Source organism: Myxine glutinosa, chromosome 10 (genome assembly GCF_964187855.1).
Source record: "Myxine glutinosa chromosome 10, kmMyxGlut1.1, whole genome shotgun sequence".
NCBI classification, from domain to species: Eukaryota; Metazoa; Chordata; class Myxini; order Myxiniformes; family Myxinidae; genus Myxine; species Myxine glutinosa.
The window spans coordinates 6,221,101-6,365,279 of NC_136270.1; the positions used below are offsets into that span (position 1 = coordinate 6,221,101).

Below are 144,179 nucleotides of genomic sequence, written 5' to 3' on the forward strand. Positions count from 1 at the left end.
TGTTCGCTTCACGCTCGGCGGCTAGAGGAGCGAACTGCACACCAATGCCTGTGTTTTCCCGTGCACGGACTGCGGACCGAGGCCAGCGTTTTCCCGTGAGCGAACTGTGCATGGAGGCCTGTGTTTTCCTGCAGAGGTGCGGGGCCTGTGATGATTCCCGACGGGGTTCCAAGAGCCGCTCAGAGCTAAGTACACTGCATTTTTACTTTTGTTATGTTATATTTCCCCTTGTGTTGAATATGAGTCTGCGTGGGGGCGCTCCATTTAGGAATACTGTATTAGGTTTACCATGCATTCTTTTGTTACCGGCATTTCTTTCAATAAAGCCGGTATTTTTGTATTTTAATTCCATGTCGGTTGAATTAATTATTGCAGGGTTGAAGACATCCAGTGGGGTGTGTGAAGGTAAGAGCTTGACTGCCCCCCACCGCCCCCCAACGCGCATATCAACTCCGTCATATTTGGATTGAACACCTCGGAGTGTTACGCTTGCTCGGTTATCCATCCCCAGGGATGTTCACCCCGGGAACGCAACAATATATATATTTTTTTTTTTAAAGGTGAAAGCTCCAGCCATTGACTATATAGTCCTTCGTTTGTATGCAGCACAAGGCTGTGAAGTAGCATCATTGGTTGGGCAGGAATTTGGAAGGTGCCGGCGATATGTCGCCTCCCCTTTGTGAAGGACACCAACGAATGCTGGCAGGCGGGACGCCTGTTTAATGTCCATCCGAGGGCGGCTGACACATTGATGAATCATCCTGACTGTGAAACACCGGGATGGCAGTTTATAGCTTGGTTGGGATTCAAACCAAGGCTAATCAGCTTACAAGCGAGTGCGAATGCACATACCTCCAGGCCATCTTGTCAATCCATTACATATAGGTGGGAAACCCTGTTTAGTGAACTTTAATAAAAGCCATAACCAAAGTACACATCCTCTTCTGTATCATTCCTTGCCTTATCCACAGCTCTCCTTGCTGTTTTTTTTTTCCTGTCCATACAGGTGCAGCAACCCTGCATCCGGCTGCCTCTCTCTATCTTTGATCTTCTCTATCTTCTTCCAAACCTCCTTCTTTACTTCGTCTGTCCACCATACCTGGTTATAACCCTCGCTGATGCACCCTTTCCTGACCTCCTTCCACATGAAACTTCTGCAATTCCCTTAAACATCGCTCCATACTTTTTCCACTCCTCCTCTAAACCTTCCACTACTTTGCTAAGTTGCTCATACCTGGCGCTCATTCTCTCCTTGCACTGTACCACGACGTTGCCCCTACACATCCCCCACCTAATAATCTTCCGACCCCTGCTCTTAACCTCCCTCCTTTTCTTCATCTTCACAAACACCACAGGCTTGTGCTGGGAGGTAACATGCTCTCCCACCACTGCCTTGCAATCCTTAACCCTCCACAACTGTCGTTTCCTTGGCATCACCAAATCCAGTTCTGTTCTATGTTGTCCTCTCCTATATATAATCTTGTGGCTTTCCACTATTGAAAGAATGAACCAGCTATGGTTATCCCATTCGTTGCCACCAGCTCACAACCCTCTATTCCTCGCTCCCCAACCAAATTTACCAACACATTCCTCTTCACCCAGTTCTGCGACATAACAGACCGACATAACAGACACACTTTGTGTCTATCACCACCCGTGCCATAACTATCCGTCCGTCCCATCATGCTTTGTCTCAATTTGTTTGTTTGCATTTTGGTACAATAAGTACACTTTTCTGCATTTTATTTCTGTAAGTCATCTTAAAGGTGATGTGGAATGCAATTTTCTTCATATAAATTGATTGGAAACCAATAGTCAGGGATTCACCCACCGCAACACAAGTAAGACCCGTCAGCACTCCCGAGAAAAAGCTGCCAGGCGGCCGGGCGCCAAGCAGCCTTGCACGAACTCTAGAGGATGGACCGGGTCTCGTTGGCAGCTGACCTTGGGATTCAAATGCCGCCAAGACCTCAATGGTGTGACTACTGGAACTAACATCTGCACGCCGAGCCTCAAGTTCATTGTGGCACAGCTTCTCTATGGCTGACCTGGAGAGAAACAAGCAGCAGATTTTACCAATATATAATTATATACCAAATAGAAGCAAAGCAAATGCACATTCCTTTACTATCTAGCCGAATGAAAAATCTTCGCAAGGCCAATCATTCTGAAAAGAGGTTTTATACATGTATGTATTGTTACGGTCATCGCCCGACGCCCGTGGATAACTCCAGAGGGCTGGCAAGTCTTTAAAGACCACTATCGCCTTCTGCAACATTACCCTCATGTCGGCTTCAGGTCCAAAGCCATGTTACCGTTACCAGTAAGGACAGCGTTATGAATTAGTATCGTGCCGATAGTCACGGTGACAGATCTTAATCGATTGGCCGAGTGGAACCAAGTCACATGCTGCATTCTGATCTATTGCCCAATCTCTAGATTAACCAATCGCCAGTTGCCATACGCCACCGTCGGGACAGACAGGATCATCCAGGACACGAATGAGTTTTAACCATGTATTGACACTTTACACGTATTTACAGGAGCAATCTTGTATTTACAAGATATTCACACTCAATCACATTTCAGTCATAATTCAATTTCCGTCCTCACTACCATACAAAAACACAAAAACGTCAATACATAAACAAACGCCACCCACAAGACACTTTGTGGCACACATTCCAATCCCCTCACCAGCCATGCCATCACTCTCACCCGCCCCCATCCCAAATTATTCATGTCCCAATTTAAAAGCAAGTACCGAACCCTGGGACTATAAACATCAAGGCACCTTACCTTTACCTTTACCTTGATGTGCAGGTAGTTGTAGGTTGGTCGGGTCCAAAAGTGTCATCCACTCTCCCGAATCCCAAATTTATCCCATGGGGGCTATCAATTCCAATTTTTCTTTGGTCCGCTGGATTGGCAAGTATGTGGATCTGCCTCTTCCGGTGATCTTTACGACACTACTACCCTTGGCTACGACAGCTCCACCCCTCTACCGTGCAAAGGCCATCGGGTAAGTTGAGCAGCCGAAACGCCAACACGGCCCATGAGTGTCCATAAGGGTGCGACCCACCATCCATCCTTCGGCCCCCTGCGAGGATCACGGCTCCACTAGCCCCGGCTGGCCAATGTGGTGAGGATCTGCTGCCAACTCCGCCATTCCCAAGGCCTCGGACCTGGGAGGCACGGTCACATTGCATGGCATCCCGACAGCCACGTCCCCTGCACCTCCATATCATCCCCCAGTCCGACCACATGCAGCCCCCAGTGCCCACTCACACTTGACCACACCCAAGGCCTAGCCGACAGCCATGCTCCACCAGAAGAATCAACACCAGAAGACACAGTCCGCACACCTCGGACACCCATACCACGTTGACCTCCAGACTACCTAACCACATCCCCACAACCCCGCGTCCCAAATATTGGCGCCGTCACCCCCATAGCCAGTTGAAGGCTGTGTCCTACTAACCTATCAATTTTATCCCAGCCTCCAACACTGTGGTCTAACACACCTGGATCAATAATGGTGCCACTGCCTCCAGTGTCCACCTTGGCCTCACACAATGCACTGTTAAATTTACATCTAACCATCAGATTACCCGTGCCAATTTTTTTTTTTTCATATTTCACTATCTTCACCAAAGAAGGGCGCTTCTCCATACACCTGCCAGCCGAGCATGGCCCCGTATGCTCGGCTCGTTACAAATTCCGAATTCAATATCATGGCTCTCTTCCCAAGCCGAGAGTCCACAAATCACAACAGATCATCTGTGGAAGATCATTCTCACACCATCATGTTCCACAGATGCTCCAATGGTTGTCCGGTGGGCTATAATCCATCCCTGTCCATGCGGAGTCGACCCGCATACATAGACCAGCACAGCATGGCAGGTCACCACATGCTGGTTGTCCCAGAGTCTCAGGGAGAGGCTGCCAGGCCGCATGCCCGGGCAGTCACCACATCAGGCCCTTGTTGGGCGTCCGTGGTGCAGCCACCAAAGCACGACCCGCAACACCTACCCCTAATGGCCCTCATGATGCACCACACCAGGTGCCTGTGAGAAACCACCTCGGACTCCACCACCCCACCCCCCAGAAGTCATAACCCCCACCAGGGGATAGTGACAATAATAATTAACCTAACATAACTTGCTAATAACATAACCCCCACCATAGTGACACTGCTGGCCCAAGACACTCACGTGGGCGGCGCCCCAAAGGAACAAGGGACGCCACACTCCATCAGTCCCCCGGTGGGGCCCAGGCTATAGCACCACACCCATGGTCGGACCCCACGTCCAAATCTCGCCAGTGCAGCTCCCAGGGCGCACCCCAATTTCCAAAGGGGCAAATTTTCCCTGACGCCGACCCCAATGACCTCTCCTGGTCCGAATTCCGCAGCCCGGGGACTAACTCCCTCCAAGGCTTATTCCACACCCACACATATTTGGGATGGCGGTGGGAGGGTGAGAGGATGTTCCCTGAATAACGAATTTTTGATACGATGATAAGAATGATGTTCGTTATCATGAGACTACTGCATACATGTGCACCATCCATCATATGACAAGCCTGATCTTGATTATGGAATTAAGGACAAGCATCATGCATTCCCAACCAAAATAAAATAAAATATGCAGACTAGTACTGGAAACCTAGGAATATTCCCATTTAAGGTCGATAAGAAAGACAAATGGTTTGGGTGAGGACAAATGTAAAATAATTGTTGTGAACAAAATACCACTGATGTTTGTTGGAGGTGAGGCAGAGAATTAACAATAAAAAGGCTTTGGTAATGCAGCATTTATAAACCACACACATCACCTGTTCCAGGCATTCCACACCCACACATAGCTCACCTCGAGCTGAGACTCTTGCAGAGAAAAATATAAAAATTAAAAAAACTTTTCATTTCCTTCTTTCTTTTTGAATATTCTAGGTGGAAGCAGGTTCGGCCCTGCCAAAGCAGGCCCATGGCAGGGATTAGATAGATCGTGTGATTTGCTTTCCAATGGATAGTCAGGGCATAAAGTTGAAATTTGTTCCAGGTGCTGGCAATAGCTCACCTACTCTTCACAAAAGGACATGGTGGGATATTTAACGTCCACCAACTAATATTGGAAGATGAGACGCCCAGTTTATCGTTCCGGATCTGCATCGGGACCTTAACCAAAATCAAATCACTTGTTCTCATCAACTACCCAACTCATACACCAAGTTTTATCATAATCCGTCAACAACTTTTTGAGAGATCGTGCTTTTGATAGATCGTGCTTTTGATGCTGTCGTTGTTGGCACAATCTCTCAATGGTGAAGAATCACTTCAAAATTTCTTATATCTGGATCTGTATTTTCACCAATATCAAATCAATACGTCCTCGAGACAAACTCAACCTGCCCAAGATTTGTTCAAATCCCTCCATACCCCTTTTGAGATATCCTGTTCACAGAAAGACAAACACACAGGGATGAATAAACAACCTACGTCAACCTTCGGTGGTGGATGTAAAAAGGCAGGTGTAATTATTTTCAAAGAGAAAATTTCATTAACGTGACATACGGAGTCCCCACCCCCTTCATTCATGATAGTTTGGGTGTACGCCTGATCGAATACAAGGTAAAACACAGGAAGCCATTTTTAAAACAAGATAATTTTTTGATCAACTTTGATAACTGCAAAAAAAAAAAAAATTGGCAATTTTTATTACTACTTTATTTTGCTATCCTCCTTACTGATATTTGTGCAAAACAATCAATTTCAAAGCGAGTCCACTGCAACACTTCATTTATTCGTTTTGACACATTATTACGTCAACTCAACTCGACTCTCGAATAGATTAACTTATAAAATGGGTCATGATGTCCAGATGTCTGTCCGTCCATGCGTCTGTTAACTTATTGCTATTTTTGCTACTCCACCCTTATTACCTACCTGATTGTTCTGAAACATGACACATGAATACAAGACAGTAGCCTGCACAATCACTGAGGCCTTCATGTTTAGGATCATGGGGACTCCCACGAGGAGGGTGGAGGTGGAGGGAGTTACCCCTCAAATTTCAGATCCCTACTCGTCCCTTATTTAACAACCGATTGTTCTGAAACACGATACAGCCCTTCTCCTCGATGGTCTGCACAATCACTCAGGCCTCCATTTTTGTTATTTTGGATCACGGGGGATCCTGGTGGGGGGGGGGGGGGGATTACCCCCAGAAACTTCAGATCCCTACTCGTCCATTATTTAACAACTGATTGTTCTGAATCCCGATACAGCCCTTCTCCTCGATGGTCTGCACAATCACTCAGGCCTCCATTTTTTTTATTTAGTATCAGGGGGCCTCCCAGGGGATCGGGGAGGAGGGGCTCCCAGGGGATAAGAGGGGCTCCCAGGGCTCCCCCAAAATCAGCAGAGGTCTAAACTACAACCTCAAGAGATGACCGTCAGCCCACTCGGGGCTATTTTTGTAATATAGACAGAAACGTCAACCACAAACACGCGCTCTCCCAGCTCTATTCCCTTCTATTCTCCAACCCTTGTAATTTCCCAACACCCTCAAATCTACTGACTTACCGGAGAAGGATATTGACATTTGGGAAACCTTCCCAAGTCTGTCGGCATTCCGGACACTCTGTACGCCGCGAGGCCTCCCACCAGAGTGCCAGACAGTGGCGACAGAAGCTGTGTCCGCAGGTGAGCGTAGTCGGTTCCAGCAGCAACTCGTAACAGCAATGGCAAGAAAATTCATCCGCCGAAAGACGGTCCTTCATGTTGGTCTCTTTCACGCTGTCATCTTGAGACGTCTCCATGGCACCAGAGTCCCTTCTCGACCTCACACACACGCACCTCGTCGGTCAACCGCACCTCTTCAACGTGAGCACATTTTACTCCATCCTTTTGATTTGTATTTTTTTTTCCTTCTCAGACACCTGAGTCTTGGTCAAGCGTACATCTCTAATTGACAGTGACCCGTGCGCAGGTTCTACAGGGGAGGCAAAGAACAGAAGTACCCGATTCAGTTATGAGCAATTCAACACCACCATGTCCATCAGATATAGAGCGCAGTAGTACCAAACAGATCAAGGCTTCACAATGTCCATCAGATATATAGTGCAGTAGTACCAAACAGATCAAGGCTTCACAATGTCCATCAGATATAAAGTGCAGTCGTACCAAACAGATCAAGACTTCACCATGTCCATCACATATAAAGTGCAGTAGTACCAAACAGATCAAGACTTCACCATGTCCATCAGATATATAGTGCAGTCGTACCAAACAGATCAAGACTTCACAATGCCCATCAGATATAAAGTGCAGTAGTACCATACAGATCAAGACTTCACCATGTCCATCAGATATATAGTGCAGTAGTACCAAAAATATCCTAGGCTTCACCATGTCCATCAGATATATAGTGCAGTAGTACCAAACAGATCAAGACTTCACCATGTCCATCAGATATATAGTAGTACCAAACAGATCAAGACTTCACCATGTCCATCAGATATATAGTGCAGTAGTACCAGACAGATCAAGACTTCACCATTTCCATCAGATATATAGTGCAGTTGTACCAAACAGATCAAGACTTCACCATGTCCATCACATATAAAGTGCAGTAGTACCAAACAGATCAAGACTTCACCATGTCCATCAGATATATAGTGCAGTAGTACCAAACAGATCAAGGCTTCACAATGTCCATCAGATATATATAGTGCAGTAGTACCAAACAGATCAAGTCTTCACAATGTCCATCAGATATATAGTGCAGTAGTACCAAACAGATCAAGACTTCACCATGTCCATCAGATATAAAGTGCAGTCGTACCAAACAGATCAAGACTTCACCATGTCCAACAGATATATAGTGCAGTAGTACCATACAGATCAAGACTTCACCATGTCCATCAGATATATAGTGCAGTAGTACCAAAAATATCCTAGACTTCACCATGTTCATCAGATATATAGTGCAGTAGTACCATACAGATCAAGACTTCACCATGTCCATCAGATATATAGTAGTACCAAACAGATCAAGACTTCACCATGTCCATCATATATATAGTGCAGTAGTACCATACAGATCAAGACTTCACCATGTCCATCAGATATATAGTGCAGTAGTACCAAACAGATCAAGACTTCACAATGTCCATCAGATATATAGTGCAGTAGTACCAAAAATATCCTAGGCTTCACCATGCCCATCAGATATATAGTGCAGTAGTACCAAACAGATCAAGACTTCACCATGTCCATCAGATATATCGTGCAGTAGTACCAGACAGATCAAGACTTCACCATGTCCATCAGATATATAGTGCAGTAGTACCAAAAATATCCTAGGCTTCACCATGTCCATCAGATATAAAGTGCAGTAGTACCAAACAGATCAAGACTTCACAATGTCCATCAGATATATAGTGCAGTAGTACCAAAAATATCCTAGGCTTCACCATGCCCATCAGATATATAGTGCAGTAGTACCAAACAGATCAAGACTTCACCATGTCCATCAGATATATCGTGCAGTAGTACCAGACAGATCAAGACTTCACCATGTCCATCAGATATATAGTGCAGTAGTACCAAAAATATCCTAGGCTTCACCATGTCCATCAGATATAAAGTGCAGTAGTACCAAACAGATCAAGACTTCACCATGTCCATCAGATATATAGTGCAGTAGTACCAAACAGATCAAGACTTCACAATGTCCATCAGATATATAGTGCAGTAGTACCAAACAGATCAAGACTTCACCATGTCCATCAGATATATCGTGCAGTAGTACCAAACAGATCAAGACTTCACCATGTCCATCAGATATATAGTGCAGTAGTACCATACAGATCAAGACTTCACAATGTCCATCAGATATAAAGTGCAGTAGTACCATACAGATCAAGACTTCACCATGTCCATCAGATATATAGTGCAGTAGTACCAAAAATATCCTAGGCTTCACCATGTCCATCAGATATATAGTGCAGTAGTACCAAACAGATCAAGACTTCACCATGTCCATCAGATATATAGTGCAGTAGTACCAAACAGATCAAGACTTCACAATGTCCATCAGATATATAGTGCAGTAGTACCAAAAATATCCTAGGCTTCACCATGCCCATCAGATATATAGTGCAGTAGTACCAAACAGATCAAGACTTCACCATGTCCATCAGATATATCGTGCAGTAGTACCAGACAGATCAAGACTTCACCATGTCCATCAGATATATAGTGCAGTAGTACCAAAAATATCCTAGGCTTCACCATGTCCATCAGATATAAAGTGCAGTAGTACCAAACAGATCAAGACTTCACAATGTCCATCAGATATATAGTGCAGTAGTACCAAAAATATCCTAGGCTTCACCATGCCCATCAGATATATAGTGCAGTAGTACCAAACAGATCAAGACTTCACCATGTCCATCAGATATATCGTGCAGTAGTACCAGACAGATCAAGACTTCACCATGTCCATCAGATATATAGTGCAGTAGTACCAAAAATATCCTAGGCTTCACCATGTCCATCAGATATAAAGTGCAGTAGTACCAAACAGATCAAGACTTCACCATGTCCATCAGATATATAGTGCAGTAGTACCAAACAGATCAAGACTTCACAATGTCCATCAGATATATAGTGCAGTAGTACCAAACAGATCAAGACTTCACCATGTCCATCAGATATATCGTGCAGTAGTACCAGACAGATCAAGACTTCACCATGTCCATCAGATATATAGTGCAGTAGTACCAAACAGATCAAGACTTCACCATGTCCATCAGATATATAGTGCAGTAGTACCAAACAGATCAAGACTTCACCATGTCCATCAGATATATAGTGCAGTAGTACCAAACAGATCAAGACTTCACCATGTCCATCAGATATATAGTGCAGTAGTACCAAAGAGATCAAGACTTCACCATGTCCATCAGATATATAGTGCAGTAGTACCAAACAGATCAAGACTTCACCATGTCCATCAGATATAAAGTGCAGTAGTACCAAAGAGATCAAGACTTCACCATGTCCATCAGATATATAGTGCAGTAGTACCAAACAGATCAAGACTTCACCATGTCCATCAGATATATAGTGCAGTAGTACCAAATAGATCAAGACTTCACCATGTCCATCAGATATATAGTGCAGTAGTACCAAAAATATCCTAGGCTTCACCATGTCCATCAGCCCTTTGTTTGATGAACATCTCTTACTCAAATTGCACAACACTTGCGCCAAGTCAGTGAAAAACACACCATCTTGTCATTTAATTTTAATATACACATTGGTCATGAACCACACAGAGTAGAAAATGCAACAGATCCAGCCAATTTAAATGGCTTTCATGTCAGCTAAAATAATTACGTTCGTTTGTGCACCGGGAACCCCCTGAAGATGCGAATTCGTCCTCTAATTCCAATGAACGTCAAAGCAAGTTGTGAAACGTTGACCTTTCACCCCCCCGGCTGCTACAAAAGTGAGACGACACAAAGGGCAAGGTTCGCCTTCGTTCGCTTCAGCAACATAAAGTGACAACGTGGCGAGAAAGGGGAAACATAAAAACAGGTTGCCCTTTACCCGACCCGGAATATATCGGGGCCACGGCGTCGACGCGCCCTGGTTGGTTTTGGGCGGTGTATACGTCGCGGACAGTTAGTTCCTTCTGAGGAAAACGATACGAACCCGAGTTCGACACTCCATGTAAGGACCATGCTGTGAACACGTATTTAGGAACGATTATTTAAATTTAGTACGCGATGATACCGTCTTGTATACTTTTCGCAATTTTACGCCAAACGTAATATTTAACGTATATTTATCACAGGTGAAGGTGAAGCAGGCAGCTCTTACCTTGCACAACCGAGAGGTCAAACACCCGCACTATCTCCAACCAGTGGCAGCAGTCACCGGTGAGAACTGTGGCAAGGACATATCGGGCCAAAAACGGCGCCAACAAAATATTATTATTAGCACAGGAGGGAGGTCCAGGTGGGGTCTGGACCCTCAGGAACTCGACGTCCCGGAAGGGACGAGCACTCAACGGTTTTGTTTGAACTGGCCAAACGCCGGAAATCACGGCGTGATCATCATAATCGTATTTCATAAATACAGATTGTGCGATCGAAAGATTTCAAGTCCGTGTCAAGGCCAATAAAAGGATAAAGGCACGGACGGGGGTCGAACCCGCGATCTTCGGTTTACGAGACCGACGCCTTACCACTTGGCCACCGCGCCGTCCGCACATGAAGCAGTAAAACTATTCGTATTTATAAATTACCGTATATACTCTAAACTATCAACATTTATTGATTCTTCGTTCGTCACACTTGAATCTTGAATCTGAAAGTTAATATTAACTCCATGCGTTTTCCACCATGTTGCATTGCCTTTGCTGGAGGAGAGGGATAGGGGGAAGCAAAAGAGGAGGAGGACAGGAAGGGGTATAATATATATACAGTATATATATATACACTAGCAGAAGTATCCGGCATTGCCGGGCGGGGGAGGGGGAGGGGAACGGGGGAGGGGAACGGGGGAAGGGAGGGGAGGGGAGGGGAGGGGGAGGGGAACGGGGGAGGGGAACGGGGGGGGAGGGGAACGGGGGAGAGGAGGGGAACGGGGGAGGGGAGGGGGAGGGGGCGGGGAACGGGGGAGGGGGAGGGGGAGGGGAACGGGGGAGGGGGAGGGGAACGGGGGAGGGGGAGGGGGAGGGGAACGGGGGAGGGGGAGGGGAACGGGGGAGGGGAGGGGAACGGGGGAGGGGAGGGGAACGGGGGAGGGGAGGGGGAGGGGAACGGGGGAGGGGAGGGGGAGGGGAACGGGGGAGGGGGAGGGGGGGAGGGGAGGGGGAGGGGAACGGGGGAGGGGAACGGGGGAGGGGAGGGGAGGGGAGGGGAACGGGGGGGGGGAGCGAGCCCCTTGGCAAAGCGAGCGATTTTTTTTACATAGCGTCATAGCGTCATAACGTTCATAGCGTCATAGCGATGTTTTTTTCATAGCGTTCATAGCGTCATAGCGTTCATAGCGTCATAGCGTTCATAGCCTCATATCGTTTATAGCGTCATAGCGTTTCATAGCGTCATAGCGATTTTTTTTTTCATAGCGTCATAGCGTCATAGCGTCATAGCGTTTCATAGCGTCATAGCGATTTTTTTTTCATAGCGTCATAGCGTTCACAGCGTCATATCGTTCATAGCGTTCATAGCGTCATAGCGTCATCACGTGATCGCTCTGAGCGAATCAGCGCCCACCTGTTCTGATTCCGTTGATTCCGTGCGCTGAAATGCGCTGAGGTAAATATGAATAAAAAATATGGATCGTCAAATATTTTGAGTTCGGCCATGTTCGTCCCACGCTCAATGGCCATGTCTATGTCAAATATCAAGCACGTAAGCCTCTCCGTTTAGGAGTCTATCGGTAACATTACACACACACACACACACACACACACACACACACACACACACACACACACACACACACACACACACACACACACACTGTGTTTTATATATATACATTCATATAAACACATACATACGTATAAACGCACATAAACAAACACAGATATACTATGAACTTGTAAGTACTTGTAAAATCAATTATATTTTAAGTTATAACCTTAACTTATAAGCAATTGACTGACTTTCCAACTGCTCATCAGCTGGACACCATTTTTCATGGGGGTTTCGATCCTTTCAACCCAGAACCTCTCCAAACGGCGGGTCCACAACCCTGGCCACAAATCCGCATCAGGAGATTACTCAACATCGATGGAATCACAAAGTTGTGTCCAGACACAGTCAGCACAGCAATGCATTATTCTTGTTCAGATTTATTTAACCTTCGCCACCAAAGGTGGATGGATGGAGGTTGTTTTCACCAATGTCTGTTTGTCTGTGAACAAAATACCGCATCTTAAAAAGTTGTGGACGGATTCGGACGAAATTTGGCAGAGATGTAGCGAATGTGACAAGGACGAAATGATTAGATTTGATTAGAATGATTAGATTAGATTTCGATCGACTGACTATTGTCGACGAAGCTCTCACTCGACGCAATGCGTATTCATATTAAATCACTTTATATGATAATATACAACACAACAACATGCATTTTAAGGCCATTTTCCCTGCTAGAGCGGGGGTTAGCCTTGCGGTTCCCGGAACAATCTTCTCCATTTTGCCCTATTTTCTGCATCTCTCCTTGTTAACACCCTTGCCCGCATTTCTTCTTCCACCATCTTTAGCCAAGTCTTTCTCGGTCTTCCCCGTCCTCTACTTCCTTCTACATTCATTTCCATTGAAGGAGCTGGGCTCCAACGCGAGTTGAAAGAATTGACGCGACCAAAGATGGAAATTCGTCCGAGTAGGTTTAATAAATGTATCACACTCGGGTACTCTGAAAAGCCCGTTTATCGGGCAGCAATATATATACACATTTATGTTGGGAAGTTTGCCCGGCAAAAGCTATACCGGGCATGCCCGGGTATCAAGGGCGAGCCTTGGAAAGGCGAGTCTGGACCTGCCCGGGCGTGTTTGGCTGCGGCCTGGCAAGTCGAGGCTGGGCGTGCCCGGGCGCTCTGGACGAGCACTGGAAAGGCGATAGCGGGCATGCCCGGACGCTCTGGGCGAGCCCTGGAAAGGCGATAGCGGGCATGCCCGGACGCTCTGGGCGAGCCCTGGAAAGGCGATAGCGGGCATGCCCGGACGCTCTGGGCGAGCCCTGGAAAGGCGATAGCGGGCATGCCCGGGAGAGGCACGTCTGGCCGTGTTCTGGCCGGTGCAAGGCGATTGTGTGCATCCAGCGGTAACCGCTACACACGCCCCTCCAGAATCGACCTGCACCGGCAGGGTCAATTTAAGGGGGGTCCGGATGACCCGGCCGAAGCGACCCCTGGAGGGTCGTGGGGAGGGGTCCGACGTGGTGGTGGGTGGTCGAGCGGGGGGAACTGTGGACGGGGGGCGGCCTCGCCGCGGAGGAAGGGCCAACCGTGGTGGTCGGTCGACGTCCATGTGCGCCGGTTTGAGGCGGTCCACAGAAATCCGGTCCGGCCGGCCGCCGAAGTCGCCGATGAAAGACTTGTCGCCCCGTCGCAGGACCCGGAAGGGCCCGTCGTACGGCGGCCGGAGTGGCCCCCGGTGCGCGTCATGACGCACAAAGACGTACTCCGCTGTGCGAAGCGCCGGGGGGACGTAGGACTGGGGGCCACCGTGGCGGGACGTCGGCACGGGGGCAAATCGTCGGGCGGCCTCCTGGAGGTCCGAGCGTTGGCGAGCGGCGGACCAGGGACTGGTAGCGTCGGGCACGAATTCGCCCGGGACGTGGAGCGGCTGGCCGTAGACGAGCTCGGCGGCGGACGCCTGGAGGTCTTCCTTGGGGGCCGTGCGAAGGCCCAAAAGGACCCACGGCAGCCGGTCGGCCCAACCGTCGTCCTGAAGGCCGGCCATGAGTGCGGCCTTCATGGAGCGGTGAAACCGCTCGCACAACCCATTGGCTTGGGGGTGGTAGGCCGTGGTGCGGTGCAGCATGACCCCCAACGAACGGGCGACCGCGCCCCAAAGCTCAGACGTCAACTGTGGGCCGCGGTCGGACGAGATGTCCGCTGGTGCGCCGAAGCGCGCGACCCAGGTGGCGATGAACGCCTGCGCCACGTCGGCGGTGGTGGTGGAGGTGAGGGGCACGGCCTCCGGCCACCTGGTGGTCCTGTCCACCATGGTGAGCAGGTGGGTGAACCCCCGCGAGGGGGGCAGGGGACCCACCAGGTCCACGTGGACGTGGTCGAAACGCCGTTCAGGCACGGCGAAAGGTGCCAGCGGGGCCTGGGTGTGGCGGTGGACCTTGGCTCGCTGGCAGGCCGTGCAGGCGTTGGCCCAGTCGCGGATGTTTCATCGAAGGCCGTGCCAGACGAAACGCGCCGACACCAGCTTCTGAGAAGCTTTCCGGCCCGGGTGAGAAAGGCCGTGGATGGAGGCGAAGATGCGGTGCTGCCAGGAAACGGGCACGATGGGGCGAGGCTGGCCCTGGGAGACGTCGCAGAGCAGGACGGTGCCCGCGAAGGGGATGTCGGCCAGGCGGAGGCCCGTGTCCGCCGCGCGGAGTGCCTGCACCGAGGCGTCGGTGGTCTGGTCGGCCGCCATGAGCGCGAAGTCCACGCCGAGGTGGACCGCGTTCGCGCTGGCCCGCGAAAGGCAGTCGGCCACGGCGTTTTCTTTGCCGGCGACGTGCTGGATGTCCGTGGTAAACTCCGACACGGCGGAGAGGTGGCGCTGCTGGCGGGCCGACCACGGCTCCGTGACCTTAGCCATTGCGTAGACCAACGGCTTGTGGTCGACGAAAGCCGTGAACGGGCGGCCCTCCAGGAGGTGTCGGAATTGGCGAATGGCCAGGAATAGCCCGAGCAGCTCGCGGTCGAACGTGCTGTAGTTTAACTCGTTCGGCCGGAGTTGCCGGCTGAAAAAAGCGAGTGGCTGCCAAACCCTGTCCACCCATTGCTCATGGACGGCGCCCACCGCGTAGTTGGAGGCGTCCGTAGTGAGGGCGATGGGCGCGTTGAGCACCGGGTGAGCCAGCAGCGTTGCGTCGGCGAGGGCCCGTTTGGCGCTGGCGAAGGCCGCGTCCATGGCCGCGGACCAAACAATGTCATGCTTGGCCGGCTTGCCCCGGAGGGCCTCTTAAAGGGGCCGCATGAGCTGAGCAGCGCGGGGCACGAATCGGTGATAAAAATTCACCATGCCGAGGAACTCTTGGAGGGCCTTGATGGAACGGGGACGCGGGAACGTGGTGATGGCCTCGACCTTGGTCGGCAGCGGCACGGCCCCGGTCTTGGTGATGCGGTGGCCCAAAAAGTCAACGGTCGTCGCGCCGAAGTGGCATTCGACCGGGTTGACAATTAAGCCGTGCTCGCTGAGGCGACCGAACAGTGTTCGGAGGTGGAGGAGGTGCTCGGCGCGGGACGTGCTGGCGACGAGGATGTCGTCCAGATAGACGAAAAGAAACGGCAGGTCACGCAGCACGCCGTCCATCAAGCTCTGGAACGCCTGGGCCGCGTTCTTGAGGCCAAACGGCATCCGCAAAAATTCGAACAGGCCGAACGGCGTGATGACGGCCGTCTTTGGGACGTCGGCCGCCCGGACAGGTACCTGGTGGTAGCCCCGTATCAGGTCAATTTTCGAAAAGATGACCCGTCCCGCCAAACGGGCGGAAAAGTCCTGAATATGCGGGATCGGGTACCTGTCGGGGGTGGTAGCGTCATTGAGATGGCGGTAGTCGCCACACGGGCGCCATACACCCCCCGGCTTTGGCACGATGTGCAGTGGCGAGGCCCACGCGCTATCGGAGCGCCGCACGATGCCGAGGTGCTCCAACGCGTCGAATTCGGCCTTCGCCACGGCGAGCTTGGCTGGGTCGAGGCGGCGGGCCCTGGCGTAGACCGGCGGGCCCGTAGTGGGTATGTGGTGCTCGATCCCGTGCCGCACCGCGACGGCCGAAAACGTCGGCCGCGTGAGGGCCGGGAATTCCACGAGCAGGCGAGCGAACTCGTTCGTTGCCGGGAGGGCGCACGTCAGTTCGGTCGGCGCGGAGCTGCTCATTGTGCACGCCAGGGAGCTGAAGGTCTCGGCGTGGACAAGGCGACGTCGTTTGACGTCGACCAGCAGCCCGTGTGCGCAGAGGAAGTCGGCGCCCAGCAAAGCCACGGGGACGCTGGCGGTAACAAAAGTCCATTGAAAGCGCTGGCTGCCGAAGCAGAGGGTGACGACGCGTGGGCCGAAAGTGCGTATGGCCGAGCCATTAGCAGCGACCAAAGAGGGGCCGCAAACTGCGTCCAGCCTGTCCTGCTCGGAGGCGGGTATGACGCTCAGTTGGGCGCCGGTGTCGCACAGGAAACGCCGCCCAGACGCTTTGTCCCGAATAAACAGCAAGTTGCCCGAGTGGCCGGCGCTCATGGCTGGGAATGAACGCCGGCCCGGCCGTTTCCCGACCTGCCGAAAGTGCACGGGGGCCGGCACGTCCGAGCCTTGTGTCCGAACCTGGCATGGTAATAACACCACGCCCGGTCAGGTGGAGGCCCCGGCCGTCGTGTCGGAAGTGGGCGGTGCGGCGTGGCGGCCGTCAATTGCACCGGCAGTTCGGCCTCCAAACGCGCAGGGCGCTCGGGCGTCGTGGGCGTCGCCTCGGACAGCGGCGGGCTCCAGGTAACCGCGCCGATGTGCTGGCCCACCGAGGAGATCTTATCGGCTTCCCTGGCGAGGGCGCGGGAATCCGTGATCAACGTGCCAGCCAGGGCGAGGCGTACTGGGTGAGGCAGCTGGCGAAGGAACAGCTCGCGGAACAGAAAATCCGGAGAGTGCTCACCGAGCAACGAGAGCATATAGTCCATGCGCTCGGACGGGCGCGTGTCGCCGAGCTCGGGCAGGTCAAGCAGGCGCCGTGCGCGTGCTGCCGGTAAGAGGGCAAAAGCATCGAGGAGGAGTGTCTTCAGCGCGTCGTATTTGTCAGCAGCCGGCGGGTGCTGGAGGAGGCTCAAGGCGCAGGCCGCGGTGGCGGAACCGAGTGCCGCCACAACATGGTGGAAGCGGGTGTCGTCCGCGGTGATGCCTCGCATGGCGAACTGAGAGTCCGCCTGAGCGAACCAAACAGCCGCGTGAGCCTCCCAGAAGGTAGGCAGTTTAAGCATCACTGCCGTATCCATGTCGGTAGGTCACCAATGAAGGAGCTGGGCTCCAACGCGAGTTGAAAGAATTGACGCGACCAAAGATGGAAATTCGTCCGAGTAGGTTTAATAAATGTATCACACTCTGGTACTCTGAAAAGCCCGTTTATCGGGCAGCAATATATATACACATTCATGTCGGGAAGTTTGCCCGGCAAAAGCTATACCGGGCATGCCCGGGTATCAAGGGCGAGCCTTGGAAAGGTGAGTCTGGACCTGCCCGGGCGTGTTTGGCTGCGGCCTGGCAAGTCGAGGCTGGGCGTGCCCGGGCGCTCTGGACAAGCACTGGAAAGGTGATAGCGGGCATGCCCGGACGCACTGGGCGAGCCCTGGAAAGGCGATAGCGGGCATGCCCGGACGCTCTGGGCGAGCCCTGGAAAGGCGATAGCGGGCATGCCCGGACGCTCTGGGCGAGCCCTGGAAAGGCGATAGCGGGCATGCCCGGACGCTCTGGGCGAGCCCTGGAAAGGCGAGAGCGGGCATGCCCGGGAAAGACGAGACGGGGCGTGCCCGGGAGGTTCGGGCGTGCCCGGGAACAGTGAGTCCGGGCATGCCCGGGAGAGGCGCGTCTGGCCGTGTTCTGGCCGGTGCAAGGCGATTGTGTGCATCCAGCGGTAACCGCTACACAATCACTCTTCTCTACCAGTCACTTTCATCCTTCCTCAGCACATGACCAAACCATCTCAACCTGTTCCTCTTCACAGCATCAATCACAGGCTCTATTCCCATCATCTTTCGCAATTCATCATTTGTCTTCCTCTCTCTCAACGATACTCCGCACATCCACCGAACCATTCGCATTTCCACCCTTTCCAGCCTTAGTGGCTGCTCTTCGTTCATTACCCATGTCTCGCTCCCATAAATCATAACACTTCTCACACATGCAGCATACACCTTTCCCTTCAGCTTCAACGACACTCCCCTCCTCATCAGCACGCCACTCAGTTCCCGAAACTTCTTCCATGCACATCTCACTCGAGCAACCATTGCCGAGTCTGATCCACCTTCTCCATTCAGCATGTCTCCGAGGTAGCAAAATGTTTTCACACCTTCCAGCTTCACACCGTCTCCAAGATCCAACTCAACATTTCCTCCATTTGCAGCTCCCTCTGTGCACACCTTACATTTGAATGTGGCTGCCACACTGGTTAATGACCCTCTCAGACCACTACATTTATGATGAACCCACTCAGCGCACATTGTACATTGAATGGAGACAACACCTTTCTCCTTTCTCCTTGTTTCTTTCTTTCTTTTCTCAACACATTTCTCCTTTTCTCTCTTTGAGACGTCGAATGGAGACTCCGACACCCTTCCTGCACACAGCACATGGCCACTTCCCAGTTCTTTCCACCTCACCACATGCTTTACCACTTGCCATCACCTTGGTCTTTCCGATATTCACCTTCAGACTTTTTGTCTCCATACATTCCTTCCACTTGTTCATCTTTTCCTTCAGTCCATCCATACTTTCCGCAATCAACACCAGATCATCTGCATACAACAACTCCCATGGTAAACCCTCCTTTACATTCTGAGACAGCACTGGTCACCTTTCCCCTTGTATAGAGGGACGAGGGTACTCAGCTCCCAAGCCACTGGAATGCGGCCTTCTTTCACCACCAGATTACAGATCTCTGTCATTCTCTTCACACCCCAACTTCCTGCTGCCTTCATCATATCTCCCACAACTCCCGTCGGCCCTCCCGCTTTTCTACTCTTCATTGCTTTTATCGCTTCCTCAACTTCCTTCTCAGTTATCTTCTCTGCCGGTCTGAAAACTGAGTTACTCTCTATGTTGCCATCCCATTCATTCTCTGCATTCAACAGTATTTCCATATATCTTTTCCATCTTCCTTTAATTCCATCTGGGTCCACAACGATTTGTCCCACTTCATCCTTCAAGCAACTCACCCCCATCACATCACACCTCTCTTTCACTATCTGCCTTGCAATCCTGAATACCTCTCTCTGACCCTCTTCCGAATCCAAGCGTTCTCCGAACATTTTCCTACATGCCTCTTGCGCCTTTGCTACCTCTTTCTTTGCAGCCTTCTTGGCTACCTTATAACTTTCATGCTCTGCTTTCTCTGCTCCCGTACCCTTCGCCTTCTGCCACTCCTTGAACTTCTTCCTCTTCTCGTCAATCCTCTTTCCAACTTCATCATCCCACCACCATGTTTCCGAGTGCCTCGGTGGTCCTTTTCTCCATACACATACCTCAGCAACGGCTCCCAACAGACTATCTTTCATTGACATCCAACCACTTTCAAGCTCAACCACATCATCCTCTACCCTACTCAGCCTCTCTTTTAATGCCTCCCTTACTGTCACCTCTTTCAACCTCCACACCTTCATTCTCGGTTGGTACTTCACCCGCCTAGCTCTCCTCGCACTTTTCACCCTTTTGTCGCAGACAACCAAGTGGTGCTGTGAAACAGCCTCCCCCCCCCCCCCCCCCGGGATCACCTTTGTGTCGTGGAGGTGCCCCCATCTCACCTACGCACCATCAGGTAGTCAACGGTTGTCGTCGACCCACCTGACGTGTATGTAACAAGCTTATTATCCTCTTTCTGGAACTGAGTATTACAAATCAACAAATCAGCTCCATCAGCAAACTCCAAAATCCTTTCACCTTCTCCATTTCTCACACCATATCCGTAACCCCCATGAACTCCCTCAAAACCGTCCATACTCCTTCCCACATGTCCATTTAGGTCTCCTCCTACCACAACAACTTCCTCATCTTTCACGTTTTCCATCAGCTTCTCTATCGCACACCAGAACTTGTCCTTCTCTTCATCGCTCCGACGAACCTGCGGAGCATATCCCGAGATGACGTTCACCAAGAGCTTTCCAATCATCATTTTCACCATCATCAACCTATCACTCACTCTCGTCACACTCACCACACTGTCTACAAACTCCTCAGAAAACAGGACACCAACACCATTCACGCCCTCCGGGCACCCTTGCCACACAAACTTGTATTTCTGTCCCTGCCTACCCTTTGTAGCGACCCATGGGTCCCCCAAGCGAGACCAGCAACAGAATCTCCTTGCTCCAACCGGTGACGTAACCGGCGGGCAAGCCACGGCGCCGGGGTGGCCGGTCACGTGACCACCAAAGCATGCCGCGCGTGCGGTTATAATCCTTTGCACCTGTCGGTCACGTGACCACCAAAGCGTGCCTCGCCTAAGAGGCGGGGCTTTCGGTTTCGGTTGTGCTTTCTGGTTGTGATATATATGCAGCCCGATAAACGGGCTTTACAGAGTTCCTGAGTTGGTTTTTACAATAAACATCTTCTCGGACGAGTTTGTGTCTTGCCCGTCACTTCGTCCGTCTCAGGCAAGAGCCCTGCTCTTCACTGGTGACCCCGACTGCCCCCGCACGGATGCGGGGGCTGCAAACGAACACGGCAAGCGCGCCCTAGCCAGGGAAGCCACCTAGGCTGGTAACGCCGGCTTCTCCCGCACGGCTTCGGGCGCAGTTTCGACCGCGGTTTCGACATGCCGGAGTTTCGGTAACGACGACGACCATGACTATGAGGTTCGCGCGCCGCGCTCGGCTCCTCCTCTGCGACCAGAGGGGCGAACCTATTCCAAGACCCTCTGAAGGCACGGCTGCTTCGTCACCTTCGCGCGCACTGACGTTTGTGGCACGGCTGCTTCATCACCTTCGCGCGCACTGACGTTCGCGGCACGGCTGCTTCGTCACCTTCGCACAACTACAACCGCAACTACTTCTCCGACCCTGCATCCTCGGGAGGCCCGCGAGGAACCTCGGCAGCCTCCCCCGAGGCCTTGACCAGCCCCTCGGTTGGCTCACCCGCTTTTCGCGTCCACCGCTCGAGCCTTCTCGGCACTGCACCCGCGACCTGCAACCTCGGGAGGCCCGCGAGGAACCTCGGCATCCTCCCCCGAGGCCTTGACCAGCCCCTCGGTTGGCTCACCCGCTTTTCGCGTGCACTGCTCGAGCCTTCTCGGCACTGCACCCGCGAACTGCAACCTCGGGAGGCCCGCGAGGAACCTCGGCAGCCTCCCCCGAGGACTTTCCCGGCCCCTCGGCCGCCCCCCGTCCACTGCACCCCCCATCCGACCACCCGCCACCACACCGGACCCCCCTCAGGTTGACCTTCCTGGATCAAGTCCATTCTGGGGGGGGGGCATGTGTAGCGACCCATGGGTCCCCCAAGCGAGACCAGCAACAGAATCTGCTTGCTCCAGCCGGTGACGTAACGGGTGGGCAAGCCACGGCGCCGGGGTGGCCGGTCACGTGACCACCAAAGCGTGCCGCGCGTGCGGTTATAATCCTTTGCACCTGTCGGTCACGTGACCAACAAAGCGCGCCTCGCCTGAGAGGCGTGGCTTTCGGTTTTGGTTGTGCTTTCTGGTTGTGATATATATGCAGCCCGATAAACGGGCTTTACAGAGTTCCCGAGTTGGTTTTTACAATAAACATCTTCTCGGACGAGTTTGTGTCTTGCCCGTCACTTCGTCCGTCTCAAGCAAGAGCCCTGCTGTTCACCTTCACCATTCTCACACCACTTCCCTTCCATCTCGTCTCTTGCACACAACATATGTCCACTCTTCTTCTGACCAATACTTCCACCACTTCTCCTGATCTCCCTGTCATTGTCCCTACATTCCATGTCCCAAACCTCAGAAACCGATCTCCACTTCGGGCTGTACCATGCCCATATGTAGTTGTAATTGTCATGGTTCTCTTTTTGAGGCAATGTTTTTATGGCCTTCCTGACGCCAACCCTCTTAGTCGTCTCTTACGACACGCAGGGATACGGTGTACCTATTCTAAACCGGGGTACACACCCTTCACACTTTATATGATAATATATTGAGCGATAAACACTTTACCAGATAGACATGTCCATTACACAGCATCTCCACGCTCCATCGAACCATCGACTCAAACTGTCATTTATAACCGACTTTACCATGCTGCACTGCGTATCCTAGCAACCACCAACAAATTATTTCAATGTTTATTTACAATATCTATCTATAATTCCAGTAATCTCTGTACGTCTGTACGTCTGTTTGTCTGTGACCGCTGTTTCTCGACAACCACGGGTCCGATATACTTTTAACTTGCCAGGTATATTGCTGGGGACCCGAGGATGTGCCTTTTCAAGGTTTCATATTAATCGGACAATTACTTACCGAGCTATGTCCAAAAAACGATTCAACCAATCAGAGAGCAGCGAACGATCGCGTGTGCCGAACGTGGAGGACACACTCTGCCTCGGATGGCACATTTGAGAGCGTATTCATTTATTTCACGTTTGCAAACTATGTTGGCGTTAAACTATGTTTTAAAACTAATAAAACCGAATTTGCGATTCATTCGCTTTCCTGCGCGTTTGTGCACGCGATGGCGATTTCTTTACCAAACTCCGGAAGCCGTTCGCTTTGGACCAAACCATTGCATGTAAATAGAGGGGGGGGATTGTCACCGTACTCGCAAGCCGTTCGCTTTGGACCAAACCATTTCATGTAAATAGAGGGGGGGGATATAATTTTAGATATAGATATAGTACGGGCAATGCCCTAGTATTTTAAAAGTCGAGGAATACAAAGATTTACCTCTTTGCATTTAATACTTGCTGTCCACCTGTTGGTCAATTTAGCGAATAACGCCGAATATAATTGTCCTGTTCCCTTATTGGCTACTAGGGGTCATGTGATCTGAAGGTCATAGTGTAGACTGTAGAGTGTCGACTGTAGATTCTCCATTTTTGAAGGTTGCCTTCATTCAGAGTTGAAGATAACTATCAGACAGTGCAATCTTTCTCCATCTGCTCCCATTTGTGCCTTGCAGAGCTTGTTATAAATGCTATTCCGTTACTTGTACGTTATTGTGTTTCCAATATGTACAAAATGTACGGGCCTTTACATACAAATTTACAAGATGTACGGGCCTTTATACACAAGATGTATGGCCTTTTACGTTCAAGTTTACAAGATGCATAACATGCAGAGCATTGTGTTGTAGCAGGTCTTGTCTGTATATTTTCAGTTTCACAATTACTAATTGATGAATGAATGAATCAAAACATTCCAGTAAATAAATCTACATTTCCAATCTGGTTCGAGTTCTTCGTTCAAGTTCTTGTTTGGCTTTCTGTCTACCTGTGCTGAGCTACGCACATACAGGACAGAATAAACATCAAAGATGTAAGAAAGAACCCTGCAGACAAGACTCAAGATCCAGAAATCACCCCAAGACCCAAATGCAGTAATGAGTAAAAGCTTCCAGAGGTCCATCATTGGGGAAGCAAAGTCCACACAGCATCAGGATATGATAGGATTGTGGCGGACACGAAAGCCCACTGGCGTGGTGACATCATCCGCGCACCAAGTGGGCGGCGGCCACGCCCGAGGGGTAGGCGTGGCCTCAGGATATACACTGGGCACGCAGCCCGGAGCGCGCCAGTGCTACAGTGACCTCTTGTCAATAAAGACACTTTTGTTTAACCGCGTTGTCCGCTTCCTCCTTGGTAGCAAGTCGCGCGCGTAGCACCGCGCTTCATTGGTGACTCCGACGTTTGGTCAGCCGTCACTGACCACCCGAAACCACCACAGCCATGGCAACCAACGCGGTAGCGATAAAGCTCCCCGAGTTCTGGGAAGCTCAGACGGAGATCTGGTTCCTGCAGGCCAAAGCTCAGTTCAGGCTTCGACGCATCACGGCGGACGAGACACGCTACTGCCACGTGGTTGCCTCCCTCGGGGCCGGCGCGGCCGCCCGCGTCGTGTCGGTCCTGAGGAACCCACCGGCCCACGACAAGTACGACGTGATCAAGCGCCTCCTCCTCGCCACGTTCGGCCTCACAGTGGACGCACGGGCCGATCGCCTCTTGGACCTCCCCAAGCTCGGTGACACGCGACCGCCGGTCCGAATGGACCATATGCTGTCGCTCATGGGCGACGAACCCCCGAACGCTCTATTCCGGGCGTTATTTCGACGCCAGCTGCCGGCACGAGTCCGCCTCGCGTTGGCCGGTTCCGCGACGACGGAACCCCGTGCGTTCGCGGCCGAGGCCGACAAGTTCTACGCGGCTTTGGACACGCAGGCGAGTTTTGGTGCGGCCGTAGCGGCTCCCGAGCCCGAACCTCCTGCGGGTGCCCACCCCTGCTCCGAGGGGCGCCTCGTGGCGGCCGCCACGCCCCGTCCACCACCACCGCGGAAACCGCAGCCTCCGGCTTCGCTGCAAACCTGGTGCCATTTCCACGCTAGGTTCGGCCACGGGGCTCGGCAATGTCGCCCGCCGTGCTCATTCGGCAGGTCGGGAAACGCCCGGGCCGGCCCTCGGTAGTGGCACTGAGTGCCGGCCGATTAAACAGCCTCCTATACATAACGGACAACTTATCCGGGTGCCGTTACCTGTGCGACACGGGAGCGCAGGTGAGTGTCGTTCCCGCCGGTACGTCCGACAAGCAGTCCGCGGGCCGGGGCCCCGCGCTGCTTGCTGCCAACGGTACGCCCATTCGCACGTACAGAAAACGCTGCCTTTCTCTGCGGTTCAGAGGGCAGGTTTTCCGATGGTCGTTCGTCACTGCCGATGTGCCTATGGCACTGCTCGGTGCGGACTTCCTCTGTGCCAATGGCCTGTTGGTCGACATCAAGCACAGAAGGCTTGTCCAGGCTGAGACGTTCAGCTCGCTCGCTAGCGCGTCGCCCGCCTCGTTGAGCAGCTCACGGAGCGGCTCATCGAGCGGCTCGCCGAGCGGCTTGCTGAGCGGCTTGGTTCCGGCCAGGTTCATCTGCACGCTTCCGGCAGCGGACGAATTCACCCGCCTCCTCGCCCGTTTCCCGGCCCTCACGAGGCCCACCTTCTCGGCGGGGACCGTCAAGCACGGGGTGGAACATCACATCCCCACCGCCGGGCCACCGGTCTACGCCTGGGCACGCCGCCTCGAGCCGACGAAGCTCGGGGTAGCTAAAGCGGAGTTTGCTACGCTGGAGCGGCTCGGCATCGTGCGGCGCTCCGAGAGCGCTTGGGCGTCGCCGATCCACATCGTGCCCAAGCCCGGCGGGGGATGGCGACCGTGCGGGGACTACCGCCGTCTCAACGACGCCACCACCCCCGACCGCTACCCCCGTCCCCCATATTCAGGACTTTTCCACCCGCTTGGCGAATATGTCCTTCTTCTCGAAGGTGGACCACATACGCAGTTACCACGAGGTACCCGTCAGGCTGGAGGACATCCCGAAGACGGCTGTCATCACGCCGTTCGGTCTTTTCGAATTTCTTCGGATGCCCTTCGGTTTGAAGAATGCGGCTCAGGCGTTCCAGCGCCTCATGGACAGCGTCTTGCGCGACTTGGATTTCGTCTACGTCTATCTGGATGACATCCTCGTCGCAAGCGCGTCCCGCGAAGAGCACCTACACCATCTCCGCATGCTCTTCGAACGTCTGGGTCAGCACGGCCTGATCGTGAACCCCGCCAAGTGCCGGTTCGGTGTCGCCGAAATCGACTTTTTGGGGCACTGCGTCACGAGGCACGGGGCCGTCCCCCTACCGGCCAAGGTGGAGGCGGTGAAAGGGTTTCCGCGCCCCCGCACAATCAGGGGGCTCCAGGAGTTCCTGGGCATGGTAAACCTTCACCACCGTTTCCTGCCCCGCATCGCCCAGCTCCTGCGCCACTTGCATGAGGCCCTCCGGGGGAAGCCGGGCAAAGGTGACGTCACCTGGACCGAGCAGATGGACGCGGCGTTCGTGGGCGCGAAGCTCGCCTTGGCTAACGCCACCATGCTCGCGCACCCGGCGCCCGATGCACCGATCGCCCTCACCACCGACGCCTCGGACTACGCGGTGGGTGCGGTGCACGAGCAATGGGTGCGTGGAGCTTGGCAACCGCTGGCGTTCCTCAGCCGGCAGCTTCGCCCGCCCGAATGCCGGTACAGTACCTTCGACCGCGAGTTGCTCAGGCTCCACCTGGCGGTCAGGCACTTCCGCCATCTGCTCGAGGGCCGTGCGTTCACGGCCTTCGTCGACCACAAGCCACTGGCGTTCGCGATGGGCAAGGTCACCGAGCCGTGGTCGGCCCGGCAGCAGCGTCACCTCTCGGCCGTGTCCGAATACAGGACGGACATCCGGCACGTCTCGGGGAAGGACAACCCGGTGGCGGATTGCCTTTCCCGGTCCGTTGCCCACGCGGTCCACCTCGGCATCGACTATGCCCGGATGGCGGCGGACCAGGCCGCCGACCCCGACGTCCAGGCCTTGCGGAACGCCATTACGGGCCCCTGCGTCCCCGAGGTGCCGTTCAACGGCGCGGGCACGGCCCTCTAGTGCGACGTCTCCCTCGGGCGTGGCCTCAGGATATACACTGGGCGCGCAGCCCGGAGCGCGCCAGTGCTACAGTGACCTCTTGTCAATGAAGACACTTTTGTTTTACTGCGTTGTCCACTTCCTCCTTGGTAGCAAGTCGCGCGCGTAGCACCGCGCTTCAGGATAACTATAACTCATGGCTGCATTGATATTGTGGCGTACAGGAAAGCCCACTGGCGTGGTGACATCATTCCGCGCACCAAGTGGGCGGCGGCCATGCCCGAGGGGTAGGCGTGGCCTAAGGATATACACCGGGCGCGCAGCCCGGAGCGCGCCAGTGCTACAGTGACCTCTTTGGAATAAAGAACTATAAACTTACCGCGTTGTCCGCTTCCTCCTTGGTAGCAAGTCACGCACGTAGCACCGCGTGCTTCATTGGTGACCTCCGACATTCGAGTCAGCCGTCGCTGACTACCCGAAACCGCCGCAACAATGGCTACCAACGCGGTCTCCATCAAGCTCCCCGAATTCTGGGAGTCACAAGCCGAAGTTTGGTTCCTGCAGGCGGAAGCACAGTTCCGACTTTGAGGCATCACGGTGGACGAGACCATGTACTGCCACGTGGTCGCCGCCCTCGGGCCCGGCACGGCCACCCGCGTCGTATCGGTCCTAAGGGATCCACCTGCCGACAGCAAGTACGAGGCGGTCAAGCGTCTCCTCCTCACCACGTCCGGCCTTACGGTGGACGCACGGGCCGATCGCCTCTTGGACCTCCCCGAGATCGGGGACACGTGACCGTCGGTCCGTATGGACCATATGCTGGCGCTCATGGGCGACGAAACCCCGAACGCTCTATTCCGGGCGTTGTTTCGACGCCAGCTGCCAGCACGAGTCCGCCTCGCTTTGGCTGGTTCCGCGTTAACGGAACCCCGTGCGCTCGCTGCTGAGGCCGACAAATACTACGCGGCTTTGGACACGCAGGCGAGTCTTGGCGCGTTTTCCACTCCCGAGGCTCCCGAGGCTTTCCCCGATGCACCGCACCTCGTGTCCGCCGCCACGCCCCGCCCACCACCACCGCCGCGAAGAAAACCGTGGCCTCCAACGCCGCAGCTGCCCGCCTGGTGTTTCTTCCACACCAAGTTCGGCCACGAGGCTCGGCAGTGGCGCCCGCCGTGCTCATTCGGCAGGTCGGGAAACGGGCGAGCCGGCGCTTGGTGGCAACGGTGAGCGTCGGCAATTCAGACAGCCTTCTGTACATAACGGACACCTTGTCCGGGCGCCGTTACCTGTGCGACACGGGGGCGCAGGTGAGTGTCGCTCCTGCCGGTACGTACGACAAGCACACCGCGGGCCGAGGTCCCGCGCTGCTTGCGGCCAATGGTACGTCTATACGCACGTATGGAAAACGCTGTCTTTCCCTGCGGTTCGGAGGTCAGGTTTTCCGTTGGTCGTTCGTTACGGCCGACGTGCCCACGGCACTGCTCGGCGCGGACGTCTTATGTGCGAATGGATTACTGGTCGATGTAAAGCGCAGAAGGCTTGTCCAGGCTGAGACGTTCAGCTCGCTCGCGTGTGCGCTGCCCGCCTCGTTGAGCAGCTCACAGAGCGGCTCACCGAGCGGCTCGCCGAGTGGCTTGCTGAGCGGTTCCGTTCCGGCCAGGTTCATCTGTACGCTTCCGGCAGCGGACGAATTCGCCCGCCTCCTCGCGGGTTTCCCGGCCCTCACGCCGCCCACCTTCTCGGCGGGGACCATCAAGCACGGGGTGGAACACCACATCCCCACCGCCGGGCCACCGGTCTACGCCCGGGCACGCCGCCTCGAGCCAACGAAGCTCGCCGTAGCTAAAACGGCTTTCGCTACGCTGGAGTGGCTCGGCATCGTGCGGCGCTCCGAGAGCGCGTGGGCATCCCCGCTCCACATCGTACCTAAGCCCGGCGGGGGATGGCGACCGTGCGGGGACTACCGGCGCCTCAACGATGCCACCACCCCCGACCGCTACCCCGTCCCCCACATCCAGGACTTCTCCGCCCGGTTGGCGGGGATGTCCTTCTTTTCAAAGGTGGACCTCGTACGCGGCTAGCATCAGGTCCCTGTCAGGCCGGAGGACATCCCGAAGACAGCTGTCATCACGCCGTTCGGGCTTTTCGAATTTCTTCGGATGCCCTTCGGTTTAAAAATGCGGCTCAGGCGTTCCAGCGCCTCATGGACAGCGTCTTGCGCGGCTTGGATTTTTTGTACGTCTACCTGGACAACATCCTCGTCGCCAGCGCGTCCCGCGAAGAGCACCTTCGTCACCTCCGCACGCTCTTCGAACGTCTGGGCCAGCACGGTCTGATCGTGAACCCCGCCAAGTGCCGGTTCGGTGTCGCTGAAATCGACTTTTTGGGGCACCGCGTCACCAGGCACGGGGCCGTCCCCCTACCGGCCAAGCTGGAGGTGGTGAAGTGGTTTCCGTGCCCCCGCACGATCAAGGGGCTCCAGGAGTTCCTGGGCATGATAAACTTTTACCATCGGTTCCTGCCACGCATCGCCCAGCTCCTGCGCCCCTTGCACGAGGCCCTCCGGGGGAAGCCGGGCAAAGGTGACTTTACCTGGACCGAGCAGATGGACACGGCGTACTCGGGCGCGAAGCTCGCCTTGGCCAACGCCACCATGCTCGCGCACCCGGCGCCCGATGCACCAATAGCCCTCACCACCGACGCCTCAGACTACGCGGTGGGCGCGGTGCACGAGCAATGGGTGTGTGGTGCTTGGCAACCGCTGGCGTTCTTCAGCCGGCAGCTTCGCCCGCCCGAACGCTGGTACAGTACCTTCGACCGCGAGTTTCTTGGGCTTCACCTGGCGGTCAGGCACTTCCGCCATCTGCTCGAGGGCCGTGCGTTCACGGCCTTCGTCGACCACAAGCCGCTGGTTTTCACGATGGGCAAGGTCGCCGAGCCGTGGTCGGCCCGGCAACAGCGTCACCTCACGGCCGTGTCCGAGTACACGATGGACATCCGACACGTCGCGGGAAAGGACAACCCGATGGCCGACTGCCTTTCCCGGGCCGTCGCCCACGCAGTCCACCTTGGCATCGACTATGCCCGGATGGCGGCGGACCAGGCCACCGACCCCAGGGTCCAGGCCTTGCGGACCGCCGTCACGGGCCTCCGCATCACCGGGGTGCCCTTCGACGGCGCGGGCATGGCCCTCATTTGCGACGTCTCCCTCGGGCGGCCTCGCCCCATCGTGCCCGCAGGCTGGCAGCGCCAGGTTTTTGACGCCATCCACGGCCTGTCCCACCCGGGCCTGAAGGCCTCCCAGAGGTTGGTCGCCGACAAGTTTGTCTGGCATGGCCTCCGGAAGGCCGTCCGCGGCTGGACCAGGACGTGCCTCGCGTGCCAGCGCGCGAAGGTGCACAGGCACACCCAGGCCCCCTTGGCCCCGTTTACGGTGCCAGAACGTCGGTTCGACCACGTGCACGTGGACCTAGTGGGACCTCTGCCCCCCTCGCGAGGTTTCACCCATGTCCTTACCATGGTGGACCGCACCACCCGGTGGCCAGAGGCCGTGCCTTTGGCGGCGACGACGGCGGCAGACGTCGCGCAGGCGTTCATCGCCACCTGGGTCGCCCGGTTCGGCGCCCCCTCGGACATCTCGTCCGACCGCGGCCCCCAGTTCACCTCGGAGCTCTGGGCCGCGGTCGTGCGGAGGCTCGGGGTCCAGCTGCACCGAACCACGGCCTACCACCCCCAGGCCAATGGCCTGTGCGAGCGATTCCACCACTCGTTGAAGGCCGCGCTCCGGGCCACCCTCCGCGACGGCGGCTGGGTCGACAGGCTCCCCTGGGTCCAGCTGGGCCTCCGGACGGCGCCCAAGGAGGACCTGCGTGCATCCGCGGCAGAGTTGGTCTTTGGACAACCGCTGCGGGTGCCGGGCGAGTTCCTCCCCGACCCCACGGCACCTTGGTCCGTGGCGCAGGAGAGTTCTGCGCTGCAGGAGACCGCCCGGAGGTTCGCCCCTGTGCCGACGGCGCACCACGGGCACCCTCCTACACACGTCGCCCCGGAGCTTCGCACCATGGAGTACGTCTTCGTCCGGCACGACGCCCACCGGACACCACTGCGGCCCCCGTACGACGGGCCTTTCCGCGTGCTGGAGACCGGGGTGAAACATTTCACCCTGGACATCGGCAGCACTCCTGACCGGGTCTTCATAGACCGCCTCAAGCCGGCCCACCTCGACGTGGACCACCCACCGCCGGTGGCTCGGCCCACGCGTCGGGGCCACCCCCCTGCGGGCGGACCCCCGGCACCGCCCAGCACCACAGGCACGCCGCCCCTCGGTCCGGCACCCATCCCGGGTACAGCCGGGGGCATCCCACCTGGCATCCCTGCACCCCGGACGCCGCCGGTCGCCAGAGGGCTCTTCGGCCGGGTCATCCGTTTGCCCCACAAACTGGCCCTCCAGGTGCGCGGGAATTCTGGGGGGTGGCGTCCACGAAAGCCCACTGGCGTGGTGACATCATTCCGCGCACCAAGTGGGCGGCGGCCACGCCCTAGGGGTAGGCGTGGCCTCATAATATACACCGGGCGCGCAGCCCGGAGCGCGCCAGTGCTACAGTGACCTCTTTGGAATAAAGAACTATAAACTTACCGCGTTGGCCGCTTCCTCCTTGGTAGCAAGTCACGCGCGTAGCACCGCGTGTTTCAATATCCATGACGTTTGTACTTCACTCATTTGGGGATTCTCAGGAAAGTCATTAAGGCTTGCTTTCAATTGGGACAAGCAGTCACCAATTGAAAAATCAACGGGCCAAGATAATTATGCTTTGATAATTTTGCGTATTATTATATAGATATCGTTTCTCCTGATTGTCATAGCTTTTGTCATAGTTATTCTTTATTTTGCTCTCAGGGCATGACAGCATTTATGTTGATTCTCGTAGCTTTTCCCATAGTTACTCTGCTCTCAGGGCATGACAGCATTTATGTTGATTCTCATAGCTTTTCCCATAGTTATTCTGCTCTCAGGGCATGACAGCATTTATGCTGATTCTCAGAGCTTTCTCCATAGTTATTCTGCTCTCAGGGCATGACAGCATTTGCACTGATTCTCAAAGCTTTCTCCATAGTTATTCTGCTCTCAGGGCATGACAGCATTTGCACTGATTCTCAAAGCTTTCTCCATAGTTATTTTGCTCTCAGGGCATGACAGCATTTGCACTGATTCTTAAAGCTTTCTCCATAGTTATTCTGCTCTCAGGGCATGACAGCATTTACGCTGATTCTCATAGCTTTTCCCATAGTTGCTCTGCTCTCAGGGCATGACAGCATTTACGCTGATTCTCATAGTTTTCTCATAGTTATTCTGCTCCCAGGGCATGACAGCATTTACGCTGATTCTCATAGCTTTTCCCATCGTTATTCTGCTCTCAGGGCATGGCAGCATTTACGCTGATTCTCATAGCTTTTCCCATAGTTGCTCTGCTTTCAGGGCATGACAGCATTTACGCCGATTCTCATAGCTTTTCTCATAGTTATTCTGCTCCCAGGGCATGACAGCATTTACGCTGATTCTCATAGCTTTTCCCATCGTTATTCTGCTTTCAGGGCATGACAGCATTTACGCCGATTCTCATAGCTTTTCTCATAGTTATTCTGCTCCCAGGGCATGACAGCATTTACGCTGATTCTCAAAGCTTTCCCCATAGTTATTCTGCTCTCAGGGTATGACAACATTTGCGCTGATTCTCATAGCTTTTGTCATAGTTATTTGTAACGTATTATTCTGACTTGTATTTGCATTGTTGTTGTGGTTTATCGGACGCGCTTATTCGTCAGACACGAGTGAATCATCACCGCGTCAATAAACGCGCTTGCCGCTTCCGGCACGATGGAGTCTGCTTGAGTTCGTTACATGGTGTCAGAAGTTCGTTGATATTCACGCCATAAGCCGCCATTCGTCTCCATAAATATGGCATCTCCGAACTTTGATCATCCCTCGATCGACTGGGAGAGTCTGGATCTCTACCAGGAGTTTTGCCGGTTCAGAAATCACGTCAGTTTTGTCTTGTCAGGGCCGCTCGCAGACATAACGAAGCCTCGTCAAGCAGGATGGCTCGGAACGTGGATCGGCGAACAAGGTCGTCAAATCTACCAAACTCTATCTTGGGAGGAAGGAGAGAAAGACGACCCGCAGGAAGTGCTGAACAAATTCCAGAACTATGTGCAGCCCAGAAAGAACAAAAGAGTTGCCAGACACCCCGACACATTGTCCCGTGCACCTCTACCGGACACCGACTCAGAAGCTGGGAAAGACCTTGAGCCTGTGAACATGTTCCAGAACTATGTGCAGCCCAGAAAGAACAAAAGAGTTGCCAGACACCGACTGAAACAAAGGCGCCAGCGGAGTGGTGAGTCTTTTGATCATTTCATAAAAGATCTGAGGATAATTCTCATGGATTGCGATTACCAAGACCCAGACGACATAATCGTCGATTGCATCATTGATGGCAGCCATGATAAGAGGGTCCAAGAGAAATTACTCGATAGGGGTGAGGAGCTCTCACTAGCTAAAGCTATAGAAATTGGCCAACAGCTAGAGCTCTCGCAGAAACATATGAGAATAGTCCGAGATGAAGATGCTCTCATCTCAGCCCTCAGATCTGAAAACGGACGAACTCAGCACCAGACTCAACGTTGTAAGAGCAAGCCTGATAGGCATACACAAGCCACCGAGCTGTTCAAAGCTGAGAATCGGTTTCGGAATGACGGTCCCTGCAGCAAATGTGGCCAGTCAGTGCACAGGCAAGCCAAGTGTCCAGCAATTAATTCTAGCTGCTCCTACTGCAAGAAGCCTGGTCACTGGTTTGCGGCGTGTCGGAAGAGACTGCGTGACCTAAAGTCCCTTGATGAGGAGACCAGTCTAGATCATGTAGATCTTCCTCAAGAACTCGTCAAGGAATCTGAAATTTTAAGGATCTCCGCTCTACAACCAAGCATCAATACGGCTACTCATGACAAGTGGGCACAGACCGTCACGTTGCTGGGTCAGCCGACTCGGTTCCGGATTGACACGGGTGCAAGGTGCAACACACTAACACTCAACGACTACCAGTTAGTCCAGCACCTCGCAGGCGATCTACAATCGTCGCATAAAGTTCTTAAAACATACTCGAACCATACTATCCATCCTGTCGGTACCGTGACACTCCCTCTCTCTCACAAAAACAAGACCGTTAGAGCCAGTTTTGAGGTCATTGACCTCGATCAGGAGAATGTAATGTCAGGCGCTACCTCGGAAGCCCTAGGCCTCATTGTCAAGCTCGATAAGTTGTCTCTTGTTCAGCCTCTAGTCAATGTGTCTCAGGAAGCAGTAATCTCTGAGTTTCCAGAAGTTGCCAAGACAACTGGAACTCTTCCCAGAACTTATCGGATCAAGCTTGTAGAAGGGTCACAGGGAGTAGTTCACGCTCCTCGCAGACAGCCTGCAGCATTGAGAGAGTAAATAGTTGACAAGCTACAAGAGATGGTCACCGAAGGTCACATCGCGAAGGTAGAACGACCGACTGAGTGGGTGAGTTCCATGGTAGTAGCTCTTCGCAACGGCAAAGTCCGCATCTGTATAGACCCCAAAGACTTAAACAAGTGCACAAAACGTGAGCACTACCCAATGAGAACTGTTCAGGAAGTTTTAGCTCAAATCCCTGGAGCCAAAGTATTTTCTGTGCTTGACGCCCGCAGTGGGTTCATGCAAATTCACCTTGACGAGCCTTCTTCATTCTTGACCACGTTCAATACACCTGTAGGGAGATACCGCTGGCTGCGTCTCCCTTATGGATTGAGGTGCTCGCCGGAGATATTCCAGCGAATCATGGACCAGATGCTAGAAGGGATAGAATGGGCAACAGCGGTAATGGATGACATTTTAGTTGCTGGTCGTGACATCACCCACCACGACTGTGTACTGAAGCGAGTTATGCAACGAGCTACAAGTTATAACCTGCAACTAAACTTCCGAAAATGCCTCATCCGGCGAACCTCAGTCCCTTATGTAGGCCACCTGCTTACTGCAGAAGGAGTGCTACCAGATCCATTCAAGACGAAGGCAGTTGAGCAAATGCCACGTCCAACAGACAAACAAGGCGTCAAGCGTTTCCTTGGATTCGTTCAGTATTTAGGGAAGTTTATCCCCAACCTAAGTGACACAAGCAAGCCTCTCCGTGATCTCTGCAAGGCGGACGTGGAGTTCTCCTGGCAGTCAGCTCAGGAGCTGTCCTTCAAGAAGCTGAAGCAAGCATGTATTTCGGCCCCGGTCCTTCAGTACTACGATGTAAGTCAGCCAGTTGAAATACAAGCCGATGCCAGCCAAAACGCTGTAGGAGCCTGTTTGCTCCAGAATGGCAACCCTATAGCGTTCACATCACGCAGTATGACCGATACTGAGTGTCGCTACGCTATGATTGAGAAGGAAATGCTCTCAATCGTCCATGCAACAGAAGCATTTCACTACTATATCTTTGGAAAATCAGTAGTGGTATATAATGACCATAAACCCCTTGAGGAAATCTTCAAGAAGCCTCTCCTATCTTCTCCCATGCGTTTACAGCGTATGTTGCTCAAGCTTCAACGGTATGACTTGGAGGTTAACTACTGCCGTGGTTCTGAGATGGTGCTCCCCGACACATTGTCCCGTGCACCTCTACCGGACACCGACTCAGAAGCTGGGAAAGACCTTGAGCCTGTGAACATGTTCCAGTTCCTTGCGATCACGAGTGGGAAATACCTCGAAATCCAGGAAGCTACTCTGAGTCAAATGAGCCTTCTCTGCGGTGTCATTGCAAGTGGATGGCCTGACTCCCGAAAGGAAGTCCCAGCACAGGTCCGTCCGTACTTTGACTCCAGAACGCAATTGGCAGTCTCAGACAGTGTTGTCTACAAAGGCATGCGCCTTGTCATCCCGCCAAGCCTCAGACCCAGAATGCTGAGCTTGATTCATGAATCGCACCTCGGAGTGAACAAGTGTAAGCAGCGTGCTCGCGAGGTCATGTATTGGCCCTCAATGAACTCTGACATCGAAGAAACTGTACGGAATTGTTGCAAGTGTGCAGAGTATCAAAGCGCTCAGCAACGGGAGCCTCTCTTGCCGACTTACACGCCTGATCTTCCATTCATCGAAGTTGGAAGCGACGTTTTTGACTTCGAATCAAAGCAGTATTTGCTCACGGTCGATTATTACTCCAAGTTTGTGGAGGTGGATTGCCTCAAGGACATTACAGCTCGCTCTGTAATCGAAGCTCTCAAGCAGCAGTTTTGTCGACATGGTTGGCTGGCGACGGTTCGTTTTTTCGCAGGTCTCCACGCTCTCCATCGAAATCGAAGTTAAGTCATTGTTCCAATTTGTATTTTCGTTATAACTGTATTTCTTTTATGGTGTATGTACGTATATTGTCCCGTCAAAGATTTTCGGTGCAAATCTTTCATACCTGTATTGAAAATCGCGTTAATTCGTGTCGTCTCGAGGTCTTGTACAGTGTACACTGTACAAGTACAACCTTGAGGCTTTGTTTTTCTCTCAGCGCCTGTCGTTTGTGATCCAATAACTTTCGTTCTCTGTTTTCGCAGTCTTTCCACCCCAAAGCCTACTTCCTTATGTAAATCTCAACTAAAAAAAACAAAAAAAAAAGACTCCCTTCTCTGTGCTCATTCGTTTATTCATTCTTATTCGTTCGTTCGTTCTTCGACCACGTGTTTCTCCCCCATTTCCCCAGATAGATTGTCAAATTTCAATTCGTTATTTTATCGTCCATGTGATATTGTTTGATTATAGTTAGTTTTGGTTTGAATTTCCTGTAACTCGTAATTAATTAATCGTGTTCTGCTCCTCGTGTGTGGCCCTGTAGTTGTACCCCCGTCGGTGTTTTGTTAACTTAAGTGTGTTTTGCTTGGCTCTTGGTTTTTTCCCTTCTACCCCGAACATAATACTGTCTAACGTTCTAAATCCCCACCCCCCCCCCCCCCCCAAAAAAAACAAAAACATTTATTTTATTTTCTCCACGTGTACTGTTGTCTCATCCTGTATTTTCTGTCCAGGTGTGCTGTTCGCCCCACCCCCATTATCTCCTTGCCATCCACCGTTTGCCCTGTTCACGTGACTCGTGGTGGTCCCTCTCGGCTCTCCCCCCGTTGGTATTTTTGTGCATATAAGATTGTTCATAGTTCTGTTTAAATATTTTTAAATATGTTTAACCTTTCCCCTTCTGTTTTTTATTCAGTGGTATATTACAACACGCTGTTTTTCTTCCTATTTAAAAGGCTTTTCTCAATTTCCTCTCCAACTCATTCCACTTCAAAAAAAAGAAATTCAATATCTTATACGTCTCCCTCACTACATGGTCTAAATTCTCATTCATTCCATCCCTCCTCCATCATCCTGAACCGGATTGCTAACTTGAAAATCACAACAAACCCAATTTGTTATCAATGTTCGTCTTTCATTAATCATCCACTTTCTAAACTCCCCTCTTGCCCCTCCCATCCAAATCCCCCCCCTTGCACCTACACTCCGAAACTTCCCCCTTGCCCCTCCACTCTTAAACTCCCCCCTTGCCCCTCCACTCCTGAACTCCCCCCTTGCCCTTCCCCTCCTAAACTTCCCCTTTGCCCCTCCCCTCCTAATCCCCCCCCTTGCCCCTCCACTCCTGATCTCCCCCCTTTCCCCTTCCCTCTGAAACTCCCCCCTTGCCCCTCCCCTCCTAAACTCCCCCCTCACTCCTCCCCTTCAAAACTCCCCCCCAATCCCTCCCATTCAATTCTCCCCCCATACCATTCCTCTCCAATTCTCTCTCCTCCCCCCTCCTCCTCCAAGCTGCCTCCTCCCCACTTCGTCTCCCTTCTATCTCATACCTCCACCCCCCCAAACCTTCTACTTTCCTCTGCCCCCCCTCAAACAACCCCTCACTGTGCTGCATCCCTTCACCAGCAAACCTTTCATCCTCCTCATCCTTCCCTTTCTTGGAACTCTTCTGCAACATCTGAAACACTATCAACTGCTCTCCCTACCTCCCCCTCTCATCCTTCATCTTACCCTACTCCTCCCCTCCCCTGTCCTGTACTCGATGCTCCCCCTCTCTCTTCATTAACGGTATGGACCTCAAACATCCGGGGCCTTCGCTCAAACCTGACTGATCTCTCCATACAGGTTGCTTCTGACAATCCAGACTTGATCTGCTTAACAGAGACTTTCCTCCTTCAAGATGTCTCTGATTCCTTAATATCTCTTCCTGGTTACTCCCTCCTCCGGTATGATAGACCTGAGCCTCGGCCTGGTGGTGGGGTGGCTATCTTTGTCAAAAACTCTCTTCCTCACTCTCCTTGCACTGCTCTCTTTCCTCCTCACCCGCAGGAGTACCTCTGGTTACGGCTTCCTCTCCGCTCCCACCTTTTGTTCATATGTGTTCTGTACCGTCCCCCAAACAGTGATGACTCCATCTACATTTCAATGTCTGACAACATGGACCAACTTCTATCCACTCATCCCAACTCTCTCTTCCTCATATGTGGTGACTTCAACTGTCATCATGCCACCTGGTTGGGTGTGGGTTCCTCTCTCACTAGTCATGGCACCTCAGCAAAGGACTTCTGTGACTCACTGGGATTGACACAATCTGTCAATTTCCCGACCCGGATCTCAGCCAATGGAGTATCTTCTCTTCTAGACTTGGTTATGACAAACTTCCCTGCTAATGTCTGCTGCTCTTCTTCTACTCCAATCGGTTCTTCTGATCATGTGCTTGTCAAAGTGGACATCTCTCTGGCCATTCTCAGAGAGCCTCCTCAGCGTCGACGAGTCTGGCATTTCACTCAGGCCGACTGGGACGGTCTTCAAGCAGCCATCAATCGTCTGGATTGGTCTCCCATCTCCACTGCCTCTGACATCAATTCTTCCTGGGAATTCTTCCAAAGCAAACTGATCTCTCTCATGCACAGATTTATCCCATCTCGCCTTCAATTGTCTTACCCTTCCTCCCGTCCATGGTACACTGAATCTTGTGGTGAGGCAGTTGCCCTGAAACAACTTGCCTTTGCCTCTTGGAAGGCTAATCCAACTGAAGGAAATCTCAGTTCCTTCCACCAAGCTCGGAACAAGTGTGTGTCTACCCTCAGGAGTGCCAGGAAGCACTATCTCTCCTCACTCAAGAATGAACTCTCAAACCTGTCTCCTTCCTCCAAATCCTGGTGGCGTCTGGTCAAATCCGTTTCTGGTGTTTGTTCCCCCTCCATCCCCTCCCTTACCTCAAATGGCCACACAGTTGACATCGCACGTGACAAAGCCGAATGCCTCAACTCTGTGTTTGCCTCGAAATCCTTAGTCCCAAACCCATCTCTCTCTGTTCCCACCTTTCCCAGTCGAACCCAACTGCTCCTGGACTCTGTGTCCTTCTCTCCTGACAAGGTGGAGGAGTTTTTGTCAAACCTCGACTCTGATTCTGCAACTGGACCAGACGGCATCAGCCCACGGGTCCTAAAATCCTGCTCTGCCGCTCTATCTCACCCTCTCTCTGTTCTTTTCACCCTATCTTTTGCTCAAGGTCATCTGCCAGCATCCTGGAAATCAGCTAACATTACCGCTTTACACAAAAAAGGTGCAAAAACAGATCCTTGCAACTACAGACCAATCAGCCTGCTCCCAATTATCAGCAAAGTCATGGAATCCATCATTGCTTCGGATATGAAATCTTTCCTCTTCTCCAATGGCTTGATCTCTGTTCATCAATTTGGTTTCAGACCAGGTCACTCTACTCTGGACATGCTGCTTCTGCTGTCTCAACAATGGATGGAGGTCCTCAATGCCAAACAGGAAATCAGAGCTGTCTCCCTTGACATATCACGTGCCTTCGATACGGTCTGGCACCCAGCTCTGCTCACCAAACTCTCCTCCTATGGTATCCATGGAAATCTCCATGCATGGCTTGCGGACTTCCTCTCTGGTCGTAGTCAACATGTGGCCCTGAATGGATTTCTCTCATCTCCCCTTCCTGTTCAGGCTGGAGTTCCCCAAGGAAGTGTGCTGGGCCCTGTGCTTTTTCTGGTCTTTATCAATGATCTCTCTGACTCTCTGGAAAATCCTCTCTATCTCTTTGCTGATGACTCCACTCTCTGCCGCTCCATTCCTCTTCCCTCAGATCGGCAGTCTGCAGCCTCCTCACTCTCTGAAGACCTGGACAAAATCACAGACTGGTCAAACAAGTGGAACATGTCTTTCAATCCTGCCAAATCTCACTCTCTTACTATGTCTCTCCGAAAAGATCGACTGGACAACCCTCCCATCTACTTTCTCAACAATCCTCTCCAAGAAGTTCTGTCACTCAAGCTTTTGGGTCTCACTATCTGCCATGATCTTTCTTGGGAAAACCACATTTCCAAGCTGGCCTCCAAAGCCAGTCGCCGACTGGGCATCCTCCGTCGTGCGAAGTCCTTCCTCGGCACACCTGAGCTCCTCACCACATACAAGGCTTTCATCCGCAGCTCAATGGAATACTGTTCTCCCCTATGGGCTGGTGCTCCTGCCTCACACCTGGCTCGGCTTCACGCTGTTGAATCCAAAGCTTTCAAAATCATTGGAATCTCCCGCGATGAAGCTATCTCTGAGGGCCTTTCACTCACTCACCGCAGGCAGGTAGGTGGTCTTTCTGTCTTCTACCGACTCCTCTCCGGCCTTGCTCCCCCAGCTCTCTCTGTGCTCTGTCCCCCAAATATTCCTACAGGTCGCACAAGATCTGCCAGCAACCCTCTGATGGTTAAACTGCCGAAATCTCGGCTCTCTGCTCACCTGCACTCTTTCATTCCTCTTTTCTCCCGCCTGTGGAACAAACTCCCACACTCCCTTCAATCCCTCTCCTCCCTCCAGGTCTTTAAAACAGCTGTTCACCACCATCTCTTATCTTCCCCCATCCATAACCTTGATCTTTTCTACCCCCACTAATTCACCCCAGATCCACCTTGTTTGAAATTCCAACTTATTTCCTGGAAATCCTGGCAGTGTCCATATGTTTATACCTCTCCCCCACCCCCCCCCCCCCCTTCACATGCCTCCCCCCCTTCACATGCCTCCCCCCCTTCACATGCCTCCCCCCCAAAGCCCTCTCCCTCCCACAGATCTCTCGATGTCTCCATGTCTCTCGGTCCCTGCTCTCAAATGTTGTGTTTGTTGTCCTTCCCCCTCTCTCCCCATCTTGTCTACCGCTCCCGATGTTATTTGTTTTATGTGTCTGTTTGTCTTTCTGTGTGATTAATGTTCGCTCTTTCACGAGCCTCGATCTTGTATACAAAAAAAAAAAAATAAAAAAAAAAAAAAAAAAAATGGTATTCCAGAGAAGCTGCGAAGCGATTCCGGAAGTCAGTACACGTCAGAGGAATTTTCTCAGTTTTGCAAAGAATATGGCATAACTCACGACATTGTGTCCCCCAAGCACCAACGTGCCAATGGAGAGGCAGAAAGAGCGATCCAGACAGTGAAAAGGCTCTGGAAGAAGTCAGCAGATAAGTACTTAGCCCTGCTAGACTACCGCACCACTCCACTTGAAGGAATAAACTTGTCCCCGGCTCAGCTCCTAATGGGAAGACGCCCCAGAAACACACTGCCTTGCAACCGCACTCTTCTCATGCCTGCGCGGTATGACCATCACCTTGTGAGATCACGCCTTGACACACAGAAGGAGAAACAAAAATACTATCATGACAAGCCATCTATGTCAGATTTGCCACCGCTCCAGCCGGGAGACAGTGTTAGGATGTTGCCAAACCCGGAGGCCAGGCATTGGATTCCGGCTGTAGTTGAGGCGCGCCACAACAGCCCCCGGTCATATTTGCTGAGGACCCCAAACAATGTGTACCGGCATAACAGGCTCCATCTCCGCAGAGTGCCTCATTCAGCCAATGTTGGCCCGGTGGGAAGTCAGCCACTCTCTCGCTTTTACTCTTCCCAGGACATGAGGGACTTCCCTGATCCCACCACTCAACAGGACACCCCAGTGGGGAACTGCTGCAAGTCCCCAAGTCCAAGTGAGCAAGCATCTGAATCCCAAAGTCTCCCAACAGTGTCATCGCCTCGAGCCACTGCATCTCCCAGAAATACCAAGTTCATCACAAGGAGCGGCAGAGCGGTTAACCCTCCCAGACGTCTGGATCTTTAAATTTAAATCAATTGATTCACGTGATCTGAATGTGATGCTGTTTGTTAATTAATTCAGTGTAAGTTTTACTTTATAGAGTTATTTGCTTTGCTGGTTTCCTTTAAAGTGGCTTCCTTGAAAGAAAGGAGGATGTAACGTATTATTCTGACTTGTATTTGCATTGTTGTTGTGGTTTATCGGACGCGCTTATTCGTCAGACACGAGTGAATCATCACCGCGTCAATAAACGCGCTTTCCGCTTCCGGCACGATGGAGTCTGCTTGAGTTCGTTACATTATTCTTTATTCTGCTCTCAGGGCATGATAGCATTTACGCTGATTCTCGTAGCTTTTCCCATAGTTATTCTGCTCTCAGGGCAAGACAGCATTTACGCTGATTCTCATAGCTTTTCCCATAGTTATTCTGCTCCCAGGGCATGACAGCATTTACACTGATTCTCATAGCTTTTCCCATAGTTATTCTGCTTTCAGGGCATGACAGCATTTATGCTGATTCTCAGAGCTTTCTCCATAGTTATTCTGCTCTCAGGGCATGACAGCATTTACGCTGATTCTCATAGCTTTTGTCATCGTTATTCTTCTCTCAGAGCATGACAGCATTTACACTGATTCTCATAGCTTTTGTCATCGTTATTCTTCTCTCAGGGCATGACAGCATTTACACTGATTCTCATAGCTTTTCTCGTCGTTATTTTGCTCTCAGGGCATGACAGCATTTACGCTGATTCTCATAGCTTTTCCCATAGTTATTCTGCTTTCAGGGCATGACAGCATTTACGCTGATTCTCATAGCTTTTCTCATCGTTATTTTGCTCTCAGGGCATGACAGCATTTACACTGATTCTCATAGCTTTTCCCATAGTTATTCTGCTCTCAGGGCATGATAGCATTTACGCTGATTCTCATAGCTTTTCTCATCGTTATTTTGCTCTCAGGGCATGACAGCATTTACGCTGATTCTCATAGCTTTTCCCATAGTTATTCTGCTCCCAGGGCATGACAGCATTTACACTGATTCTCATAGCTTTTCCCATAGTTATTCTGCTTTCAGGGCATGACAGCATTTACGCTGATTCTCATAGCTTTTCTCATCGTTATTTTGCTCTCAGGGCATGACAGCATTTACACTGATTCTCATAGCTTTTCCCATAGTTATTCTGCTTTCAGGGCATGACAGCATTTATGCTGATTCTCAGAGCTTTCTCCATAGTTATTCTGCTCTCAGGGCATGACAGCATTTACGCTGATTCTCATAGCTTTTGTCATCGTTATTCTTCTCTCAGGGCATGACAGCATTTACACTGATTCTCATAGCTTTTGTCATCGTTATTCTTCTCTCAGGGCATGACAGCATTTACACTGATTCTCATAGCTTTTCTCGTCGTTATTTTGCTCTCAGGGCATGACAGCATTTGCGCTGATTCTCATAGCTTTTCCCATAGTTATTCTGCTCTCAGGGCATTACAGCATTTATGCTGATTCTCGTAACTTTTCCCATAGTTATTCTGCTCTCAGGGCATGACAGCATTTACGCTGATTCTCATAGCTTTGTCATCGTAATTCTTTGTTTTGCTCTCAGGGCATGACAGCATTTGCGCTGATTCTCATAGCTTTTCCCATAGTTATTCTGCTCTCAGGGCATTACAGCATTTATGCTGATTCTCGTAACTTTTCCCATAGTTATTCTGCTCTCAGGGCATGACAGCATTTACGCTGATTCTCATAGCTTTGTCATCGTAATTCTTTGTTTTGCTCTCAGGGCATGACAGCATTTGCGCTGATTCTCATAGCTTTTCCCATAGTTATTCTGCTCTCAGGGCATTACAGCATTTATGCTGATTCTCATAGCTTTTCCCATAGTTATTCTGCTCTCAGGGCATTACAGCATTTGCACTGATTCTCATAGCTTTGTCTTCGTTATTCTTTGTTTTGCTCTCAGGGCATGACAGCATTTGCGCTGATTCTCATTGCTTTGTCATCGTTATTCTTTGTTCTGCTCTCAGGGCATGACAGCATTTACGCTGATTCTCATAGGTTTTCCCATAGTTATTCTGCTCTCAGGGCATTACAGCATTTATGCTGATTGTCATAGCTTTTCTCATAGTTATTCTGCTCTGAGGGCATTACAGCATTTATGCTGATTGTCATAGCTTTTCTCGAAGTTATTTTGCTCTCAGGGCATTACAGCATTTATGCTGATTCTCATATAGCCTAGTAGGAAGACTAGGTCCCCCTGCACCCCCCGGAGATATACTTCTAATCAGTGTTTCTAGATTGGAAAAAATGTGTAGAAAATGACTAGCTATGGCCCCAAGCTGAAAAAATGTCCCACATACCATTTTTATGCAAATTACTGCTGCAAATTTTATGCAAAATTATGCAAATTTTATGCAAATTTTTGATGAGGAGTAGAGTTGAGGGGTCTTTGAGGGCTTCATCGAGGTGCTCTCGGTTGCAAGACTGGGTCATTCTGAGAAGCACAGCAGGGTCAGAGATCATGATGTTCTCCTCCTCAGTGAATCTCTCCATCAACAGCCTCTCCATTGCCTCACACACTGTTTTGAGGCAAAAGAGGGACTTTGCGTAGGCCTTTCCACTGAGAACACCTTTGAGAGATCCACTTGTTACTAGTTGTGCCTCAAAGAGAATCTCTGCATATCCAGAACCACGCATCTTGTGTCCAGTGAGCATCCCGATGTAGTTCATGGATGTGTGGAAGGGTCCAATCGTTACTACATGACTAGCAAATTCATTTGGCCAGCGCCAGATGATGGGAAGGGCTTTCATGCAGACACCCAGATCAAATGTATTCAGGACCCATCTCTGACCCACCTCAGCAGTTGCTGCCTCGGAACGCTTCAGTAGCTCACGAACAACTGCGTTGTCTGTGATCGGTTGGTGGATAGGCGTGCAGTAGTCGACTGTTGATTTGCTGGGTGGGGGAGAACCAGTTGCAGAGGTGAAACCCCCTAGCCCAGGCACAGGCTGCAGGCCATTGCCATGCCATGCAGGCACCAGGCACAGACCGATCACAGACAACGCAGTTGTTCGTGAGCTACTGAAGCGTTCCGAGGCAGCAACTGCTGAGGTGGGTCAGAGATGGGTCCTGAATACATTTGATCTGGGTGTCTGCATGAAAGCCCTTCCCATCATCTGGCGCTGGCCAAATGAATTTGCTAGTCATGTAGTAACGATTGGACCCTTCCACACATCCATGAACTACATCGGGATGCTCACTGGACACAAGATGCGTGGTTCTGGATATGCAGAGATTCTCTTTGAGGCACAACTAGTAACAAGTGGATCTCTCAAAGGTGTTCTCAGTGGAAAGGCCTACGCAAAGTCCCTCTTTTGCCTCAAAACAGTGTGTGAGGCAATGGAGAGGCTGTTGATGGAGAGATTCACTGAGGAGGAGAACATCATGATCTCTGACCCTGCTGTGCTTCTCAGAATGACCCAGTCTTGCAACCGAGAGCACCTCGATGAAGCCCTCAAAGACCCCTCAACTCTACTCCTCATCAAAAATTTGCATAAAATTTGCATAATTTTGCATAAAATTTGCAGCAGTAATTTGCATAAAAATGGTATGTGGGACATTTTTTCAGCTTGGGGCCATAGCTAGTCATTTTCTACACATTTTTTCCAATCTAGAAACACTGATTAGAAGTATATCTCCGGGGGGTGCAGGGGGACCTAGTCTTCCTACTTCCTACTTCCTACTTCCTATAGCTTTTCTGCTCTGAGGGCATTACAGCATTTATGCTGATTGTCATAGCTTTTCTCAAAGTTATTTTGCTCTCAGGGCATTACAGCATTTACGCTGATTCTCATAGCTTTTGTCATAGTTATTCTGCTCTGAGGGCATTATAGCATTTATGCTGATTGTCATAGCTTTTCTCAGTTATTTTGCTCTCAGGGCATTACAGCATTTACGCTGATTCTCATAGCTTTTGTCATAGTTATTCTGCTCTCAGGGCATGACAGCATTTATGCTGATTCTCATAACTTTTCTCATTGTTACTCTGCTCTCAGGGCATTACAGAGTTCATGCTGATTCTCTCACAGTTACTCTGCCCTCAAGTCATGATAGAGTTTATGCTGATTCTCATCGTTTTTCTGTAGTTACTCTGCTCTCAGGGCATGACAGACTTTAGGCTGATTCTCTCATAATTACTCTGCTCTTAGGTCATGACAAGTCGACCTCCCTTGCCTTTCTGCACTTCTGGTGTTTGGAGCTTTTCAGAAATTGGAAACAAGATCCTGGTTTATCTTTTCATCAGTCTTTGTATAGGACTGCTGAACAATTCTTTTGTAGGTGTGTTGTGGAAGGCTGGCAATGGCATGCTGAAGTATGGATCTGAATTTGCTGCCTTTGCCTTCCACAACATGCTTGGCTTTTCCATTGCTCTGAGGAAAATGAGGTAACAATGTATGATGATCAACCTGCCTTTTTTTTGAGAATCTCACAGACCCCTCTGTTGTGAACTTTGGCCCTTTATCTGTGATCTGTATGTCTGGGATTCCATATCTTGCAAATTGTCCTTTAAGTTTGCGAATGATGGTTGGTGAGTGCATGTTTTTTAAGACGTCTATCTCCCAGAAGCTTGAGAAGTAGTCCCCTGTCACTGCATACATTTTCCCCTCTTCAGTCTGCCCCCACTTAAGTCTTAAGTCTGCCCTTAAGTTAAGTCTGCCCCCACTTTTGCCCATGGCCACTCTGGAATGTCATGGGTGTGGTGTTTCCTTTGGATGGTCTCTCTCTAGAGACATGCAGGTCTTGCACTTCTGAACAAAGTCCTCAATCTCAGCATTCATGATGGGCCAGTAAATGCAGTTTCTGGGTCTTCGTACACATCCGTTCAATCCCAGATGAGATGAGTGAACTCATTCCACATGTCCTTTCTTTTTGACTTGGGAATCCAAACTCTTTCTCCCTTGAAGATCAGGTCTCCCTGAGTGCTGCGTTCGTCTCTCACATGGAAGTATGGTGTCAGGACACGTTCAGCCTCATGTTGTGTTTCTTTCCATCCTGTCTGTATCATTTGTTTGAGTTGTTGCCTGATACCATCTCGTCTGGTATCATCTTCAATCTCCCTCATTATTGGTTGAGAGATCGGTATATGTTTTGCCATGTTTACCATCTCAAACTCGTTTTTCTTGCGGACTCTGGGGTCCTTGAAGTAGGCTCTGCTGAGCGTGTCAACCAGTTGCACATCTCTGCCTGGCCGATAATATGAGGATACCAGAAATGGAACCTCAATCGAGTATGTTGCTTATACTCTGCCTGTATTTTCCCCAGAGGGATCGGTTAATGTATTCTGTATGCTGAGGTCATATGTATGCAAGCTATTAACGGAAACGGTATATTTTGATAAGTTCCTCCCCTACCCTGGACTGCCAAGAGCAGGAATGGGCCTCAGGGCAATACTAAGCATAGGGCCAGTTCATCCGGGCCTCCTACAATATATTGCTACGTTTATGGGGGTTAGGCAAGGAAATACCTTCGAGCCAGGAAGGATTGTATAGGTAGTGTGCTCCAACTATCGTGAAGAAGAAGAAACCCTCATGTAACTTAAGTCAGCTCCGTGTGTCCGATAAGAGCGTATCTTTGTCCCCAAGGCGAGTAGTGGGGCTATGTTAATTAGCTAGGGTTTAAGGGTAAATCCCCTGTATGTAAAGGACCTTTGTGATTTTTCCCTTGTTCCTTATGACACTACACTACATATACTACCAGCCAAGCGATTGGCACGTAATTATAAACATTAAATAGTGACCGGATTCGGACATGGAACACCATCGCTGATGCTGCCAGCCAAGCCATCGCAACACCAAGCAGGCAGGGCCGTGAGGCCCCTTCCCGAAAGGTGATGATTGGTCCAGGCGATGGAGCGATGATGGACTCTTTGATTGGAGCATGCGCGGACGTCATCGGATGACGTTCAAGACCGGGGAACAAAAAGGCCAAGGACCGCCATTTTCCTCTCTGGCGTTGGGACATTCATTGCGAGCGGACGCATTCTTTCTTCTCTCGTGTTCCTGCGCTGTGTTTGATTACGAGCGGACGCACTCTTATTTAATAATAATAATAACAAAGGAGTCTTATATAGCCCCATCAAGCAGAGTAAACTACCCTCATGGCGCTTTACATTATCATGCGAACGCACACACACACACACAAACATACACACAGACACACCTTCACTCTTGCCCTATTCCTCTCCCTCCCCATTCAAAACCCACAGATGTGTACTCCCCTTCCTCCTCCCCTCCCTCCCCCGCACATGTACACAGACATACTCTCGATCTCTGTCCCACCTCAAACCAAAGGGAAAACAGGACTTAGACTTTGAAAGACTTGTGAAACAGATAGATTTTGAGGGAGGTTTTAAAGGCAGGAAGAGAGTCAACATGTCGAACAGAGGAAGGCAAGTCATTCCAGAGCAGAGGTGCAGCAAAGGAAAAGGATTTCTCGCCAAACAACTTGGTGCTGGTGCGCGGCGGCTCTAAGGTCATAGAGTCGTCGCTTGAACGAAGCCGTCGACGAGGTTCATAGAGAGTGAGCAAATCGGAGAGATAGTGAGGTCCCGTTCCATACAATGATTTATAACATAATTAGTGGGGGGGCCAATGTAGCAGATTGAAATGCCCGGTGAAATTGCTTGTTAATTTTTGGACACTGGTTGGGCTGTCTTTAGGGATGATATAAGTTCTAGAAAAAATATGTCTCCAATTGTTTCAAGTTCTTTATGGCGGCCATTTTGGATTTTCAAAATGGCGGATGTCGAAAACGTAAAATTCCATTATCTTGGCTTCTAAATGACCTAGAGTTTCGATTCTGGTGTCCAGTTGTACATTTTTGGGGATAGAGAATTGAATGAAACCTTCTTTAATAACCTACAAGGGATAAAAATAGGTTTTTATGGCACAGCCGAACCAGTGTCCAAAATCTAACTTAATGCACATCTATCTTAATTGTTATTTGTTATTTGTATGTTCCAGATTCGTGACCCTGAGCTATGATGGAGCCAAAAAGCAAGAAAACCAAGAAAGAAACTGATTTCACACTTTGCATTCAGTGCCAGGATCCCCAAGGTGCACTAGTGACTGAGCCAGCACTGGGCTCATATGCAAAGTTTCTCCAGTTCATCCAGGAGAGGGCACGATATGGTGATGCCGACTTCAAACAGATCAGCGAACGATTAAGCTGTTTCACTGCCACTGACTTGAGGAACAATAAAGCAAAGTGGCACCGGGCATGTTATGGATCTACATGCAACACTGCTCACCTGGAGCGTGCTAGAGTTCGCCACCAGAAAGCCTGCGAACATGGCGACACCCAGCATCTTCATAAGAGGTGTGGACGTCCTTCTTCTGCACCTGCCGCTGCAAGTACCTCAGGTTCTACGCAAGACGAGACTCTTCGCTTCACACGTTCATCATCAACTCCATTCAACAGAGACCTTTGTTTCTTCTGTCAAGAGGTCACTAAGGAAAGTGTACATGTTGTATGCACGTTCAACGCAGGTAAACAGCTGAAGAAAGCTGTTGAAGAAGGCAGCAACCACAAGTGGAAAGTTCAGCTGAGTGCTGCCATCAGTGCACATGATGCTCATGCGATCGACGTCAAGTATCACCTCCCATGCTGGGTGCAGAATGTCCAACGTGCTCCCAAGAGTGGGACATCAAGTGATGACAAAGAACACATACTGCAAGAAACTAATGTTATCAAAATAGCCGCAGACATTGAGTTTGTCAGCCTTGTTCGCTCTCTACTCCAAGCTGGTGAAATTCTCAACATGTCTGACCTGAAGTCGGTTTACTCCAGGATTCTTGACAATAATGGTGTGCACAATGTCCCATCACCTACTACCCAAGGCATGAAGGAGAAAATCAACTCTCACATTGATGACGTTCACTTCATGAAACCAAAACGTCGAAACGAGTCAGACTGTGTATTCTCCACTGCCGTGCGTGATGCAGCTGTCGAAGATGCAATGACGAAGACAAATGAAAAAAACATCGAACAACTGTTTGAGAGTGCCTCTGTTCTCCGCAGTGCCATTGCTTGTCAGAACAAGCACCCATGGCAATTTGAAGGAGAAATGAACACTGATGATGCTGAAAAGCATGTACCCAAAGTACTCTATGCTTTCCTCCGCTGGCTACTGGAAGGACCAGCCACGAGCATTGAGCCAGAGACTATGCGCTCAGCCACTATTCATCGAGATGTTATAACCATCAGTCAGAACATCATGTACGGCTACAAGTCAAAACGCCAAGTCACGTACAAGCCCAAAGAGCCAGATGCACCATTCCGCCATCGCTTAGAATGGCCACAGCAGCTTGCCGTTGCCATTGTAGTCCATCAGTCCACCAGAAACAAGAAGCTTCTGGATTTCCTGCATGGGTTCGGTCTGTCTGTTGATTATAGTCGGATCTTGCGGTTGGAGACACAGCTGGCCAACTCAGTCATAGAGTCTACGACAGAACAGGGTGTATACTTTCCAAGAACCATGCGCATAGGGACGTTTGTCTTCTTTGCAGTGGACAACAGTGACTTCAATGAAGACACACCTGATGGGAAGCGGACACTCCATGCTACAGCCTGGGCACTCTACCAACGACGGGAACATGCACCCTCCACAGATGAACATAGAACACTGACACTACATGACCGAAAGGCCAGACACCGCTCACTCAAGGTTCTGACTGCTCCAGACTTTGTTCCTTGCCAAGCACCAAACAAACAATCTGCCACAGGTACCACGTATAGCTTCAAGACACGGTCAAACCCAGATCTCACCAAGCCGTACTCTGCGACGGACACAGTGTGGCTACTTTCACGCACAATCATGCGAACAGCTGAAGCTGAGGACGTACAAGACGACATCATCCCACCAGATGACCAGCTGCAAGCTGCAGAACCCCAGCATGCTGACCCTGTTGGGTCACTCGTCCACGATCCAAAACAACCACCTGGCAGTAGGATCAAGCATCACGATATCCCAACTTGGACAGCCTACAACTCACTGCTCTCCTCTTCGAAGCCTCTGACAGAGGTCAACGCCCTGCCATTGGTAGCAGCACCAGCCCATGAATGGCAAACACTGATAACAGTCTTGAAACAGACACAGCAAATCAACTGCATGGTCATGGGTCCCGATAGGAAGACAGTGATCACCTTAGACATGGCCCTGTATGAGCGAGCCAAACAGCTGGAGATGACCAGAGATGACTGCAAAGGCAAGTGGGTACTGCGACTAGGGGAGATGCACACTGTGATGGCTGCACTGAGGGCTGCTGGGAATGCCATAGAGGACAGTGGTCTTGACGAGGCTTGGTCTGAGGCTGATATCTATGGCCCAACAACGACCAGACAAATACTGGAAGCCAAGCACATGAAGAGGGCTTTGGAGGCCCACATCACCACTGTCCAAGCCCTCTTCGACCTCTATGTGGACGAATTCTTCCAAGAGCATCCCCATCTGAGGGGCCCATGTACCCAGTCAGCACAACAGGTTGCCCAGAGCTGTCATCTACACAACCGAGAGGAGATGACAAGCGCGCAGAACAACATGCTAGCTGTCCTCGAGTCAAACGAAGTCCTGGAGGCCATGGCAAAGTTTGATGAGAGGAAAGAAGCCAAGAGTCCACTGTTCAAGTTTGTGCGACGCTACATGCGGATGATAATGCTGATATACACATTCATCCGTGCCACCCGTGATGGACAATTTGAGCTTCACCTGTCTTCACTGGATGAGATGTGCATATACTTCTTTGCACATGACAAACAGAAATATGCCAGGCTGACTCCCCGGTACCTTGCAGAGATGAAGGCCCTGAAGATGACAGATCCAGGGATCTACCAAGAGTTCATGGATGGGAACTTCAGTGTCCATAAGAATGAAATCCCCTTCTGTGCTGTAGGTGTGGACCATGCACTGGAGCACATCAACAGGATCATGAAGGTGACAGGGGGTATTGTGGGCATTACCCAGAATGCCAGTGCCCACGAAAGGTTCTTTCTGACAGCACCAGAGCTGAGTAGGCTTGCTGAAGAAGCCCGTCAGATGGCTGGCTCACAATCAGCTACACGCAAGGAGCACCACGACCTATCAACCACAGTCTGGGCTCGGCAGGAAGACAGCATTCGTCGACTGAAGAATGTGATCAGAGAGTCCATGAATCCCATGATGCATGAGGGTGAAGACCTGACGACTATCATCACCAAGGTGGTGATGCCAGCTGAAGTACAGAAGGATGTCTGCAACCAAGATGAGATTGGTCAGAAAGCGTATAACATGTTTGTTGCAGAGCGCATCAACACAAATGAAATCAACCTTTGGGCCAGAATGGGAAAGGTCAAACTGAAGATGTGGAAGAGTGCCAGGAAAGCTGTGAAGCACAAACTGGCAGACAAGGTTGTAGAGCTGAAAGACGACAGGTCACTGTTTGCGCGCATGCTGATCGTGGCCCGCTCACGACCAGAGATCAACTTGAAGGATGCCATAGGTCAATATGAATTCACCGCGCTTCCATGAACCCTCTTTGCAATGGCTGGGACACTACTACCATGCACAGACAAAAGCAAGCTCATGGGCATCCTAGAAGATCTACCCAAGAAGTCAACTGGCACTGGTCAGCAGCCAGACGACGACAATCCTGAACATACTCCACCCCCTCCCAAGAAGGTGACTGTCATAGACGGCATGGCATTAGTGCAAGCAATGGGTAAGCCACAATGGGTCAAAACATGTGCCCAGTGGGCTGGCCATTTCAATGCAACACTGGACTGCAAGACCAACGGGTATGATGAAGTCCACCTCGTGTTTGACCGATATGATCTGCCAAATTCACTGAAAGAGGCCACACGGGAGAGGCGCCAAGGTGGCAAGCCGCCCACTGCTTACCACGTTCAAGACAGCACCCCGATTGGGAAACTGACAGCAAAACAGTTCCTGTCGCACACCAACACCAAAGATGAGCTAACTGTCTATCTGGCAAAGAAAGCTCTGTGTCACTTTGAGGGGACTACCAAGGTCTTCATCGTCACTTCAAGGCAGGATGTCTTCTCCAACTGCATGGATGTACAGCATCTCCGTAGCTCCCAGGAGGAGGCTGATACGAGGATCTTTCTTCACAGTCTAGATGCCGTCCGAAGAGGTGCAACACAGCTGTACATTCAGTCACCTGATACTGATGTATTCATCCTAGCACTCCACCGGTACCATGAACTATGCAAAGACACATACTTCATCACGGGTGTGGGGAACAAGAAGAGGCAAATCTCACTGGAACCAATAGTACATGAACTTGGTGTCAGGAAGGCTGCAGCCCTACCAGGATTCCATGCATTCACGGGAGCAGACCAGACTGGTCGGTTTGCCGGCAAGGGAAAGCTCACATGTTGGCAAGCCCTCAATAGGTGCTCTGTTGAGGTGGTATCTGCGTTTCATGACCTTGGGGCCTCTGAGGAGCTGAGAGCTGACACAGAAAGTGACATTGAGGCATTTGTATGCCAGCTGTATGAGCCTCGTACTACAGTTGTGGATGTGGGCAAGCTGAGGTGGAGACTGTTTACCAAGAAACAGCTAGAGGCACAGAAGCTGCCACCAACACGGGGAGCTTTACATGAAGCCATTGCTCGTGCACATTTCCAGGCCATGGTGTGGCATCAGGCTGATGTACCGGACCCCCAGCTTCCACAACCAACAGAACATGGATGGAGAGCAGAAGGAGATCAGCTGGTGCCCATCACAACCAAGGACCCTCCAGCCCCAGCTGCCATCACACATCTAATCAAATGTAACTGCAAGAAGACCCAATGCATGTCTCACTGCTCATGCAGGTCTCAGCATCTCAACTGTTCTGAGATGTGTATGTGTGGGGCAGATGAAGAGGTGTGTGGTAACACGGGTCAGGAGCGCCCCATGGGAATCGATAACACTGATGATGAGGAGGATGGAGATCCTTCAATGTAACAATGAACACTGCCAACTAAAAATATTGCACAAAGACATTATAAGTGTACATTTGAACACTAAAGTCCAGCCTTTATGTGATTTAGAAGTGAAAATGATGGAAAAAAATATATATATGTGTTGGCATAAGTGCGTGAAAATCCAAGATGGCTGCCATAAGAACCCTTTTGATCATATGTAGGTGTATAAATGTGTGTTTATTGGATTAAGTATCCGCAAATATGTACATTTGGACACCAAAATTAACACTCTAGGTCATTTAGAAGCCAAGATAATGACAATTTCGGTTTTCAACAAACGCCATTTTGATAATCCAAAATGGCCGCTATAAAGAACTTGAAAAAAATGGAGACATATTTTTTCTACAACTTCTATCATCCCTAAAGACAACCCAACCAGTGTCCACAAATTAACATTTGAATTCAACGGGAAAACATTGGCCCCCCCACTAAATGTGCAAATTTTGTATTGCACACGAGCAGAGACAGGCAGCCAGTGTAAAGATTCAAGGAGCGTAGTAACATGGTCAGACTTCTTCGCCTTACAGACAAGACGAGCGGCAGAGTTTTGAACCTTTTGTAACTTATCCAAGAGAAACTGAGAGCAGCCAGCATACAAAGAATTACAATAGTCTAGCCTTGAGAGGACAAGGGCACAGACCAGAGTTAGAGCAGCTTGTGGAGTAAGAAAGTGGCGAATGGATGCAATCTTTCGCAGCTGAAAGTATGCTGATTTGCAAGTTTGAAGTACTTGCTTGGAAAATGTCATGTTACAGTCGAAAACCACACCAAGGTTCTTGGCCGACGAAACAAAGTTTACATCGGTTTCACCAACATGAATAGTGGTAGGAAGTGAACATTGTAGAGGACATCTGTGCGATCTTACAATCATATATTCTGTTTTAGCATCGTTCAGCTGAAATTTGTTTTGGGTCATCTACGCCTTCACGTCGGCAATACAGCCTTCTAACACTTCAACAGTGGGCACGATTTGTTGAATCGTGCTTCCTTTGTACAGCTGATTGTCATCCGCAAAGGCGTGGTGATCAACTGAATGTCTGGCAACAAGATCAAATAGAGGCTGAGTGTACAAAAGAAAGAGGATAGGTCCCAGGACTGAGCCCTGGGGAACGCCAATGGAAAGTGGAGAAGGGGCTGATTTCTGGCCATTGACAACAACTGTTTGCACTCTATCAGTAAGATAGGACATCAGCCAAGAAAGGGGAGTACCAGTTATACCAAATGTGATTTCAAGACGACGAATTAAGACACTATGGTCAATCGTGTCAAAGGCGGCAGAGAAGTCCAAAAGAGCAAGAACGGAAACCTTACCACAGTCAAGAGAGGTCAGAAGATCATTGGTTATTCTTAGGAGAGCGGTCTCGGTGCTATGGCCTGGTCTATATGCTGACTGGCGAGAATTGAAAAGATTATTTGAAACGAGATGGTCATTCATCTGTGATAGCACAATTCTTTCTGTGATCTTTGACAGGAAAGACAGGTTGGAGATAGGACGGTAATTTTTCATGTCGTTAAGGTCAAGGGTGGGCTTTTTAAGAAGTGGTTTAACAAGAGCTTTCTTAAAGAGAAGCGGAAATGAACCCGTAATCAGAGAATCATTGATAACTGCAGTAATAAATGGGAGGAGGGTGTCCAAACACTCAATAAACAAATCGGTAGGAAGGGGTCGAGATCACATGTTTTTGTGTTTGACTTAAGGATTGTACATTTGACAATTTCCTCAGTAACAGGAGTAAACGAACTGAGAGGTCGTCCGTGAAAGCAGTGTTCAGCATCATCGAAGGAAAGGAGTGACTGCTTGTCAAGATTGTTTTTTATTGACTGAATTTTATTGTGAAAGAAATGCAGGAAGCGTTGGGGTAGTTCGTTTTGAGGAAACACAGTGGGAAGAACGGATTTATTTTTGGTGGCAAACAGGCGGTTGGTAATGCTGAACAGTTGCTTGCAGGAGGAGCTCCTAGTAATCCGATCAGAAATATATGACGTTTTTGCTTTCAGAATGATTTTTATGACGAGTCTTTTAGCTATGTTATGCAACTGTTTATGGACTGTGAGGCCAGTCTTCAGCCACTGTCTCTCGGCACGTCGTCGTTCCTTTTTGGCAGCCCTGACTTCGTCGCTGACTGCGCTGAACCACGGAGTACTCCTGCGTCTGGGAACAGCGCGCCGTGTCACCGTGATTTGTGCTCGCTCTGTTCCCGGCTGCGTGGAGGAGCGGAGAGATCCTTTCCCCGATTCCTTGGTGCTGGCTTCGTGACGGCTGTGTGCGCCCGAGAGACCTCGGTGCTTTGTGGAGCATGGTACGAGGACCGAACGAGGGCCTGCTCGCTTCACGTTCGGTGGCTGGGGTGAACGCAGCTGCGCGCCCAGGCCTGTTTCCCACGCACGGACCAGGGATCCGTGCAACGCTGACGGGGTTGGGGGACTGCTTGAGGAGACAGTGCAGGCAAACGCACCACACAAACACATTTTTACTTTCGTTCTTTTATATCGCCTTCTGCTGTTTTACGAGTCCGTGTGGGGACGCCACAAATAGGAATTTTAGTACTGTACATTTCTTGTCCCTGGCATTATTTTTATTAAACCTGTTTATTTGTTGCATTTAAATTCCTTGCCCTGCCTTGTTTAATCATTTGTGGTTCAGGACGCTCCAGTAGAAACCATGCAGGTAAGCTTCGCTACCATCCATTGCTCCTCACGCGTATAAAGAAGATCCACCATAGTTGACTGAATGCCTCGGAGGTAAGCTCGATCGGCTATTCGTCCCCAGGGGTGTTAACCCCCGGGAACACGACAATTTTTAAAAAACAACCTATACGGAGGTTTCCGTATTTTCGTCGTGAGAAACACATGCCATGTTTAAGGGAAATTGAGGTGTCATTCACTTATTCCTATATGCACATTCGTTTCTTAACCCATTTCATCCAGATGGAGTGTGGGCAACACTCCTATGTTAATTTACATCATTACTGTGTTAATCATTATGTAAATGTTTCCCTACAATAGTTTATTTTTACGATGGTGGGTGTTGCTCCACATGGCAATGGCAGCCGGGGAATCGTACTGAATGGCTTGGTGGGAGACACCAAATAAATTTGCCCTCGGTGTTTCATTGTCACATACAATCACTATAAGAAACAAAAAATTTGAAGGAATAATTATGGGGCCACATTCGACCCAGGCCCCAGGATAGTTACCCCATATGCCCCTCCCCCTTTCTCTCAGTGCCCCTTCCCCTACCTCCAATCCTCCCATCTCGGTATGATCCATCTGTTGCTTTTTAACTTTAATCTACCGTGTCACGAAGATCGGCACGGTAAGATGCCCGCCTGAGCACTTCTGGTGGCTTAATTCACACTAATAGAGATAGCTCTGGAAAGGACCATTTAGGGTGCATTGCACTTCTGGATTTATTACAACACCACCATGTGCATGCTCCCCCACCTGTAATACGCTCCGTCTGTTGCGCAGAAATTACACGGGCTCAACTACTGATGTTAATTACTCGGTTTTTGTATATTTTATTTTGCAATCACACATCATGAAAACGAGCTTTGCATGGAAGTAGACAAACAGACAGGGATGAAAACATAACCTTCATCTACCTGCGGTGGCGGGGTTAACGAGGATAGAAAGGATCATGGTTTTGGATTGGGGATGATCTGAGATGGTGGTGAACAGTTGTCTTGATGATCGGGAGGGGAGAATGACATTGAAGAAAATTGTGGAAGTTGATTCCACAGGTGGGAAAAAAGAGAAACGAATGAGTTGAGAGCAGTGATTCTGGATTTAAGGAGTTTCACCAGAATTGGGTTGATGGTGGACAGTGTGCATCCTGCAGAAACCTGTGGGGGACAAAGCACGGAAAGAGCAGAGGGCACAAGACTAGAAAGGAGGCGGTAGAAGACAGTGAGACCACCGACCTGTCTGTGATGGCGAAGTTATAGGCCCATAGACTCAGCTTAATCGTTGGAGATTCCAATAATCTTGAAGGCACTAGTTTTCACAGCATCAAGCTGAGCAAGGTGTGAGGCAGGGGAGCCCGCCAAAGGGGAGAGCAGTACTCCATCAAGCCGTGGATGAAGGCCTTGTAGGAGGATAGGAGTTCAGGTGTGCCAAGGAAGGACTTTGCACGACAGAGGATGCCCAATCGGAAGCTGGCTTTGGATGCAAACTTTGAAGTGTGGTTTGCCCAAGAAAGATCATGGCTGATAGTGAGTTGCTTTTCCTGTCACTCAAGTCAATTTTAGTTTGTCGCTTGTTCTCTTTATCACTCGAGTTACAAAAATTGCGCTTGCAACAACTCCAATTGCTTGGTAGATAGAGGGCTAAACCTTGTTCCTGTGGCATGTTCCACACATATACTGCGAGCTTTTGAGTCGGAACATTTTATTATAATAAGTGGCAATATATTACTTTGCAGTGATCTGGTCTCGTGGTGAATTGTGGTCACTATTGAAATCAGAAAGACTGTTGAGGGTTAATTGTTAACATCTATTAAAGCCATGTACCTCGACCATGTCGTGTGTCTCTCAGCTCGCTCGGCCCTTAATTGGAGATGAGGCATGCGAAACCAATTAGCGTAACACAGGCTGATCGGAGTGCATAGACTCATAATATGGCCCGGGGAGCTGGCCTTACGGTTGCATTGAAGCGACCCGCCACGATCCCCCCATGGGACCCCAAAGGGCAGGCTTGGGCCTTAGCAGCAAATTGGCTCCTTGACAAAGGTTCAAACGATCACCAAAAGTCAGAAGGGTGTAATGCGCAACTGTAAGAAATTGTCTGGTGGTAGCATTGATATTTACCGACCTCGAATGGATAAAGGTGTCAATGGACCTTCCAAAAAGGAAGGCCTCATAATTCTGGGAATCATCCTACTTCACCCCTAACTCATGCATGGTGTGGACAGGTACATTTGTTTGTGTGAGTAACCTGCAGATTGAATTGTAAAAATGCATTTATCATTCATCACCTATTAGAGCTGGCGAGTCCATTGGAGTTTAAACATGTTCCACACATGTGCTGGTTTTGATCTGTATGACTTACACCATCCTTGAGATCAAGAACTAATAAGGACTAAGAAGGGGCACTGACCTCTGATCCACCATGCTACGGGAGGGAACTGTTACTCAATCCACTGCTCACATCCAAGCAATAGGAATACCAAGCAATCAAAAACATGTTTTTCTCAAGTTCAAAAGAGAAAGCGAAGGGACAAGTTGGGGTTGGGGTAGAGGTAGTGTGTAAATTAACATATGCTCTCAATTCCCACTTCACGTCTGGTGTTGGCTTAACAGTTAAGGTGGCTGGCTTAAGATCTTAGGGTTTTGAGTTTGAGCCCCTGTCACGCTGTGAAATAACACCAGGTCTGTTGACTCAGTCTGTCATCCTTCCGAGGTCCGCAAAATGAGTACCAGCTTACTCGTAACAGGGGCGCTGCATCAGCGGCACACAGTAACGATGCAACCAGCATTCACAGACTGCACTCAAAATGGTGATGATAATTTCCCACTAATTTGTGATGAGACTTGAGGGCACACCAAAAAGCAGGGTCTTATTTAGACACAGTACTTGCAGTGTCTGAAGCATCAAAGGGCAAAATATTGCTTAACAAATACATTGGATATCACCTAAACACACCTGCATTCTTATAAATGGCTTTTAAATATGTACTCTGTTTTGTTAAAGATAATTCGAGCTTCATCTTGAAATATCTCAAAGTAACAGCGATGATGAAAACCTTAAGCGGAATTATTTTATCAACCTTTCTCCCACGACGTCAGAGGGAATATTGTAGTGTACTGTATTTACATTCACATGTTCTGCATACACATGTAAGCTTGCACCACATTCTGTCTAAATTTGCCCGAGTTAAAAAAAACAACCGCAGAAAAAAAAAGAAAAAAAAGCGGAGGCTTCCTCAGGTTTCCTGAAGACAGGTGTTGAGCAGAAATATAACGTTTAAAAACAAGGCTACAATTCACCATTGCAACATGGCTTCAACAAAGTGTTTTCTTTTCAGATTATCAAAACAAATAAAAACAGGGATATGTCTGTATGGAAATTATCACAAGGAACAAATTGGCTGTTTCCGAAAAAGCCATTTCCAAAACACAAGCAACCTTAGGCCTTCTGTAGTATGGCTATGTTTGTCCATCCTCCCAGAAGTGTATAACCGAGAAAAAAAAAATCTGGCCATCTAATTTGGAGCGCAGGACAACCAAGGCCAAACCATAAGCTTGAAAATGCAAAAATCTGAAAACAAATAAAAGCCAACAGCCAGGTTGGTACAAAGTGCAAGCGATCAAAGTCAACAGAGGGTACCATCAGTCGTATTCTAGAGACAATGATTCGAGTAACTACTGCAGGAAGAAGTAAATAAATTGATGTCAGGGCTTTATCTCGAGGATTGATGGGTTGTTCACCATGATGCCGAGGATTATTCTATCCATATACTGTCTGAGTTGCCAGTTTATTTCCTCAATTTCCTGCAGTGCCTCCAACACCTGGACATCATGAAGGGGGGAGAGGGGGAAGAGTTAAAAAAAAGTCTATCTTGATTTGATTACATGAGCTCCTACATTAGTACCATCATAAGACCCATCACATTTGTAATTGAGCATTATGTCACAAGAGCGTTCGACAATCGAGATACAAACTACACCAATACCTGTTTCACCTGCTTTGATTTTAGCATCTTGCTTCAAATGGTGAAAATCCTGATGAGAGTGGACGAGGTTTTCAAACGGATTAGCGTTCCCAATTAATGCTCCCAATTTAAACAAACAAGAATAAGCTATCGCAGCAGAAATAAAGCTCTGGCGAGAATGTTCACAGTTGATGGTCCCCTTTGCTATTGCAGTGATGTAAATGGTCTGTTTAGTACCCTATCTGAAGTACACATGTCATCTGAATGGCGTATATTCATCGATTCATCCAAAAGAAGCCTGAAAGATGTCGTACTACACAACGGGAATCAGAAACCTTGCATTCCCACTGCACACTCTGTTCACTTGAAGGAAACTCGTGAAAACATGGGCATACTTCTGGATGCCGTCAAGTACAACAGTTACAATTGGAGCATCTGTGGGGATCTTAATGTTATTGGCATGCTGATGGGATTGCAAGGAGGATTCACAAATTACTGTTGCTTGTTATATTTATGGGACAGCAGAGCAACAGACCATCATTACATCAGACAAGAATGGGGTCAGAGTCGCATATGAGCCAGGCAGTAGCAGCATCCAGCATGTACCACTGGTAGACCCTGGAAAAATTATTTTTCCTCCCCTCCACATAAAGCTGTGATTGATGACGGCATTTGTCAAACAAATAGGGAAAAATGACTCAAGAGGCTTTAGATACTTGGCAGAAAACTTTCCCAAGATCACTGTACAGCCAAACTGAAAGAAGGAATTTTTATTGGACCCCAAATTAGACAACTGATGAAAGACCAGACTTTTGAAAACTGTCTTAATGAACTAGAGCTCAAGGCCTGGAGATTGTGGAAGTCTTTGTCAAGACTCCCAGCTGATGGTCAGATCTCATCTGGTATTATTTGTCAAGAGTAGGCGAGTTATCGCCAACCTTCTGACTGAAATTTGTAAAGTAGTGTTTGAAGTCCTATTGAGGCAATGGCAACCCGTCTAATTTAACCATTCAGTAACTGTTAATAACAGTTCCTTTTACATGGAGTGATTCACAATGAATACTGTGTGAATTGTGTTTGCAGTACTTCGTGATGGGACTAAGGTTAACAGTGAAATCTGTGCAAGGGTGAAATACTACATTTTGCAAGGTCACCTTGTACCAGACATCTATCCGTCTTGGGAATGAATCTGTCCTGCAAAGGTCATTGACCGCAAATTTGCATTAGGACAAATGCAAATTTCCCTTAAAGTTTGAAGTTGTTGTACTATATTGTGGAGCGTTTGTCTTGTGATAATACATGTTTAAATTGAGTTCAGCAGAGACTACAATGGCGTCAGCCATTACAGAAATTGCATCTGTAATGGAAACTGCATCTACATATCTTGCTTTTGCACCGCTGTGTAAATACCAGCTAAAGAAATGGGGTTCAGAAATGCTTTATCTCATCTTACCGGCACTCATGGCGCCTCAATGATGCAATTCCCATTGTGACCAACTGGTAAGATAATGTCTGACTCGGCGTTATCAAGAATTTTCATGCTCCAATCTCCCCCCCTCCCTTCATACTTCCAATCTAAGACAGCCCAACTCTTTGTCCACATCGACTATATAAATGAAGCTCCAATCACAGCAATTCAGAAGATTCCTGGAACTTTTGTGTCAAGTCCTGTTCATGTACGCCGGAATAGTATTTTTGTTGTAATCCTTGTGATATCCTGAGTCAATCTCCTCCAAATAATTAAACCTTCAAAATTGTTATTGGTGTGAACATTTAGTCTCTTTACATTCTTCAACAAGATCCTTCACCTGGCTGTGCCAATTTTTTTTGGAGAACAACAAGGCACCACCTTATAAAGATGGAGTAGATAACTTGCTCATTGCTTATCATGACCTAGGTTGTCGAATGTCATTGAAGCTCCATTTTTTACATTCACACCTAGATTTTTTTCCCTGACAACCTTGGTGCCGTAAGTGAGGAACAAGAACGTTTTCATCAAGATATCCAAGCAATGGAAAACCGATACCAAGGTTTCTGGAATGAAAGTATGATGGCCGACCACTGTTGGATGCTCTGTCATGCCAACACTGAACGGATCCACAAAATAAAGTCTCGTGCATAGTGTTTCTAATCACATTCCTGATGTGTTTCCCTGTAAAAAGGTGTTTTTTTGAAATAAATACCTTGGTTTAATGTATTATTTTTGCAGGATTGATAGTTTAATCCACTCTGGATGCATGGTCAACATATTTAAACTTTTTTTTTTTTGCACAAAAGACCTTGACAGTAACTTTGGCTAAAACAGTAACTTTGGCTAAAACGGGCTTTTGGCTAAAACGGGTGAGTGTCATATCTTGAAAACGATATGTGATAACAAAAAATAAAAATCATTTTTGGAAACAGCACAAAAAACACTTTAGAAAAGTTTATTAAGGTCTCTGATTAAAAAAAGTTAAAAATTCGTTGACCAGTGCAACTCTGCAACTGGTCAGTGGTCAGTGCAACTGGTCAACAAGTAAAAATCATCAAGAATGTTTCTATGTGCTTCTAATAGAATTTTGGATACTGATTCCAAATCTGTTCTTACTTTTTTTCTAGCAGGTATACTTTTCATGATAACCGGCTTTTAATATTGTTGCGGTTTTGCGAACCCTTCACTAGTAAATTTTTGTAAATGTTCCCTTATAAATAATCCCCTGTAAATACTCCCATTGTTGGTGTAAAGGTCAAAGGTCGCACCCTAGTTAGGCCATGTACAACACGTAGGACACCATAGGATCTTCTTTAGTTATTTCATTAGTCTATGTTTCAGTTAAGGATCTGTTTCCAATAGTTTGAATCTGCGTTGTATTAATCAAATAACCTAGGCCCCTTCAATTATCCCCAATCTCTCTCTCTCTCTCCAAAGTGCCAGTAGCCGTATTGCCGTCGTCGCTGCCTTTTGGATTGTTCCTGCCCGCCGCCATTACGCACACGGTCAAGTTGGAGAAAAAGGGAGGAGCGGCCAGGAATATAGGCGACAGGCGTGGCCCCATCAACGCATCACGGGGGGAGGTAACAAAGAACCCTCGTGACCAATCCGGGCCGAGGCATGTTCACCGGTAGGCGGAGCAAAGCGGACGCGGCTTGATAAGCGAGGCTTGCAATAAAAGCGTGAGCGCAAAGCCCTTTCAGAGCAGATGCGGGGGAGATCGGCAGATGCGAGGAGAGAAGATCGGTAAACTTGTCGGAACAGCGCAGAGGCGGCGAATATAAGAACCTTGTGTGGAGGATCGCTTGGGACGGTCGTGTGATACGAACTGCCGTGGTTTTGAGAGCGTTCGGCACGCGAGACGTACGGAGATCCCCCGCCCCTCGCATTTGTAAGGTCCGGTCGCGTGCCAACGACGCCAGCTGCCAGCCATTCTTCGCAGCGGACCCGGAGCCTGGAACCATCTGCTTGGACCCTTCTCTTCCTTCCCGCCACCACCACCCCATTCGTGTAAGTGTGTTTGTATTGTCATGGGCGTGTTATATAAGAGTGTATAAGGTTGCCCTATGTCCTTTTATTTCCTCTTTTGTATATTCCCTTCTTTCGTTTCCTCTTTTAGGTAGTTAATAAATCATATTTGTTCTTCCTTCACCCTTCTTATTCTTGGTTTCCTCTCGTCCGATCGTCTTTGTCTTTTCCCCATTGAATATCGGTGGCACGATATAGGAACCGCTCAGAATCGGGTTAGTCTTTTTGCTAACGGCTCGAGCTACGGATTGCTAAACCGCTCGGCAAAATTCCATCTTGTCCATGGCTCGGGCAGAAGTAGCGCCTGCTTTGCGGCGAGGTTGGCGAAGGTATCTGGGACTCCATTGACCAGTCACCCTGGTCAACCTCAACCCCGCAAAGGAGCGCGATATCTTCTAGGACTCGGACGGCCAGTGTAATAGACGAGGGGATTAAACCCCCCTCGGTAAGGGGAGCGCCGTAATCTGAGATCCGTAACAATATATTTATGGTGTGTAGAGTTTAATTAATTAGTTTTATAGAGTATATTTCTTTCTTTCTGGCAATTTATGGAGGTTTATCGAATATTTCTGACTTGTTTTGTTCACACCCATTTTCTAATAACTGTTTCTGCTTTTTCCAGGTAATTACAGAAACTAATTGGATGACTTTTTCCAGCAATAATGCCTAGAAAGTGCAAAAACTCACGAGACAACTTTTGTTATGTCTGTGGCTCATTTAAATCCAAGTCACAAAGACGGGCTATCACGAAGCATCTCAAGAAAATATATCGCTTCCGTGGGTACCACACATAACATCTGCACATGATGCTCGAACGATGGAAGAAAATATATATATGCCGTTTGCTGTACCGAAGGTATGGTGCGAACCAAGAGATCATTAGAGTGATTGCTACTTTTGTTTGGTTGATATTGCTGGATTCTCTAAGAAAACGAAACATAAAATCATCTACCCAAACCGAGACTCAGCAAGAAGACCCATCCCTCACAATGACACAATTCCTGTTCCAAAACCCCCCCATGGACGGAATTGCTTCGGTGGCTGACGATTTGGAATGCGATGAAGGTGCAGATGGTGGAATCAATGATTCGGCTGATCCAGATTACTCTCCTGATGTTGAAACAGTTGGACTAGAGTTGTTTACCCAAGATGAGCTCAATGATCTCATAAGAGATCTAGCCATTCCCAAAGAGAAGGCAGGACCTCTTGCCTCAAGACTCCAAGAGAAAGGACGACTCGACGACAGCGACAAAGTATCTTCCTAATTAAACAGGAGCGAGAATAGCTTTGCAATAAATGTCCCCCACCAGTGCCAATGAATGTTTTTTTTTTGTTTTTTTTTAAACAAATTAAAAACATTGATGAAATTAAATTCGAACTTGTTCTGTAACTTAACATAATAAAGCCAAGCACCATGTTTCAGTTGAATATGTTAAAGAGTATTGAAAAAGTGCAGGAAACCACAGGTGGGACGGACAGACAGACAGAGAGCAAACATGCAAGTCCCATCTGAGTAGGGGACAAACAAAATAAACAACCAAACCCAATGTTTCAGCTTGTTTGACAAGTTCATTACTCCCTAGATTTGTGCGTCATTATAAATGGCTTGTTCTTTAAAGGACATTTAAGACGTACCAGGTATACTGCACTAATTTGATTGAAAGAAGCTGATCCGAAAAGCTATATGGCCGCAAGTGACGTCATAATACGCAAGTTAGTTGTGGTAGTTAGTTGTACCGTCTTATTCACCATTGTGAACCTCAAAGTATGGACATCATTTTGGATAAACCGAAGTGATGGAATCATCACACGTGGCAAGAATTAACTGTTGTGCTGGTGACACATCAACCTCACCACATACAAGACTTTCATCCGCAGCTTGATGGAATACTGCTCTCCCCTCTGGGCTGGTGCTCCTGCCTCACACCGAGCTCGGCTTCACGCTGTTGCAACCAAAGCTTTCAGAATCATTGGAATCTCCTGCGATGAAACTGACGCCGAGGGCCTTTCACTCGCTCACCGCAGGCAGGTTGGTGGTCTTTCTGTCTTCGACCGACTCCTCTCCATCCTACCTCCCCCTGCTCTGTCTGTGCTGTCCCCCCAATATTCCTTCAGGTCGCACAAGATCTGCCTGCAACCCTCTTCTGGTGAAACTGCCAAAATCAAGACTCTCTGCTCACCTTCACTCCTTCATTCCTCTTTTCTCCCGCCTCTGGAACAAACTCCCACACTCTCTTCAATCCCTCTACTCCCTCCAGGTCTTTAAAACAGCTGTTTGCCACCATCTCTTATCTTCCCCGATCCAAAACCTTGATCTTTTATACCCCCGTTAATTCACCCCAGATCCACTTTTTTGAAATACCGACTTCTTTCCTGGAAGTCCTAGCAGTGTCCATTTGTTTTATACCTCTCCCACCGCCCCCCCCCCCTTCCCATGTCCCCCGCCCCCCAAGCCCTCTCCCTCCCACAGATCTCCCGATGTCCCTATTCTCTGCTGTTGTACTTGTGTGCTTCCCTCTCTCTCCCCCATTTTGTCTCCCGCTACCTCTATTTTATGTTTTATGTGTCCGTTTATGTTTTTTGTTATTATTAATGTTAGCTCTTACATGAGCCTCGATGTTGTACACAAAAAAAAAAGACAGGTGTACAATAAATTAATATACATCACCTGTTCACGGGAGGCAGAAGGATCCAAACTAACACTCTGTAGTTTTGTCGGGGCACCAAACAAATTTTTTGCGCCACGGAGGTTGAGTGCCACCAGATGACTTTTCAACTCTTCATTCTGGTCCCTCAAAATGTTGCTTTCCTAGACAAAGCATCAAAATGAGAAGCATGGATAATTAAATTGGTACAGTATGTGAGTTTAGCTAACCAGTTGCTCGGAGGTGAAATTCTAAAAGTGTTCAAATTGTTCAACACAGAGATTCTGCTATGTTGTGGGCATACCTGCTGTAGCCGTCGAACCTCCTGCTCCAGGTCAGTCCCACGGCTTCCTCTGTGGCTCTCGACAGATTTTGCCCTGGCCCTGCTGTAGTGCAGTCTCTTACGTTCTTGGGCCAATCGTGTGTGCAGGATGTTCACTTCTCTCCGCAGCTCATCAATCAACTGCAAGTGTAGGGAGGAGAGGGGAAGAGGGTAGTTTATATCTGATCCCCATTTATCCAAACTGTTGCCCTATGCACGCTAAGCGAAAAGCGGGGTAAAGCAATTGGTTTATGTCCGTCCGTCCGTCTGTATGTATGTCTCTCTTATCAGTTTATGATCCAGGAACAACTTCATTTTAATAATCCAATTTTTTATTTTGAATATGAATAGGAACATGAATAGGAAGACAAGTTTGCCGTTTTCCAGTACTTTGACTGAATTTGTCACGATCACACATGCACGGAGGCCATCCTGTCAGCCCATATCCTGGATATTAAATCGACACCATAAATTAGCACCCTCCATAGAATATGATTGGAAGACCCCACAGAGAAGGAAAGGGAACCGAGGGGTTTGAAGGAAACATTTTCATGACTCGATTTTGAAATAGAACATGATACATCATCAAAATCTGAGGTTCCAAAGTTGACTGGAATGCAGAAGGTCAATAGACTCAAAACAACAACAACAACAACAGGCATTTTAAGGCCATTTTCCCTGCGCAGGGGTTAGCCTTGAGGGCCCCATGACAATCTTCTCCATTTTGCCCTATTTTCTGCATCTCTCCTTGTTAACCCCTTTGCCCGCATTTCTTCTTCCACCACCTTCAGTCAAATCTTTCTCGGTCTTCCCTGTCATCTACTTCCTTCTACATTCATTTCCATCACTCTTCTCACCCAGTCACTTTAATCCTTCCTCAACACATGACCAAACCATGTCAACCTGTTTCTCTTTACAGCATCCATCACAGGCTCCATTCCCATCATCTTTCGCAATTCATCATTTGTCTTCCTCTTTGTCAACGATACTGCACACATCCACCAAACCATTCGCATTTCCACCCTTTCCAGCCTTCGTTGCTGCTCTACGTTTATTACCCATGTCTCGCTCCCATAAATCATAACACTTCTCACACATGCAGCATACACCTTTCCCTTCAGCTTCAACGACACTTCCCTCCTCGTCAGCATGCCACTCAGTACCCGAAACTTCTTCCATGCACATCTCACTCCAGCAACCGTTGCCGAGTCTGATCTACCTTCTCCATTCATCATGTCTCCTAGGTAGCAAAATGTTTTCACACCTTCCAGCTTCACGCCGTCTCCAAGATCCAACTCAACATTTCCTCCGTCTGCAGTTCCCTCTGTGCACACCTTACACTTGAGTGTAGCTGCCACACTGGTTAATGACCCTCTCAGACCACTACATTTTTGATGAACCCACTCAGCACACATTGTACATTGAATGGAGTTCACTCCGACACCACCCTTTCTGCATACACAGCACATGGCCACTTCCCAGTTCTTTCCACCTCACCACATGCTTTACCACTTGCCATCACCTTCGTTTTTCCGATATTCACCTCCAGACCTTTTGTCTCCATACATTCCTTCCACTTGTTCATCTTCTCCTTCAGTCCATCCATACTTTCCGCAATCAACACCAGATCATCTGCATACAACAACTCCCACGGTAAACCCTCCTTTACATTCCGAGCCAGCACCTCCATCACAGCTACAAATAGTAGTGGACTTAGTACCGACCCCTGATGCACTCCCACCTTCACCTCAAACTCACCACTGTTCCCGTCCTTAGTCCTTACAGCTGTGCGCGCTCTCTCGAACATTGCCATCACTACTCTGGTCAACCATTCCTCCACTCCTAACTTCCTCAATGCCCATGTCACTACTTCGCATGGAACCCTATCGAATGCTTTCTCCAGATCAACAAACCCAAGAAACAACTTCTTCCTCTTCTCCATGTACTTCTCCAGCAACTGCCTTACAATAAAAAGTGCGTCTGTCGTTCCTCTTCCTGGCATAAATCCAAACTGCATTTCGTCGATCTTCACTTTCTTCCTTATCCTCCTCTCCAACACCCTTTCCAATACCTTCATTCCATGCTCCAATAACTTTATCGCTCCATAAGAGCCACAGTTCAGAGGGTCACCTTTCCCCTTGTATAGAGGGACGAGGGTACTCAGTTCCCAATCCACTGGAATGCGGCATTCTGTCACCACCAGATTACAGATCTCTGTCATTCTCTTCACACCCCAACTTCCTGCTGCCTTCAACATATCTACCACAACTCCCGTCGGCCCTCCCGCTTTTCTACTCTTCATTGCTTTTATCGCTTCCTCAACTTCCTTCTCAGTTATCATCTCTGCCGGCCCTAATACTGGGTTACTCTCGATGTTGCCGTCCCATTCATTCTGTGCATTCAACAGCATTTCCATATATCTCTTCCATTTTCCTTTAATTCCATCTGGGTCCACAACGATTTGTCCCACTTCATCCTTCAAGCAACTCACCCCCATCACATCACACCTCTCTTTCGCTATCTGCTTTGCAATCCTGAATACCGCTCTCTGACCATCTTCCGAATCCAAGCGTTCTCTGAACATTTTCCTACATGCCTCCTGCGCCTTTGCTACCTCTTTCTTTTCAGCCTTCTTGGCTGCCTTATAACTTTCATGTTCTGCCTTTTCTGCCCCCGTACCCTTCGCCTTCTGCCACTCCTTGAACTTCTTCCTCTTCTCGTCAATCCTCTTTCCAACTTCATCATCCCACCACCATGTTTCAGAGTGCCTCGGTGGTCCTTTTGTCCATCCACATACCGCACCAACGGCTCCCAACAGACTATCTTTCATTGACTTCCCAAGACTTTCAAGCTCAACCACATCATCCTCTACCATACTCAGCCTCTCTTTTAATGCCTCCCTTACTGTCACCTCGTTCAACCTCCACACCTTCATTCTCGGTTTGTACTTCACCCGCCGAGCTCTCCTCGCACCTTTCACCCTTATGTCGCAGACAACCAAGTGGTGCTGTGAAACAGCCTCCTCCCCCGGGATCACCTTTGTGTCCTGGAGGTGCCCCCTATCTCGCCTACGCACCAGCACATGGTCAACGGTTGTCGTCGACCCACCTGACATGTATGTAACAAGCTTATCATCCGCTTTCTGGAACTGAGTATTACAAATCGACAAACCAGCTCCATCAGCAAACTCCAAAATCCTTTCACCTTCTCCATTTCTCACACCATATCCGTAACCCCCATGAAATCCCTCAAAACCGTCCATACTCCTTTCCACATGTCCATTTAGGTCTCCTCCTACCACAACAACTTCCTCATCTTTCACGTTTTCCATCAGCTTCTCTATCGCACACAATAACTTGTCCTTCTCTTTATCGCTCCGACAGACCTGCGGAACATATCCCGAGATGACGTTCACCAAGAGCTTTCCAATCATCATTTTCACCATCATCAACCTATCACTCACTCTAGTCACACTCACCACACTGTCTACAAACTCCTCAGAAAACAGGACACCAACACCATTCACGTCTTATGGGCACCCTTGCCACACAAACTTGCATTTCTGTCCATGCCTACCCTTCACCATTCTCACACCACTTCCCTTCCATCTCGCCTCCTGCACACAACATATGTGCACTCTTCTTCTGACCAATACTGCCACCACTTCTCCTGATCTCCCTGTCGTTGTCCGTACATTCCATGTCCCAAACCTCAGAAACAGATCTCCACTTCGGGAATCAGACGTTTCGTCATCATAAATGGAGTGATTTCCACCCTTGCTTCGATCGGGTTCCCCACCTTGAGTTTTGACGAGAGGGTGTGGGGTACCCCGTGGGGGACCCCACACTTCGGGCTGTACCCTGCCCATATGTAATTGTAATTGTCATGGTTCCTTTTTTGAGGCAATGTTTTTATGGCCGGATGCCCTTCCTGATGCCAACCCTTTTTAGTGGCCTCTTATGACACGCAGGGATACGGTGTGCCTATTCTAAACCGGGGTACACACCGGGGGTCAATAGACTCAAAAAGCAATGGATAAAACATCATAGCTGAAAATCAGTGTCCCAAACCCCAACTAGCTTGAATGGTACGAGTTTAAATGGTCACGTAAAATAAACAAAGCTGACACTGGGCGAGAGTACGTTCAGACAGGTCGGAGAAATATGTTTACAAAAACAGATTATAAATATATCTGATTTCCCTCAAAACTACAGTAAATATCCCATGAAATTATAAATGTTGAATGAACTGAATACGTAATCAAATGGATCATTGTGTGCCTGTAACAATGGTATCAAAAACGAGCATGACATACAGGATGGCCATCACAAATTTCCAAACAGGATACCAGGAGGGTGTCCCCACCTCTTTGGTGGCAACGTGCTCTCTCTGGAAGCTCATATTCTCCCTACGAGTGTGCTCCGACAGGGTAGTCTGAAGGCTCGTCTCCTCTTGCAGACGGCCCTCAGTCTGCTCTAACTGATCACTCAAGCTCTCCTTCTCCTGTCATGAAAAAGGCCACAGCTATGAATAAGTCAAAAGACTTGCCTTTTCCACATGTGAAAGGCACACTGCAGTCATGTCGACAAAAATGCACCTGTGAAATAACTACGGTATAAATGTGTCATTAAAGACTTTGTTTTCGGTGTCAAACTCTACCTTTTCCAAGCGTTGTGTCAAGGTCTTAAGCTGGATGATGGTCGCAGAGAAAGCTGCATTCTCATCCAACTGCTGCTGCAATCTGCACAGAGCTTTGAATGTAATTTTCATAATACACTCATTGAACTGCAGAAACATTTCAACAAAGGCTGCACGTTTCATGACAGGATTACGAGGCCCAAAGGATGTAAATGGCAAAGTCAGTGTTCCCAAAGCCAGACTGCATAGTCAGTGAGTCTATTAATAGTGTTGGTACTGCCAAAACAGTTTATGGCAAGGGCCATGCTGGGTGCTTTGCCATTGCTCCTCCAGGAGTAAGTCAGGGCAGGAAATTTGGAATCTGTTCAGGGTGCTGGCGATAGCTTGCCTACTCGTCACAAAGGACACCGTGGTGTCTTCAACACATCCACCAACCAATGCCAGTAGCCTGGATGTCCAGTTGAATGTCCATCAAAAGGACAGCACACATACTGATGCCTTGCCCTGCCGACAAAACACCATTATGACAGTTTATACCTGAGCTGAGATTCAAACCAAGGCCAGACAGCTCAGAGACGAGTGCACATACCTCCAGGCTATCCTTGTCAGCACATTAATTTATTAAGCAACGAGAAAATGATTTGCAAACCCATGATCTGAAGGTATACACTAAAAATAAGAATCTAATAAGAATAAATAGGTGGAAAAAAATCCAGTGTTTGCATTCCAAATTGTAACCCTAAATTACTAAATGGAAACATTGTTGAAATGTATCCTGGACAAGTCTTCATATATGTATATGCTCGTGCGCACACACGTACATGTGCATGTGTGTGTGTAATATATATATATATACAGTCACGTGAAAAAGTAAGTACACCCCATGTAAAGTTTTCAATTTTTCAACATATTTCAACATACAGTTATTTGATCTTCATTTCAACAATAGTGATAGATAAAGGTGATATAATATAATAATAATAATACATTTATTTTATATAGCGCTTTTCAAGAAGCCCAAAGGCGCTTTGACAGAGTACAAAAAAACAAGTGCAAAAAGACAAAAATCAATAGGTAAATAATCAAAGCAAAAGGAAGGAGAAGGAGAAGAGATAGTCAGGGGTTAAATGCTGTGGGTTAAATGTTGAATGCAGTGTTGAACAGGTGGGTCTTGAGTGAGGAGGAGTCTCTGATGGTGTGAGGTAGTGAGTTCCAGAGGGTGGGAGCAGCGATGGAGAAGGCCCTGTCCCCCCAGGATCTGAATTTGGTCCGGATGGGGAGGGGAGGGGGGGGGTCAGGAGGTTGGTACCAGCAGAGCGGAGGTTGCGGGTGGGAGTGTGTCTGGAGAGGAGGTCAGTCAGGTAGGATGGGGCCAGGTTATGAAGGGCTTTGTAGGTCAAGAGGAGGATTTTGTACTGGATTCTCTGGGGGATGGGGAGCCAGTGAAGCTTATAAAGGACGGGGGTGATGTGGTCACGGGTCCGGGAATGGGTGAGTAGATAGGCAGCAGAGTTCTGAATGTATTGGAGTTTATTGGTGATTATTGAGGGTGAACCATAGAGGAGGCTGTTGCAGTAGCCCAGACGGGAGGTGATGAAGGCGTGGATGAGGGTTTCTGCAGCCGTGGAGGAGAGGGATGGATGGAGACGGGCGATGTTTTTCAGGTGAAAGAAGGCTGTCTTTGTGATCTGTTTAGTGTATTTGTCGAAGGAGAGGGTTTGGTCAAAGATGATGCCAAGATTCCGGATGTGAGGGGAGGTGGATACTGGGAAACCGTCGATGTTGAAGGCAAAGTTATGGGTGGATTTGGTGAGCGTTTTTGGGCCAATGATGATTATTTCAGATTTATCATAGTTAAGTTTGACGAAGTTGATTTGAAGCCAGGATTTTATTTCAGTGATGCAGTTTGTCAGGATAGAGTGGGTGGCGGTGGAGATGGACTTGGTGGAGATGAAAAGCTGGATGTCATCGGCGAAGCAGTGGAATTGGAGACCATGACGGTGGATTAAGTGACCAAGGGGGGACAGGTACAGGATGAAGAGGAGGGGGCCAAGAACTGAACCTTGGGGGACACCTTGGGGGAGGGGAGCAGTGGGGGATTTGCAGTTATTGATGGAGATGAACTGGCGTCTGTCAGAGAGGTATGATTTTATCCAAGAGAGGGCAGTGCCGGTAATGTTAAAGGTGGTTTCAAGTCGGGTGAAGAGGATGGTGTGATTGATGGTGTCAAAGGCGGCGCTGAGGTCGAGGAGGATGAGAATGTTGAGGTTGCCGGCGTCAGAGGAGAGGAGAAGGTCGTTGGTGATTTTGAGGAGAGCAGTTTCAGTACTGTGGTTGGAGCGGAATCCGGATTGGAATGTTTCATACAGGTTATTGGCAGAGAGGTGATGTTTGAGTTGAGTGGCTACAGCACGTTCCAAAACTTTTGACAGAAAGGGTAGGTTGGAGATGGGTCTGAAGTTGTTTAGGGTGTCAGGGTTTAGTCCAGGTTTTTTTCAGAATGGGGGTAACAGCAGCAATTTTGAGGGATGGTGGGACGATGCCTGTAGACAGGGAGGAGTTTATTGTTGCAGTGATAAGTGGAGAGAGAGCAGCAAGGGAGGCCTTGACAAAGCTGGAGGGGATGGGGTCAAGAGTGCAGGTGGCAGTTTTCATTCCTATGAGAAGTTCAGAGAGGTCAGTAGGGGAGACTGGGGAGAACTGAGACAGGGGTTGGCAGGATAAGGGGGGGCAGGTGTTTTGAGGGGGAGCGGGTGCGGTGGTGGTTAAGCTGTTGTAGATGTTGTCAATTTTGCTTTGGAAGAATGAAAGGAAGGAGATGCAGTTGTCTACTGTGAATGACTGGGTGGTGGTGTTCAGGGGGCTGAGGAGTTTGTTTATTGTAGAGAAGAGTGCTTTTGGGTTTCCGGAGCCAGAGTGGATAATTTGAGAGTAGTAGGCGGAGCGGGCGCGGGAGAGGGCATCTTTGTAGTGCTGTAGGTGGTCCTTGTAGGCTTGGGAGTGAATTGTGAGACCTGTTTTATTGCGGAGTCTTTCAAGTTGGCGAGCACGAGTTTTCATCAGGCGGAGTTCAGGGGTAAACGAGGGAGCAGAATGGGTGAAAGAAACCGATTTGGTTTTTATCGGCGCAAGCTGGTCAAGGCAGGAGGAGAGAGTGTGGTTGTAGTAGTCAGTGAGGTCAGAAGGGGTGTGGAGGTCAACGAAGGGAGAAGTGGACATTTTTTCAGAGAGGGTGGATGAGAATGAGGTAGGTGAAAGAGCGTTTAGCTTACGGAAGTTGATAGTGCGATAATGCCTTGGTGCTGGGGTGGGGATGTTGATGGTCATAGTGATGGCTATGTGGTCAGAGAGGGTGAGTCGGAGCCAGAGAGATGGTGCAAAATTAATCCAGTAGAGCAGACAAGGTCCAGAATGTGCCCACGGTTATGGGTAGGAAAGTTGACATGTTGAGTGAGGTTAAAGCAGGTGGGTAAATCAGTGAAGTCAGTGGTTATTGTGGAGTCAGTGGAGTCCATGTGGATATTGAAATCACTGAGGAGGAGGATTGAGGGGGAGAGGGAACAGAGCTGGGTCAGAAAGTAGGAGAAGTCAGACAGGAATGATGGGTGTGGTTTGTGAGGGCGGTAGACGACAGCCATGACTAACTGCGTGTGACCAGAGAGTTTAAAAGCCAGGTGTTCAAATGATGGAGCAGATGAGATGGAGATGAGGCTGGTCTTGATGTCCTGTCGGTGTATTACAGCAATTCCACCACCTCGGCCCTCCGAGCGTGGTTTATTGATGTATGAATATCCATTGGGTGTAGTGAGGTTGAGTGAGAAGTAGTCCAGAGGTTGTTGCCAGGTTTCAGTGAGACTGACAAAGTCCAGTTTATTATCCAGAATGTAGTCGTTCAGGATGAGGCTTTTGTTGTTGAGGGACCGGGTATTGAACAGGGTGAGCTTCATGTTTGTTTGTACGGTGGGGATGAACTCAGGTGATTTAGCCAGGGTTTGCAGACAGGAGGTGCGATCGTGTGCGTTGCTGTGACCAGGTGCGCTGGGACGATGAGTGGGAGTGCGCTGAGCCGACCAGAGTACGGGAATGAAGTGACCTGTTTGTAAGTAAACAAACTTACAACCAGAGCCTCCATGAATATATCTGGGTCGTCGCAGGAATCCGTGGTATTTGATTGCAGAGATGCATGATGGGGTGGAGTAAGTGTTGAGCAGAAGTAGCCTTGCAGCGGAGTACCTTAGAGCCATGTCAGGCAGGAGCAAAGGGGACGAGAACAAGGCCAAGGTCGAGGAGGATGAGTAGGCCTTGCCAGTGTAAGCGGCGAGCAAGACAGTAAAGGCCGAAGCGGCAGACGAGGCGCAGGACAGTTCGGGAGCGGGCCTGAGGCAACGGTGGAAGAGCCGGGCAGGCGAAGCCAGGAGCAGAGCCAGGACCGAGCAGGGAGCAGGTCCAACGGCCAAAAAGCCGCCACGACCACCAGAAAAGCAGACTATGTACAATGACCCAGTCGGAGAAGCGGCGAACAAGTAACGCCAGCGTCCTCTCCAGACCGGACCGGAAGCGGGATCATTTCAACAGTGGCGGAATCAATATAACAAATATCATGAAACATTTACATTTTGTAGTCCCTTGTATAATTTAAATAAACATAAATGCAAATTTCGCATGTGGAAAAAGTAAGTACACCCCTACATTTATCACTACTTCAAATACCTAAAATTAGAATCAGGTGCACCAGCGCAGGTGCAAATGATTAGAACATCGTTAGAGAGGATCTTGGAGGAACCTGTCTTATTTAAACCTCAGACATTTAGTTTGGTTTTCTCTTTGTTGTTGAAGTGTGCGGCGTCACCATGCCTAGATCAAAATAGCTCTCTGAGGCGTTGAGAAAGAAGGTTATAGATGCCGACGAGTCTGGGAAGGGATTTAAAAAGATCTCCAAACAATTTGAAATTGATCATTCGACTGTCCGGAAGATCATCTACAAGTGGAGAAGATTCCAAACAACTGCCAACTTGTTCAGGCCAGGCCACCCCAGCAAGTTCCGCCCGAGAGCAGACCGCAAGATGCTGAAAGACGTCTCGAAGAACCCCAGAATGTCATCACGGGACCCACAGGTAGCTCTTGCCACTGTTGATGTCAAAGTGCACGAGTCTACCATTAGAAAGAGTCTGCACAAATTTGATCCACCTGGCAGGACACAAAAGGTGTGCCTTTGCTGTCCAGAAAGAACATCAGGGCAAGACTAAAGTTTGCCAATGAACACCTCGGCAAAGACCAGCACTTCTGGAACAATGTGCTCTGAACAGATGAGTCAAAGGTAGAGCTATTTGGCCACAGTACCAGAAGACATGTGTGGCGAAAACCAAAGAGAGCATTTGACCACAAGAATCTGATACCAACTGTAAAGCATGGTGGTGGAAATATTATGGTTTGGGGCAGCTTTGCTGTATCAGGGCCTGGGCAGCTCACCATCATAGAATCCACTATGAATTCTTCATTGTACCAGAGGGTGCTTGAGGATAATGTGAGGCCATCTGTCGGAAAGGTGAAGCTCAACCGAAGGTGGACCTTGCAACATGACAATACCCCTAAACATACCAGTAAATCCACCAAGGAATGGCTGAAAAGAAAGAAATGGAGGGTTCTGGAATGGCCAAGTCAAAGCCCGGATCTAAATCCCATGGAGATGTTGTGGGGGGATTTGAAACGAGCAGTGCATGCAAGGAACCCCTCAAACATCGCACAGCTGAAAGACCTCTGCATGGAGGAGTGGGCAAAAATTTCTCCCAGTCGATGTCAGAGACTGGTAGACAGTTATAAGAAACGCCTACTTGAGGTTGTTTCTGCCACAGGGGGCAATACCACCTATTAGAGCCAAGGGTGTACTTACTTTTTCCACATGCGAAATTTGCATTTATGCTTATTTAAATTATACAATGGACTACAAAATGTAAATGGTTTATGATATTTGTTATATTATATCACCTTTATCTTTCAATATTGTTGAAATGAAGATCAAATAGCTGTATGTTGAAATATGTTGAAAAAGTCAAAACTTTACATGGGGTGTACTTACTTTTTCACGTGACTGTGTACACACACACACACACACACACACACACACACACACACACACACACACACACACACACACACACACACACACACACACACACACACACACACACACACACACACCACAAAACATATTGAGTTGCACCCCCTTTTTCCCTCAGAACAGCCTCAATTTGTCTACTGCAAATAGCTCGTTCCATCTCATCCCCCAGATGCTCAATTGGATTGCGATCTGGTGACTGGCCAGGCCACTGCAGTAAGCTGAATTCACTGTCATGTTCGTGGAACCATTTCTGGACAATCCTAGGCTTGTGGCATGGGGCATTATCCTGCTGAAGAAATCCATTAGCAGATGGATACACTGCTGCCATTAAGGGATGCACCTGATTGGCAATGATGTTCAGATATCCTGTGGCATTCAAACATTGCTCCACTATTATCAAGGGGCACACTGTGTACCATGAAAACGCACCCCACACCATCACCATCAGCCTGCAATGTTGACAAATGGCATGAGGGATACATGTACTCATGTGGTTTTCTCCATATGCTAGTCCTCCCATCAGCATGAAACAGCAGGAACCGGGATTCATCAGACCAGGCAATGGTTTTGCAATCCTCCAGTGTCCAGTGTCCAGTGTTTTCGTTCCTTAGCCCACTGCAACCGCAGGTTCTTGTTTTTTGCTGAAAGAAGTGGAACTCTGTTCGGTGGTCGGCTGCCATACCCCATTCATGTCAAGGTACGACGAGTTGCACATTCTTTAATGGGTCTTTCGGCACCAATGTTGTACTGGACTGTCAGTTGACTAACTGTCGCCCATCTGTTGCTCTGCACAATTCATGTCAGCCTCTTTGGCCTCTTTCATCAATGAGCCGTTTTCGACCACTTGCCTGCTGTTGGCTGTGTGTCCTTTGGGTGCTGGACCATTCTTGATGAACACGGGAAACTGTGAAGCGTGAAAAACCTAGCAGCGTCACAGTTGTTGACACACTCAAACCGGTGCACTTGGCACCCACCACCATACCCATTCAAAGGCATTTTAATAGTTTGTCTTGCCCATTCACCCTCTGAATGGCACACATACACAATCCACGTCTCAATTGTCTCAAGGCTTAAAAATCCTTCTTTAACCTGTCTCCTGCACTTCATCTGCACTAATTTAAGTAGATTTAACAGGTGCAATCAATAAGGGATCATTGCTTTCACCTGGATTCACATATTCACCTGATCAGTCTATTTCATGGAAAGAGCAGGTATTCCCAATGTTTTGTACACCGAGTGTGTATATACAACAAACAACAACAGGCATTTTAAGGCCATTTTCCCTGCTAGAGCGGGGGTTAGCCTTGCGGTCCCCATGACAATCTTCTCCATTTTGCCCTATTTTCTGCATCTCCCCTTGTGAACACCCTTGCCCGCATTTCTTCTTCGACCATCTTCAGCCAAGTCTTTCTCGGTCTTCCCCGTCCTCAACTTCCTTCTACATTCATTTCCATCACTCTTCTCAACCAGTCACTTTCATCCTTCCTCAACACATAACATGACCAAACCATCTTAAACTGTTTCTCTTCACAGCATCCATCACAGGCTCTATTCCCATCATCTTTCGCAATTAATCATTTGTCTTCCTCTCTCTCAACGACACTCCACACATCCACCGAACCATTCGCATTTCCACCCTTTCCAGCCTTCGTTGCTGCTCTATGTTCATTACCCATGTCTCACTCCCATAAATCATAACACTTCTCACACATGCAGCGTACACCTTTCCCTTCAGCTTCAACGACAGTCCCCTCCTCGTCAGCACGCCACTCAGTTCCCGAAACTTCTTCCATGCACATCTCACTTCAGCAACCTTTGCCGAGTCTGATCCACCTTCTCCATTCAGCATGTCTCCTAGGTGACAAAATGTTTTCACACCTTCCAGCTTCATGCCGTCTCCAAGATCCAACGCAAAATATCCTCCATCTGCAGCTCCCTCTGTGCACACCTTACACTGGAATGTAGCTGCCACACTGGTTAATGACCCTCTCAAACCACTACATTTTTGATGAACCCACTCAGCGCACATTGTACATTAAATGGAGTTCACTCCGACACCCTTCCTGCACACAGCACACGGCCACTTCCCAGTTCTTTCCACCTCACCACATGCTTTACCACTTGCCATCACCTTCGTTTTTCCGATATTCACCTTGAGACCTTTTGTCTCCATACATTCCTTCCACTTGTTCATCTTCTCCTTCAGTCCAACCATACTTTCCGCAATCAACACCAGATCATCTGCATACAACAACACCCACGGTAAACCCTCCTTTACGTTCCGAGCCAGCACCTCCAATCCTCCATCACAGCTACAAATAGTAGTGGACTTAGTACCGACCCCTGATGCACTCCCACCTTCACCTCAAACTCACCACTGTTCCCGTCCTTAGTCCTTACAGCTGTGCGCGCTCTCTCGTACATTGCCATCACTACTCTGATCAACCATTCCTCCACTCCTAACTTCCTCAATGCCCATGTCACTACTTCGCGTGGAACCCTATCGAATGCTTTCTCCAGATCAACAAACCCAAGAAACAACTTCTTCCTCTTCTCCATGTACTTCTCCAGCAACTGCCTCACAATAAAAAGCGTGTCTGTCGTTCCTCTTCCTGGCATGAATCCAAACTGGATTTCGTCGATCTTTGCCTTCTTCCTTATCCTCCTCTCCAACACCCTTTCCAATACCTTCATTCCATGCTCCAATAACTTTATCGCTCGATACGAGCCACAGTCCAGAGGGTGACCTTTCCCCCTGTATAGAGGGGCGAGGATACTCAGTTCCCAATCCACTGGAATGCGGCCTTCTTTCACCACCAGATTACAGATCTCTGTCATTCTCTTCACACCCCAACTTCCTGCTGCCTTCAACATATCTCCCACAACTCCCGTAGGCCCTCCCGCTTTTCTACTCTTTATTGCTTTTACCGCTTCCTCAACTTCTTTCTCGGTTATCTTCTCTGCCAGTCATAAAACTGGGTTACTCTCTATGTTGCCATCCCATTCATTCTCTACATTCAACAGTATTTCCATATATCTCTTCCATCTTCCTTTAATTCCATCTGGGTCCACAACGATTTGTCCCACTTCATCCTTCAAGCAACTCACCCCCATCACCTCACACCTCTATTTTGCTATCTGCTTTGCAATCCTGAATACCGCTCTCTAACCCTCTTCCAAATCCAAGCGTTCTCCGAACATTTTCCTACATGCCTCCTGCGCCTTTGCTACCTCTTTATTTGCAGCCTTATTTGCCTTATAACTTTCATGCTCTGCCTTTTCTGCCCCCATACCCTTCGCCTTCTGCCACTCTTTGAACTTCTTCCTCTTCTCGTCAATCTTCTTTCCAACTTCATCATCCCACCATGTTTCCGAGTGCCTCGGTGGTCCTTTTGTCCATCCACATACCTCACTAACGGCTCCCAACAGACTATCTTTCATTGACATCCAACCACTTTCAAGCTCAACCACATCATCCTCTACCATACTCAGCCTCTCTTTTAATGCCTCCCTCACTGTCACCTCTTTCAACGTCCACACCTTCATTCTCGGTTGATACTTCACCCGCCGAGCTCTCCTCGCACCTTTCACCCTTATGTCGCAGACAACCAAGTGGTGCTGTGAAACAGCCTCCTCCCCCGGGATCACCTTTGTGTCCTGGAGGTGCCCCCTATCTCGCCTACGCACCAGCAGGTAGTCAACGGTTGTTGTCGACCCACCTGACGTGTATGTAACAAGCTTATTATCCTCTTTCTGGAACCGAGTATTACAAATCAACAAATCAGCTCCATCAACAACAACAACATGCATTTTAAGGCCATTTTCCCTGCAAGAGCGGGGGTTAGCCTTTGTGCATCTGCCTTCATCAGCATCATCAGCCTTCAGCCTTCATCAGCTTCATCTGCCTCCATCAGCAAACTCCAAAATCCTTTCACCTTCTCCATTTCTCCTGTATGTTCTCCTGTGTGTATGTGTGTTTCTCCTGTATATATATATAGATATACATATATCTCTGACGGGGTTGTAGCCTGTGGGACCAATTATTAGTCCTCGTCAGAGATAATTACATTGGTTCCGTCCCTTTATATACATGTTACCGGTGCACGCATAGCGTTAGACCTCGTTTACGAGGTCCTCTGTGATGGTACTTCCTGGTTGTGCCAGCTAGGGTGGTATGTTTGGTTGTGTCTCCTCAAGAAGCGTATTTCTGAGTTTTTGTATTCTCTGGTGAATTCCTGGCTGTCCAGTGGGTGTGTGTATGTAACCGGAAAATTAAGGTAGGCTTATATTGAGTATGCGACGCCACTTTGCTAGTTTCATGTATAAATTAAATGCGGACGCTGTTATTGTATGTTTGTTTGTTAAATGTGTTACGTGCTCCTCCCCAAACCCCGGTCACGGTGTACCTCCGAGCCCCGAAAGGAGTCACGGCAGAAAGATGTGCTATTATAATGTGTGCCAATGACCAATGGTGAAACCACACCAATCAATCGATACCAAAAACCAAGTATTGTATTAATATCGCACAATAATAACAACTTGCGCAAGTACAAGAAAACCTCAATTGCACAACAATCACCATATAATTCCTATGATGGTACCACCAGTTTCTTAACTCAATAACTCACGGTACTCCACGTGACAAACAGGCGGCAAACAGGGTTGGCGGCAGGAAGGGCATCCCGCCGTAAAACATTGCTTCAAAAAGGGAACCAAAAAACAACAACAACCACGGTCCCCGAAAAGGCCAACCCCCGCTTTGCGGGGAAAAATGGCCTCTAAACGGTGGTTACTCCACGTGAGCGAACTGTGACCTCCCCAAAGTCACTGTCACGACACCAGGCCAAAGTCGATCCACGCTCCGGCGATCACAATAAAAAAAGGTCGTACTGAGACCTGAACCCAGGACGGCTGACAGTCGACGCTGCAGAAGAGCCGCTGGGTGAGGTCGGGCCGACGGCGGTCAGGTAAAAGTTCACCCAAAATGCGACTGGGAATTCACACCTTCGGTTCACCAGACAATGACGCTGACATGAACGAGCAGCAGTTCCCAAGCGGAGAACCGCGAATTCCCAAGCGAAATCCACGACACACACGAGAACCAGGCGAATCACTGGTGCGAGGTGAAATGGCAGACGGGCCCGTAATGGAGGCGTACCTGCTCTCCAGCAATGATTCACTTTCGGAACCAAAAGCAAAACCCGTCACGCCGGTTTATCTGCCACAGCAATAACGACACTGTCACAGGAATCCCTTTCCCAGGGAAACCAATATTCGCTCGTGACCAATGTCCACCAGCGTCCACTCGACACCTCGAAGCAGATCGGCCTTCCTTTCTCGATCTCACTCGATCCGCTCCGGCCCCCTCTTCCTCCTCTTCCGGTTTCTCTCGATCCATTTCGTTTTTCTTTTGAAACACTAATTTTTACCTTTGAAGACAGTTATCTCCATTTCACACTCAAACTGTAACAATAATAGTATATGAAACTAAAAATGCTTCCAGTGGATGAAAACCACAAAGACGGAAGTGACAAATCTGTAACAAATGGTAACTGCATTATGTGCTTACTGTTTAGACCAGGGATTCCCAACCTTTTTGTGTTATGGCCCCCTTGGCTCCCAGAGCACATCCCCAGCACCCCCCTCCCTGTCACGAGGGTCGAGCGGCGGAGCTCGTGTAAGCAGGCTAGGGTGGTCTGGGGGCATGCCCGCCAGAAAAATTTTGATTTCTTGGTGCATTCTGAGAGGTGTTTTTTCCTTTAATTGGCTATTTTGTTTGTATGAGAATTGGTAAATTATTACACAGAAAATGAGGAATTCCAAGTAGCCAACATGAACATTTAGTTCCATAGTTTTTTTCTGTTCCTTACTGGCTCCCAACTACATCGTTTTTGGAAGAAGCAAACAAAGCAACGTCGCTCGAATGATGCATGTTTGATATGAGATTTCCCTCAGCGCTGACCTGGAGATGGATTTGGAGGAGGAGGATTTCGACGGTTTGATCGAGGCAGACAAGCAGCCTTTAACTAATGAGGACTTAATGGCGTTGAAGGAAGAGCGCCGCGAAGAGGATGAGCTTCCAGAACCAGAGCCAAGGAAATTCACCGTAGCCGAAATGCAGAAAGGTTTTTATCACCTCTCCAAGTGTCTTGCAATATTTGAGGCACAAGACCCAAACGCCGAGCGTTTCGCAAAAATGATGAATGGCACCAGTGACCTTTTTCTCCCGTATCGGACCATCTTAACTGAGAAGAAGTGCACAATTCAAGGGACTTTGGATCAGTTCCTACTTAATGTCGAGAAACGCAAGGCCTCTACTAGTTTTGATGAGTCGCCGAAGAAGCCCCGCATATAGTGTTCATTACTCTTTTAAAAATATGGCTAAAATGTGTTTTTTGTGTTCAGAAGAGACGCCAAGTTTAAGGTGAATAACATAATTTTATTTATTATTCTTTACAAATTCATTTATTAATTGTGTTCATTACTCATTAAAAAATATGACTAAAATGTGTTTTTAGTGTTCTTTAAGGTTTAGCGATAGTTATATACTTTCGCGAGTTGTTTACTCTAGTTTTACGGTGTTTGTCTTCATTTTAAGGCATTTTAAAGGCATTACGCCCAGTTTACGTCAAAAACCGAGTTACGTCACGGCTTATGGAACCAATTAATGACGTAGGCCGGGGTATTGCTATATATATATATATATATATATATATATATATATATATATATATATATATATATAGTAACTGCATTATGCTGGATGTTCTTAAGCTGGATGTTCGTAAACCAGATAAATAAATCCCCTTTAAATACAAGTAATGAGTGACTAATTGGTTCCCGGACACAAATTAAACCCTATATATATGTATACTGAAACGCAAAAGAAACTTACCACCTTTGAAACCTTTAAATATCAACAATAACACTGCGTGTAGTAAATGTGTGAACTTATTTGTGGACAATAGTGTCCTCACTGTCAGACAAAACGGTCACGGATGGTCACTTGAACCTTCAATGGTCACTTCATAGCACAGCTGTTGAACAGCCGTTTTGACTGTCAGTGATTAGCCAAGGGGTACGGGATGATTTTAATGAGCTGCACGTGATGTCTTGATATTGGCTTTAAATAGGCCAGTGCAAAATGGGCATTTCAATCAACATGCCATGATTGTCAAGGGATCAATGGCAGCGTGCCCTGGGCATGCTGCAAGGCGGACTGAGCTACCTGCCACACACGCTATTGAAAGGGGACTGACATTGCACCCTGTGCTGTTCTGTACTGTAGAACAAACTGATGAGATGGTGTATCTTGGTCAAAAACTTGACATGTCATCAATAAAATGCCAATGTTTCAATTAGCAATTGTTGGTTTGTACGGTAGCTCAGTCCGCCTTGCAGCATGCCCAGGGCACGCTGCCGTTGATCCCTTGACAATCATGGCATGTTGATTGAAATGCCCATTTTGCACTGGCCTTTTTAAAGCTAATATCAAGACATCACGTGCAGCTCATTAAAATCATCCCGTACCCCTTGGCTAATCACTGACAGTCAAAACGGCTGTTCAACAGCTGTGCTATGAAGTGACCATTGAAGGTTCAAGTGACCATCCGTGACCGTTTTATCTGACAGTGAGGACACTATTGTCCACAAATAAGTTCACACATTTACTACACGCAGTGTTATTGTTGATATTTAAAGGTTTCAAAGGTGGTAAGTTTATTTTGCGTTTCAGTATATATATTATTTTTTTTACATAAAATGTTATTAAATGTGGTTCAAAAAAAGAAGAATAATTGATGCTATAAATACATACAGCAACAATAATAAAGCCTAAAAAGCAATCTCTTTTTACCATAGTCACTGGTACTACATGCTTTGCACTTATCAGTCATTGTTAATCGTTATTACAGCAAATAAATGTAAAAATGCTCTCTAAATGCTTGAGCACACCTGCCGAAGCACTACAATGTGAATGAACACAGTGTGTATGCACAATTCGTTTTTGGGCAATTAACAAACATGCCTTTTGTGGGAGTTCAACGTGTGGAAATAACAGTACAGTACAGTATAGTGCCACCAAAAAGGCCAGATGCATCATGGGAACATGAATGAATCCCTGCAACCCGCTCATGCAATGTCAGTTTTCCCGTCTAACCTCCTGTGCGCTCAGCGAGGTATGTTCGGAAAGCCTATAAAACCCTTTTTTGCATATAAAACGTCATAAAAAGTGCTTTTAAAATCAAGAATGAATACATTTATTCGAGTAGATCAAACGTGTGTAGTGTAAGGGGTGATGAGGGATAACGAGCTAGTTAGTGGGGGCAGGGCAAAGTGAAGCAGGCAGCTGTCTCTCGTATCGGTAAAGAACCCTGTGGATAGAAAACTTTCTCGTGTCGGTAAAGAACCCCGTGGAGAGGAAGATTTCTTGAGACGATAAAGATCCCCGTGAGAGGAAGCTTTCTCGAGACGGTAAAGATCCTGTGGAGAGGAACCTTTCTCGAGATGGTAAAGATCCCCATGGAGAGGAACCTTTCTCGAGACGGTAAAGATCCCTGTGGAGAGGACGCTTGCTCGTGTCGGTAAAGATCCTGTGGAGAGGAAGCTTTTTCGTGTCGGTAAAGATTCCATGGAGAGGAAGCTTTCTCGAGTCAGTAAAGCTCCCCATGGAGAGGAAGCTTTCTCAAGTCTAAAGAACCACGTGGAGAGGAAGCTTTCTCGAGACGGTAAATATACTGTGGAGAGGAACCTTTCTCGAGATGGTAAAGATCCCTGTGGAGAGGAACCTTTCTCGAGACGGTAAAGATCCCCATGGAGAGGAAGCTTTCTCGTGTCGGTAAAGATCCTGTGGAGAGGAAGCTTTCTCGTGTCGGTAAAGATTCCGTGGAGAGGAAGCTTTCTCGAGACGGTAAAGATCCTGTGGAGAGGAACCTTTCTCGAGACGGTAAAGATCCCCATGGACAGGAAGCTTTCTCGAGACGGTAAAGAGCCTGTGGAGAGGAACCTTTCTCGAGACGGTAAAGATCCCCGTGGAGAGGAAGCTTTCTCGTGTCGGTAAAGATCCTGTGGAGAGGAAGCTTTCTCATGTCGGTAAAGATTCCATGGAGAGGACGTTTTCTCGAGACGGTAAAGATCCTGTGGAGAGGAACCTTTCTCGAGATGGTAAAGATCCCCGTGGAGAGGAACTTTTCTTGTGTCGGTAAAGATCACGTGGGGAGGAACCTTTCTCGAGATGGTAAAGATCCCCGTGGAGAGAAACCTTTCTCGAGACTGCAAAGATCCTGTGGAGAGGAACCTTTATCGTGTCATTGAAGAATCCCATGGATAGAAAGCTTTCTCGTGGCGGAAAAGAACCCGGTGGAGAGGACGCTTTCTCGTGTCAGTGAAGAATCCCGTGGAGAGGAATCTTTCTCGGGACGGTAAAGATCCCATGGAGAGGAAGCTTTTTCGTGTCGGTAAAGATTCCATGGAGAGGAAGCTTTCTCGAGTCAGTAAAGCTCCCCATGGAGAGGAAGCTTTCTCAAGTCTAAAGAACCACGTGGAGAGGAAGCTTTCTCGAGACGGTAAATATACTGTGGAGAGGAACCTTTCTCGAGATGGTAAAGATCCCTGTGGAGAGGAACCTTTCTCGAGACGGTAAAGATCCCCATGGAGAGGAAGCTTTCTCGTGTCGGTAAAGATCCTGTGGAGAGGAAGCTTTCTCGTGTCGGTAAAGATTCCGTGGAGAGGAAGCTTTCTCGAGACGGTAAAGATCCTGTGGAGAGGAACCTTTCTCGAGACGGTAAAGATCCCCATGGACAGGAAGCTTTCTCGAGACGGTAAAGAGCCTGTGGAGAGGAACCTTTCTCGAGACGGTAAAGATCCCCGTGGAGAGGAAGCTTTCTCGTGTCGGTAAAGATCCTGTGGAGAGGAAGCTTTCTCATGTCGGTAAAGATTCCATGGAGAGGACGTTTTCTCGAGACGGTAAAGATCCTGTGGAGAGGAACCTTTCTCGAGATGATAAAGATCCCCGTGGAGAGGAACTTTTCTTGTGTCGGTAAAGATCACGTGGGGAGGAACCTTTCTCGAGATGGTAAAGATCCCCGTGGAGAGAAACCTTTCTCGAGACTGCAAAGATCCTGTGGAGAGGAACCTTTATCGTGTCATTGAAGAATCCCATGGATAGAAAGCTTTCTCGTGGCGGAAAAGAAACCGGTGGAGAGGACGCTTTCTCGTGTCAGTGAAGAATCCCGTGGAGAGGAATCTTTCTCGGGACGGTAAAGATCCCATGGAGAGGAAGCTTTCTCGAGACGGTAAAGATCCCCGTGGAGAGGAAGCTTTCTCGAGACGGTAAAGATCCCCATGGAGAGGAAGCTTTCTCGAGACATTGAAGATGCCCGTGGAGAGGAACCTTTATCGTGTCATTGAAGAATCCCATGGATAGAAAGCTTTCTCGTGGTGGAAAAGAACCCGGTGGAGAGGACGCTTTCTTGGGACGGTAAAGATCCCGTGGAGAGGAAGATTTCTCGAGTCAGTGAAGAACCAAAAAGTCAGAAAGATTTTTTTTGTTGTTGAAAGAAAAATCTCATCGTTAAATTGTACCTTGTGGAGGCATCTTATTTCCCCATCAACGCAACTAAAAAGTATACAAGAAATATGACAAGGGAATATTTCTAATGCGGTCCAACCAGATCAAACCAGTCGGTCATCTAGGCTGACGTTCCGCAACCTATGGGTCACGACCCAATGTTTGGGTCGCGAAGGATTTTCAATGGGTCGCACAATAGTTTCAGAAATCGCGGGAAAAAAACTTTATCGACTATTTACTTCTCCCGACTGAACAGAACAGCGATCAAACGAACGCCGACACAAACTTTATAGTGTGGACTCTTCTACCGCGCTGTACCGATGTACCGCGATGTACCGCGCATGCATCCGGTCAGTCAGATCATACGTTTAGTTTCCGACACGCGAATGTCCATTGCTTTTCATTCGAAAGATTGAGCTGTGAGCGTAAGGTACTCGCCTTGGCTAGAAAGTATCAGCCTGTGTTCCTGAACTATGGGTTCACCTTGAATCTCGATAAGCACAATGTTCATCGACCACAGTGTGTGATATGCCTTGACGTGTTGGCCAACGAGTTCCTCAGGCCCCAAAAGCTGAAACGGCACCTCGAGAAGAAACATGGAGATCATGTCAACAAGTCGCGGGAGTTTTTTCTCCGGAGAGAACGCGAGATGAACAACAGCAAGTCAGTAATGAGTTCGGCTGTTTTTCCGTCGAATGGACTGACCAAAGCCAGCTACCTGGTGGCGGAGAAGATAGCCAAAGAAAAGAAACCGTACACTATTGCGGGTAACTTTTTTTGGTTTTTTTTCGTCGTAAAAGTATTTCACTGCATTGGCGGTTTGTACGTTCATAAAGTAATACATGGTAAAGTAAGTATCGTTAAATTTAGTTTTTCATTTCGTCTTTAGAATATTGATGTGTCGGGTTCTTGCTTACTATTACTCGTGCCATGTATACGTTGGTATATCACAACTTCGTAAGTGTTATTGTTTGTTGCAATACAGCCATTCTTAAACTTTGCCTCTTTTTTAAAAGTACATCCGGCAATCATCTTCTTCATCTTCATCATCATCTTCTTCATTAAATCTTCATCCGGATTCATCGTAGGGGCGGATTCATCTCTTCCGAAGCTGCTAACAAGGCAGGGACTTTACGCCTGATTGGCTGACAATAATATCAAGTGGGCAGTGTCTGTGATCGAAGTCGCTGCTCATTCTCAAGGGGGGCGTGGTCTCTCGCTCTCTCTCTCCTCATGGTCGTGGAGATCCGTACAAAATAACAACAAAATAAGGACAGTGTTTGGTATGATTGTCGTCACTTTGCTTTATTGTTCAATTACGAGCCTGTTCAAGCCTGGTGTTGCCTTAGTGGTTAGGGTGCCGGCTTGGGATCCTAGGATCCTGGGTTCGAATCCCGGTCGATCGCTAAATTAACACCAGGGGGGTTGACTCAGCCTGTCATCCTTCCGAGGTCGGCAAATTGAGTACCAGCTTGCTGGGATGAATGATCCCGGTGTGTACCCCGGTTTAGAATAGGTATACCGTATCCCTGCGCATCGTAAGAGGTGACTAAGGGTTGGCGCCAGGAAGGGCATCCGGCCATAAAAACATTGCCTCAAACATGATTGGATTGGGGCCCGCAAGGGAACCATGATTGTCATGGGGCCCGCAAGGCTAACCCCTGCTCTAGCGGGGAAAATGGCCTTAAAACGATCATTCATTCATTCATTCATATTCATTCATTCATTTACGAATTGTACTACTGTACAAAGATGATGAACCGAACCCTTACCAAGATATTAACATCATAAGCAATCGATATTTCCGTGACGGTTTGGGGGGGGGGGGGGGGGGGGTTCGATGGGCCGTGACTGGATGCCTGGGTTTTTTATTGGGTCCTGGGCTAAAAAGGTTGCGGAACGCAGATCTAGGCCTCAGGCCACCTTATTCAGGTGTCGATGTAACTATTTTGGCCCCATAACCCAGGAACATGACACTATACTACGTTTGTTTTTGCAGTCAAAAGGTCATTCAAATCTGTGAACAAGAATACCTGATGAAGGACGTTACCAAGCAAGGCTCACCTCCTATTGAGGATTGACTCTTGAGCTGTCTTTTGTTCTTTCAAGTGAGAGAGGTTGCCGTTAAAGTTCTTATCTCGCTCCATTTGTCTTTTCTCTGTCTGAGCACAATGCTCACAAACCTCTTCCTCCAGCTCATGGATCCTGAGAAAATAAAACCACACGATCAAACCATCACCATCTGTATTATAGTGAAGATTGTAATTAATACATCAACACAGGTGCAAAAGTCACCACAATTCTACCTTTGAATAAGCTGTGCATTATCTCTCTGCAGCTTGGTCTGCACATCTGCAGCTGCCGTGGTTTTTTGCTCCAAGTGCAACATTCTGTTCTCCAGCACATTGATCTGGAAAGGAAGGTTATCAATGCTGCACAACACCCCAGAGAAGCAATATTCCCTGGTGCCCACAAAACATACGCAAACGATTTATTAACAATAATTTAAATAACAAGAGCAATAATAATAACTAGATGGTATTCATAGAATACTTACCCTGCACAGTCAAGTTGGTGCGAGGCAACTCTTCTGTTTTTGAAGGGTTTTTTTTCTTTGATCCAATATGGCTGCCAGACCACATGAGCGATTACATCATAAATTTATATTCTCTAATATAATTGTTGCGTCGATCAAGCTCAATACATTTCAAACTCATGAGACCAAGCGTTGTCCCTGTCGAATTATGACATCATAATTAAGGCACCAATGACGTCATCGTTAACAACACCTATTCCCCATGCAGAGTTCTTTACAATGAGCCATGTTTCATTTTTTTCCATGGAGCGGTTTCAGAGATATAGAGGTGCAAAGTTTTTCGGTTTTTCTAAGATTGCACCTGCACCATGTGACCTATGACGTCATAATTATTAAAATATTCCACAGGAGGAGGCACTCCTATGGTGAAAATTTCTTGTTAATCAGACCAAGAATTGCAGACAAAAAATAAAAAGGAATTATGACGTCTTAGTTAAGGTACTGATGAAATCATCATCAATATATCTTGTTCCCCATGGGGAGTACTTGACATTTTCAATTTTTTCCATGGAGTGGTTTCGGAGATTTAGAGGTGGAATGTTTTTCGATGTTTCCAAGATTGTGTCTGCACCATGTGACCTATGACATCATAATTATCATTAAAAAATTATACAGGAGGAGGCGTTCCTATGGTGAAAATTTCATGTCCATCGGACTAACAGTTGCAGAGAAATATTTTTTTCACACTGATCAGATCAAGCGTTGTACTTGTCGAATTATGACGTCATAATGAAGGCACCGATGACATCATCATTAACATGTCTTATTCCCCATGGGGAGTACTTAACAATGAGCCTGGTTTCAATTTTTTTCCATTGAGCTGTTTCAGAGATATAGAGGTGGAACGTTTTTCCAAGATGGCGTCCATACCACATGACCTATGACGTCATAATTATGAATTTAAAAAATTATACAGGCAGAGGCGATCCTATGGTAAAATTTCGTGTTAATCACAATCACATCAACGTTTGCCGAGGAAAATGAATTTTAAAAATGAAGACGCACGTACGCCACACGTACGCAACCGAATGCCTAACGCTGCTTTTCGCTCGCGAGCTCAGGGTAATAAATAATAATAATAAAAACAATAGTACAACATTCAGACACGAGGTACAAAACCTTCGGAACCTCAACACAGGCCACACATAAAACATGAACACAATGACATATCGTTGTCATTGTCAATGACATATCTACCCTTGTTAACCCCACCCCAAACCCTCCTCCTTCCACATTTCCAGTTTTTCCCTCGGAGTTTCCTTTTGCATCCATCTTGTTCACCCCATGCATCCTCTGGAAGACATGGGCAGAATTATGCATCAGAAAATACTTACACGTTCAGTAAGACTTTCCTTTGAGGGTTCTGGGTCTCCCAGAAGACTTGTCGCTCCCCACGACTCTCTCCTCGGAAACAACTGTCTGTGGGAGACAATCAAGCAAAGGTCACGGCTTTCACCTCAACACCATCAGGCCTTCACGAGGGATAAAATCACGTCACATCTAGAATTACAAACACTCTGGCCCAGATGAGAGAAAAAAACAAAAACATCACAACAATACATTTCATTTAAAATATATATACATCGCAACTGAATAACAGAGAACATGTCTCCGATATTTATATTTTCCAAAGAAGCAGGACTCAAACAGTTTGGCTGAAGACAGTAGGAATTGCCCATTGCTTATTGATATATCTGTTATGAGTTTACCATATAGATGTCGAGTGAGGCTTTTAAGAAATAACTTTTGCATAAAAGACACGAAACGTTACTCAAGACTAAATTTGTTGACGTGAAAAAATCCCAAGAGCATCAAAAGCATCTGCATCCTCCTAAAACAAGAAACAACCAATGAATGAGGTTTGCCAAGCTAGTGGGCCACCATGCAGAGCCACATTGTGGTGGAGGTGCGGCTCACGGTTACTGGACGCGTTAGCAAGCGGCACACAACCAATTTACATACACGTTAAAATGCACGTGTGTACACACACACACACACACACACACACACACACACACACACACACACACACACACACACACACACACACACACACACACACACACACACACACACACACACACACAACTACCCTTCTGGCTGAGCACCATTCAGGTATTCCACGAAGTCGGCACTCCAAACACATGCGTGCCACCCACATCCTTGGCTTCCCGGATGTCAGGTGGGAAGGGAGTTGATGCTGAGGCTGACTTACAGCAAACAATTGGGAGGGTGGGAATAGGGTGGGGCAGGGAATACGAAATGCGAAGATCAGTGCAAATTTTTTTTTTTTAAGCATTGCAAGTGAGGGGAGGTTTTCATTTTAGCTTAGAATCTCATTTCTCCTCGATTTTTTCCAATTGGCCCCTCCCATGGTGAGACATGACGCCACGTCTGAGGTTAACCCCTTCACTGGCTGGATTAAACATTTCATTCATTGACGTTATTCAATGCACTATTGTAATTCGTGCCTTCAACAATACTGATTTTATGTCAAAGCTACCAGACGTCACTACTTATTTAATGCAAATGAAACGGGCTAAATCAGGATCGGACAGAGGATGATACGTGTGCGGACTAAAAAAAGGACATGTATCTCGTTGTCTGGGGCCTGGTGTTGGCTTAACAGTAGAAGTGGCTGGCTTAAGATCTCAGGGTCTTGAGTTTGAATCCCTATCGTGCCATTAAATAACACCAGGTGGGTTGACTCAGCCCGTCATCCTACCGAGGTCAGCAAAATAAGTAATGGTTGTCAACCTATGGTTGTTTGTCCTTGCTCTGTCCTTTATAAATGTTGAGCGTCAAAAGCAAGGAAGCGGCACATACCATTTTAAAAGTCTTTGTTAGGACTCGGCCGGGGTCAGGTTTAAACCTCCAACCTCCCAAAGTCAGAACGGCCCCTCCACCAGCTCATAAATCCAAGTCCAGGTTTATCATCAAAATAATAACATCAGTTGCGGCTGAATGGATTACTCCCACAACCCCGGCGAATTTTCGCAACTTGCAGTGGTCAACAACATGGTCCGGTTGCCGCAGTCGCACACTAGGCCTTCCTGTGTATTCAATCTGTGCAGATGGTAAGCCGTCCCAGCATGGAGCGTGTGAAACCGGGTTTAATGTACACCATTGTTTGCTTAGTTGGATCTAGGATGTCTTCAGTGTGACCATCGGTATGAGTCAGGGAAGCACTCTCAATCCACTCCTGTTTATCATGGTGATGGAGCTGGTAAGCAGGAAGGTAAACATGAAAGATATTCTGTGGAGGATATTGTATGCGGACGATCTGGCTGTTGCGGTGGAGAGTGGGCGGGAGATGCAGGAAGTACTGGGGGAATGGACGTAGGCATTTGAGAAACATGGGCTGAAAATGAACATGGAGAAGATGGAGGTGATGTGGGTTGGGTGGCAGAGAAAATAAGTGAATATCAGGTTCGAGGGGAAGGAGATCAGACAGGGAAATAGGTTTGAGTATCTGGGTGGAACAGTGACCGGCGATGGTAAGTCCGAGGTAGAAGTGCGGAGGAGGATCCAGGTGAGTATGAATGTGTGGAGGAGGGTGCACGGAGTAGTGGCAGACAAAGATATCAAGGAAATTGAAAGGGAAGGTTATGACATTTTGTGCAACAGGTCGGTGGTCTCTCTGTCCTTTAACGCCTCCTTTCGGGTCTTGAACCTTCTGCCCTTTCCCTCCCCTTCTTCCGCACCCCACCCCCAAGTTTTTGCAGGGATCGCATGGTCCACCATCAACTACTTCTGGTGAAACTACCTAAATCTAGGATCACTGCTGACCTCCACTCATTCGTTCCTCTTTTCCCCCTCCTGTGGAACCAACTTCCACGTCCTCTTCAATCACATTCTCCTTCCAGGTCTTCAAGCCATCTGTTCACCACCATCAAAAATCATCCTCAATCCTAAATCATGATCCTTTCTACCCTCGATAACCCCACCCCAAACCCTCCTCCTTCCACATTTCCAGTTTTTCCCTCGGAGTTTCCTTTTGCATCCATCTTGTCCACCCCATGCATCCTCTCCTGCCCCTAATTCCTCCTCACACCCATTGTCTATCCAAGTCTCCCTCCAACTTGGCCTTCCAACTCTGGTGTTGGTGTTTCCCCCCTCTTTCTACTGCTCCTCTTGCATGTGTCTCTACTGTCTTTCACGTCCTGTTTTGCGTCCTATTTTTGTCTGTTACATCCTGATTCGTTCAGTGTACTAGCTCTTCAATGAGCCTCAACTATGAGAAAAAAAAAACCATGTCAACACAGCTGTACACACAAAGGCACAAAAATGGACAGTATCTATATAATATTCTCTGGAGGTGATTCTGTCTGTCTGTCTGTCTGTGAAACGGCTACACTCGGTCTGGAAGGGGCTTCAAAAACAAATATCCACCATTTTGTTTACTCGCATAGCTTTGAGGCCTCTTTTGTTAGGCCCGCGGTGTATTGCTCTCTCTCACAGTTTTATTTCAACTCTAATTCGATATATCTCATTTCATTTTTCACAGTCGCTAACATGGTTTTAGACTCGGTTTAAAAAATCCGGGAATAAAATTCGAGGAAAGTTACCGTTTATAGAATGAAATGCATTTTCAAAGGCCTAAAACATAAAGGCCATTGAGACTCTCTCACAGCTTTATCTCGACTCTAATTCACCATCTGATTTCATTTTTCACAGTCGCTAACATGGTTTTAGACTCGGTTGCAAAAAACGGGAAGGAGATGTTGAAAGTTAACGCACGGGCAGGAAATAGCTGAGATTGGCAAGGTCAAAATACACCGAACAAATAACACAGACGAGAAATATTCTATGAAAGTCAAGGTTTATAGAACAAAATGCATTTTAAATGAGAAGGCCTGTATAATGTAAACTAACTATTGAATACAATATTTATTAACAACGTTTGGTTTTAATCTATTTTTACTTTGTAAAGCGAAAAGTTTTCGATACACTCAAGTTTAAAAATGAAGTAAGTCACCCGTGACTGATGTGCATTTTAAGACTGAATCAACACATCTTCGATCATAAATTACTTTTTGAAGAAACAAAGGTACATTTTGATTACAACTCAAGCAAAGGAAACCAGGCAATGCCTGTTTCGTACGGAGCGATTATACACCGCCCAAAGAAGATGCGTTTCATTTCTAGAGGAAATAAAATCGTGAATTCTTTAATAAAAAATTTTTGGGTTTTCGCTCGAGTCTTCAAGGCTGAATCAATCGTGCTCACATCCAGGATTAATAAAGAAACTCCATTTCACGTGTGCATGGACATGCAATTCACAGATGTGAAATAAATAAATAAACAGAAGGGGGAATAATCTGGTCCGGTAATTATGATTATAATCGCTGCGGAAGTGGCAGCTGACATTCGCCGTGATCCTGTGTTGTCACGTGTTGCGAACGTTGTTTTGTCAGGTTCTTGGTGCGACTTGCTCTTGACGTCAGAATATGCTCCATATGCGTCGTGTGTATCCGACCTGCCTTTAGCTCAAGGTTACGTAATTTGGGGAACCTGGGTGGTCATTCCCCCGTGTGTGTATGACCCACTCCCCCATGTGTGTGTGTGTGTGTGAGACCCACTCCCCCATGTGTGTGTGTGAGACCCACTCCCCCCCCCCCCCCCCCCGTGTGTGTGTGTGTGTGACCCACTCCCCGTGTGTGTGTGTGACCCACTCCCCCATGTGTGTGTGTGACCCACTCCCCCCCCCCCCCGTGTGTGTGTGTGTGTGTGTGTGTGTGACCCACTCCCCTGTGTGTGTTTGTGACCCACTCCCCCGTGTGTATGTGACCCACTCCCCCATGTGTGTTTGTGACCCACTCCCCCGTGTGTGTGTGACCCACTCCCCCGTGTGTGTGTGACCCACTCCCCCATGTGTGTGTGTGACCCACTCCCCCGTGTGTGTGTGACCCACTCCCCCGTGTGTGTGTGTGACCCACTCCGTGTGTGTGTGTGTGTGACCCACTCCCCCGTGTGTGTGTGTGTGTGTGTGTGTGTGTGTGTGTGTGTGTGTGCATGTGACCCACTCCCATGTGTGTGTGTGTGTGTGTGTGTGTGACCCACTCCCCCGTGTGTGTGTGTGTGTGTGTGTGTGTGACCCACTCCCCATGTGTGTGTGTGTCCCACTCTCCCGTGTGTTTCTGTGACCCACTCTGTAATTTAAATAAAAGCCTCCAGGTTCAGGCCATCTTGCAGAGTGTTAACTCCAGTTGCAGAGCAGTTGCAGAGTGTTAACACCAGGTTCAACACGAGTACGATTGACAAGCAACAAGCAACCGAGTACCTTTTCATTCGTTGAACGGGAAGTAATTTGGCTTGAGTATTCTCTTCTGCCCTAAACATAAGCAGAAAATCAATCCCGTAAGAGTGCCAAGACGGGGCCTTCCCTGCACTCACCATTCCTTAGTGTTATAGGCACTGGGAGGGTGATGCCACAGCATTGGGAATGTGATGCTGTTTCTGTTCCAACAAAATGTTCCACTCAAGCGATTGAGGTGGAAAAGCATTCCACTCGGGATGCTTTGCTGGCCCGATTGGAGGTGGGATTTAGACCCAGGCAGTGAGGATTAGAGTATTTCCAAACAGACAAAGTTCATAAAGTAAACGAGGCATTATTGTTCTGCTTATCCAGTAAACCAATTCATAAAAGTCCTAGATGTAACAATCAATCATTATAATTATCAAATACTTTACTTACCGAGCTATCGTTCCTGTAGATATCCGGCGTCTTGGGCTACAAAATAAAAGACAGGTTATCCTTTCAAATAAGAAGTTTATGTATTACATCCAAGTCACATAAAGGTTAGCCAAAAACAAATTATGTGGCCTTTCAAACAAAGCAAGCACACTGATTATAAACCAACTGGCATATCGGTCATTGAAAGTAACTCGGTATTTACTATTTTCAGGAGGAAGGGAGAAGCACGATTTTGTGTTCTTTTGAACATGTGACAACATCGAGGAAACGTCTAAAATAGCAATATCTCGGAAAGGAAATGAAAAATGTAAAAATTCATTGTAATCCTGCAATATAGGTTCATAGGAATTAAATAGCAATATAAATTTGTAGTAATCCCGCTTTATAACTGGCCTTGTTAGAGACCCTGCTGGAACACAGGCCCATGTTAACCGTTCACCGTTGGCTTGTGAGAAACGGTAACCGACAACCAATTGTGGCCGCGTACTATGGGGAGGTTGCCGAGCATGCAAAAAATAATAATAATAAAAACATAACCACTTATCGCTTTCTGCAGGAAACACTGCTGGATAAACTGTGATCCCTCTGAAATCTCGTGAGAGCTCCCCAAGATCTCCCGATACCTTTTCTACATCATTTACACAAGAGGAACAGGGAATGTACTAGCAGCAGAAAATATCCATCTTCCACAAAGGTGAAAGGGCTGTTTGGCTTTGGGTGGGAGTGGAGTAAGTATGGAGAGAGCTTGGAAAACAATGAAAAGGAAAAGCCTCATGCGCAGATAATTAGCATCTTAGCATTAGGGGAGGAGAGCCCTGGTGTTGGGCTAGCGGCTAGGGTGCCAGCTTAGGATCCTAGGATCCTAGCATCCTGGGTTCGAATCCCGGTCGATCGCCGAATTAACGCCAGGGGGGTTGACTCAGCCTGTCATCCTTCCGAGGTCGGCAAATTGAGTACCAGTTCACTGGTAATTCCCTGTTTGTCGTAAAAAGGCGACAAAAAGGGTTGGCGGCAGGAAGGGCATCCGGCCGTAAAACATTGCTTCAAAAAGGGGACCAAAAAAAACAACAACAACCACGGTCCCCGAAAAAGGCCAATCCCCGCTTGCGGGGAAAAATGGCCTCTAAAGGTGGTTTTTTAGCATTAGGGGAGGAATAGCTATCCTCAATAGCTCACTTGAGTTGATGTCAGAGGATTGGAGAGGAGAAAATATAACACCATCATTTAAGGGCTCAAAGAAAACATCAGAAAACTACAGAACTGCATTAACTTAACCTCGATTGTGGAAAAGGTATCGGAGTCATTCAAAGGGGCTCATACAATTCAATCATTTCAGAGCTCATACATTTTTGAAAAATTTGGTTGCCCTCCAGACAGGCCTCACCGAGGATTTGATTGCCCTTAACTACTGCACCGTTGCCAAATTTAATTCAAATTTTAAAACCCCAATTTTTGAAATTTTGCACGTCCTGAAATGTCAGAAAATGACAAATTACCTTTCAGAATTTAAACTCTTAAATACTTTAGTGACAAGTGCAGCTTTTAAAATTAATAAAACATTCCAAAAAGCAAGTGTCTATCTCTAGTAGCTCTCTCTCTTTATTAATTGAACAATTAATACAAAATTAACCATAAACGGTTTCTTGATGACTGAGAATTAGTGAGGACAGTACACATATAACAACATTTGATTGCTGTTAGAAAGCCTTGATAGTGTTCCCATATTTCACAAAGAAAAACTTAATAGCTTTCTCCATTCGGTATGATCAGAAAGTCACTCTGAATCAACATCAGATGAAACAATTGTGTCATAAAATGTCCACCGCTGGAGTTTCATCCACCAGGACCTCCTGCTGTTACTCAGGATCTGAGGATTCAACCTCCTGCTCCTGTAGCACTTGAGTTGGTGGCTGCTGGGCCTGATCACCCTTGTTGGGGTTTTATTGCTTTACTTATTGAGTTATTGCTTTACTGGGGACTTGTGGTCCAACGATTACCTTTGGCTGAGGAAAAACAATATTCTACAGTCTACACCCTTATACGGTGACTACTGATTCACTTCACATCCATCTAATGAGATCTGCATTATATAATTCAAAGTGTCATGCAACAAACAGGATTAAAGGGCAGTTTTCACCCGGTTCATGCAGGAGATTCCCCTTTCACAGGAAGTAGTGGCTGGACTGAGAATCAGGAGAATCTGTACCAAAACAAGCATGTGACTCAGATGCTGTGGATTCTCTCTGATCAAGTCACTGTATAAATCCGGACGATTACCACCTACCTCTGTGTGGTGCCATCCAGTTTTTCAGATCACATAATAAGTCATCTGCGATTTTGGCAACAGAGCCAGTCTCGAGGAGATCTCCAAGAATGTGACACTTCAGCTACTCCAGTGCAGTCTCAGATCCTGATCTGCCCATGACAGACTGAGCATAAACACGAATCCGACAGGATGGGGGTGACAACACCACAATATTTCATAGAATGCTTCGAGAGTGATATCTGAAAAAAGTCATGAGACAAGTCAGATACGATGATATAAGACCAACTCCCTTCGATTGTGGAAAAGGTATCGGAGTCATTCAGGTATCGGAAAAGGTATCGGAGTCACTCTGCAATAGTGCAGAGGGTGGACTCCACGCAAGGCAATAATGATGGTTGCGGTTTGCTGTAGCGGCCAACATCCATGAACACAGTGACAAGTTGGGATCCACCACTAGGTTTTTCGATGACTGTGGGGTCAACATACTCCATACAGACATCGGCATCTTCAGGTTTAACAAACATGCCGACAGCTCCCAACTCATCAAACTTGGCTTGCAGGTCAACGAGGCATGATCGGTCATACTGGGGGAGATGACCATTGCGCTGTGAGGGTTGAGTTGGACCCATATTGACACCAATGTTCCCGACAGCACCATTATAACCGATTATTTTAGGGTCAAACATAGGTGAGAACTCACGATGGAGGGAGGTGAACTTCACCCTCAAATTCGTTGCCAGGATGTTGGCAGGATCAATGTGGATAGTGTCAACACAGGCGTGAGGTGAAGGTGGCGGTGCACGCAGAGGAAATACTGGAGGGGGGTTCACAACCTCAGGCATTAGAGTAGCATGCGCAATGCCTAAATGGGAATATCACTTGATAGTGATGGGACTTTGGGTATAGTTAGGAATGCGAACGCGGACGCATACACTGTGCATGATATCAGGTTGAGGCCACACCTGTATGGGCGACAAGTCTCTCGTGTACACAGGGATCTCACACTGGGATCAATGGCAATGTCAGAACACATCATGGTGCCAGGGACTGAAAGGGGGATTTCAAGGAACTTGCTGGGCCATAGCATGGTTATAGTTGCTGGGGAGCATATAACAACTTGTGTGTGGTGGGTTGAAGAGACCCTGCCTTTGGGGACAGATCACCGTATGTGCACCGTATGTAATCACTGATGCAAATGAGATGCTGTGTGAGGCTAAAAGAAATGTCATTTTGAGATATGAATGTAGTTCCCGCGAGAACGTCGACATTGAGATCTGAAACAACCAAGGCGTCAAGTACCAAAATGTGATCAGCCCTGTTGAGAGCAACATGTGTTTCACTGACCACATCCAGAGGGGTCACACCATCCACTTGGTAAGCAGGCACTGAACTTTTTGAGACTGGGAGGCCGATATGGTGGGCCAAAGTTGCACGAACAATGTTAGTTTTTGGGCAGTGTCTGGCGTGAGGGGTATAGCATGGTCGTTGTAACGGGATAGACTGGGTGAGCAGTTGGTATACACCTGCCTTATGGTAATATGTGGGTGGCTGGTAATAGTGTCCATAGGTGATGTAGGCTTATTGTCGTCGTCAAGTTCATTATCAGGACAGTCATTATAGGCGTCCACGCCACAGATCTGACAAATGCTGGTGAAGCTTACCTTGTACAAAATTGGGAGGAACCGACACCAACCTAGGAAATGGTCTTCAGGATGACCTGCCTCTTTGCATAAGGGGCAGCATGGAGGTGATTGTTTGCCACTGGGTCTAGAAGGCTGTGATGAAGATCAATACGACTGCTGCTGGGGCTTGGAGAGGGTTCGATTGGATGGTTTAGTTACAGCTGACCTCATGACCTTGGCATCAGCTGCAGAAACAATCACAGAAAGGAGTGAGTCCATGGCTAGTGATTTCTCAGGTTTGAATGAAGCTAATGTTTGAGACCTCAATCAGTCCCACAACGTTATTTGACCAGCTGGAACAGATCTGGGTGAATCAAGCAAAGCCATGTTAACACCACAAGGTTTTCTAGCGTTGAAGACAACTCTTCCTGATTTATGTTTAATCACCATGATGAACTAATGGGATATCTTCCCTTAGCAGACTATCATTGATGGATGTAGTGAGTCATTGGAACAAATCCTCAGGGCTTTCGTCACTCCCAAAGCATATGGAATCAAAGTCAAGGAAATGAGCTCAGAATGGCTGCAAACCAAAGTGCAGACAAATGGCCTGCCAAACTGAAGCCAGTGAGGTGGAGTTCTTTACAACTGCGGATCTTGAGATCACGGGACAAAAATTGGCAACTTGTCCAAGCTTTAGTTTGAGATGAGCTAGCTTCTGTTGTGCTGTCTGGCCATTCCGAGTCTCAGCAGAATCGTCGGCAAAGTCACGAAGTGGGGGAAAGAGCAGACTTCTTAGCCCAGTTTATACCATCCAAAAGGAATGGGGAAAAGTTAGAACCCAACTATAATACATACAATATGTTCTGTGGCCAGCATTTGAATGATGTCACCATTTCAGTTTTGGAGAGATAGCAAGGTTTTGGCATGCGACTGGAGGACGCCATCTTCGGATGCTGTCGTTTCCATTGCTGTTAAACCAAATGGATCACAAAGTCAGTCCTTTTCCTGATGCTCATCTGCCAGCTTTAATCTGGAAACTATGATAAAAAAAAGTTCAGGCTGGAGTTCCTCAAGGCAGTGTTCTGGGCCCTGTGCTTTTTCTTGTCTTCATTAATGATCTCTTCGACTCTCTGGAAAATCCTCTCTATCTCTTTGCTGATGATTCCACTCTCTGCCGCTCCATATCTTAACCCCCAGATCAGCAGGCAGGAGCCTCTTCACTCTCTGCAGACCTGGTCAATATCACAAACTGGTCAAACAAGTGGAGCATGTCTATCAATCCTGACAAATCTCACACTCTCACTTTGTCTCCCCGAAAAAACGGTCTGGACAACCCTCCCATCTACTTTCTGAACAATCCTCTTGAAGAAGTTCTGTCACTCAAGCTTTTGGGTCTCACTATCTGCCATGATCTTTCCTGGGAAAAGCACATTTCCAAGCTGGCCTCCAAAGCCAGCTGCCGACTGGGCATCCTCCATCGTGCGAAGTCCTTCCTTAGCACTTCTGAGCTCCTCACCAAATACACCAATGGAATACTGTTCTCCCCTCTGGGCTGGTGCTCCAGCCTCACACCTAGCTTGGCTTCACGCGGTTGAAACCAAAGCATTCAGAATCATTGGAATCTCCCACGATGAAGCTGATTCTGAGGGCCTTTCACTCACTCAGCACAGTCAAGTTAGTGGTCTGTCTTCTACAGACTCCTCCCCGGCCTTGCTCCCCCTGCTCTCCCTGTTCCAGAGTCTGTGCTCTATCCCCCAAACATTCCTGCAGGACGCACAAGATCGGCCAGCAACCCTCTTCTGGTGAAACTGCCAAAAGCAAGACCCTCTGCTCACCTTCACTCCTTCATTCCTCTTTTCTCCCACCTCTGGAACAAACTCTCACACTCTCTTCAATCCCCCTACTCCCTCCAGGTCTTTAAAACAGCTGTTCACCACCATCTCTTATCTTCCCCCATCCAAAACCTTGATCTTTTCTACCCCCATTAAAACACCCCAAATCCACCTCTTTCAATCCCCAACTTCTTTCCTGAAATTCCTAGAAGTGTTCATTTGCTTTATACCGTGTACCCCTCTCTCCTCCCCCAACCCTCTCCCTTCCACAGATCTACCGACGTCCCTGATCTCTTCTGTTGTTGTGCTTGTGTGCTTCCCTCTCTCCCCCCTCCCTGCTTGTCTCCCACTCCATTCATTGCATGTTTTATGTGTCTGTGCATGTTTTCATGTTCAATGTGTTCGCCCTTATACGAGCCTTGATTCTGTATACAAAAAAAACAACATTTTATCCACACTTCCATGGCTATTAATGCCATCCGGACTTGGAAGGGGAATCAAAAATGTTACGTGTGAAAAAGGCAATGCCATCTAAAATCCCACTGCTGAATAGAAAAAAAAAATTAAATGTCTGCAAAATATGAGCTGCCGGTATGTCTATAAAATAAAATAAAATGTTAAAAATATTATAGAACACAATCATGCATTACAGCAAACAATGTTTCTGATAATTATCAAAATGCACTACATGACATAATATAACTAAAGAAGGGTAGAGTGAACGTACCCAGTGAGATGCAGCCGATCAAGGCGTTTGTTCATCTCTTTAAACACCTCCAGTGTCAGGCCACATGAACGACATGAGGACGTAGAGCAGGAATCATCATCGCTGCTATGGCAGCTCTGCATCTTCCTAAACCTGTGAACCATGGATTGCTGAATAAGCTCGGCTGAGACATTCAATATCCAATCACATGGTGTTATATTTGCTACTCAATTGGAAATACTGTACAACAGTAACAAATATAAATATTATCCTAGCAGTGGTAGAATGGGACAGCTGTATTTTTACAGATTCATTATTACCTCCACCACCAAAGGTGGATGGAGGTTATGTTTTCACCCCTGTCTGTCTGTCTGTCTGTCCGTTTGTGAACAAAATATTTCAAACAGTTGTTCACGGATTCGGACTAAATTTGGCAGAGATGTAGCGTATGTGACAAGGACGAAATGATTAGATTTTGGTGAAGATCCAGATTCAGATACTAGAATTTTTAAAGTGATTCTTCACCATTGGGAGATATGACCAACAACTATACATAACAGGATATCTCAAAAAGTTGTGGACAGATTTGGACGAAACTTGGTGGAGGTATGCTCTCTACTGAGTGCCGTTGTAGTTATTACTGTATTTTAACCCAAATCGAGGCTCATGGAAGAGCGAAGCGACAGAGGGGAAACAGGATGGAGAATTGTAACAGGAAGCCAGTGACGTCATTTGATGTGTCACCTTGATCCAAATGGTGACTTACATGGAGAAACATTGTATTCCGAACGTTGGGTGTCTGGCAAGGACAAAGAGATTCGATTTTGGTGAAGATCTGAACATGGATTCGGATATGAGAAATATTTAATTTTTTTTAAAGGAATTCTTCACCATTGAGAGATCAGGTGAAGAGTGATACATAGCAGGATATCTCAAAAAGTTAGACAGATTTGGACGAAACTTGTTGGACAGGTTGTGTGTGTGACAAGGAAGAATCTTGGTGAAGATCCAGATCCGGATCTGGCTATTAGAATTTTTTAGGTGATTTTCACCATTGAGTGATATGGCCAACCAGGCGGAGGTATGCTCTCTACTGAGTGCCGTTGTAGTTATTACTGTATTTTAACCCAAATCGAGGCTCATTGAAGAGCGAAGCGACAGAGGGGAAACAGGAAGGAGAATTGTAACAGGAAGCCAGTGACGTCATTTGATGTGTCACCTTGATCCAAATGGTGACTTACATGGAGAAACATTGTATTCCGAACGTGGATTCCAATACCGATTCCTCCATCATTAGTAACTCTGAAGGTTCTCAGTATGTTGAAATTGATCAGTGGGATTTTGAAGAAGCTATTGGAGCCAAAATTAGTGATGGAAACACTTTTGGGGGAATTGTTGTGATGGAAACAAAATTAGTGATGGAAACACTTTTGGGGGAATTGTAGAGCCGTATCGTTTCGAGCCTCATGCAAGCAATTCAGACCAAAATGGCGACAATGGAGGTGTTAGTGAAGATAAAAACGACAGTCGCATGTCATTACAGATTGGCAGGTTTTGTTTTTCTGTTCAATTTATGGTTTATAAAAGATTTGTATTAATTCATAAATCAGTTATATTACTCCAGAAGAAATATGGCTAGGCCCACGGTTGATGGGGGTGGAGGGGAACGGGGGAGGGTATGGGATGGTGGTAAGTGTTGTGGGGGTGATGGTTGATGGGGGGTTGTGGAGGGGGATGTTGTGGGGTGGTCATGGGTATTATTAGGTGGGGTTTTTGAGCTCTTCAGATGCGTAGTGCAAGGTGGTGGCAATGTTAGCCAGCACATCTAGCAAGGTGAGATCGGTCACTGACAGGCCACCACCCAAATCGCACATGTCCATATGCTAGTAGCTCCGGAGAGATGGTGTTACAGATTCGTGTGACAGTTGTTTCGTGTCTGTACCACGTCGATGTCCCGACCCAGTCGAGGGGGGAGGGAGAGTGGTGGAGAGGTGAGATAGGTCACTAGCAGGCCAACACAGGTGTTCGATTCACCACTCAAATCACCCCTGTCCATATGTTGGTGGCTCGGCAGAGATGGTGTTACAGTTTCAAGCGACGGCTGGTTCTTCCTCTTTATCATGGGGATGGCATCCTCTCTCAATCATGGCAGATAACCACAAGATCTAGCCATCTTTGTTGTTTTATAGCAGTGCTTTGTAAAATGTTCCGAACACAAAACCGAATATTTTGTAGGCTCAGACAATCCACACTTGGGCATTTCGGACAAGCCTCGTCCAAATTCTGGAAACCCTCGGATCTTTCAGCCAATGGTGTAGCATGAAACCATTTCGGTTTGTATTATTTAAAAAACACCAGGGATGCATCAACCCAGCATATTTGTAGAAATTAGAAAATCATTTGCCGTTTGAGTTCAATTGTACCTTGATGTAACCTGTATATAATACAAAAGTGTAGGTTGCTTTCACCACATGACGTCATGGCTAATCGTAAAGAAGAAGATTTTGTCTTTCAATTGCACAATTACCTACTTTTTAAATCGGAACTTGGAAAAATACACATCATGTCTATTTTGTAGGGTATCAAGGAATAGATTAGCATCGTGGAGGCCTGAGTGTTTGAGTTTCCCTTTAAGTACACAGAGTCCATTATTGTGGCCGGCCGATGACAGGCACCATTGCTTCTCAAACTAACGAATCTCTGACGACCAGTTTGGTTTCAGACCTCACCATTCCACTTCAGATAATGTTATTCATTCATTCACACAGCAGTGGATAAATGTCTACAACCATAAGCAAGAAGTTAGGGCCAACACTTTGGATATCTCTTCAGCCTGTAAGATCCTCTGGCCGCAGGCAGTCCTGATTTGTATGTTGTCTCCCTTTTGTATTCAGGGCCCCCTGCCCAAGTCTTTATATGATTTTCACGATAAGCGGAAACAGCAGGTGGCCCTTGCTGGTGTCCTTCCTTTGATATTTCCCTTCAGGCTGGGGTTTCACAAGTCGGTGTCTCCGGACAGACGTTATATTCGTGATCTATATTAATAATATACATGTATCAGATTCTCTGGAAAACCAACTCCATTATTATGCTGACTCTGCAATCTGCAGAAAGGTACATCACTCCTGCGAAAGGCTGGCAGCTACTGAAACCATTTAAACTAGCCGAAACCCGTGAAACATCCACGGAAGGGAGGATGTGGTGTATGGATAGAGTGTACCATTATGGATGGCATAGGGGATTTGCTTGTCTGAGTAAGAGTTAGGAAGAAAGATGAGAATGAAGAGTGCGTATATGAACAACGATCACCGACACCGGCACAAATGCATGCTCTGGATTGTCCACTCAGTGGACGGCTTGCTTTCGCCTTCGCCTGTCCAATCAGCAGACGGCTTGCTTCGCCTTCGCCCAGCAGACGCCAATACGATGGCGTCGTAAAATGGCGTCGTATCGGCAGTTAATCGGATGCTTTTGGGCCCCAACGTCGGCTAATTCAGATTTTTCGAGTATGGCTGTACATGATAAACAAAGAGCGCGGTTGGTAGATCGTAAATCCATTAGTGCCGTGGGCATCGGGTCACTGGGTGCGGCGTAAAAGGGATAACAAAGTCGAGTCCTTACACTATTATTATATAGATAGACCTTGACAAGTAAAGACGCTGATCAGCTACTTGGAATGTGATGTTCAATACCGGCAAATCACAAGCTCTTACACTGTCTCTCAATAAGGATTGGCAATTAAGCTATCCAATACATTTCTCTCGACAGCCATCGGAAGAGCTGTAATTCCTGGAAATCCTTGGCCTCACCATCTGCTATAACATTTCGTGAAGAGATCAGATCTCCAAACTGGCCTCAAAGGCTAGATATCATCTGGATATTCTCCCTAAAACAAATGCATTCCTGAACCGTACAGAGCTAATCATGGTGTATATGGCTTTCTTAATGAGCTTGACAGAGCATGCCTCCAACAATGAGCCACTGCACCTGCTTCCTACCTCACTTCTTTTGAGACGATAAAAAACAAGGCCTCCGGTACCATCAAAATCTCAAGAAAAGAGGCGGAAACCCAGGGTTGTCACTTTGCCAAATGGTGGCTATTTGTCAGCCCTATATTTTTAAAAGCTTACACCTGGCCTTGTTCCTCCTGTCCTCCCACCCCAAATCAAGACGGATTGCTCACCTACATTCATTCACCTTCTTAACCCTTAGGAGCAATGCTGATTCGGGCATGTTTCAGTATATAGTGCATGCGAGATAAGATTTGTCAGACTTTCCTGAGGCAGAATGTCATGCAGACTTTCCTGAGGGAGATACCGTATCTGGTTTGGGTGTCAGGCAGACTTTCCTGAGGGAGACACCATATCTGGTTTGGGTGTCAGGCAGACTTTCTCGAAGGACACACCGTATCTGGTTTGGGTGTCAGGCAGACTTTCCTGAGGGAGATACCGTATCTGGTTTGGGTGTCAGGCAGACTTTCCTGAAGGACACACCGTATCTGGTTTGGGTCTCAGGCAGACTTTCCTGAGGGAGATACCGTATCTGGTTTGGATGTCAGGCAGACTTTCCTGAGGGAGACACCATATCTGGTTTGGGTGTCAGGCAGACTTTCCCGAAGGACACACCATATCTGGTTTGGGTGTCAGGCAGACTTTCCTGAGGGAGATACCATATCTGGTTTGGGTGCCAGGCAGACTTTCCTAAGGGAGATGCCGTATCTGGTTTGGGTGTCAGGCAGACTTTCCTGAGGGAGACACCATAGCTGGTTTGGGTGTCAGGCAGACTTTCCCGAAGGACACACCATATCTGGTTTGGGTGCCAGGCAGACTTTCCTGAGGGAGACACCGTATCTGGTTTGGGTGCCAGGCAGACTTTCCTGAGGGAGACACCGTATCTGGTTTGGGTCTCAGGCAGACTTTCCTGAGGGAGATACCGTATCTGGTTTGGATGTCAGGCAGACTTTCCTGAGGGAGACACCATATCTGGTTTGGGTGTCAGGCAGACTTTCCCGAAGGACACACCATATCTGGTTTGGGTGTCAGGCAGACTTTCCTGAGGGAGATACCATATCTGGTTTGGGTGCCAGGCAGACTTTCCTAAGGGAGATGCCATATCTGGTTTGGGTGTCAGGCAGACTTTCCTGAGGGAGACACCATAGCTGGTTTGGGTGTCAGGCAGACTTTCCCGAAGGACACACCATATCTGGTTTGGGTGCCAGGCAGACTTTCCTGAGGGAGACACCGTATCTGGTTTGGGTGCCAGGCAGACTTTCCTGAGGGAGACACCGTATCTGGTTTGGGTGCCAGGCAGACTTTCCTGAGGGAGACACCATATGTGGTTTGGGTGTCAGGCAGACTTTCCTGAGGGAGACACCATATCTGGTTTGGGTGTCAGGCAGACTTTCCTGAGGGAGACACCTTATCTGGTTTGGGTGTCAGGCAGACTTTCCCGAAGGACACACCGTATATGGTTTGGGTGCTTTTTAACAGCGATGAAAATATCATATCAGGGGCTTGAGAATACATGGGGTAAGTTTCAAATCAACTTTTAAAATGATGTTTATGATTAATCATGTTGGTGGGATGGGGCGTGAGAACTGTGAGGGCTGTTATAAATACATTGTTTATTTGGTTCTGGGGCCACAAGAGAAACTATTCGATAATTTTGCATCTAATGCTCAAAGGAGAAAAATATGTATGTGTATGTGTGTGTGCATGTGTGTGTGTGTGCATGTGTGTGTGTGCATGTGTGAGTGCGTTTTCATCCACTTCCGCTGCTCACTTGTACAATATTAATGATAGGAACTCGACAACCCTCATCCGTGGATATTTCTCGTATCTCCTATATTTTCATGAGTCCGGTTTGCATCCAGGAACATAACGAACATAACAATTGTGGTTACCCATTTTTAAATTGCCACTCTTTCGTTTAAATGCTGAATATTATGTTTAGAAGACGATTTGAATTACAGATTTCTCCTTAGCAACGGCAGGTTAAAAGTGCCCTGTGTGGCAGAAGAGAGTCGCTGAAAACGTACACAGCACATGAGTGAAATGCCACGTTAGCATTCATACGTCGTTTCGAAAGTTCCCTTCACAACAAACATTACAACAAACAAATGAAAACTAGAAGCTGTCCATGATTGTCTGACAACACCAAAAGGTACCCTCAGAACAAGATTACTGTAAAGAACACCCAAATAAAAATTTGGAATAAATGTTTTGTAAACTACACAGCAGAAGCAATTGTAATTGGCACAGTAAATAATAAATACATTATGCTTTGTACCAAAACTTACCTTGAAGGCAAAAGGCCTAACATTCCTGAAGCATTATTTCTTGGAGCGGCCCCAGGCTCTTCATCAGCTGATGACTGGTGATCCTCAGCATTTATTCTCTTTACTGTCAATACTTCATTCTCTGCAAGTGTGTCTTCAGAAAACTCGTCAATCTGTATGCGAGGTGTACCAGTATCATGAATCGACTTCACGTGTGAAGCTTGGTCATTGACAAAATCGCAGTCATCGGCGGAAGAATGGCATTCAGGGGAATTCTCAGAATTATAGGGGGAAATCGGTTGTTGGCAGGTTGCAGATGAAGCATCATTTCCTGCTGATATTGAAGTCATCACAGGAAGCACTAAAGAAATGTTTGAAATTTCATCTTCTTTTGAAGCCCCAATGTCAGCTTCGATGTCTTCACCTTCGCGAAAATAACCCATAGAAGCGTCTCTGTCTGTAAGCAGCCAGCTTTGAACCATTTCTTCATTTTCACATTGTCGAGTCGAGAAAGAAGTATCACAATTTGATTCTGCTTTCTCAGATGGAATGTTGTCAGACTTGTATTTTGCCCGGAAGTCCTGAGAACCTGGCATACCACAAGTCGAGCTAATAGGAGAAACATCAATCAAGTTATTTGAATCATCAAAGGTCATGTGCAGTTTTACATCAGAATCATCCACATCAAAGTTCACGTGGTTAAAAAGGTCACCGCTGGTATTAGAAAAATGACCTTCTGAATTGAGCATCAATTGGTCATATGTATTGTTTGTACTGTCAGAGACAGCAAAAGATTCAGCTGTGATGGAAGTTTGAATATTCGAAGGATCATCTCCTCCTTCAGTAAGAACATGGCATTTGTCTCCCAATCTCATCGCATCCAATGCTGTTGCGGAGCTTTGCACCGAATTTGCGGTCCCTCCAAAATCTCCATCAGGCATCGTGTCGCAATCACTGGGAAGGCTTTCCGAGGCAAAGCACACGCGGACTGACCCATCACCAGCCTGCAATAGACAACAAACGCTGGCGAATAAAGTACACCAAAGATAACCACAACAAGAGCAAGAACAAGAACAACAAATATGAAAAGAATAATCCTGTACATTTACATAATCTCCGATTCAAGGGGAAAACTGAAATCACCTGGTTAAATCTTCCAGAAATTAAGTAATACTTCATCGGTTCTTTTTTGTTTCTTTTCTTCTTAAACTTGTGTAATGTTCAACAGCAAGTGATCTCAAGTCAATGATTAATAACGTCAAGGTTAACAGTTAACCACACAGATTAATTTAGTGATTGGCCAGATACAATGCATTATAATGAAAAGGTTGCGAGGGCAAAATGGATCGTCACAATAACCACAAAAACGATATTTCGTAATGAATAATATATATATTTTAAGATGGTTTTATAATAACAAAATACATATTAAAGACTAATGATGGTTCAATAATATAATAGCACATCGCAATAGTGATATCACAATGAGAACATTCAAGAATGTCTAAAATTAATAAGCGACAGGATGGTCAAAGATAAAACCTTTCCAGAGCTCACCTTGGATGAAACTTCGTCTCCCGATAAAGCACTGGTTGTTCCATTATTCATACTTTCATTCACAGTTCTCGTGGCCAACCTTTAAAGAAAAGCAAAGCCACGCTTCACTTAATTCCCAACAAGACGTTCAAAGAGAGCTTGGTTTTTGACAAACACTCACATCATTGTAGATACCACATTGTGGATAAAAAAACGAAATCGAGGCCAGATTGGATAAATGGCCGAAGACAAATACAACTCCTCAGTACAAGGGCTAGAATAGGAAATGCATCGTCCGATAGTCGTAGCCATAGATGTACCAATCATTATTTTGAAAAAAAAAGATCTTATGCTGTCATAAACACCAACACAAGCCTGCTTTTCCAGTCTGGGTGGAGGGTAAAACCTGTTATAGAACCAAGTATTTTATGTACAAGGAAATTTTGCAGGTTTATTATAAAGTGTTTATACAACCAACGTATTGCTTTCAGAAAGCAAAGGTCAAATGTAGCTTTGAATCATTCAATGAGTACAAAAAAACAAACAACAGGCAGTTTAAGGCCATTTTCCCTGCTAGAGCTTCTTCCCCATTTTGGAGAAGACAATCTTCTCCATTTTGCCCTATTTTCTGCATCTCTACTTGTTAACCCCCTTGCCCGCATTTCTTCTTCCACCACCTTTAGCCAAGTCTTTCTCGGTCTTCCCCGTCCTCTACTTCCTTCTACATTCATTTCCATCACTCTTCTCAACCAGTCACTTTCATCCTTCCTCAACACATGACCAAACCATCTCAAACTGTTTCTCTTCACAGCATCCATCACAGGTTCTATTCCCATCATCTTTCGCAATTCATCATTTGTCTTCCTCTCTCAACGACACTCAACACATCCACCGAACCATTCACACTTCAACCCTTTCCAGCCTTCGTTGCTGCTCTACATTCATTACCCATGTCTCGCTCCCATAAATCATAACACTTCTCACACATGCAGCATACACCTTTCCCTTCAGCTTCAACGACACTCCCCCCTCATCAGCACGCCACTCAGTTCCCGAAACTTCTTCCATGCACATCTCACTCAAGCAACCGTTGCCGAGTCTGATCCACCTTCTCCATTCAGCATGTCTCCTAGGTAGCAAAATGTTTTCACACCTTCCAGCTTCACGCCATCTCCAAGATCCATCTCAACATTTCCTCCATCTGCAGCTCCCTCTGTGCACACCTTACACTTGAATGTAGCTGCCACACTGGTTAATGCCCCTCTCAGACCACTACATTTTTGATGAACCCACTCAGCGCACATTGTACATTGAATGGAGTTCACTCCGACACCCTTCCTGCACACAGCACACGGCCACTTCCCAGTTCTTTCCACCTCACCACATGCTGTACCACTTGCCATCACCTTCGTTTTTCCGATATTCACCTTCAGACCTTTTGTCTCCATATATTCCTTCCACTTGTTCATCTTCTCCTTCAGTCCATCCATACTTTCCGCAATCAACACCAGATCATCTGCATGCAAGAACTCCCACGGTAAACCCTCCTTTACATTCCGAGCCAGCACCTCCATCACAGCTACAAATAGTAGTGGACTTAGTACGGACTCCTGATGCACTCCCACCTTCACCTCAAACTCACCAATGTTCCCGTCCTTCATCCTTACAGCTGTGCGCGCTGTCTCGTACATTGCCATCACGACTCTGATCAACCATTCCTCCACTCCTAACTTCCTCAATGCCCATGTCACTACTTTGTGTGGAACCCGATCGAATGCTTTCTCCAGATCAACAAACCCAAGAAACAACTTCTTCCTCTTCTCCATGTACTTCTCCTGCAACTGCCTTACAATAAAAAAGCATTGAGTAAGAATTATCATTTAAGAAAAATTTTTTTTACATTAAGAATCATTCAATGAGTAAGCTGCGAAATGATTTCATATTGTCGTGTGACTACCCTTGGTGAATGCCTTAGGGTAGCACGGAGGGCCAACCGAGCTTTACTCCGAGGTGTTCAGTTCAAAATGTGGTGGAGTTAATACACGTAGGGGGGTTGGGGGGGTGGAAGGGGAGGACCCTGAATGGATCCCACCGGCAGTCCTCAAACCTGCAAAAAATAACTCACATGAAGACGGATTTAAAATGTACAAAAATAACAGGTTTATTCAAAGAAATGCCGGTACAAAATAAAACACGGTGAAAAAATCCTAATTTGGGACGTCCCCACAACAGACACAAACACAAACAAAGGATAAAATAATGTTGGATAAAATTAATGTGTGTGGTTATTTCGTGCACTTAGCTCTGATCGCTGGTGCATCTCGCCGAGGAATCGTCCAAGCCCCGGGCGCGCAGTCTGGATGCGGCTCTGGTGTTGGCTGGAAATCCGCTCGCTCCCGTGCTGCTAGGCCTCAGTACGCCCTCGTTCACTAGGCCACGCTAGCTGGCGCGAAACAAGGCCCTTCCGCGCAAATCGAACGGCCGCGTGCAACTCGCTCCCCCAGCCTTGCCCGTCTTCGTCGTCCTTGGTGTGAAACTGCAGCCCTCGGTCTGCAGCTCTTCCTCCCCTCTACAACCAGCCCAATGCTGGAACATGGCTGCCCGCGATGAAGCCTCCCCATGCAGAGAGCGAAATCCAACCATCCGCTATAGCTTTTGGACCGAGAGGCGCAAGAGGGAATGTTCGCTCTCATTGCCCAGACGAACAGGGGAATGAGGAGGAGATGCCGGCCCACAACGTTACTGCCAGACTCAAAACCTCGAGAAGGGGGGAGGAGAGGAGCAATCATGACCGTTCGCTATGGCATCCAGAACGAGAAGGGCACAAGAGAGAATAGTAACCGTGCGCTGTCGTCTCCAGCACGAGAAGATGATGTCCGCCAGCGCGTTTCTTTATCGTCCAGCCTCCGACGTCTTCTGTCGTGATTCACCAATCAGCCAGTTGCTTCTTACCAGTCCTCCCCGTCAACCAAAACCCTGCCCAATCACTGCCCTTGTGGGCATGGCCTCGGCCTGCCTGACCTGTGCTCTTCCCAAGTCAGGGTTGTCAGTGACAGCGCTCAATGTCCTGGCTTCCAGTATGTTTATTTAATGAGTGTCATTAAATGCGCGATTCTAGCTCTACGTGTGGTGTATTGTCAAAAGGAACAAAGGAATAAATAGAGGTAACAACATACAAGGGATAATTTACCCATAATCCCTGTGCTAGTTACCATACCCCACTCGTCGTAATGGGGACGAAGATACACCTTAATCCGAACACACGGTCTACCGGATCCCTACTTATTACATGGTGGTTCTTCTTCTTCACGACAATCGGAGCACACTATAATAATAATAATAATAATTCATTTATTTTGTATAGCGCTTTTCCAGAAGCCCGAAGGCGCTTTGACAGAGTGGAAAACATAATGCATAACAATACATGAAAACAACAATTGCAAAAAGACAAGAATCAATAGGGAAATATTTAAAGCAAAAGGAGGGAGAAGGAGAAGAGATAGTCAGGGGTTAAATGCTGTGGGTTGAATGTTGAATGCAGTGCTGAACAGGTGGGACTTCATTTTGTTAGCATGAATAACAATGAAAAACATGAACAACTCGAACAGCACTTGGTAGAGCGCATACTACCGCCATGATGAACAGAACAGAAATTTCCAGCATCCGAATCGGATCTTCACCAAAATCAAATCAATCCGTCCTTGTCACAGACCCAACATGTCCACCAAGTTTCGTCCGAATCCATCCACAAATTTGAGATATCGTGCTATATATCGTTTTTGGCCATATCTCTCGATAGTGAAGAATCAATTTTAAAATTCCAGCATCCGGATCGGATCTTCACCAAGATCTAATCAAACCGTCCTTGTTACACACGCCCAACCTCGCCACCAAATTTCGCCCGAATCCATCCTTAACTTCTCGAGATATCCTGCTCACAGACAGACAAACAGGGGTAAAACATAATCTCCATCCACCTTCGGTGCAGAGGTAACAAAACAAGAGGGGCGGTAATAATATGAATAATCAGAAGGACTTGATTAGACAATCAATCTGCACCTCCAATAAAAGACATTGCATTACATTGCTTTCATGCAAAATTGCAATGTTCGGATATTAACACAACATGATGAAAACGGAACGAGCCAATGACCTCAATGAGGTACGGATGCAAGACAGCAAGGGAATGCAGAGCGACGGCCACAGGGGATGAAGATCATACCAGAAACCGCAATATTGCAATGACACTTTCATTATTTATGGAGCGTCTCTGCATCCATTGCTTCACACGGCTTCAAGTGGCACGCCTGCCCCTGTTTTATGCATCCACAGGGTCTTCAGCAAATATCGAGCAGAAAGTATTGTTTGGAAAGAAACACAAAAGTGCATCAATTGGAAAGAAACACAAAAGTGCATCAATTGGAAAGAAACACAAAAGTGCATCAATTGGAAAGAAACACAAAAGTGCATCAATTGGAAAGAAACACAAAAGTGCATCAATTGGAAAGAAACACAAAAGTGCATCAATTGGAAAGAAACACAAAAGTGCATCAATTGGAAAGAAACACAAAAGTGCATCAATTGGAAAGAAACACAAAAGTGCATCAATTGGAAAGAAACACAAAAGTGCATCAATTGGAAAGAAACACAAAAGTGCATCAATTGGAAAGAAACACAAAAGTGCATCAATTGGAAAGAAACACAAAAGTGCATCAATTGGAAAGAAACACAAAAGTGCATCAATTTGCACTTCCTGCATGGTGTTAAAGCTTATGTTTTCTCACAATGGAAAGTTATATAAAAACCTAACAAATACACAAGATGTGTATTTATAACCAGAGGATTCATTAAAAAAAAATCCTTTGCACCGATGACTGGTCATTCACATCTCCTTAGCTGAAAATGTATTCCTGGAGAGATTGATTGTCCCATTACAGGAAGCTGCTGAAGCAGGCCTCTATTTTGATCAGGGTACTAGCACACATTATCCTACCCTTGGAAATCTTTAACGTCCACTGGCGAATGCAAGCGGCAGCAGACTGGTCACATCGGTCAACATCAGATGGCGGACTCGTGTAGGCAAAAACCTACCTGCAAAACACCAGAATTCGGTGAGGAATCAAACCTGACAGTTCAAAAATGGTGAGTGTGCAGCCTCCAAATTATCCTACCAGCCTATAAAATATACTGTATTAAAGGTATGGTGCAAATACACCTGTCAAAGATGTGACACCTTGTACATACACCTCGTATAAATTATTCCATGGGTTGGCAAGACAACCTAGAGGTATGCACACTCGCCTCTGAGCCGTAGCGCATGCGTTCCAACCTCGGTCCAGCTAGAGGCTGTCATCCAGGTGTCTTGCAGGTAGGAAGAGGGAGAAGAGTGTGTCATCCCTGGAATGGACGTTAAACTGGTTGTCGAACCCGGTGGACGCTAGACCTTTTACAAGTAATAAGTGTCCTTACGTACGCCTGGTGTTGGCTCAATGGTGAAGGTGCTGGCCTTGAGATCCTCGGGTCTTGAGTTTGAGCCACTGTGGTGCCGTTAAATAACTCTAGGTGGGTCGACTCAGCCCGTCATCCTTCTGAGGTGGGCAAAATGAGTACCGGCTTACTGGAAACAGGGGCACTGCATCAGCGGCACAGCCGGGCTTCCGGGAAATGCTGCAACCAGCAGCCACAGGCTGCATACGAAACAACAAGTGTCCTTCGTGAAGAGTAGGCAAGCTATCTCCGGCACCCTGAACAAATTCCAAATTTCTGCCCCTACCTGTTAGTAAGGCAATGGCAAACCACCCAGGATAAACCCTGCCAAGAAAAACAACGCTATGGAGAGAGTATGGTACATTATTTTTAGGTTGGCTATGGTCGGACTGCATATCATAATTATTCCAAAACTTTCTTTCAACGTCCAAGGCTTCCAAAAGTGCTTATACATAAAACATGAGACCTGCAGGTAATTCCATGGAAACGAAATGAGGGAATCATGAGAGCAGGATGTATTATTTTTAGATAGTCAACAAGAATGGTCAAACCCAAGAAGGATATCATGAGAAAAAACAATTATGATTATTATTTAAATAATTATTATTTCTTTACAACTATTTCAAACAAACTCCAAACCGCATTAGACAGGTGTGTGCCGACGTGTGCATAAATGGACTATGGAACAGGACGTGCTGCGTGCGTGACGTGCTTTTCGTACTTGATGCGATGGCAACAGCTGAACACCTGTCGCTCATCATGCACACCTTGTTCAAACTTTCCACTGAAGGAAACTTACTGCCGCCCCCACCTCTATCCATCAGCTCGGTTCCATCGTCTCACGGAAATCAACACCGCGGGGCTCACCTAGGGAAGGTCCGCACAGGTCGGGTGAGTGGAGTTGACTCACCTGGCCGCCGGATCGCAGTTTCCCTCATCCGGAAAACGCCTGTCAGCCCCGTTGGGGACGCAGTTTGAATGAGAGAAAGAGAGAGTAAAGACTGAAATGAAAAAGAGGACAGTAATGGTGTTTTTGATAGAAAGCACACCAAAGAAACCGCTCCACTTTCTCTAACAAACGTAAGTGGGTGGGGTTATGGGAGTGGTTTCTGTGGAGGCGGGATGATCAGCTGGAGCGTCAGAGCGCGAAACTTGATCCTGTATTCTTCGTCTTGTCTGGCACTTTAATCCCACCAAAATCGACGAGGATCTACATCCACATAGTCTGTCTTGTCTGACTACAGAATATAGCAAAATATGTGAATACAGTAGCAAGATACAATATGAATCAATTATAGAAAAGAAATCGTTATTACACCGCCAATGGCGACGTGACCAGCTACACCGCTAGAGGAGCCTTCGTTGAAACAAATGTCGGCATCATTGATTTTATCGACGTGTTCATCACATGACATCACATCAGATACGAGATAATAGGTAAGTATCCTGCAGTTATCGCGGCTGCTCATCAGGGTTGAGTACAGGTTAGCTTTTTGTCCCCCGCCACGCCGAGAAGTGGTGGCCCCATCTCTGACTTATTTTTTGTTGTTATTGGAGTTCGGCAGGGGTGTGTAATGGCGCCCACACTCTTCGGCGCTTGTATGGACTGGATTCTGGGGAGGATGTCGGAGAGGTCAGGCTGCGGTGTATCGTTTGGGAGTGTCAAGATCTCTGACCTTGATTTCGCAGATGATGCAGTCATCTTTGCGGAGACGTGTAATATTACGGATGTTCCTGGGTCAAAACCAAGATCCAGGCTTTCATTGACATATTGGATGCTGCTGCTTGTGTAGTTATGACTAGACGGATTTATGGAAAAAGGCCATGTATAAGCTTCTTGGTGCATTTTTGAGTAAAAGTTGGGAACCTCACTTTTTAACATTATTCGGGTATGCTGAATTCGATTAACCCGGTTCCCAAGCCGAATTTTGAGTTATTTTTTTTTTAGTTTTGAATAAACTGCTGAAGAACTTGGGCATTGGTGAACTCACAGAGGAGACAATCAAATCTGCAGAAGCGTTCGTCTGCAAAATATATAATGTGCACAGAACAACCTCTGTTGATTCAGCACGACACATGTTGTTCTCCAAGACTGGTAAACCAGAAGCAATGTCACCGACAAGTGATGCTCTTCATTTCCATTTGATGCGAGTACACCATCAAGCCATGATATGGAGAAATGCTCATTGTGCCATACCTGACCTTCCTGCACTTGTGGAAATGGGATGGAAACGTGGTGATTCAGGACTGGAGCCTATTCTGATGTCACTGAGTCCAATCCCAGAAAGTTGCCTCGAAATGATTCGTTGTGCATGCCAGAAGCAATGCAAGACTCGACGCTGCAAATGTCGCTATTCAGAGTTGAGGTGCACATCAATGTGTGCCTGTCAGCAACAGAGTGATGATCAGACCCCTTGTATGAATTTGATGTAGTTTGGCAAAACAACATGTTTGACATTCTTGAATGTTTGTGCTTCATGGCCATATGTACTTAATTTTAGAAGAAATGGTTGTATGAAACATTGTCTTAGTAAAACCATTTCCCATTTTATAGTGTCCAATTTCAATATCGGTTTGAATGTCTCTTTCAATATGTAATATAGTGTTGTGGATCTCCGACATCGGCCTTCCCCTTATAAAGGGGGGATTAATCCCCTTGTCCTTTATCTGGTCGACACGATCCTGGGGGTTATAACGTCCTTCCCGGGCAGCGTTAGGTAGGGTTTTTAGGACTAGGGATTTGCTATTACCTAAGTACTAACACTGACCGGAAACGAGGAAATAACTCCCGCCCGAATCACGGATATTGATGGAATATGCCGAGCGGATAGCAATCAGCGACCCGAGCTGTTAACAGGTACTAACCCGATTATAGCGGTTGGGATCGTGCCACGCTTACCCAATTGAGAAAAGACGAGGACGATCGAATTAGGGAGAAACCAGGAAGAACAAGGTAATTTATTACAATTTGTACAAGAAGAGGAAAAGAAAGAATGTACAAGGAAGAGGAAGAAAAAGGACACAGGGCAGCCTTAGACAGTCTTATTCTATTCCCTGGAAACGGGCCCGTTCGCTCTCAGACTCGGTCTCAGACTCACGCAGGGATGTAGAAGGTAGGGTGGAAGGTCCGGCGATGGCGTCCACAGCTCGTCCCGGTCCTCGACCCATACCAGCAGACGATGGTGGATGGCAGGCAGCTCTCCGTGTAGCGTAGGCGCGAGCGGACAATTATATCGGGGAAATGGTAAGCTGGGCTATCGGCGACTTCGTGGCTCTTGGCTGCGTACGTAATAGGAATATGGGTGTTTGGATGTTGCGCACCGCAAACCCAAGCCGAATTCTCAACCAGCGATCCCCGATAAACCCTTCACAATGGCGCGTTCCTCCAACCAATGTCCTTCAACGCCGATCATACAAGTTCGTTGGCACAACGCGCTCGCCCCCTCCAGTCCTTCTCATAACTCTGCGCACGTTCAGGTCAAGCGCCTCTCTCTCCCCGCTCGTAACGTGATACGGCAACTCCCTGCTCATAACCCGGGTACAATGTTCACAATCAGTCCTCCCCTCATAACTGTTCAATAGACTTTGTGAGCGCCTCTCACTTCTCAGAACTCAGGTGGGGGCCTCGCGCAAGGGGTTATATTGCCACGCCCAGCGAACCCTCTCAAATCTCCAGCCACGCCCTGTCAGGCGATCTCACCTCAACCCTGGTTGGCTGCTGAGGGCTTACCGGCTCCGCCTTGATGGCTGCTTGACGTGGCCGCACCTCCACCCTTGCGCTCCGCCCCCCTTTTCGGGCCTTACCTCGTGGCTTTTGGGCTGGTTCGAGCGGAAGCCCAAGGGCAGCGAACGCTGCTGGCAGCCTAAAGGGCGAGGGCGATTACAGACTGGCTAGCGCTTAATGGCGTCGATGGAAGGGAGGCTGCAAAATGGACGAGGGGCCTACTCTTATTTGTTTTACGCAACGCAGATGCAACTATTGGGAATGGCCTTATCCTAAACACACTAAGAAATAACTACCGTCCTAAGGTGACCTACGTGTTGCTTGTGGCCTATCTATGGGGTGCAACCTTTAACCTTTAATGATGTTACCTGTGCTGGGTTCTCAAAACCGCAACAATAGATTAGATGGACCATAATATAGACTAGACGGATTTATGAAAAAAAGGCCATGTATGAGCTTCTAGGTGCATTTTGGGGTAAAGGTTGTCAAGTTAAAGTAAAAGAGCTGCATGTATATACATGATATATAAATGCTTGTTCAAATAAATTGTCTAAAAATGGCAATTTGGCGGCCATTTTGTTTATGCTATTTAGAATGTCAAAAACTCAAAATTCGGCTTGGGAACCGGGTTAATCGAATTCAGCATACTCTAATTATGTTAAAAAGTGAGGTTCCCAACTTTTACCCCAAAATGCACCTCACATTCACATTTCTCAGAAATCCGTCTTGTCTATCTTGTCTCTGCCTGTTTGTGGCGAAGATGTTGAGGTCACGAAGAGATTCACTTACCTTGGCAGTGTTATTCAAGTCTCCGCATGTTGTGAGCCAGAGGTTGATCGACGTCTGGGTCGGGGCTGGGGAGTCATGGATTCGCTGGATCATGGGGTGTGGCACTGTCGGTATCTATGCAGGAGGACAAAAGTCAGAGTGCTCAAGTCCGGTGCTTCCAGTCTTGCTCTACAGATGCGAGACTTGGAACCTCAACAAGGGCCAGAGAATGAGACTTAACTCCTTCAGAACCAAGTCTCTTCGAAGAATCCTTGTCTATCGTTGGTCAGACTTTGTGTCCAACAAGCAGTTGCTGAGAGAGACTCAGATGAGATTTGTTACCTGTATGGTCCCTGAGCATCAGCTGCGGCTGTATGGACATGTGGCTTGTTTTCCGGATGCGGATCCAGCTCACCAGATACTCTCTGCAAGGGAGCCTCGTGAGTGGAGGCTAACGGGCCGACCGCTTGCCTCGTGGTTGCAGCAGGTTGATCGGCATCTCAAGGAGATAGGGATGGCCCAGGAATCAGCCTGGAGGATGGCCAGACGGAGGCCTCTGGAGTACCGTCGGAAAGTGGATGCGGCGACGCGCTGCTCCGGCGCATGTTCCCATACCTGACCTGACCTGACCACTCCGACAACGTCGGAGATGCTGGGGGACATTAAAATGAGGACCGACTGACCGATTCAAAAAACCGTTGAACATTTAGCTTTCAAAATTCAGATATCTATTCCTCATGACATTACCTCACCCTGATTAGATCACGGCCGTGATTGGCTGAATTCTGTTGCCATGGCAACAATCTCGTTAACTTGGCTTGAGTATGTGATATTTCAAAAACCGTTCAAGATTTAGCTTTCTTATTACATAGATCTATTCCTCATACCACCCAAAATGCAGGGGACCTAGAGTCGGAGAAGGGGGGGCACATTGAACAGGCTTTTCAACATTTGCCTCTACACCTGAAATGCCAAAGAAATCAAGCTTCCATTGTGGGCCAAAAATATGTTTTGACTTTAAGCTAAATTCTGCCGGAGGCAACATTTGTCAGCATTTTTCCATCAGGGCCAATTTGATGTAAAAAAAAAAAAAAATCCGAAGTAGATCAACGTGCTCCGTGTGCCCTGGGATCACCAATGAAATACAAAAGACAATTCGAGGTAATTACAAACTTTTCATGAACTCTAAACAGTGTAAAATATTGAAATGTGCCATATTTTTGACTCCAAACTGATGAAATATTGAAATGTCCTCTGTCATGGTGTATCACTCCCCGTCATGGTGCATCAAGATGGCCTAGCAAGAGGTGCAAAGATTGTCACCATCCAAACCTTCTTTAATATGCAAGTCCCAAGATTGATGAAATCCTTATGGACAGTTATACTCCCGAAGATCTACACTGAATTACATCATGGAGGCCAGCTGTAGTGAGGGGTTGCAGAAGGCACATGACAATGTCACCTCTCACAATCTTGGAGTTGTCTTCAGTAGTTGCTTTAGTTCAAAAGGTCCAGTCATTTTTCTCGCCTGTCTGTATAATTCTACATTGTATGAAGTTACCTCGTCTGCTGATGTCTCAGTAATTTGACCAACATAATGGACCCCCATGTTTGAATTAACGGCCATCAGTTTCACAAGCACAAGTCACCAATTGCTGGTTCTTTCGCCGCTAGCTTTGCTGTTTCTAAGGAATCATCTCTGATCTCCTCTTCGTAGCCCTTACTCGAGTCTTCATGGTAAGAAATATACATATCATTATGGTGGGGCACTTTGAACCATGGTTCGACCTGCCCCACCTTTGCAGGTTCAAGGTGCCCCATGCAATACCATTATAAATACAAAATAGTGGGGCAGCTTAGGTAGTGGATGGGGACATGCCGGATAAAAGCACCAACATTTTATCAGGCAATCTTCAGGGTCCCAGCTATGATTCTATAACCGGCGCCAAGCGATACGACTACTCTTATTTGAAATTTTCTATTATTTGTGAATTTTTTTTTTGAAAATTGTGGAAAAAAGATTTTTGGGGTTTTTGGAAAATAAATGTTTTTATTTCAGAAATGAGAATATTTTCCGATCATTTTGGTGTAATTGTTTTTAAAATCGAACATCTAGAAGTATTTTAAAACAATATTTGAAAATTAGGTGTCTCGGGTGCATTTCCTCCATTTTTTAAAACGTTCTAATTAACGTAGAAAGATGAAATAAACGTCATTTTAACGGGCTCGGGACAGCGCGTTCAATGCCGTTGGTTTCAGCGCTCTAACTTAATTAGGAAAAAATTTATGCCCGAAAAACCTGAAAGTCGGAGCCCCTGCCCTTAACACATACGAAAATCAAGAAAAATGGATACTCTTTCAGACCGTGCGTATATTCACCCAACATGGTGCAAAATTACTTGGCTAAGCTACTTCTCACATCGGCAGCTGCATAGTTCGAAATTACATGGACATGTGAAGCATGTCCTTCTATCTGCAGTCTGATGAATGACGTGATCTGCCAACATGGGGCCCTTGTGTGTCACTTGGGGCTCTCTGCTCACGCTTCTTGGTCTTCTTGCAGTTGTAAAGGATGACCTGTGAAGCTGAGACAGGCCTGTGAATCCGCTGTGTCCTGGTCTTTCAGATCAGCCCCTTTCATCAGCATGGTTATCAGGGATTTGAGTTGGGTCGGGACAGCCTTCTGCTGGCAGTCACTGGGGAAGGCACCATCAAAGTTGAACCCGCTTGAGCTGAAGATTTCATTTCGTACAATCCTGGCAGCTTTCGCCAAAATCAGAGCATCTCCCTCAAAGTCCTGTTTGAACGCCTGCTTCAGCATTTTCTGCATTCCTTGTTCACACACGAGTATCACTTGTTTCCCGTCACTTTGCTCTTGGGCGTGGGGGAAGTGATTCAAAACTTGCTCCTTGAAACGGCCCTTGTTGATGTCACTGGTAATACCAAAGTCTGCAAGGCGCTTCTCGTAGAGGTGCCTCAATGAGGCCAACTTGAAGCAAAATGTACCTTCTTCTATCTCGTTTTCAATGTGTGTGAGGAGTTCTACGAAAGCTCTTGGTTTGAACTTCTTCACATTCGCAGGTTCATCCTTGGAAGTTTCTCTTTGTCTCACTAGAGACCGATGACGATTCCGAAGACCAACGAGGCAAGCCAGATGATACTTTGCTTCCAGGGCAATAAGGTCACCGGCTCCTTCAATCCTGTCCATTAACTCTGTCTCTTGCAGATCGCTGGCCATAAACCTGACGTTATCATCTGCGCCTAGAGTTCTAAATTCATGCAGGAGTCCATCTTGCTTAGTGCAAAATATGCAGATGGTCTTGTCGAGCGATTGGCGCGGCCGCCGGCGCCTGCCTTCAGTAGTGCCACTTTCAGGGGTAACATCTCTCTCCCTCTTTCTTGCTCTTTCCAGTCTGTTTGCATTGAACTGTGAATGACAGGATTTGTGCCACTGTGCACGATTCCTGATGAGGTCATCCACAGTGATATCACTGCCGAAATGCAGTGGCACCGGCAACGAGTTCAGTTCTCTGAAGTGAGCCACATTTTCTAGGAATGATGCATAGGCCGCCGGTGCTGATGTGTCTGCTCCACCTGCATTCAAGGGGCAGCGCAGGGATTCAGGTGTAGTTTGTTGGCAAATGATGCACTGTGTCCATTCCATCTTCATGAAGTCTCGCCCTCGAAACCTGCAACACAAGGAAACACAATACAAGGAAAATTGCAACATATAGCAACATATAGCAGATATAATTTCAACATATAGCAGATTTAATATAATATGCATGTAATTAAATAAAAATATATAAATGTCTATTGTGCATGCATCTTGCTGTTCGGATCGTTTGGCGCCGGTTCTAGAATTGAAGCTTAGATGCTGAGGACATGCACCCGAGACACCTAATTTTCAAATATTGTTTTAAAATACTTCTATATGTTCGATTTTAAAAACAATTACACCAAAATGATCGAAAAGATTCTCATTTCTGCAATAAAAACATTTATTTTCCAAAAACCAACAAAAAAATTTTTCCCCAAAATTAAAAAAAAAAAATCATAAATAATAACAAATTTCAAATAAGAGTGGTCGTATCGCTTGGCGCCGGTTATAGAATCATAGCTGGGACCCTGAAGATTGCCTGATAAAATTTTGGTGCTTTTATCCGGCATGTCCCCATCCCTTTGAAATTCTGTGCTAAGCTGCCCCACTAAAAATGCTTGAATGCATAACGTGGCCAGATTTCAACCATTGGTGTGGCCATGAACATCATTTTAGTGTCCATTATCATATGTTAAGGTGATCAGTAACAAAATGGAAGTATAAATTATGTTCTGTGTCATATAAGTCATCTTGACGACATTTTTGTCATCAAATTATAAATCATATGATGTTTCCTTAGCTATTGCAGATGGAAACATGATTTTGGCCTTCCAGCGGTTGGTGGTTGCAGCCAAGGAATCTGGATAATGCTGCAAATATGTTTAAGTTTGAGCTATGTAGCTATACCAATCTGCTCTGTTTGATGAATCTCTAATGATGAGGGAAGCCCAGAAATCTGGTCTTGCAGATGCCACTTGGTCTAAATTAAATGAAACTGTTCAAAGAACACCAACAAATGAAGTACAATATGTAATAGATGGAGGGGCCCTGCTCCACCAGATACCATGGCATCCTGGATCACCAACCTATAGGGAAGTGTGCCTAACCTATGCTGAGTATTTGGCACGGAAGTATGGCCAAGCAATCATAGTATCTGACGGGTATGCAACACTGTCTACGAACGATGCCACACATGAGAGGAGAGCAATGGGAAAAGTAGGAATGGAAGTCACATTAACACATGTGATGAAAGTGACCCAGAAGAAAGAAAAATTGTGTCAAATGTGAAGAATAAGGATAAGTTCCTCAAGATGATGGGTGAATACTACATCTGAATGGGTGTCAAGTTGTTCATGTTGATGGTGATTTACATCTCCTTATCACGCAGATGATGGCACAATCAGCAACTTTGTCGGACACTGTTCTGATAAGAGATGGCATGGACCTATTGGTGTTGCTTTTTGTACTATGCTAATCTGGACACACACAACTTATTCATGAAGAATGAATCAAAGGCAAAATCTTGAACGTGGGACATCATGATGGTGAAGAGAGCACTTGGTCAATCAGCGTGCAGAGATATTCTTTTCATCCATGCAATCCGCGGATGTGACACCAGGTCACGCCTGCATGGCATTAGCAAGAATACCTCTCAGAAGGAAAATGCAAAACTCCAAGTTTTCCGTGACCAGGCCGAGGTATTCATTGCATCAGGAAAATCAGGTGAGGAGATGATAACCACAGGGGAAAAAGCTCTGGTGAGTTTATTTACGAGTGAGATACCCGTGCTATGCACGGGTGGGAGGCCAGAAGCAAACAGGCAATGCAGATACGGCGAATGCTAAAGCATGAAACCAATAAATTCCACATTCCTGTAGCATCTTCAGTCGCACGTCAGACATGGACAGCAAGTTCGTGAAGGACTTCCATGAAAAACGTACCCGTTCGCAAACAAACGGGTACGTTCACGTATAGAAACATCGATCGTGGGACCATGTCGAATCTGCATATGGCGATCCGTGAAGTTCACGTTCAGAAAGTAGAAACCATCACGGCATGTCGTCATTCACTTGAACTCGATATCTCTTTTTTCATTCCAAACAACATAACTCCAATTAATCACAAAATAAACTTTTAACAACATTGTTAATGTTTTCTTCATTGTAAAAACTACCAAATCAACAGTTAAAGGATTTTGAGCCGATAGCTGTTATGGCCTTGGCAAGATCGATGGAGACAGCGCTCTGTTAGCGTATTCACCGCCCAAATAGCTATGTGGAATTCTTTCATGTAGAGATTAAATGTCGTTTGAACTTTGGCCGAGGTCATTATTTACTTTTAATGATGTTTATATACGAATGATGTTTAATGATGTTTATATTGGTTTTGGGTTGTCCTTTCCGCATATCTCGTGGGATTGTAAGTTGGAGAGACGGCTGTGATGGCAGGGAGGGGGATGGAATTCTCTCGAGCAGGGATTCAACCCGTGTCCTTATAAAAGGTCTTTGTCCGAGGTCACCGAGTTCAATCGGTGCAGCCGTGCAGTGATCGGTGCAGCCGTTTGTGCGGCACCCGGGAAAACAACATCGTCACAATGAAAACATCGTCACAATAAACGTTATGCGAACGCGAATGTTATGCGTGAGTCCAAACCTGACAATGCTGGAGAATAAAGCTGAAATTGGGAAAACTAAATAGCCTATTTTACTCCTGGAGATCCCAGGATTACCCACCCAAAATATCGTTGCGATCGGTTCAGCAGTTTTTACGGTACCTTCGAACGGACAGACAGACAGACAGATGGACGGACATTTGGTGAGTTATAGTAAGATGGTAAAGCCTCTGATGGCTTGGCTTGAATGCTCTCAGGTACAAGAGATTCTGCAAGAAGGTTGCAGTGAAAAGGTCTCACGTGATGTCTCAAGAGTTTGCCGCATACTTCTGCATCTGCATGAGAGTATCTATCTATAATTCCAGTAATCTCTGTGTGTATGTTTGTATGTTTGTATGTTTGTATGTTTGTATGTTTGTCTGTGACCGCTGTTTCTCGACAACCACGGGTCCGATATACTTTAAACTTGCCAGGTATATTGCTGGGGACCCGAGGATGTGCCTTTTCAAGGTTTCATATTAATCGGAGAAGTAGTTACCGAGCTATGTCCAAAAAACGATTCAACCAATCAGAGAGCAGCGAGCTATCACGTGTGCCGAACGTGGCGAACAGACTCTGCCTCGGACGGCACATTTGAGAGCGTATTCATTTATTTCCCGTCGGCAAACTATGTTGGCGCTATGTTGGCGTTAAACTATGTTTTAAAACTAATTAAAACTAATTTGCGATTCTTTCGCTTTGCGATGCGATTTGCGATTGCGTTAAACTCGCTCGGGCGTTAAACTATGTTTTAAAACTAATTAAAACTAATTTGCGATTCATTCGCTTTCCTGCGCATTTGTGCACGCGATGGCGATTTCTTTACCAAACTCCGCAAGCCTTTAGCTTTGGACCAAACCATTTCATGTAAATAGAGGGGGGGGATTGTCACCGTACTCGCAAGCCGTTCGCTTTGGACCAAACCATTTCATGTAAATAGAGGGGGGGGATTGTCACCGTACTCGCAAGCCGTTCGCTTTGGACCAAACCATTTCATGTAAATAGAGGGGGGGGATTGTCACCGTACTCGCAAGCCGTTCGCTTTGGACCAAACCATTGCATGTAAATAGAGGGGGGGGGGATATACTTTTAGATATATATATATAGTACGGGCATGCCCTAGTATCTTCAAATCCAGCAGTGGAAAGGTGTCTCTACACTTAGGGCCGAAAACTGGGGTAGGTGTTTAGCTGATGGGCGTCTGCTTCCGGTCATGACAGGTATATAGCCTACCCCAGCCTCACTGCTGTCTGTTATTAGATGCAACTGTATGGCAGAATGCAGCTCAAGTAGATGCTCTTGTTGGAAGAACAACCTGGAATGTTCCCAAGCTTGGAGCCATTGTCATGGGTCTGAATGCTCCAACTCCCCACATGTCATTAGTGACAATGAGGAAATGGATGAGGTTGATGAATGTGACAATTCATACGATGAATCATTGATGTCAATCAACACTTTTGTTGTAACCTTGAGTTTCTTTTTTATAATTTACTTGATTTATATGGATGAAACAGGGAACTCATTTGTACTTACATGGTCCATGTTCTCTTAAAAATTCAACGTTGAGTTTCATGTTTAACAGTTACTAATGTTTAGTTCAATTCAAAGTTATTTGTGACTGTATCTTAGTTCATCTGAAAATAGATGTGTAGATGTATCTGCAACATTGTGAACTGATATTAGGAATTATTTTTTTCCGCTATTGGAATTTTTGTACTCGTCAAAGTATATTTTCCATCTTCGTTTCAAGTAACGTTCATGGAATTTCACTGCTTAGAGTTAATGAAACTTTGCAGTATTACTTGTCATCTTTATTTTGAAAATAATTATCTTGTTTTCTCATCTGTTGAATGACAATAAACATTTTGTGTACATGATTGCTCCTTAATAATTTTTTCCTTATATTTTTATATTTCTACTCTCATTTTAATAACCGATTCATTTCGGGAAATTTTATCAGGAATAGTGCATTTATAGTTCATGTTACATGCAATGTCTTGATTGCGAAGGAAGACTACTTTTGAAAGAGCTACATATACGTAATACTGAATGAATTCCGCGATTGGTTACCGAAGATGAACATTGAAGGGGGAGGCATAAACATAGATTTTGATCAACTTCCTGGATTTTCCCTGGCCTGGGACTTTTTCAGAGAATGTGGGACACATCAGTCCTTCTAAAAATACCAAAAAAAATTCTATACCAGTTTTGTCTAATATCATGTCTTTTTGGGCTTAAAAATCTTGGCCTATGACTTCTTACACTGTCAGTTTAAATTGACAGACCCAAGTTTTCTGCTGCATCTATAGTTCTAGATAAAGAAAATTTACTTCGACCATCTTAAATCGAAACAAGTACAAAAAGTTTTAATTAAAACAAAAGCCGCGTCGATGTTACACAATGCCTAGATGCAGCTGTGCCTATAACGTCGATATTATAGGCACAGGACATTCCTATTGATTCGATTACTTGATGTTATTTTTGTGCAAAGTGAAAATATATCTCGGCAATTTCCCGTGTGTGGCGACGAATTTTTAATATATCTCGGCATTTTCCCGTCTGTTATTTCAGGCGGTGTATGACTGACCATGCCGCTATTTAAAATATATATATCTCGGCAATTTCCCGTGTGTGGCGACACGTGAACGAAGCTATGCTCCTCTCTCCACATTATTGTGACGACGTATAAATTAAATATTTCATCGTGACGATTGTCATCAAATGGACGAATTTTTAATATATCTCGGCATTTTCCCGTCTGTTATTTCGGGCGGTGTATGACTGACCATGCCGTGATTTAAACAAAATATATATATCTCGGCATTTTCCCGTCTGTTATTTCGGGCGGTGTATGACTGACCATGCTGCGATTTAAAAAAAAAAATCTCAATGGACTTTAAGTTACAGGCCTTTGAGAATTCATTTCGTTCTATAAAGGGCAACTTTCATCGGATTTTCTTCCCGTTTTTTTTCAACCGAGTCTAAAACTATGTTAGCGACTGTGAAAAATGAAATGATATATCGAATTTGATTTGAAATAAAACTGTGTGAGAGAGGAAGACACCACGGGCCTACAAAACAGGCCTCAAAGCTATGCGAGTTAATAAAATGGTGGATATTTGTTTATATGAAGCCTCTCCCAAAATGGGTGGAGCTCTGGTTCCCAGAATGGGGGGAGCTTTGAGGTTTTGTCTTCGCTGCAAAAACAACAAGAAGAACAAGAAGAAGAAGAAGAAGAAGAACAAGAAGAAGAACAACAACAACAGCAGAGGGCACTCTATGACCAGCGTCTGCGACGCGGCTAACAAGAAGAAGAAGAAGAACAAGAAAAACAGCAGAGGGCACTCTATGAGCAGCGTCTGCGACGCGGCTAAAAATAAGTGTCATCCTGCAAAACCAAAAGGCAAGTGTGAATGACTATCGTAGTTTATCGACTTACCACTAGGTGATCATACACGAGACTGCCAAAGGCATCTAGGTGAAGGGAGTTATACCAAGGGAATTGACCCAGAAAACATAGGATTAGCATATTTAATTAAGTTTCCAGGTTGACTAGAAGCCGAGATAGCGCAAAATATGTATTTTATGGAGGCCATTTTGAAAATCCAAAATGGCGGCCATGCAGGTGTCTGTGCAAATGCCAACATTGATTTTCGGATTCTCCATGCTCTGATGATTCCAAAAATGTACAGGTTTGCTAATCTCCCAAAATTTTGAACGAAATTATATTTGTTAACATAGTGAACCTGACTAAATTTCCTGTGTTAACATCGTTGCCAACATTGTGAGAAAATAAGACCGGTAGTCTAACAATGGTGTATCCGGGCTTGTTTGATACTTTAGTTGGAGAGGATAGTATGACCTGGGTGCGGATACCAGTTAGCAAATAATGTAAGAATTAAAAAAAATTGACATCAGGCATGGACAGCCGGTTCGTGAATGACTTGGTAAAAAAAAGTGGCAAATGGGGCATTTGTCATTTGCTGCCACGTGCTTTGACTAGTAGCTGGCACCAATCAAATGCAATGAGATTACGGATTATGATTTTTCAAGCAGCATTGATGGAAATTGAGACAGAAACCACCGAGACAGAAACCTTGTCACAACATGAAAATACAGGGTGTCTTCGCTTGCTGAGTGAGACTGCACCTCAACAATATTGCTTGACTGAGTTTCTGTTTGCACCACCTAATATCATGGCCACCAACCAGTGTGGCTAGCAATTGTAGAACTGCCAATTGTTGACATTTACTTGTAAATTCAACAATGAATTGAGATTCATTCATTCATTCGTAGCATGTCTCCGCGGAGTGGCTTCATCATCATAGCTAGTAGTGCAGGCCTTGTTCAGTGCGAGTGCAACATCGTTATTGAAAGCAAGGTAAACATCCCATCCTTGCTTGTGGGCTTGCATGTCTGGAAACTGGGTTACAATTCTATGTTTTAGCCTGGTAGGCCTACGATGTACATGATCGGTCACATTTGATCCGAGCTGCTTCATCAGGACACTATATATTGTTACGGATCTCAGAGACGGCACTCCCCTTAGCAAGGGGGGGTTAATCCCCTTGGCCTGTTAAGCCGGCCGTCTCTGGTCCTGGTACTCGTAACACTCTTTTGCGGGGTGGGATTGATCAGGGTTATTGGTCCAAGTGTTCTCCCGAATACCTTTACCAATCCCTCCGCAAAACAGGGAGACAAGTACCGCTCGAACCACGGACAAGATGGTATTTGCCGAGCGGTTTAGCAATCTGCGGCTCGAGCCGTTATCAAGAGACTAAACCCGATTCCGAGCGTTGGCCAAATCGTGCCACAGGTACTCAATCGAAAGAAAGGACTAAAGCGATCGGGGGAGAATGAAACCAAAGAATAAGAAGGAACAGGTGGAATTTATTAATTATATACAAAACCAAAGAAGAGGAGGAACAAAAGTAATTTACAGAAGAAGAAGAAGACACAGAGCAAACCTTAAAGCAATCTTATATTATACCCCAGACAACCGAACAGACTCACACGACAGGGAGAATGGCAATGGTAGGGATGCGCCAGGGAGCGAATGGTCCAGGCAGATGGTAAGGATGCGCCAGGGAGAGAATGGTCCAGGCAGATGGTAAGGGGCTGGCAGGTCCGGGCAGCGGCACAGCGTTGAGGTTCACTCCAGGTTCACGCTCCGGGCTCGAGGCGAACAGCGGCCGGCAGCTTCGCGTCTCAACAACCGGCGACAATAGGGCCCTAGAGGGTCTCGAACTATTGCCGCAATGCGAGCACCTCCACGTCTCTCTCTCTTTCTTCTCGGTTCGGCTGGATCACTCATCTCTAAGCAGTCCCCCGTGCCCGCCTTTATTGCTGTGTTGGAAAATCAAGCCGCCGGCTCTGATGACCCGCCTACCGGTTGGCTCACCGTGGTGCTGGTTGGCTGGTAAGGGCTTGCTGACTCCACCTCTGCCGATGCGTCGACGTGCCACGCCCGTTCTGGTGGCTCCTCCTCCTTCTTTCTTGGCCCGACCGCATGGCCAATGGCGGCTGGTGGGGAGTTAGAAAACCACTCGCACCGCTTTTGAAGGGAAGTTTGGGCCTACTCTTATTTGATTAATGCGACGCAGATTCAACTATTGGGAACAGGTCCTTAACTGAAACACATAATAATGAAATAACTACGAAGAGGTCCTATGGTTCGCTACGTGTTGTTCATGGACTAACTAGGGTGCGATCTTTAACAAGCCAATTGATGGGAATATTTACAGGGGGACATTTATAAGGGATACATTTACTAAAATTTACTGGTAGTCAGGTTCACTATGTTTTTTCGTTCAAAATCATGGTAGATTAGCAAACCTATACATTTTTGGAAACGTTATTACAAGGAAAATCTGAAAATCAATGTTTACATTTGCCAATTCCGACCAATTCGATTCGACCAATTCGACCAATCGACCAATTCCATTCGACCAATTCGACCAATCGCTTCGATCGACCATTTGACCAATTCGATTCGATTCGATTCATCGAATTCAATTCGATCGACCATTCGACCAATTCGATTTGCCAATCAATTTGACCGACCTTTGCTTGTGTGGAACGGACTGTGAAAACGATGCGGACTATATTGTCGGATACGACACACAGGACAGTGATGACGAACTCTAAATGGCATATTCTGTAATCGTGTATGTTTGATGCCATTGACTGCCTGTGGATATTTTGTCATTGACTGCCTGTGTAGATGTGAAGTTATACTGACTGCATGTGTATATATTGTTACATGGTCCTCCCTGTGACCACCTGGTCTCGGTGACCCCCGGACCTTGAGAGGAACCCCGCCAGAAAGATGTATGATTTATACGATTTCGCAACGCAATCAATACTAAGTAAACCCTCCAGTAGACCAACGAAGGAAACAATCCAAATCAATAAGGAAACCACACCAAGGATCCGGATCAATCAACAATATATTCACCCCTGAGTAGAATCATCAACAACACAATACTTCAAAGCTCAGTATGAATATTCCAACAATATTTCTAAGATGGCCATCTTATATATTCCCACCTTACCCCCTACTTACGGCACCCTCAATGGTCAATGTCTCTCACAATGTCTCTGGGCCCCTCCCGACCCCGGTGAAGGTCGATTCGCGCTGGCGAATCGCGATCTCAAGTCAATGGCCGAACAGGGTCGACTAGGATGGCGGTGTTCGCGCCGACCCTGCGCCTTAGTAGCTCGATCTCCGCACACGGGCGGTTGAACAGACACCTTCCTGACGTGCTCCAAACGTGCACGTCCCGTGACGGGAACAGCTGCTGCAGCGGACCCCTTCTCGGCAAGCCACCGAGGTCGGAGCCCGTGATCGCGGCCTCTGATCTGGGCGGTGAACGGCTCGCCAAGCGTGCGAGGCCCCAGGCGCCACCCGTACTCGTTCTCGTAGACGTTGAGGCGAACTGTGCCGGACGCTTGGTTCCGTCCAGGAACCCACGGCAACTGGACACGTCACAGGTAATTACCCCGCGCAGGTAACTCCTCGCGCCAGACGGGCTTTTCCAACTCGGCGTTCTGCCACAGGTAAAAGGCGACTTGACCCGCGTCCACTGGTCGAAGAAGATGGCCGCTTTTCTCTCCCGACCTTGTCTTCCTTTTTCCTTCCGGTTTACGATCCCGTTTCCGGTCTCGTTGTTACCAGGAGCGCTTCTAACCATTTAACCACAACAACCTTTAATAGAATAAACATTAATAAGAAAGGACCTGAATAGTAATTCACATAAATCCGGAATTCGTAACACTCCCCCCCTTCAAGAAAGAAAGTTTGAACACCGCGAAAACTTTCTTTGCAGGCCAACTTTGATAAACAAACAAGATAACTCACACCCCCAAATCATCAGTTCCCCCGGGGAACAATTATTACATCTCAAAAATAAAGCAACAAAATTTCACAAAACCCCCAGAGATTTCCAAAGGTAATTCACTCTGGACAAAGCACCAGCAACGACATTATCCCTGCCCTTTACATGTTCAATTTCCCATTGGACTCCTGCCAAGCCAAACTCCATCTCATGACCCTCTGACTTTGACTGTCAGTTTCTTGTGAATGAAGGTTAAGGGGTTGATCAAAAATCCAAAGTTACGCATCTCGATAGCCCTTTTTCCCGGAGGCAAAGCCGAGTATTCACTACATGGACGCCTTTAGGAAGGTGGAGTTCACGGTTAGTCCGGGGAGGAAAGTTCACTACCTGGACGCCTTTATGGCGTTCACGGTTAGTCCGTGTAGGAATCTGGGCTCGGCGGCTCCGCCGCATTCCGTGCTTCAACCTCTCTGGACTCCTAATAATTACGGTGGGACCACTTGTCACAGTAGTCACGGGAATAGCGGTCTCCCTCTCGGCTGCTACCCTGATAATCATTCTTTTGGGAGATGCCGTAACTCTGGGAGCCTCCATAGTAATATCGGCTGCGGCCACCACCAAAACTACCGCCAAGTTGTCCTCTTCTGTAGACCTCTCGACGCCTACGAAATGCCTTCCCTAATGTTATGGTCCGACCCTCCAAATCCTTGCCATTCCAATTCTTCTCTGCCTCTTTGGCATCCTTTGTGCTTGCAAACGTGACAAAGCCGAACCCTCTTGACTGTTGCGTATCCCTGTCCTCTACCAACCGCACTTCCACCAGCGGCCCATATCTGTTGAAAACAGAGGTCAGAACTTCTTCCTCTGTTTTGAAGTTCAGTCCCCCTACAAATAACTTGGTACTTTTGTCGCCATCCTGAGCTGGTGTGGTGTTATTTTCCCTGCTGGGCTCCTTATCAACCCTCGGGTTACCATAAACTTGACCCCCGGCCAAATCATTCCCGATAACCACAGATACACCCTCTACAGGAAGCATGGCTTGTAAACTGACGGTGACCGGTCCTGACACCAAATCGGACTCCAAATGGATGACATGGAGTGGAGCACTAACACAGCCACCGATCCCCTGTAAACGAACACGATCCCCCATTGCCGTCTCCTCGGACCATGGCAAGATGCCTTCCAGCATTAAAGATTGATGTGCTCCTGTGTCCCTCAATATCCTAACCAGTCTCCGGTTAGTCGAGGCTCCATCCAGTGACACAAACCCCTCTGAAATAAATGGTTGGTAACCCTTTTGATGGCGATTTCTCACAATGGCCATTGCATTTGGAGTCGTACTAGTCGAACTCCGCTCCTGATTTTCCTTTTTCAGGGCATAACATTGGGACATCACATGTCCAGGTTTCTTGCAAAAAGCGCAAGTAAGCCCGGAGGAAAAACTCGTGGTCTGCCTCGGGCCGCCCGGAAAATAAGTTTGTCTTGGGCCCGTAGCCCCCTGATTTCGAGCAGTTGGGGTATCAGAGTTGTCCCCATAATCATCTCGAGGCCGCCGCCATGTATTGTCGTTCTCCGCACCGGATGTTCCATAACTCCCCTGCTGAAGTCTAGGCGAGGAGTTAGGTTTGTGGACCCCTATCCGGTGTGTTAAGGCATAATCATCTGCCATGGTGGCTGCGTCCCACAACTTTGGTACTTTCTTTTCCTGCAGGTACACTTTGATGTCCTCGTGGACACACTGTTGAAATTCCTCCACCAGGATCAAGTCACGCAATGCTTCGAAGTCTTTCCCGACTCCTTTTGACTCACACCACCGATCAAACATGTTTTCTTTCACTCTGGCAAACTCCACATGGGTCTCCCTCTCCCTCTTCCTGGCATTCCTGAATTTTTGCCGGTAAGCTTCAGGAACCAACTCATAGGCTTTGAGGATGTGCTTCTTCAATACCTCATAATCTGCACATTGGTCCATTGGTAGCGCCGAATAAATATCTTGAGCTTTACCCACCAGCATACTTTGCACTAGTATGGTCCAGGCCTCCTCCGGCCAGTTTAACTGTCGAGCCACTTTCTCAAAGTGTGGAAAAAATTTAGCGACTTCCTTTTCACTGAAGGGTGGAACCAGCCTCACATGTCTGCCCACATCCCAGGTGTTCTGGCTAGGTGTCGACCCAGTCAGCAAGGGTGGTACCTCTCCCCGTTCTCTCATTAACTCCAGCTCCTTGAATTTAATTTCTTGCTGAAGGCCATGTCACGTTCCTTTAATTCCCTTTCGGCTTTTCTCTCCTCTGCTTCGAGTTCCCTTGCAGCTCTCCTTTCTTCTGCTTGTTTCTCTTCTCTCCTCTCTTCTGCTTTCCTTTCCTCTTCTGATCTTTCCTTTTCTGCTTTCCTTTCTTCTTCTGCTCTTTCCTTTTCTGCTTTCCTTTCTTCTTCTTTGATCCGTTCCTGGCTCCGTAATTGCAACTCCAGTTTCTGGAGCTCAACGTCTTCTGGTTCTTCGGGTAGCCACTCCCAGGCTAACTCGTCCCATGTTCCTAATCCCACCATAGATTGTATCACCGCGGTCTGCAACTCTGCCTTCCTCAAATTAGTTCGGACCTCCAAGTTAAAATGTTTGGCCAATTTCAAGAGGTCCGATTTTAGTAACGCTCGGAACTGTGCCTCACTCGGGGTTACCGCAAAGTTCTGTGCCACAAACGCCATGGTGACTATCGTTAACACCTGTTAACCTTCACCCAAGACTTTACCACAATTTCCCAAAAATTTACCAATTAATAATTAATTAATAAATTTTAATTAATAAAAATATTATTTTTTTATTTTATACAATTTTATATCCCGGAATTCAATTGGACGAGCCCCCAATTCTGTTACGTGGTCCTCCCTGTGACCACCTGGTCTCGGTGACCCCCGGACCTTGAGAGGAACCCCACCAGAAAGATATATGATTTATACGCTTTCGCAACGCAATCAATACTAAGTAAACCCTCCAGTAGACCAACGAAGGAAACAATCCAAATCAATAAGGAAACCACACCAAGGATCCGGATCAATCAACAATATATTCACCCCTGAGTAGAATCATCAACAACACAATACTTCAAAGCTCAGTATGAATATTCCAACAATATTTCTAAGATGGCCATCTTATATATTCTCACCTTACCCCCTACTTACGGCACCCTCAATGGTCAATGTCTCTCACAATGTCTCTGGGCCCCTCCCGACCCCGGTGAAGGCGAATCGCGATCTCAAGTCAATGGCTGAACAAAGTCGACTAGGATGGCAGTGTTCGCGCCGACCCTGCACCTTAGTAACTCGATCTCCGCACGCGGGCGGTTGAACAGACACCTTCCTGACGTGCTCGAAACGTGCACGTCCCGTGACGGGAACAGCTGCTGCAGCGGACCCCTTCTCGGCAAGCCACCGAGGTAGGAGCCCGTGATCGCGGCCTCTGGGCGGTGAACGGCTTGCCAAGCGCGCGAGGCCCCAGGCGCCACCCGTACTCGTTCTCGTAGACATTGAGGCGAACTGTGCCGGACGCTTGGTTCCGTCCAGGAACCCACGGCAACCGGACACGTCACAGGTAATTACCCCGCGCAGGTAACTCGTCGCACCAGACGGGCTTTTCCAACTCAGCGTTCTGCCGCAGGTAAAAGGCGACTTGACCCACGTCCGCTGGTCGAAGAAGATGGCCGCTTTTCTCTCCCGACCTTGTCTTCCTTTTTCCTGCCGGTTTACGATCTCGTTTCCGGTCTCGTTGTTACCAGGAGCGCTTCTAACCATTTAACCACAACAACCTTTAATAGAATAAACATTAATAAGAAAGGACCTGAATAGTAATTCACATAAATCCGGAATTCGTAACAATATGATTTTGCTGACTGCCTGTGTATGTTTGGTGATATGAATTATTGTGACACATTTTGATGTTATTAACTGCCTGTACAAAATGATAACATGTATTTGATTATGCAACTTATCGCGAATATAAAGACAGTATTTTGCAATTCAAAACCTTTGATTCGTGTCTTACCATTCCCCATAGCACTAATTTGATACTTTCATTGGATTCCTTGTCCCTGAAAATATAGGTTTAGTATATTTTAAAAAGTTTTTAGGGTAATTAGAGGCAGAAATAGAACAAAATATGTATTTTACAGTGGCCATTTTGAAAATCCAAAATGGCCGCCATACAGGTATCTCTCCAAATGTAAACATTGATTTTTAGTTTCCTTATGCTATAACCTTTCCAAAAATGTATAGGTTTGCTAATCTACCATGATTTTGAACGAAATATAATTTATTGACATAGTGAACCTGACTATAGTGAAGGTTCTAAAAACCGTAACAATATGTTAACAAGGTCATTTTACAATTTTAGCACAAACGACTGATCATTGGAATCTTCTCTGACATCCTCAATATACGAAATCAACTCAACCAGTACAATACCATGGTGTTGTCTCTTGGCTTCATCATCCATATCAGGAAGAGTTGCTTTTTCAGGTTTTTTATATAGGGAATGAGACAATTTATGTGGTACTAGCAAAGGTACCCGGTGTTGCCGGGCAATGCAGGTCGCTTTGTGACAGGAATATTAAGAGAGGAGGAGGGGGAGAGGAGGAGGGGGAGAGAAGGGGTGGAGAGAGAGAGGCGGGGAGTGCAGGAGGGGTGGGGCGAAGGGGGGGGAAGACGATGCGGGGTGGGGAGGGCGAGTACAGGAGGAGAGGAAGGAGGGGAGGTGAAGGTCAGTGTATGGTGGGAGAGGTTGGGGATGGGGGAGAGGTGGGGAGCGGAGGGGAGGACAGCATGGAGGAGAGGGGAGGGGTGCGGGAGAGAGAGAGGAGGGGGGGGAGAGAGGCGAATGTGAGGGCGAGGGTCGGGAGAGGGGAAAGAAAGTGGAAGGTGAGGGAATGGGGGAGGGGAGAAAGGATGGATGAATGGAGTTAAAGGGTTGGGGAGAGAGAGGGGGGAGGGTGTGGGAGAAACAGAGCGTGATGGGGGAGGGAGAGAGAGGAGAGGCAGCGGAGGTGGGGAGGGGAGTACAGGAGGGGGACTGGAGGGGAGAGAGAGAGAGGAAGGGAACAGGAAAGGGGAGGGGAAGGCAGCATGAGTAGAGGAATGGAAGGCAGCATGAGCAGAGGAGAAGGAAAGGCAGCGTGAAGGGAGGGTAAGCAAAGGCAGTATGAGAGGGGAGGGAAAGGCAGCTTGAGGAGAGGGGAGGGGAAGGCAGCATGAGGAGAGGGAAGGGGAAGGCAACTTGAGGAGAGGGGAGGGGAAGGCAGTGTGAGGGGAGAGTAATAGAAGGCAGCATGATGAGAGGAGAAGGAAAGGCAGCGTGAAGGGAGGGTAAGCGTAGGCAGAATGAGAGGGGAGGGGAAGGTAGCATGAGGAGAGGGAAGGAGAAGGCAGCTTTAGGAGAGGGGAAGCAAAGGAAGCGTGAGGGGAGAGTAATGGAAGGCAGCATGAGGAGAGGAATGGAAGGTAGCATTAGCAGCGGAGAAGGGAAGGCAGCATGAGCACAGAAGAAGGGAAGGCAGCGTGAAGGGAGGGTGAGCGAAGGCAGCATGAGAGGGGAGGGAAAGGCAGCTTGAGGAGAGGGGAGGGGAAGGCAGCATGAGGAGAGGGGAGGGAAGGCAGCTTGAGGAGAGGGGGGAAGGCAGCATGAGGAGAGGGGAAGCAAAGGCAACATGAGAGAGGGGAGGGGAAGAGAAGGAAGTATGAGAGAGGGGGAGGGGGAGGCTGCGTGAGGAGAGGGGAAGCAAAGGCAACGTGAGAGAGGGGAGGGGAAGAGAAGGAAGCATGAGAGAAAGGGAGGGAAAGGCTGCGTGAGGAGAGGGGAAGCAAAGGAAGCGTGAGGGGAGTGGAAGAGAGGACTGCATGAGACGAGGAGAAGAGAAGGTAGCATGAGGGGAGGGGAAGTGAAGGTAGTGTGAGGAGAGGGGAAGCAAAGGCAGCGAGATGGGAGGGGAAGGCAGCGTGTGGGGTGGGGACGTGAAGGCAGCAAGAGGAGAGGGGAAGCAAAGGCAGCGTGCAAAATGTTTAAAGTGAAACAGGCCCCTCCAGGACGAGACTCAGGTCTATCATACCGGAGGAGGGAGTAACCAGGGAGAGATATTAAGGAATCAGACACATCATGAAAGAGGAAAGTTTCTGTTAAGTGGATCTAGTCTGGTTTGTCAGAAGCAACCTGTATGGAGAGATCAGTCAGGTTTGAGCGAAGGCCCGGATGTTTGAGGTCCATACCGTTAATGAAGAGGAAGGGGGAGCGTCGGATACAAGACAGGGGTGGGGAGGGGTAGGGTAAGATGTGGAAGCGGAGGAGGTAGGGAGAGCTGTTGATAGTGTGTCAGAGATTTCAGAATAGCGAGGAGAAAGGGAAGGTTGAGGAGGACAAAAGGTTTGATGGTGATTGGGTGAGGCACAGTGAGGTGATGTCTGAGGGGGGGAAGAGTGAGGAAGAAGGTTGGAGGAGATGGAGGTGAGAGTTGGAAGGGAGAGGAAGCAGGGAGGATGCTTTGAGGAGGGGGGTGAGAAGGGAGAATTGGAGAAAAAAGGAGGGTGGGGAGATTTGAAGGGGAGGCGAGGAGGGAGTTTTGAAGGGGAGGAGTGAGGGGGGAGTTTCGGAGGGTAGGGGCAAGGAGGGAGATTTGAAAGGGATGGGAGAGGGGGGAGTTTAGGAGGGGAGGGGTGAGTTTGGATTTTAGGAAGTGCAGGTGAGTTTAGGGAATGTCGGAAGGAAGAATTGTAAGAGATGGAATTTTTATTTGAAATGAAGAGATTTGGAATTGGCTTTGGTTTCAGACCTGGTCACTCTACTCTGGACATGCTGCTTCTGCTTTCTCAACAATGGATGGAGGTCCTCAATGCCAAACAGGAAATTAGAGCTGTCTCCCTTGACATATCACGTGCCTTCGATACGGTCTGGCACCCCACTCTGCTCACCAAACTCTCCTCTTTTGGTATTGTGGAGGAATATATATTATTTATATATTCTCCCCTCTTGTTAAAATGTGTTTTCCTCTTGTAAAACGAAGCTTGGAACATTCTTGTTCAGAGGGGTCAGAAAGGAATGACCTATGAAATAGATAAAGGTCTTTTATTATCCCAACTGATAATAACTGTCTAAGATGTGTCTCAGAATTCTCCAAGACAGAAACCAGAATGTCTCATTGTTTGAGCCGTGCGGAGCCTTAAATTCCATTCCATATATGGAATTTAGGTTTAATGACATAAGGGACAAGTGGGACTTCGCAGGAGTGTGTGCTACGCTGGACCAGGAGCGAGGGAGAAGAGCTGCTCAGAAGATTGGGCCATGCTGCCGGCTGAACGAGGCTTCGTTGAGTTTAGTCAGTTCATTAGTTATTTCATAAAGTGAATCTATTCGTTATTTCCCTTCCCCTAAAGTTTAATAAAAGAACAAAAGAGAACAAAGAGTGGATTCATTCCTTTAAGATAGAAAAGAGGAATAATTCCATAGTATCCATGGAAATCTCCACGCATGGCTGGCGGACTTCCTCTCTAGTCGTAGTCAACGTGTGGCCCTGAATGGGTTTCTCTCATCTCCTCTTCCTGTTCAGGCTGGAGTTCCCCAAGGCAGTGTTCTGGGCCCTATGCTTTTTCTGGTCTTCATCAATGATCTCTCTGACTCTCTTGAAAATCCTCTGTATCTCTTTGCTGATGACTCCACTCTCTGTCACTCCATTCTTCATCCCTCAGATCGACAGTCTGCAGCCTCCTCACTCTCTGCAGACCTGGACAAAATCACAGACTGGGCAAACAAGTGGAACATGTCTTTCAATCCTGACAAATCTCACACTCTTACGATGTCTCTCCGAAAAGACCGACTGGACAACCCTCCCATCCACTTTCTGAATAATCCTCTCCAAGAAGTTCTGTCACTCAAACTTTTGGGTCTCACGATCTGCCATGATCTTTCCTGGGAAAACCACATTTCAAATCTGGCCTCCAAAGCCAGTCGCCGACTGGGCATCATCCGTCGTGCGGTCCTTCCTTGGCACACCTGAGCTCCTCACCACATACAAGGCTTTCATCCGCAGCTCAATGGAATACTGCTCTCCCCTCTGGGCTGGTGCACCTGCCTCACACCTAGCTCGTCTTCACGCTGTTGAAACCATAGCATTCAGAATCATTGGAATCTCCCGCGATGAAGCTAACTCCAAGGGCCTCTCACTCGCTCACCGCAGGCAGGTTGGTGGTCTTTCCGTCTTCTACCGACTCCTCTCTGGCCTTGCCCCCCCAGCTCTCTCTGGGCTCTCTCCAGCAAATATTCGTACAGGTCGCACAAGATCTGCCTGCAACCCTCTTATGGTTAAACTGCCAAAATCAAGACTCTCTGCTCACCTTCACTCCTTCATTCCTCTTTTCTCCCGCCTCTGGAACAAACTC

At 47.5% G+C, this 144,179-nt stretch overlaps 2 protein-coding genes and 1 non-coding gene across 18 annotated transcripts in view; all 3 read right to left on the bottom strand.

Annotated features, from left to right (window-relative positions):
* BFAR (bifunctional apoptosis regulator) overlaps positions 1–11,305 on the bottom strand; it is a 44,149-nt gene extending 32,844 nt beyond the window's left edge. The window contains exons 1-3 of one of the 2 annotated variants that reach the window (XM_068127119.2): positions 10,892–11,305; positions 6,584–6,992; positions 1,832–2,048 (exon numbers count right to left, since the gene is read on the bottom strand). In XM_068127119.2, the coding sequence (XP_067983220.1) occupies positions 1,832–2,048; positions 6,584–6,819 (453 nt within the window). In that variant the 5' untranslated portion in view covers positions 6,820–6,992; positions 10,892–11,305. Of the gene's footprint in view, positions 1–1,831; positions 2,049–6,583; positions 6,993–10,405; positions 10,674–10,891 lie in introns of those variants that run through there. The other variant, XM_068127118.2, reaches the window with a different exon arrangement.
* Positions 11,204–11,275, bottom strand: TRNAT-CGU (transfer RNA threonine (anticodon CGU)). The gene has a single exon. It is a non-coding gene; the product is annotated as a tRNA-Thr (tRNA).
* A 48,083-nt stretch (positions 11,306–59,388) lies between the features above and the next one.
* Positions 59,389–118,865, bottom strand: LOC137434269 (uncharacterized). 15 transcript variants are annotated; one of them, XM_078785288.1, is made up of 18 exons: positions 118,598–118,777; positions 117,674–117,887; positions 117,502–117,597; positions 117,194–117,291; positions 113,843–114,045; positions 113,628–113,716; positions 112,222–112,300; positions 110,686–111,668; positions 104,409–104,540; positions 97,959–97,994; positions 92,596–92,680; positions 90,972–91,075; positions 90,730–90,870; positions 72,002–72,083; positions 71,708–71,845; positions 67,325–67,483; positions 67,044–67,184; positions 59,389–60,733 (listed from the first exon to the last, which is right to left on the bottom strand). In XM_078785288.1, the coding sequence occupies exons 7-18, from the start codon at positions 112,270–112,272 to the stop codon at positions 60,617–60,619; spliced, it is 2,169 nt and encodes a 722-aa protein (XP_078641414.1). In that variant the 5' UTR covers positions 112,273–112,300; positions 113,628–113,716; positions 113,843–114,045; positions 117,194–117,291; positions 117,502–117,597; positions 117,674–117,887; positions 118,598–118,777; the 3' UTR covers positions 59,389–60,616. The 15 variants fall into 15 exon arrangements, with proteins under 15 accessions (XP_078641414.1, XP_078641416.1, XP_078641415.1 ...); XM_078785290.1 differs by lacking the exons at positions 113,628–113,716; positions 113,843–114,045 and having other exon boundaries at positions 117,674–117,788; positions 118,598–118,798; XM_078785289.1 differs by lacking the exons at positions 117,194–117,291; positions 117,502–117,597 and having other exon boundaries at positions 113,843–114,041.
* Between the last annotated feature and the right edge of the window lie 25,314 nt (positions 118,866–144,179).

What these genes read in the sequence shown, in the direction of transcription:
- LOC137434269 (XM_078785286.1), bottom strand. Translation starts at nt 113,946, where the DNA reads ATGGGCATTGAGGAAGTTAGGAGTGGAGGAATGGTTGATCAGAGTCGT. An exon ending in TTAGGCCTTTTGCCTTCAAG is followed by an intron (nt 104,541 to 110,685) that starts GTAAGTTTTGGT and finishes CATGGTTCACAG; the next exon opens with GTTTAGGAAGATGCAGAGCT. An exon ending in AGGTTCGACGGCTACAGCAG is followed by an intron (nt 67,185 to 67,324) that starts GTATGCCCACAA and finishes TGCTTTGTCTAG; the next exon opens with GAAAGCAACATTTTGAGGGA.